This window comes from Ahaetulla prasina, chromosome 1, assembly GCF_028640845.1.
Source record: "Ahaetulla prasina isolate Xishuangbanna chromosome 1, ASM2864084v1, whole genome shotgun sequence".
In the NCBI taxonomy this organism is placed as follows: Eukaryota; Metazoa; Chordata; class Lepidosauria; order Squamata; family Colubridae; genus Ahaetulla; species Ahaetulla prasina.
The window spans coordinates 357,923,014-358,065,087 of NC_080539.1; the positions used below are offsets into that span (position 1 = coordinate 357,923,014).

Below are 142,074 nucleotides of genomic sequence, written 5' to 3' on the forward strand. Positions count from 1 at the left end.
ACCTGCCAAGTATATAAATAGGTGAACAATTGTTTCTTAAAAATGACAAGAGTAGAAATCACTATGATGACTATGTTCCAATCCTTGACCAATTGGAGGCTCATATGGTAAGTGACATCAGCAACAATTCCATGTGTGTCCTGTTTTTCTGAAACCATCTGAGAAAATGCAACCAAACGCGTCATATTTGCATAGGAGTAGCAGCAGCTACATCTGCAAAGTATAATTTTTGTTAGAGAAAATTATAAAAAGGCAAAGGAGTCTCTATGGATTTTACTCCATTAGTGGTTGCAGACTTAGGGGCAGTGCTCATCTCCATTTCAAGGCAGTTGAGCCACTGCTGTCCAAACATTTCTGCAGTCATGTGGCTAGCATGACATCATGTTACCATCCCACAGAAGTGGTACCTATTTATTTACTCGTACCTGCATGCTTTCAATCTGTTAGGTTGGCAGGAGTTGGGGCGAGCTCACCCCGTCAGGTGGTGCTCGGATTTCGAACCTGACCTGCCAGCTTTCCACTGAAAAGCCTAGCATCTTAACCGCTGAGCCACCGCACTGCCCTTTTTGGATCCTCACCAATTCTGGTTCTAAGATTTTGATCTCAATTCATCTTGCTATTTTATGGATCTCCATTGGACTAAAGCAAGGGTGTCACACTCGCTGCATCACATTGTCGACACATGTTGTATTGTAATGTTTTTTCCCTTTGTGGAGCTGGGCTGCGTGTGAAGCGTCTGGCCTACAGGCCGCCAGTTTGACACCCTTGGACTAAAGCATCACTTAAAATAACAGCTTCTGAGACTTTAGTCCACTTAACTTTTGTACAATAATAGAATTATGTCTGTAGACAATTACTGCTGTCTGCTATCACGATATATTAACCGTTCTTCCTATTCCTTTTTAATTTTAACTTTCTTTTATTTTGCTTGAAAGTGATCTTTTAAATTTAAAGCAATCTATTTAATTTAAAAAGATCCAGATCTCATTGATATCTACTTTTTTGTTACTCCCCTGATGATCTCCCCCCACCCCATGCCAATTCCAAGAATAAAATAGAACAAAATAATCTTTAGTTTGGGTTGTGTCTAGGAGAGCACTCAATGAACTCCTTTTGGGAGAACAAAAGCCTATACCTCCTCTCCACTGTGCTATCTATGTAATGCAGTAATAAAATCTTCGCACGAAACTCTCCTCTAGTTTGTCACAGGATAAATTAAGAAACAGAGAGAAACTTCTCTCCCTCTCAAACTTATTCCACTAATCTACTCAGGCAGATTGTGGACACCTATCATTCCATGTCCCAACTAAATTGTGGAGGTGACTTAGGACCCCCTCCGCGTAACAGGCAATACTTCCACCCTATCCGTGCCCTCCACCTTTTACCGCTGCCCAATGGCATGCTGGAAGGTGGGACTTCCGGCGCCGGTTGCTAAGACAAGCACGTTTCTTTCCTTAACAACGGCGAGGAGGCTGGCTTTTGGGGGCTCGGGGTCGAGGTGACGCAGGTGAGACGTACCGCCGAGTGCTCGTTTGAGGCTCCCGGCGTGGACGGAGCCGCTTCTCGCTGCCTCCTCGGACCGGGCGGCGTTCACCGGCCCCACGCCTTGCCTTTGGCGGGTCTGGTCCTCCCGAGAGTGCCGCCCGCCGCTGCTTTTTTAGCCGGGTCTTAGAGGACGCCTTTCTCCAGAGCGGCTGGGTGGGACTGTCCCACATTCCAACCTGTGTATGATCGGCGGGCGGAGGCGAGCATCTGAGCAGGGCGGCTCGGGAAGATGAAGCGGCTCGCCTGGGCTCTAAAAGAAGGCAGCCGAATCATTGTTTCAACCGGCTCTGCGGTTCTTCCTCGCCGCTCCTTTCGGAGGTGCGTGGGAGGAAATTCGGATTTTCACTTAAGGTATATAGGCATGCCTTCTGTTAGGGCTGGATCTGAAGCCGGCTGGCACTCTTTATCTGTAGAGGCGGTTGGCTCTCCCGCCGGCCTCGAATCGCGTGGGAAGCAGCAGGGTGGGATAACCTTTGAGCATGTGCAGAGTCTGCGTTTGCCCCAGGAAATGAGTAGCTGGAGCATCGATAAGAAAACTTTCTGGGGCTGGAAATGTACTTTTTAGTGAATAAAATAGCAGGCTTTGTCACTTCTTTATGGGTTGGAACTATAAGGAAGTATAAGGAATAAAGAACTATAAGGGAGAAGAAAGGCTGAATGGCAAAGAATTGAGGCCTTTGAACTCTGGTGCTGGAGAAGACTCCTGCAAGTCCCTTGGACTGCAAGGCAATCAAACCGGTCAGTCCTAGAGGAGATCAACCTTGACTGTTCTTTAGAAGGCCAGATCCTGAAGATGAAACTCAAATACTTTGATCACGTAATGAGAAGGAAGGACTCACTGGAGAAGAGCCTAATGCTGGGAAAGATTGAGGGCAAAAGAAGAAGGGGATGACAGAGAACGAGGTGGCTGGATGGAGTCACTGAAGCAATAGGCGTGAGCTTAAATGGACTCCAGAGGATGGTAGAGGATAGGAAGGCCTGGAGGAACGTTGTCCATGAGGTTGCAATGGGTCGGATACGACTTCGCAACTAACAACAAGAAGAAGGGATAAGGAACTATTTTCCTTAGCAACGAAGGGGACAACAGAATCTTGGTTTTTTCTCCTTAATATTTGACAAGTCATTCTAAATTGAAATGATCCAAGATCAAGTGACCCAAATGGGTCTTTTGATTGTGCCTCAATAGAACATTGATTTTGATTCCATGTGATAGTTAGATCAAAAGTTACTACGACATGTATTTTGCATGATATCTAAATACATAGATGAGCCAACACATCTAACCCTTGGCTATGGGTTTCAAAATAACTGAATGGTTGGAATTTATTAACACACAGTATAGTTTTCGCTACAGTTGGTACTTGGTGAAACCGAGTTTCACTAATTTTACAGGTGAAACCACAGTGGGATAATTTACTTGAAGGCAATGCAGTTTTAATGTCTCAAGATTATTGAAATGGTTGGTTTACAGAATAATTAAACAACATAGCAAGAAAAGATACAATGATACAAGACAGTATCTTTTATACAAAGATATGGCAACACAGATTTACAGTTACAATATTTAGAAGATCATTATTTAAATGCCCTCAAAAAGAGTAACAGATAAGTAAGCTAAGACCCTAGTACCTCCAAAATCACTTTTCCTGTAAGACACAAAAAAAAATCTTAACATTAGCATAATTTTTGTTAGTAATGGAAGGTTATTTGCCTAAGGTTCCAGCATTTGGATAGCAAGATGGTATTTCCTTCCAGTTTTTGAGGTCGCTTAAATTTTGTCTTCCAAGAAGGCAGAATTACTGTATGCATTTTTGTATTTTGATTTATTTTACTGTTCATCTTTTAGTAGTTGCTTCTTACAATTTGCAATGAAAGTTCAGAAATTTTTCAAATGTATCATATGCCAAGTGTACGGAGTATCTACATTGCCGGTAAACAGCACATTGAATGATATTGTGTGATATTTTTAGAAGGAATGCAGCACGTTGACATCCTTCTAATATCACCCAGTTTTGTGCCCAGATGGTTGATTAATGCTTACTTATTCACATCTTCCATTATTTTTTATGGAGCTACAGAATGTCTTGGTGATTTGGAAATTCATTATATTAAACTGGCTTACACTGAAATATACTAATGTCCCCTCTAGACCAGTGTCTCTTACTCTAAAGAGAGCTGATTTATATAAATATTTAAAATATAAGTGACTACACAAGATTGGCCAAGTGATTAGCTGTTAATTCCAATGGGGGAAAAAGAACTCATTATTATTATTATTAATTCAATTTATATACCGCCCTTCTCCCAAAGGATTCAGGGTGGTTTACAGCCAAATAAAAGACAAATGTCACAAAAATTTAAAAATATTTTAAAAAGCTAATTCAATTAGGCCAAAACAGACTAAAACTATAATAAAACCTACATTAAACTACATTAAGCCAGTCCCGCGCAATGAAACAAAAAGGTTTTTAGCTCGCGTCGAAAGGTCTGGAGGTCAGGGAGTTGACATATCCCTGGAGGCAGCTCATTCCAGAGGGCAGGAGCCCCCACAGAGAAGGCCCTCCCCCTGGGAGTCGCCAGTCGACATTGTTTGACTGACGGCACCCTGAGGAGACCCTCCCTATGGGAGCGCACGGGTCGGTGGGAGGCTATTGGTAGCAGCAGGCGGTCCCGTAAATAACCCGGTCCTATGCCATGGAGCGCTTTAAAGGTAGTAACCAATATCTTGAATTGCACCCGGAAGACCACCGGAAGCCAGTGCAACTTCCGCAGGAGAGGTGTTACATGGGAGCCTCGAGTTACTCCCTCTATTACCCACACAGCCGCATTCTGGACCAGTTGGAGCTTCCGGGTGCTCTTCAAGGGGAGCCCCATGTAGAGAGTGTTACAGTAGTCCAGGCGGGAAGTGATGAGGGCATGAGTGACCGTGCATAGGGAAACCCGGTCTAGGAAGGGCGTATCAGGCGAACCTGATAAAAAGCTCCCCTGGCGACGGCCGTCATATGCTCTTCTAAGGACAGCCGTACATCCATGAGGACGCCTAAATTACGAATCCTCTCCATGGGGGCCAATGACTCGCCCCCAACAGTCAGCGATGGAGTCAGCTGGCTGTACCGGGATGCCGGCATCCACAGCCACTCAGTCTTGGAAGGGTTGAGTCGAAGCCTGTTCTACCCCATCCAGACCTCCAGACACCGGGACATCATTTCAACGGCCTCGTTGGGGTGGTTAGGGGTGTAATGTACAGCTGAGTATCATCAGCGTACAGATGACATCGCACCCCAAAACCATGGATGATCTCACCTAGCGGCTTCATGTAGATGTTGAACAGAAGAGGCGAGAGAACCGACCCCTGTGGCACCCCACACATGAGGCGCCTCGCGGCCGATCTCTGCCCTCCTGCCAACACCGTCTGCGACCGGTCAGAAAGATAGGAGGAGAACCACCGGAAAACGGTGCCCCCCACTCCTAAACCCTCCAGCCGTCGCAGCAAGATACCATGGTTGATGGTATCAAAAGCCGCTGAGAGATCTAATAGGACCAGGGCAGAGGAACAACCCATGTCCCGAGCCCTCCAGAGATCATCTACCAACGCGACCAATGCCGTCTCTGTGCTGTACCCAGGCCGGAAGCCGGACTGGGATGGGTCAAGATAGACAGTTTCATCCAGGTACTGAGGGAGCTGTCGCGCCACCACACTCTCAACAACCTTCGCCTCAAAACGAAGGTTGGAGACAGGACGATAGTTCGCTAAAACGGCTGGATCCAGGGAGGGCTTCTTGAGGAGGGGCCTCACCACCGCCTCTTTAAAGGCGGTAGGGAAGACACCCTCCATCAAAGAAGCGTTGACAATTCCCTGAAGCCAGCCTCGTGTAACCTCCTGGGTGGCCAGTACCAGCCAGGAGGGACACAGGTCCAATAAACATGTGGTCGCATTTAGCCTCCCAGTATCCTGTCCATGTCCTCGGGAGCCACAGTATCGAACTCTTCCCAGATAACGTCCTCAAGATCTACCTCCATCATCTCACCCGAATCTACCCAATCCAAGTTCAGACCATCCCGGATCTGAGCGATTTTATCGTGCAGATATTGTCCAAAATCCTCAGCACGCCCTTGCAAGGGGTCCTCCTGTGCTTCCTGATGGAAGAAGGAGTGGGTCACCCTAAACTGGGCGGTTGGGTAGTTATCTGCCGATGCAATAAGAGCGGAAAAATACTTACGTTTTGCCGTTCGTATCACCACTAGATAGGTCTGAATGTGAGACCTTACTAGTGTTCGGTCAGATTCAGAACGACTGGCCCTCCAACCATTCTCTAGGCGTCTTTTCCGGGGCTTCATCTCTCTCAGCTCCTCAGAATACCAAGGAGCCAGTCGAGATCGGCGCCGGGTCAGAGGCTGCAAAGGCACGACGCAGTCCAAAGCCCCTGCCGCCGCCCTTTCCCAGGCGGCCACTAGTTCTTCAGACGAGCCGTGAGCTAGATCCTCAGGAAATGGCCCAAGCTCTGTCAGAAACGTCTCCAGGTCCATCAGGCGCCTGGGACGGAACCAATGAATCGGCCCCGTCTCCCTGTGGTGTGGGTTGGCGGTTCGAAAGTTGAGTCGAAGGAGCGAATGATCTGACCATGACAGAGGTTTGATGACTAAATCCCCTAATTCTAGATCATTTAACCACTGTCCAGAGACAAAAATCAGATCCAGAGTGTTTCCCCCTTTGTGAGTGGGACCATTAACTAACTGGGTCAGGTCCAAGGGCGTCATGGAAGCCATGAACTCCTGAGCCGCCGCTGATGTTTCACCGACCGACGGCAGGTTGAAATCCCCCATAACCATAAGTCTGGGGGTATCAACCGCCATCCTGGCTATCACATCCAGCAGCTCAGGCAGAGCTGCTGTCACGCAGCAAGGAGCCAGGTACGTAATCAGCAAGCCCACCTGTATCCCTGGACCCCACTTCACAAAGGGACTCACATCCGGCTATCTGTGGTACAGTGACCTCCCTCGGTTTCAGACCTTCGTTAATAATAACCGCCACCCCCCCACCCCTACCCTGGGCCCTTGGCTGATGGAATGCACGGAAGCCCAGTGGGCACATTTCAACAAGGGGCACCCCCCCTTCCGTGCCCAACCAGGTCTCCGAGATGCCCATCAGGTCCACACCTCCTCCTTGTATAAGATCGAAAATAAGGGGAACTTTATTTACCACGGACCTGGCATTACATAACATCAGCCGAAGGTCCAGGCTCTGGGGATTCAAGCTACTCGGGGAACGAGGAAAGTCAGGGGGACTAGAGTGCATGATCGCTCGCAAACAGCGAGCGCGCACTCCCCGAACATGGTACGGGCCCCCGCTTCTGCCATATCTGCCCCTCCCATTTACTGTGCCGATGGAATAGCCCTCATAGAGTCGAGCTCCAGCCTCTTCCTTCGCCTCCGAACCTGTAGCATCTATACCGCGAGCCCTCGCAGGATCCAGCCTTGGCCCTAATGGATTTCCCCCAGAGCCCATTCTAACCCTCCCTCCCTTAAAAACCCTTTAATTAAATCATTTGAAAGAATAATAAAAAACGATTTTAAAAAAACCCTAAGTCCCTTCTTTGCAACATGCCACCTCTCGGGATTCCAAATTCCGTCATTGAGGTAGGCCCTTGATAGAGTGGAGTGCCACATCTGCGAGAGGGGGAATCTCGCAGACCAAGAAGTTCCGCTGACGAATACATCAGGGTTCTGAAGAGTGGCGGATGATTTTATCCTGGTCAGACCAGATGATAACATAGCAGGTCTCCAGTTGAGAACAAGATTAGATGACAATAGGTCCAAGGTGGAGAATGATGTCACAGGATGACAGGTCATCTGGGGTGGGCACCCTCTCAGACAAAGATGGAATGCTGCCAATGATGATTCTGCCAACCGCTCTGAGCGTAGGACTAGCAATGCTAATCGACGAATAAGCAATTCCCTCGTCATAGGCACCCGCAACGGTCGCTGCTGCCACCACAGCCGGACACCAAAAAACACTGCCGTCGCCACCACCACCACGACAGCCACAACCGTTCGGCCTCCGAAAGGGCTCCAGGGGAGGGAAAAACGTCGCTGCTGCGAAAAACGCCGTCGCCGCCATCACCGCAGCCACCGCCCAGTCCCAGCTCAGGCCTCCGGGAGGGCTCCAAGGAGGGAGAGGCTGTCGCCGCCGAAAAACGCCACCACAACTCGCTGCTACAACCGCGGTGGCCACAACCACCAAAACCTCCAAGAGGGTTCCGTGGGGGGAAACGCCGCCGCTGCTGCCATCGCCACCGCAGAAAACGCCGCCGCCACCGCCGCCACCCCCCAATCAAGCCGGTGGAGCCGCCGCTCACCGCCGCTTCATTATCATTATTAGTTCATTATCTGAAAGAGAAAAAAACCCTCTACATGATTTGCTACTTCTGAAACTCTGACTCCCAATATGGAATTTAAACAAATGACAATAATTTACTCAAATAAACAAGAGATCATCACAGTCAACCATCATTCAAGTATTTTGTTACAAGTATTTGAAGCCTGCCTATTTTAACAATATTAGTAAGAATAAAAGAAATGGTAGACAAATCTAATAATCATTTAAATGACCAATTATTTTTATTCTCTTAAAAGGTCTTTGCTTGTATTATATTCTAAATATTATGCTATATTGTTTTTTCTTTATTTTTCTATATAGCATAAGGTATTTTTCCAAAACTGACCTGAGCTCACATTGCTAGCCTACACGTGATTGGTTCCCTTCAAGATATTCTGCCCCCACTTGAAGTCACAGTGGACAAACAATGGCAGACACTGGGGAGGGGAAAAAAGAAGAAGCAGATTATAAGAGACTTCACAGCTTCCCACTGATTAGGGTAAGAATGGAAGTGAGGAAAAATGATATATTCCGAATCAGAAAATACTGAAATTTAATGCCGTTTTTATATCTTAAATTTGCCACAAAATCTAACCAGAAGAGTGAGAGGAAGGATGGAGAGAACTACCAGTAGTTGCCATAGTGACTGAAGAATTATTAGTTTATCTGCGAAAATCTGATTACCCAAAGTGTACAGAACACCATTGATCAAAATGTGCATTTGTGTCCCTCATAGCTTAGTAAGCATCATCATCATCTTTCATGGCTGTTTTGTATGATAGCTAACCAAGTTTTTTATAGTGTATCTTTGATGAAGAAATCTTTGCTATGGGCCCATCTTTCTTTGTGTTACATAATGCTTGTGAAGTTTTCTGATCAAGGAGAATCTACTCTCCTCTCCATGTTTGAATGATGAAATGTGGCTCATTCTAAAGCTGGCCTAAGAGGTTTATTCCAAGGCCTTAAGTAAAGTCAAAAGTCAAGCTTAAGATTTTTGTATGCACCAAGATGGAGAAAAAATTGCTGGTAACTACAATGGAGGAATGGTTAGTGAATACAATCAATATGCTGAAATGGCTAAATTGACTTGTTTGATTAGAGAGAAGGCAATATTGCATTTATTGGTAACAAGAAACCCCTTGTGGACTGTTTGCATTAAAGAAGACAAAAATGATTCTTCCAGGCACTGGTTTAGCACAAATGGCTGCAGGAGGTGTGATGGTTTCTTCATTAACCATGATAAAGTGGCACATGTGAAGCTTTCCTCCTTTGTGTGACATTTGTGTGAGAAAGGATTTTATCTGAAACTAGAGTGTATGGCGTAGACAAGGATTACTGGGGAGAAAGTCTGTAGACTTGTATTCTTGTGCTTAATTGTCTATAATGAATAAAGGTAAATTTAGTGGAAGAGATTTGACTCCTTCCATTCTTTGTGCCTTGCCATCTGATTATGATTTAATGTTATGCAATAACCAATCCTGGCATAATAATGATCAAGATCCTCTATGCTTCTAATTTTTTTCCAGCACTCAGACATGCCGGAAGAAATGCGAGTCGAGGCCATGGAATTATGTGTCACTGCATGTGAGAAATATGCCACCAACAATGAGGTACTGACACTAAAACTTCTGTATTTGATGAGACACTAGATATGCTTCAATTAATTTTTAACCACCTCTTCCTAAAAGGAAAGATAATAGAAGAAACAATAAATCTATGTTCTTATAGATTCTGGTGCCATTTGTATATATTAAAAAGCAGTAATCATAAATTGTATGAATGCCTTCTTTACCCCTGCTTTTGATGCTAAATCCCTTTCTATACCGAAATGATAATAGAGCATTTTCCCCCAATGTGATCCCTTTATGCTTAAAACCTAGCATTGTGTTACGTTAACAGTGGGGATTTTTTTGTAGCTGAGTGTAAACAGTGTCGCATGCATTTAGCCCCCTCAGTTTGCACATAGTAGTTTCTGTTGGAGGAATTGGATTCAGGTTTTAGTTAGGGCAGAAAAATGCCTGCTAAGTTCCATTTAAGCATCCAGGAAAGAGTGTCCATCATGCAAGCACTTTAGATTTTATTTATTTATATTTCCTATTTCTAAACCAACCATCTCCCTCAGAGATAGATAAGCTGTGTTCCCTACCTACGTCACTCAGATGACATTGTCTTCTGTGGCCACTGGTTTAGCACATATGGCTGCAGGAGAGAAGCTAGAGTAGTTTCTTCAGTAATCAAGACAAAGCAGTATATGTGAGGCTTTCCCCCTGCCAGCATTTGTGCAAGGAGATGTCATTTAAGCAAGGTCAGGAAGAAAATGGGAGTTAGTGTTCCTAATATTTCAACTGATGGAACTAGTAAGGTAAAAACCTTTTGTTACTGTGTTAAATATTCTGGCAATAAGTACAGGTAGCCCTCGATTTACAGTCACAATTGGAACCAGAATTTTTCTTGCTAAGCAGGACGGTTGTTAAGTCAGTCATGCCCAATTTTACAATCATTTTTTGCCAGAGTTGTTAAGTCAATCACTGCAGTTGTTAAGTGAATTATGTCTGTTAAGTGGCTCCGGCTTCCCACATTAACTTTGCTTGTCAGAAGCAGACTGGGAAGGTCACAAAATGATGATCACATGACACCAGGATGCTGCAGTTATCATAAATACATGCCAGTTGACAAACATCTGAATTTTGATGTGACCATGGGAACGTTGCATTAGTGAAGTTGTGGCATTTTTTCAGTGCCATTTTAACTTTGAATGAATGGTGCTTGTGAAGGACCACCTGCATGCTTATCAACTGTTTTGTGAGTGATCAGATGTCAACACGTTTACCTACAGCTCAGGCTATTTCTTTGTGCATTCCTCAAAAAAAATCAAGTCAGATTTAGCTCCTGACTTTCTTAATACGGACATGTGTTTTTCATGGCAACAGTACAGATGTGGGTTACTACCTTTTTCAGGAACGTTTCTGCATTTTTTTCATCTAGATTACAGTCCTGTCCTTCCTGGAGATATTAAACAGGCCATGGGCTGCTTAGCTTTGTAGCCCAATATTGCCCAGATGTTGCTACCTGCTGAAACAGTCCACACACCTTTTATTCTAGTAATTTTTTTTGAGATAAAAAATACATTCCATTTTAGTAACGTTACTTTTTTCCCCCTTTTGGTTTCTGTTCCCTTCCATGTCAAAACTTTTCCTTCAGAGCGCTGCCAAGATGATCAAAGAGACAATGGACAAGAAATTTGGATCTTCCTGGCATGTAGTGATTGGGGAAGGATTCGGCTTTGAAATCACCCATGAAGTAAAGAATTTGCTCTACATGTTCTTTGGAGGTAGTCTAGCAGTTTGTGTTTGGAAATGCTCCTGACACATTTTTTGCTACTGAAGCTCATCGCAAGCAGGATACCATTTTCCCCAGACTTTTAATTGGTTTTTGTACAATTTAAAGGGCAGCTTTATTTTTAATAACAACAAATATTGGGCTTTTTCTTATTTATATGCAAGTTTTATGAGATATATTTAGTGTGTATCTGTAAATCTGTTTGAGCTACCTAATCCAGCTCATAAGTGTTTTGATTCTGATTTTACCAATGTGTCTTCTTGCTTAGAGGTGGGATTGTGCAAGAGCGATTGGGGTTATGAAGCCATACATTGGAGGTAGTGTGAGAATTTTAACCCAAGTTTGCTGCTACTTCTCCTTGCTATCCTTCCCACTTTCTGAGAGCAGACCCGAAAAGGCAGCTTTCCTTCTGCCTGGATGGCAGCTGCATGGTTGAGAAACCTAAACCAGTGGATGGTTGCTGAAATGATTTTGCCTCGCCACCTCACTACACCTAAAGAGCACTGATATAATTTGTGGAGCATATGGTGCAGAAATAGAGATATTTTGCCTAGCATGGGAATGGGGTGGGAGTATCATACCAATATGTTCAGAAACTGGTAAAGGAAAGAATGGTCCTGACCTGCCAGTTTCTTATACTTCTAAGTACAATTGTACTTCCATTTTGTAGGCTGATGCCATCAGAGGTGTTTGATTAATGGAATGATCCTAATTGTATTTTCTATATCCCTTGTTAGAATTTGGAATGGAAAGGGGATTTACTTTTTGCAATAAAAACTTTTTTAAATTCATGGCTCCTATGTGAGATTTTCCTAGAATTTTGTGCGTGCCCAGAAATGGTGGGAGACCTGTATGTACCGGCTTTTCAATAGGATGCAGAGATCCTACATACAACATGACTGAATTCAGTGTTATCCTTCAGCTAATGCTTATGCCACCGTGTTGTGGTTCACCTCTGGCTTTCATCTTGAAAGCAATGAGCCGGATTGTATTTTTTAATTCTTAGTTGTTGGGCAATCCCCAAGATGTGCCTTGCTTATAGTGTTCCAAAGGTGCAATATGCGCTCATCAACTTCAAACCTCTGGTTAGCCTTAGTTTAGAATACCACATTAATGGGATCAGAATGTATCAAGTAATTCAAACTAACTCAGATAGCTGCATCCATCAAAGGTATCAATACCATCCATCAAAGGTATCAAAACGGCCTTACTATCATACCATGGCCTGATTACAATTGGTCCATCTTTCAAATAAAGTTAAGAGAACATTGCCATCTTTGCCCCAAAATAGAATGTATGAAACTAGGTTTGTTTATTATTTATTTAAAAAAATTATACAGCTGCCCATCTTTAACTCTGTAACCAAGAAAATATGTGAACAATATTAATAAAAAGCAGTGTAAAACTATACAGAATACATGATCCAAGCTCGGCTGGTCACCAGGACCAGCAGTTAAGTCTTCCAAGTTTACAGACCCCTGATGGAGCCCATTCTCAAGGAATTTCCCTCTCACCAGATTGTGTGCTTTGGGCTATTCTATGTGTAGTATTTCCCCACTTTAAGGCTAAATTTTGCAAGGAGAAGCTTATGATCTGAGCCACAGTCAGCGCCTGGTCTTGTTTTTACTGACTCTATAGAACTTCTCCATCTTTGGCTGCAGAACACATAGTCAATCTGATTTCTGTGTTGACCATCTCGTGATGTCCATGTGTAGAGTCGTCTTTTGGGTTGTTGGAAAAGTGTTTGCTATGACCATCTTATTCTCTCGACAAAACTCTACCAGCCTGTGCCCTGCTTCATTTTGTACTCCAAGGCCAAACTTGCCTGTTATTCCGGTTATCTTTTGGCTTCCTACTTCAGCATTCCAATCCCCCATGATGATAAGGACATCATTTTTTGGTGTTAATTCTATAAGATGCTGTAGGGCTTCATAGAACCAACCGGTCAACTTCATCCTCTTCAGCAACAGTGGTTGGGGCATAGACTTGGACTATTGTGATGTTGAATGGTTTGCCTTGGATTCAAACGGAGATCATTCTGTCATTTTGGGGATTGTATCCCAATATTGCTTTTCCTATTCTTTTATTGACTATGAAGGCTACTCCATTTCTTCTGAGGGATTCTTGCCCACAGTAGTATATTTGATGGTCATCTGAATTAAATTCACCCATTCCTGTCCATTTTAGTTCACTGATTCCTAAGATGTCGATGTTCAGTCTTGTCATCTCTTGTTTGATAATGTCCAGCTTGCCTTGATTCATGGATCTTACATTCCAGGTTCCTATCAAAAATAGATCTTTACAGCATTGGACTTTCCTTTCACCACCAGATACATCCACAGCTGAACGTCCTTTCGGCTTTAGCCCAGTCGCTTCACTCTTTCTGGCGCTACTAGTACTAGCCCTCTGCTCTTCCCCAGTAGCATATTGGACACCTTCTGACCTGAGGGGCTCATCTTCCAGCGTCATATCTTTTAGCCTTTTGATACTGTCCATGGGGTTTTCATGGCAAAGATACTGGAGTAGGTTGCCATTTCCTTCTCCAGTGGATCACGTTTTGTCAGAGCTCTCTGCTATGACCCGTCCATCTTGGGTGGCCCTGCATGGCATAGCTCATAGCTTCATTGGGCTACTCAAGCCCCTTCGCCACAACAAGGCAGTGAACCTTGAAGGGGTTGCAAAATTTAAATTGCAAAATTTAGGCTTAAATTGAAGAAAGTAGGGAAAAGCACTATGCCACTCAGGTATGAACTAAATCATATTCCTAATGAATATACATTAGAAGTGACAAATAGATTTAAGATTTGATACAAGTGCCTGAAGAACTATGAATGGAGGTTTGCAACATTGTACAAAAGGTAGCAATTAAAACCATCCCTAAGAAAAAGAAATAGAAGAAAGCAAAATGGCTGTCTGAGAAAGATACACCCAATTGAATGCAGAATTCCAGAGAATAGCTGGAAGAGATAAGAATGCCTTCTTAAATGAACAGTGCAAAGAAATAGAAGAAAACAATAGAATAGGGAGGACCAGAGATCTCTTCAAGAAAATTGGAGATATGAAGGGAACGTTTTATGCAAAGATGGGCATGACAAAGGACAAAAATGGCAGGGACCTAACACAGGCAAATTACACAGAAGTGGCAAATTACACAGAACTATACAAGAATGAGCTTAACGTCCCTGATAACCACAATGGGGTAGTCACTGACTTTGAGTTATTTTATTTATTTTTATTTATTTATTAAATTTTTATACCGCCCTTCTCCCAAAGGACTCAGGGCGGTGTACAACCAAAGAATAAAACACAAAATATATACAATTAAAAACAACAGTTAAAACATAGCAGATTATAAAAGGCTGATAATTAAAATTAAAATTTTAAAATTCACAAAACCCCAATTAAAATTCAACACTATTATGCCAGTCCCGCTTGAATGAATAGATGTGTTTTGAGCTCCCGACGGAAGGTCTGAAGATCAGGCACTTGACGTAGGCCAGGGGGAAGTTTGTTCCAGAGCGTCACTGCCCCCACAGAGAAGGCCCTACTCCTGGGGGCCGCCAGCTGACAGTTTGGCGGATGGCACCCTGAGAAGGCCCTCTCTGTGAGAGCGTACGGGTCGGTGGGAGGCAAAGGGCAACAGCAGGCGGTCTCGTAAGTACCCAGGTCCTAAGCCATGGAGTGCTTTAAAGATGGTAACCAAAATCTTGAAGCGCACCCGAAAAACCACAGGAAGCCAGTGCAGACTGCGGAGTAGTGGTGTTACATGGGAGCCACGAACGGTTCCCGTTACTACTCGCGCAGCCTCATTCTGGACTAACTGTAGCCTCCGGGTGCACCTCAAGGGCAGCCCCATGTAGAGAGCATTGCAGTAATCCAACCTAGACGTAACCAGAGCGTGAGTGACCGTGCATAAGGCATCCCGGTCAAGGAAGGGACGCAACTGGCGGACCAAGCGAACTTGGTAAAAGGCCCTCCTGGAGACGGCCGCCAGATGTTCATCAAAGGACAGCCGTCCATCCAGGAGGACGCCCAAGTTGTGAACCACCTCCTTTGGGGCCACTAACTCGCCCCCAACAGTCAGCTGCGCCTGCAGCTGACTGTACCGGGGTGCCGGCATCCACAGCCACTCTGTCTTGGAGGGATTGAGCTTGAGTCTGTTTCTCCCCATCCAGACCCGTACAGCTTCCAAGCACCGGGACAGCACTTCGACCGCTTCGTTGGGGTGGTCCGGGGTGGAAAAGTACAGCTGAGTATCATCAGCGTACAGATGATAACTCACCCCAAAACCACTGATGACCTCACCCAGCGGCTTCATATAGATGTTGAACAGGGTAGGCGAGAGAATCGACCCCTAAGGCACCCCACAAGTGAGGCGTCTCGAGGACGACCTCTGCCCCCCTGTCAACACCGTCTGCGACCGGTCAGAGAGATAGGAGGAGAACCACCGATAAACGGTGCCCCCCACTCCTAATCCCTCCAACCGGCACAGCAGGATACCATGGTCGATGGTATCAAAAGCCGCTGAGAGATGTAATAGGACCAAGGCAGAGGAACAACCCCTGTCCCTGGCCCTCCAGAGGTCATCCACCAACGCGACCAAAGCCGTCTCTGTGCTATAACCGGGCCGGAAGCCGGACTGGAACGGTCTAGATAGACAGCTTCCTCCAGGTGCCGGGGGAGCTGCCATGCAACCACACTCTCTACAACCTTCGCCACAAAGCGAAGCATTGATAATCCCCTGGAGCCAGCCTCGTGTCACCTCCTGAGCAGCCAGCACTAACCAGGAAGGACACGGGTCCAGTAAACATGTAGTTGCATGTAACCTCCCCAGCAACCTGTCCACGTCCTCGAGAGCCACAGAATCAAACTCATCCCAAATAACCTCCACAAGACTCAACTCTGTCATCTCGGTTGGATCATCGCAATCTTGGTCCAAACTATCCCGAAGTTGAACGATTTTATCGTATAGATAACCGTTAAACTCCTCAGCTCGTCCCTGTAAGGGGTCATCCCGTCCCTCTTGATGGAGGAGGGTACGGGTCACCCGAAACAAGGCGGCCGGGCGGTTATCTGCTGATGCAATGAGAGTGGAAACGTAAGAACGTTTCACCTCCCTCATTGCCACTAGGTAGGTCATAGTAAAAGACCTCACTAGTGTCCGATCAACCTCGGAACGGCTAGACCTCCAAGTATGCTCTAGGCGTCTTCTCCGGCGTATCATCTCTCTCAGCTCCTCGGAAAACCAGGGAGCCAATTGAGATCTACGCCGGGTCAGAGGCCGCAGAGGCACGACACGGTCCAGTAAACATGTAGTTGCATGTAACCTACCCAGCAACCTGTCCACGTCCTCGAGAGCCACAGAATCAAACTCATCCCAAATAACCTCCACAAGACTCAACTCTGTCATCTCGGTTGGATCATCGCAATCTTGGTCCAAACTATCCCGAAGTTGAACGATTTTATCGTATAGATAACCGTTAAACTCCTCAGCTCGTCCCTGTAAGGGGTCATCCCGTCCCTCTTGATGGAGGAGGGTACGGGTCACCCGAAACAAGGCGGCCGGGCGGTTATCTGCCGATGCAATGAGGGTGGAAACGTAAGAACGTTTCGCCTCCCTCATTGCCACTAGGTAGGTCTTAGTAAAAGACCTCACTAGTGTCCGATCAACCTCGGAACGGCTAGACCTCCAAGTACTCTCTAGGCGTCTTCTCCGGCGTTTCATCTCTCTCAGCTCCTCGGAAAACCAGGGAGCCAATTGAGATCTACGCCGGGTCAGAGGCCGCAAAGGCACGACACGGTCCAAAGCCCCAGCCGCGGCCCGTTCCCAGGCCGCAACCAGTTCTTCAGTCGTGCCGTGGGTAAGATAGTAAGTTAGACATCCTGAAATGTGAAGTTTGAGCAACAAGAAAACTAGTGGAGGTGACTGTATTCCAGTTGAGCTATTCAAAATCTTAAAAAGATGATGCAGTAAAAGTGCTACACTCAACATGCCAGCAAATTTGGAAAACTCAACAGTGACTACAGGGTTGGAAAAGGTCAGTTTACATTCCAATTCCAAAGAAAGGCAATGCCAAAGAATGTTCAAACTATCGCACCATTGCACTCATTTCACATGCTAGCAAGGTAATGCTATCCTACAAGCTAGGCTCCAGAAATATGTGGACCAAGAACTACCAGAAGTACAGGCATGATTTCGAAGAGGGAGAGGAACTAGAGATCAAATTGCCAACATAAGCTGGATCATGAAGAAAGCTAGGGAGTTCCAGACAAACATCTACTTCTTCTTTATTGACTACGCTGAAGCCTTTAATTGTATGGATCACAACAAATTGTGGCAAGTTCTTAAAGAGATGGGTGTACCAGACTATCTTATTTGTCTCTTGAGAAACCTATATGCGGATCAAGAAGCAACAGTGAGAACTGGATTGGTTCAAAATTGAGAAAGGCTGTATACTGTCACCTTGCCTGTTTAACTTATATGCAGAGCACATCATGAGAAAGGCAGGTCTAGATGAATTACAAATTGAAATTAAGATTGCTGGGAGAAATAACAACCTCAGATATGCAGATGTCACTCTAATGGCAAAAAGCGAAGAGGAACTAAAGAGCCTTTTGGTGCGGGTGAAAGAGGAGAGTGCAAAAGCTGTCTTGAAACTCAACTTTAAGAAAACTAAAATCATGGCATCTGGCCCTCTCCATTCATGGCAAATAGATGGGGAAGAAATGGAGGTACTGACAATTTTATTTTCCTGGGCTCCAAGATCATGGCACATGGGGACTACAGCCAAGTAATTAAAAGACACTTGCTCCTGGGGACGAAAGCTATGGTAAATCTAGACAGCATACTAAAAAGACATCACCCTGCCAACAAAAGTGCGTGTAGTCAAGGCTATGGTTTTCCCAGTCACAATGTATGGCTGTGAAAGTTGGACCATAAGAAACGCTGAGCACCAAAGAATTGAGGCCTTTGAACTCTGGTGCTGGAAGACTCCCGCGAGTCCCTTGGACTGCAAGGCAATCAAACCTGTCAGTCCTAGAGATCAACCCTGACTGCTCTTTAGAAAGCCAAATCCCGAAGATGAAACTCAAATACTTTGACCACCTAATGAGAAGGAAGGACTCACTGGAGAAGAGCCTAATGCTGGGAAAGACTGAAGGCAAAAGAAGGGGACAGTGGAGAACGAGGTGGCTGGATGGAGTCACTGAAGCAGTAGGCATGAGTTTAAATGGACTCCAGAGGATGGTAGAGGACAGGAAGGCCTGGAGGAATGTTGTCCATGGGGCCGCAATGGGTTGGACACAACTTTGCAACTAACAATGCGTAGTATTTATGTGGTGCCTGGTTGTGTGTGGTGGCATTGTTGATAGCAGATAGGTTGTTGGTTTTGTTTCCTTGTGTTGCCAAGTCCTCATTCCCTATCTCCTAAGTACCTGATAAGCTGATAAATTGGCACTCGTTTTAAATAATGGATCCATTTTCCAGGGTTCCGTAATTTCACTATTTGTATACCTGTTCGGCCAACAATCTTAATGGTATAAGATTCAACGTATGTCCTCGTTCATTGCAATCTGAGACTCCCAATGAGTTTGGATCTCCTTGTCTGATCACTTGCTTATGTTCTTGCAATCTAATGGTTAGCTTCCTCCATGTCTGCCCTACATAGAGGGGCAATCCGTGCAGGGGATCTGGTAGATTAAATTGGAACTATCTACCACTTTCAAGTGATCTTTGCAATGAATGATGTATCCTCATGTGGTAGTTTTGGGGCAGTGTGCGATGCCCACTTGCAGATCTAGAAACTGCTTTCTACTGCTTGTGAAATGTTTTTGGTGTATAGCAGTGTGTGTCATATGATTGGGTCTCGTGCCTTCTTTCTTCCTCTCTCCCCCCACTGCGTGTTGCACAGGAATCCTGTAATAACTATATTCTGTATGACGAAAGCATTTAAGGGCCTCTGGTGGCTCAACAGACTAATGCAGTCTGTTATTAATAGCAGCTGCTTGCAATTACTGCAGGTTCAAGTCCCACCAGCCCCAAGGTTGACTCAGCCTTCCATCCTTTATAAGGTAGGTAAAATGAGGACCCAGATTGTTGGGGGCAATAAGTTGACTTTGTATATAATATACAAATGGATGAAGACTATTGCTTATTATATCCCGCCCTGAGTCTTCGGAGAAGGGCGGGATATAAATGCAAATTTTTTAAAAAAAGAATCATTCCTTAAAAAGGATCCATACAACAAATCTATTGGTAATCCACTGAGGACTGTACCATCTCAGGAAAGAGGCAGGTTTTCCAAGGAAAGATGTTCCAAAGGGCAGGTACTTATATCTTAAAGTTAACAGAGGATATTTTCAACAAGAATCTTCTAGTCAATTTTTTAAGCAAGGAGGAAAAAGAGAAGCCATTTTCAGAGGTGCAACCCCCCCCAGACCAATTTTATCAGACAAAGTGGGGGGGGGAGACAGATGGTGAGCATCTACATTTCTGAAATCTACAAGATGAAAAAACAAAACAGGACAAGCAGATTGCCAATATACCTGTATGATCTGCCCCAACAATAGATTCAAGTCCATTATTTTTTTCTCACAGTTCTAGGGCACAAGGCAAATACTGAGAAAAATTCATGGTCAAGTATGAATTTGAAGCCAGATCTTTTCAGGCTAAATTGGACGTCACAAGATTATTCTTCCAGGAAGTCAGCCACAAGTCACTTTACCGATATGTCTTTTCTTTCTATGGAAAATTGAAGAAAAAATAGATTATTCATGGTGCCAACAAGTGCATGCTACATCTGAGATAAACCTTATAACCATTTGACATTGCCCAACGTAGGTACCTTAACTTACTAGAAACCAAGTTTAAAATTGAGGGAAAGCCATCCAAAACCCAGAAGCTAAACATTAAGCAATCATTTCTAAAAAAATATTTCTGATTTATATTCATTCTCTCTTGTGGAATAACAGAGCTGGAAGGCCCTGGGAGTTCCTTCTATCCCTGCTCAGGCAGGAAATCCTATACTATTTCAGACAAATGGTTGTCCAATCTCTTCTTAAAAACCTCCAGTGTTGGACCACCCACAACTTCTGAAGGCAAGCAGTTCCAAATTAATTGTTCTATTAGGAAATTTCTCCCTAGTTCTAGGTTGCTTCTCTCCTTGATTAGTTCCCACCTATTGCTTCCTGTCCTGTCTTCAGGTGCTCTGGAGCAGGGGTCTCCAACCTTGGTCCCTTTAAGACTTGTGGACTTCAACTCCCAGCTTTGCTCTGGGAGTTGAAGCCAATCACTTTTTGTAAAACGGACAGCGGTATAAATTTCACAAATAAATCAAATCAGGGTTTAAGATGTGTAACACACCAGCTAGTAAGCATATTTTAAACTTATTTTGTTAAGGGAACAGACAAGTTTATTATTTATTATAAGCACATTCCATTTATATTTTGTACAATTTATTGCTGCAGAAATAATGCTTCTGCCTATTTCCCCCATAATATCCAGTCTGTGGGGTTGGTTCAGCTAAGAGAGAATGACTGCCCAAGATCACACCAAACTGGGTCTTAATCTATAGAAATGCATAATACTCATATAGTCAATAAGGGAAAAATATTTTTCAGATAGAATTCTATAGTGATACTTGATAAAATATCCAGGCATCTGGTTTAAAAGAAAAAAAAATACAACCTGCCAGCAAAAGGCTTATTTGCACACACACACAAAAAGAACTATGACCCAAACTACTCTAAAAGCCCAACTCACATTATGATGTGTAATAAAAAGTTACAGCAGTTTCTCATAACAGCACCGGCCATTCTTGAATAACATTGTCTTCTAGCATAACGCATATTTAGGAAGGCTTGTTTATCTTTATTTCTCCCGACAGGATCCAGAGAAAAGTTTCACCCTCACCTCTGGGTTTAAGAGAGAATTTATTTTACCCCTCTGTATTGGCCACTTAAAGCACCATCAGCCTTAAGAGGGCAAAGCTAAAAGGGGGAGATGAATTCCAGGCATAGGTCCATCTCTAATTATGACTGAAGTTGGTAACTCTGCAAGTGATATTTTTTAAAAAACGTTGTGGCAATGGATAAATTGTAGGATCCCCTCGCAAATCTGAGATTGTAGGGATTTTTAAAAGCATCCTTTCCAATTTTGAGATCTAGTGGAGGAAAGGAATACATTCACCAGCTTCTAGATTGAGTCAACAAGAATCAGAAAATCTACAAGGAAATAAACAGAATAAGAGTTGGAAGGGATCTTGGAGGTCTTCTAGTCCAATTCCCTGCTCAAGCAGGAGGCCTTATATACCATTCGACATGTGGTTGCCCAGTCTCTTCTTAAAAGCCTCCAATGATGGAGCATCCGCAACTTCTGAAGGCAAGGTAATAAAGTAGAGCCATTCTCTTACTAAGAATTTAGAAATAAAGTCAAGAATCTTTTGGTGACTCCAAAATAAGACAAGCCAATGGATGGGGTTTATCATCAGAGTTTAACCTAAATAGATACTTTACTTTGGCAATGGAGAAATTGGATGCATCACAGAAAAGTAAGTCTCCGAGGTGCCTGATAGCCAGAATGTGACCAAGAAGTTAATTAGGTATATAAACTAAATGAAAAGAGGTAATTTATCCACATGATGAAGAGTAAAATAAAACTTGCCATTGTTTTCTAACCGAAGGAACCGATACTGCTTCAGACCTTACATTCCTCTCATCCAGCAGAATCACGTGTGCAAAACACCAACCATTTCATCGCAGGTGATCATTTTTGTAAGCAGACAAGCTATCCCTTGGATCTGTGCCTGGAACAGAATGAAAAAGAACCAACAAATGTTGATGCAAAGAGCTCAAAACAGTCTAATATAGTCACAGACTTTAACCAGGTCTATCTGAACCTTTTTGGGGTGGGTACTGTGTGTGTGTGTGTGTGTGTGTGTGTGTGTGTGTGTGTGTGTGTGTGTTTTGGTTAGTTATAAAGAGCAAGTTAAGGTAAATGTATGTGCCAGTCGTTCTGACTCTACGTGTTCCCAGACAAAGGCGGTCCCTATTTTTCTACTTGCATTTTTTACATGCTTTCGAACTGCTACGTTGGCAGAAGCTGGGACAAGTAAACGGGAGCTCACCCCGTTAGGCGGCACTAGGGATTCAAACCGCCGACCTTTCGATTGACAAGCTCAGGGTCTTAGCCACTGAGCCACCGCGTCCCTTAAAGTGCAAGTTAAGCTATAATAGATTTTGTCACCTTAACTTCGTTACTTGGTCATTTATGAAGAATTTATCGTCACGCAATAGTCGTACATGGAATCGCAGTTTCTACCTAGGAATGCAACCATTTTCAATCAAGACGAACGAGGTTATCCTTCCCGCCTGCCGTTGCCAATCCGGTAACAAAGCCCGGGATTTGCCTTTAGAATCCATCCCGCGTGTGCCCAAAACGTTGTTTCTCACTACAGGATCCGAAGGCGGAGACCCCACCCCGCCTCAGGTTTCCGTGAGAGCGCGCTCTACCCCTCTGTGTTGACCATCCTAAAGCACAGACCGCTTCGGAGGCGCGAAGTTTAAGGGGCCGAGAAAAGACGCGGGAGTTTCGATCCTTACTTATAGCCTGCGCGCCGAATATATCTTTCGCGGGCAAGGCCTCCGCCTGCCTTCCCTTCGCTGTTGGGCTTCCTGCAGGAGGGCCGGGCTTTCGTTCCCTTTCGCCCGCCTGCTGCTCCTTTGCGCCCCGCCATCTTCCCGTCTCCCGCCGCGGCCTGCTTTGCAAAGGAGCCGCAAACGTTGGAGACCCACCCGAGCCGCCTCTCAGGTCGGGCGAGAAAAGAACGCAAGAGGCGCCCGCCGGGTTTATATAGCCCGAGAGAGGCGATCCCGCGAGACTGCCCGGGCTGAGAAGGGGGCGCCCAAAGGCGGAGCGAGAAGAAACAAAAAAAGAAAAAAGAAAAAGAGGCGGGGGGTGGGACGGGAAAACCACGCGCGCCGATTTTGCCGCGCAAATGGTTGTGGGGTCGATTGAGTCAGCAAGCGGGCACCGTCTACGCAAACGAGTATCTTATTAAAAATAAATATGTGATTGGAAGCAAGCGCATAAATATTCAAATCCGGTTTTGAAGAGGGACGGGTGTAATTTACTTTAAAGTAAACTTTATAAAACGGGTCTCCAACCTTGGCAACTTTAAGCCTGGCGGACAACAACTCCCTGAATGCCCCAGCCAGCAAAGCAAAGCTGGCTGGGGAATTCTGGGAGTTGAAGTCCGCCAGGCTTAAAGTTGCCAAGGTTGGAGACCCGTTATAATTTTTCGAGTGGTTTTGCTCCAAAAGGGAAGGAAAAATTCCAGGATCACGTCTATGGAGATTCTTAATCATCCTGGTCATGGTTGTCCCAAAGGTGTTTTTCAAAAGACAACGGGGTGGTGGTGGTTCATCCTCTCCTTGAAAACGCAGAGAGGTCTTTACAACTTTTATCTTTACCTTTGAACCAAACCTTTGATCTGGTCGATAGGAGGATTTAACCAGAAAAGTGACAAGTTTTTACTGCAACATCTATCCTGAATCTTACAAATTACTTTGTAACTTGCATGTAGTTTTTGTAAGTTACAGTTGCAACTGCGGCCAAACTGCATGGCTTTCACCCGTTGTATAAGATGCTTCACGATTTAAGTAATAAGCCTTAAGCTAGGGTTTATAATTAATAATGCTATATCGTAAAGAGAACTGGCTATATTTGCTTTGTGTCTGAACACTAATTTTTGCAAAAGAAATAAGACTAAGAAAATTTGGTGGTATAACCTTATACAGTATGCAGTTTTATTTTCCTTTTAATTTTTGTTAATATTATTAGCTGCAACTTCTCCAACATTGTAGCATTCATCTGAACGCAAGACATTTGTAACATTTAGATAACTATTTCCCAAATCACAGCAGAAATGAGGTCTGTTGCATGAGGTTGCGCTATTTTTTTAGTAATGTGTAATTTGCAATCATTGATTCTATTTTCCACATCAAACACATTTGATACAATTTTCAGGTCAGCACTCATAGGATCATGCTTCCCATAAAAATTGCTTTACATTTTCTCTCCCTGTTCCAAACTTAACTATTCCTTGCTAGTTTATCTTTGTTTTCACCACATTAAACAATTTTGCTCTCATTTTTGTAACAACCATTTCTGCAAAAATTCTACTTTTCTTTCACTTCTTCCACATCTGTTTTTTGGCCAAGGCCCTCAGTGGTGCCACTGAACAATGGTCAGTCCTGCACTAAGAACTTCTTGACCCTTATATACTTCATCAGTTTTATCACTCTCTCACCTTAACCATAGCCTTTATTTTCTCCCTTTTTGATGTGTTTTTAATTTTTTTGGGAAGTGTGTGCATCAAAAATGCTTTGAAGAAAACCAGACAATTTTCTAAGCAGAGACTCATCAGTCATTAAGTTGTCATAACATCACTTGCATTGAACCCAAAGGTGCTTTTTAAAAGGCAACTGGACTTTTTTTTTTCACTGAAAAATGTTTCACTGCTCATCCAAGAATCTTCTTCAGTTTTGAAGAACTGAAGAAGCTTCTTGGATGAGAAGCAAAACATTTTCAAAGGAAAAAAAAACCAGGAAAATCCAGTTGCTTTTTAAAACAGATCTTTGGGACAATCATAACCTGGATGATTATGTCTCTCCATAGGCACTTTTATTGAAGGTGGCTAGAATGTAGGACTGGAATGAAATACAACACTCACTGCTATGAAACATCTAGGTGACAAGAGCTATCACTACCTCACCTCCTGGTGATATGAGTACATTGTTTTCCTGGGGACAACACAGGTGGTTTTCCACTATCTTCTTCCTGGCTTGCTTTACCACACAAAATTGTTAAAAGTGAAAAAAATAATCCATGTTGCTCAATTCCTTGGAGCAAGGGTGGAATAAATATGCACCTTCTCATCTTAATTTCTCATTCCCACCAGAAAATACCAAACTTAGATCCATGCAAAAGAAAACCAAGACCTCCTAAAATTCTGGTCATTTCATTTATTTTAAACAGACTTTTAGACAACAAATACAATGCCCTGGTTAAAGGCATGATGTTGACATTTCTGGCAGCTGGAGGGAACCGGTTAAATAACAGCAGTGGTCTTAGATCTAACTTTGGCAAGCGAACCCATCTGCCCCTGACCAATTGTTATCTTGTGTATTTCTCAGGGATACTTGGCCTTCCAGAGTGCTGAACTAGTTTCCAACTTTCTTGGCAGTAGCATTTGGAGATGGGTCAGACTAATGAGAGCAGTGCTATGGCATCACAGTGCGAGCTGTATCCCTTTTCTGTGAGCTTCATGACATCACACAGAATATCCCCAAAGGATGGCACTTGTGATCCTGCAGAGGGATACTGCTTTCATCATTCTGACAAAAACTGCAAGCTACAGCACTACGATTCATGATTACCGCCACTAGGACTGCTAGAAATTGTAATTTAGCAACTCCAGGAGGGCCTCGTCACAAACATGACCCTTTTAACTATGGGCAAAAATATACTTGTGAATGATTAAAGTGTACTATCAATCCATTAGAGTTACATTTGTTCAACTACTATGTGATTTTTCATGGTTACAAGTAATGGGCTAGGGCTGTTTTTCCAGGAACTGATGGGTCTTGCTACAAAGTTACCTAGGACATCATGTTCCCAAGTTCAGGTCGATTGCTTCTCCCAATCCACTTTGTAAAAAAGCAAGCACTTAAATTTAATCTTTGCAAGTATATCATGAACTTGAACCCCACAATTCTTTAGAAGGGGGAAAAAAGCCAAATTGTGAGCAGAGATAAGTTGCTAAAGAGCATATGTAATGCTTTGTGTTCTATCAGAAGTGACCAACTGCCACTCAGCAGACCTCAAAGATGGATTGCTCTAAAGGAAGCAGTGAGGAGGCAGCAAAATCTTTGACCTAAAGCCATTTTGGGGGGCACTTGCTTTTTCTGCTAGAGCAGCCTTTCCTGATATGTGGTTGGAGCCAATTGAGAAAGGCTGGAAATGCAAAGGGCGAGATAGGTAAGTGGCAGTTTTGGGAATTCCAGTCCCAGCGCACCCCAAAGGGACTAGACTAGAGGAGGCACTCACAAGACACTGGGCATCTTGGGAGTTCTTACAGGAACTACCATGATTATGGCCTCGTTCTCACAATCACCAGATACTGCAGCGCCTAGAAGACTGTGTCGTCATTTGAAAGCTAAGCAAGGGCTGGCAGAATGCTTCCCACGCATGACCCTCTATGCACAGAAACCGTCCAAGGAATGAAGACAAAAAAAACCCCAGAAACAAACCTAGAACCTTTCTCAGTGGCAAAGTAAGTTTTCTATATACAGGTTGATTTTTCTTTACGGAGAAGCAGATCGTCTTACAAATTCCACAAAGAGACTTCAGTTGCATGTTGGTCATCTCAGCTGCTGCTTGAAAAAGATATATGGATAGGATGTTCTTCTCGGCTAGATGATTCAGAAGTGGATGGGGGTGATGGTGTCAGCCATCCATTTTGAGCCCCCCGCCCTCATGTTAAGAACACCTCGTGACACCAACTTCATGTTCTTTCTTAAACTGAGCACCATCGAACAAATGACTTTGCATGTTGTAGACTCTGCATCTGGGGAGCCTGTTGTAGATAATTAATTTGCAAAAACAACCCAGCAATGCAAAGAAAACTGATTTCAAGATGTCACCAGAGTTTAACTAGCATTAAGACACATCAGCAGGCAAATGGTTGGCAAGAGGAGCTCAGCTAATACTCACAAAACTTCAGAAACGAGGACGAATAGTCCCCAATTTCTGAAGCAAAGAAATAAGACCAGCCAAGTTTTCCCAAGATTGGCTCTTGGCCTTGTTTCAAGGCAACAGCTACTCCTAACAAAAAACAACACTGAATGGGGCATACAAGAAAAAAAAACATTCATGAGGTCTGCACTAAACACTGGTCCAAGTACAGCTGGATATGGGACACAGCCTGATTCCACTTCCAGCCAGCAAGACAACCTTGGCCCACATCTTCAAGCACCAAACATGTTTCTGACCAGGGATATTGATTACTTTCTTGGCCGCAGTAGCTGAGTTGACGTTATTGTGTTCGAAGCTGATAATCTAGGATGAAAAGAAAATTTAATGAACTCGGTGGGGATGAGGAACTATGAAGCTATACATAGAGAGATGAGGATGGGGATGAGGAACTATGAAGCTATACATAGAGAGTCCTTCTACTCCATTTTTTTTAATTTTTTTTTTGAGAAACTTGTTCATTCCTTACCATTTACCAAAAAAGCATCCAGGCATTTTTCTATGGAAATGAAACAGGCATGTGAAAAATTGCCTCTCGTTTTATCTTTACAGCAATTATTAGGGTAGACTGCGAAAAAGTGACTATTCCAAAGTGCCCCCACCCGGTGGATTCTCTGATCAAGAAATTGAAAATAGTCTCCGCATTGCTACTCCAAGATTCTAATCACCATTCCACCCCTGACCTTACTTTTTCCCCATGGTTTTTATATAGGATCATCTAATTCTAAAAACTATGCTCAACTATATACTAACCATCCCATTCCTTAATTAAGTGTGCAATTAATGTTGCTAGTTTTGTGGTAAGATATGTCTAACACAGGGGTGTCATTTTGTGGCAGCAAAACCACTTGAAGGTATCTAATAAGCAAAGTGTCTTTTCACATACCTCCATTCTGGGTAATGTAGCGGACCCATGGCAATGCCTGGTAGCCACTCTTCTCAATTATTTTTAAATAACGAACCTGGAAAGGAACACAAATAAAATTTCAGCCTCTGTCTGAAGAAGTCCATTTGCTTCCCACATTCACAGGGTGGGACAGATAAAGGAGAAGCAGCAGCATGAAGCAGAGTGGACAAGATCACTGAAATCCCATATAAGCTGACAAGGGATCCACAAGGATAGCCTTCTTACCTGAATTCCAGATGTGGTGAAATATGGGATTTCGAACTTCACACTGATGGGAGGTTTCCCTTCTTTGTCCTCAGCTTCCACACTTGGGAGCCCAAAATGGGCCCTCATCAAGTACTCCTTCCCTCCCTGTAAGTTAGCAGAGAGTCGAATTTCATTTTATCCCACCTCTTAGGCTTCTCATGTCAAAGAACTGAAGAAAAACCATCCGTTCCACAAAATCCATGCAATTCTATCCAGCGTGATAGACAGAATTCCATGGGTTCAATGGAAATGAACTATATACTTTGCTGGGCAGGGCAAAGTTCTTTTGAAATGAGCTAATGAAACTTGCTCTGAACAGTTAGGCAACTACAGAGTAAGAACCATTCTACACAAAGTTCTTTTAGAAATAAAATGCATAAAGCTTTTTTTTTATATAGTTGGCCTTCCTCCCAGAGATGTTCACAATCAATGAGCTTACTGGAAAAGACTTGATGGACCACACAATGGCACTGTTCTCAGGAACCCACTTGACATTCCCAACTGTGGTTTTGAACTTCGGTGAATCGGCATCATTGGGAACAGGAATGTGAATCTCCACGTTATTGGCTGTAGATCTGCGCTTGAACTGACTCTTGGCCTAAAAAGATTTCAAAATTGCTATAGAAGGTACAATCCCAAATAAACTGAGTAATTTGAAAAGTATAATTTCTAAATTTTTTCCAGTGCCTTTCTCTCCACAAGTACTGTTCCAAAAGGCCTAACTTAGAGTAAGTTGTGCTTAGTTTGAATAAAATGGTCCTTATTTTATTGGCTAAGAACCCATCTTTTCCTGGCCTCTTTTTCAACCGAAAAGGCAAGGCTAGAAATGCTGGACTTGCTTTTCAATCATTTTTATTAGATTTTTTTTTAAAAAAAAAATGAGCCATCATAATTTAATAGTGCAAAGTGTGCTCCGAGGCTACATGCAGACTGTGCTTGTTCACCTTTCCTTAACAACCATGTATTTTCAACATTTATTGTATGCTCAGTAGGGAAAGATACCGTGTTTTCCCGAAAATAAGACCCTGTCTTATATTTTCTTGAACCCTGAAATAAGCGCTTGGCCTTATTTTCAGGGAGGTCTTGTTATTTTGGGCATGTGGAGCAAGATGGGTTCTCTTATTTATTTATTTATTTATTTATTAATCGTATTTATATACCGCCCTATCTCCCGAAGGACTCAGGGCGGTTCACAGGCATTTAAAAACATATAAATATAAATACAGAATAAAAACAATTAAGAAACTTATTTGAAAGCCCGTTAATTAAAATATACAAATAAAACCCAATTAAAACCCATGAATTTAAAACCTAGCTCAGTCCTGCACAATTAAATAAATATGTTTTAAGCCAGCGGAAGGTCCAAGGTCCGAAGCTGGCGGAGTCCGGGGAAGTTCGCTCCAAAGGGTGGGAGCCCCACAGAGAAGGCCCTTGCCCTGGGCGCCGCCAGACGACATTGCCTTGCTGACGGCACCCTGAGGAGACCCTCTGTGAGAGCGCACGGGTCGGTGAGAGGTATTCGGTAGCAGTAGGCGGTCCCGTAAGTAACCCGCCCAATGCCATGGAGCGCTTTAAAGGTGGTCACCAAGACCTTGAAGCGCACCCGAAGGCCACAGGTAGCCAGTGCAGTCTGCGCAGGATGGTGTTATACGGGAGCCACGAGGGCTCCATCTATCACCCGCAGCCGCTGCTCTGACTAACTGCAGCCTCCGGATGCCCTTCAAGGGGAGCCCCATGTAGAGCATTGCAGTAATCCAGGCGAGACGTCACGAGTGCGTGGTGACCGTGCATAGGGCATCCCGGTCCAGAAAGGCGCAACTGGCGTACCAGGCGAACCTGGTAGAGCGCTCTCCTGGAGCGGCCGTCAAATGGTCTTCTAGAGACAGCCGTTCATCCAGGAGGGCGCCTAAGTTGCGGACCCTTTCCATCGGGCCAATGACTCGCCACCGATGGTCAGCCGCGGATTAAGCTGACTGTGCGGGATGCGGCATCCACAACCACTCTGTCTTGGCGGGATTGAGCTTGAGCCTGTTTCTCCCCATCCAGACCCGTCGGCCTCCAGACACGGGACAGCACTTGATAGCTTCGTTGGGGTGGTCCGTGTAGAAAAGTACAGCTGGGTGTCATCCGCATCCAGCTGATACTTCACACCGAAACCACTGATGATCTCACCCAGCGGCTTCATGTAGATGTTAAACAGGAGGCGAGAGAATCGACCCCGCGGCACCCCACAAGTGAGGCGCCTCGGGTCGACCTCTGCCCCTGTCAACACCGACTGCGACCGGTCGGAGAGATAGGAGGAGAACCACCGATAAGCGGTGCCTCCACTCCCAATCCCTCCAACCGCGCAGCAGGATACCATGGTCGATGGTATCGAAAGCCGCTGAGAGGTCTAATAGGACCAGGGCAGAGGAGCAACCCCTATCCTGGCCCTCAGAGATCATCCACCAACGCGACCAAAGCCGTCTCCGTGCTGTAACCGGGCCGGAAACCGGACTGGAGCAGGTCTAGATAGACAGTTTCATCCAGGTGCAAGGAAACTGATATGCCACCATACTCTCTACAACCTTCGCCGCATAAGCGAAGGTTGGAGACCGGACGATAGTTACCTAAAACAGCGGGTCAGGAAGGCTTCTTAAGGAGGGCCTCACCACCGCCTCTTTCAAGGCGGCCGGAAGACACCTCCACCAAAGAAGCGGTCGTAATCGCCTGGAGCCAGCCTCGTGTGACCTCCCGAGTGGCCAGCACCAGCCAGGAGGGGCACGGGTCCAGTAAACATGTGGTGGCATTCAGCCTACCCAGCAACCTGTCCATGTCCTCAGGAGCCACAGGGTCAAACTCATCCCAAACAATATCGCCAAGACCACCTCGAACATCTCACCGCATCACCGCAATCTTGGTCCAACCCATCCCGAAGCTGAGCGATTTTATCGTATAGATAACCGTTAAACTCCTCAGCGTCCCTGCAGCGGGTCATCCCGCTCCCCTGATGTAGGAGGAGGCGGGTCACCAAACAGGGCGGCTGGGCGGTTATCTGCCGATGCAATGAGGAGGCGTAGCTCGCCTCGCTTCCTCAATGCCACTAGGTAAGTCCTAGTATAGGACTTCACTAGTGTCCGATCAGCTTCGAGCAGCTGAACCTCCAGGAACTCTCTAGGCGTCTTCTCCGGCGCTTCATCCCTCTCAGCTCCTCGGAGAACCAAGGAGCCGGTTGGGACCTGCGCCGGGTCAGAGGCCGCAAAGGCACGACACGGTCCAAGGCCCCCGCCGCGGCCCGTTCCCAGGCCGTCTTACCTGATTTCCAGCGTTTAAATATTTTCAGGGAGGGCTTATTTTTGAGGGGAGGCTTATTTTAGCGCATGCACTCAAAAGCCCGATTGGGCTTATTATCAGGGGATGTCTTATTTTCGGGAAAACAGGATAGCAAGGAATGGACATTGGAGCCCTTTGAAATTGTTTTGAGATTTTACTGTGTGTGTAAACCTGGCCTCCAAGGTGCTTTAACAGCCTGTCACCTTTTCTCTAGACTAGAACCTTTGGGGACAGACTTGCTTTGCACAATGGACCATAAAGGGCCAAAAGTGTCTTCTGGATTCCACTCACCTTGATCATGTACTCAATGCGGCTGTGGGAATGCTTCTCTATAACCGACTCAATCCAGATTAGAGGCTTTACCTGCAGATGACAAGGTAAACTGCTATCACATCACTGGCTCCCCAAGTGCCAGAGGATTCATCAGTTTCTCCTTCATTTATTTATTTATTTATTTATTTAATCGCATTTTTATACCGCCCTATCTCCCGGGGGACTTAGGGCGGTTCCTTCATTTCTAGAGAAAAGGGAAGCCCCCTACAGAGGACTTAAGATACCCATGGCTACTGAACCCACAGTGCAACTTGTCTGTTGATTGGTCTACAAAGCCACCCAATGCTACAGCACTTTCTTTCCAGGATTACTTCACCTTCATTACTATCCTATACAGCAGCAATCCAACATGCAGCAATTGATTGATTCCACCCATTTCACCCACCAGGAATGTCACAGATATCATCAGTCCTGGTCTAAATGGAGAGTTAAAGGCCATAAACCAGGGTGGATAAAAATCAATTTAAAAACAAAAAACAAAACAAAACAGATTTTTTAAATTTAAATCTTTTTTTTAATCAAATTTTAATTTGATATTTTAATGAAATGCTTTTGGAATAAAAATCTATCTAAAGATAGTTTTCTATTTAAGATACATTAATAATTTAGTTTATTCAGCATGAAATGGAGCTCAGTTATGTTGCATGAGGCTGTATATTCTGCAATATTGGGGCTGTCAATGAGTCAACAGCAGGTCAGAGGAGGAACTGCTGTGGGACAGTTGCTCTTTAAAATTTTTGATTTAAATCGAGCTGATTTAAATCAAATCCACCGTGCCACAAACTCTTCAAAGGAAAGAACAAAAAAAAAGTGGGTGGGTGGGAGAAACGATTGTAACCCAAGATTTAAAATACACGTACATGGGTATTAAGGCGGTAAGACATGAGCTCAAATTCCCCATCGGGTGGGATAAATGAAATAGTCCTATCATTTTCAAAACGAGACAGACGAACACACTGGTGGAATTTCACATCTTCCAGTTCCACAGATTTGCTCTTGCCACCTGTCAGGGAGATAGAAGAGAAAACCCAGGCTTGGAAAGTGTAACTGCAACAAAGGGAAGCTACAGAAGTCTGTGCTGAAATTACCCTAGGCTGATTTCCTAAAGCAGGGGTCTCCAAAACCTGGCAACTTTAAGACATGTGGACTTCAACTCCCAGAATTCCTCAGCCAGCTGTACTTGGAGCCAAGCCAAGTTTGGAGACCTCCCCCTCTCCTAAAGAATAGCAATCAAGCACTGCTATAAAGAGAGGCATTGATGGAGGAGGGAGTAGAAGATACAAAATATGTACTCAGATGAAACACTGAGTGATTAAGGATGTATTGTTTGTTTATGTTTGTTTGTTTTTTAAAAAAATTTTTAAAGAGAGGCATTGCATAAACCAGGTGCAGAGAAGTTCCCCTGTACAAGCCACATGCAGAAGACAGATACATTCCAGTAAAGGACAGAATTTATACTTTGTCCCTAATTCTGCCCCTCTAAGCCAGGGGTTCTCATACTGGGACTGATGAGCCACTGGTTAGTCATGACCAACTTAGGAACCGTGGTGGTGCAGTAGTTAGAATTCAGTACTGCAGACTACTTCTGCTGACTGACGGCTGACGGCAGTTCGATTTTCACTGGCTCACCTTCCATCCTTCCAAGGTGAGTAAAATGAGGACCCAGATTATTGGGGGCAAATTGCCTACTCTATAAACTGCTTAGGGAAAGCTGTAAAGCACTGTGAAGCAGTATAAAAGTCTAAGTGCTATTGCTATTAGAGGATGGTGGCAGTTTTGCTGAGCAAGAAAGCAGGAGTGGTGTCAAAACTCTCTCCTGTTGTATGCTTGGCAATGTCCTTGGGATTTCACCAAGCAAAGCAGAGAAAAGGCCCCAGGCTGGTTTGGTGGGATGGCTCAAAACCAAAACCACAGTAGCTGTATTTTATTTTACTCACAAATTAATTTATCATATTTAAGAGGTCACGATACTGCAAATTTTGAGAACCTCTAAGTTTCATAATGAAGAAACTGACAGGACGACGGAATTAAATTGGTTAATGCAAAATGTTTCTGGGACAATTCCAATTAGTACAGGGGAGTTCAAAGGGATGATTTCATAAGGTCGTTTCTAGTACAATGACTCTAGTAATGACATTGCTTTTTAATATGATGGGTTAGCAGTCCACATGCATCTCCGTAGTGCCCTATTTGCAGCTTCCAGTCACCCTCCTAGCAATCCATGGCACAAGCAGAGTCACAATTCAGCACTTAAAAAAAAAAAAGGTTTAAAGGGCCAAATGGATGCCTTAAGCCAGGGGTCCCCAAACGTGACAGCTTTAAGACTTGTGGGCTTCAACTCCCAGAATTCCCAGAGTTGAAGTCCACAAGTTTAAAAACTGCCACGTTTGAAGACCTCTGGCTTAAACCTTGCAACATCTTCAAGTGTTTATGTCCTTCAAGTCCTCCCCACATGTACAATTATTTAAAATTAGGCTGCAAGGACAGAAGAAGAAGAAGGGAGGCCAGCAGGTAACCCAGAAGAAGCAGACATACTCACGGCCAGTATTATCAAAGAGGACTTTGTCATTCAGGCCAAGGCGAAGCTCTGGCATTCCGGACAAGAAAACCCTCATTTTGATGGATCCAACAATTTCGCTGCGCAGAACATTCCCGTTGGCACTAACCTGAAATTGAAGGGCAGGGAGGGGCATGTCCACATTTCAAAATACCGAGAAACTCAACAGCAAAACTAACAAGATGAAATTCCGTGGTGATCGACAAATAAGTGAAGAATGCAGGTCAACTGGGTTTTGCAACAGCACATATGAAATGGATCTAATAGCCTCAGTTGATCACAAGTGACGAGTTTTCACACTAAATACTTCTAGCAAAGGAAAAGTCCAACACTGCTGGAGGTGCTGTAGTGCTTCTTCAAACAGCTCCTTCTCCTAAAAGTGATCAGAATCTATAGCACTCTTACTCCGATGATGGAGTGAGTTTATTTTCTACATCCCTATGCAGGAATACAAAAAGTAGATACTCTGCAGTAAACGTTTGCATCACATTCATGTAAGAAGCACTGAGGTGCTTCCGGGTTGAAAGGATTAGCCAGTGACATCACTGCTGTCCAGAGGATGCCCAGTTAGAGGCTCTTTTCATGTCCCAGCAGGAGCTGGAATGAAGGACAGGAGTTCACCCTGCCCCATGGCAGCACACCAGAACAGGTCTCAAACATGAGCTTGCTTACTTCCAACCCAGAGTCTTAACCACCTGAGCCACTGTGCTCCTAGACAGTAAAGGTTTAGATAAATGAACCAATTGCCTGGATGGAGTAGAATCATTTTTACTGGCGGTATCTAAGCAAGGTTGTGTGGATTATCTGCCGTGAATGTTATCTCAATTATTTACAGACTCAAAAAACAATTTTATTTATTAAGATTTGTCAATAAGCAAAAAAAAAAAAAAAGGAACTTGAATCCACGTTTGAGTCTCTATGTAACTAAGATTCTGTCATTCTCTTATAATTTTTCAGTGTTTCATCCCACTAATATACGTAATTATTAAAATTAAAGAGACTCAAAGAATTTTGCTGGACCTTTCTCAAACTTGAACTCCAGTACAGTGATTAGAAATCAGCTCTTGTTTAAACATCGAGCAATTCTGGGCTGAGAAAAGAAATTCCAAAGGTCTTGAAAACCTGCTAACAAGGCCAAAACAGTAAAATAATAAATCTGTCTGGACCATAAGATCTAGAGTGACTCTTTTGAAGATGCTCCCACTTTCAGACAGTTCATTTTCTCTCTCCCCCCCTCCTCTCTCTTTCTCACATAATCCACTTTATGATTTTTAATCATAGACATACCAAAAGATTAACAGATTCTATGACATCCAGGAAGACTTCATTCTTTCGGTATTTGATTCCTTCAGAACGCCAAGACACGGCATTTGTAACAGTGGCAGGAGGACGTGGGGCTCCAGTTTCCAACTTGTGGCCTTCTTGTGTTATGTATCTATATCAACACAGGCAAGATGTTCAAAATACAAGCATCTGCATATTTTAGTCCTAGAGATTTATTTAAATTAGGATTACACCAACTAAATAAAAGACAGTTTTAGCCATCCTGAATTGGGATTATTAAATATACAGAAAATTTGAGTCTTTTAGCTCCAAGCCATGTTCTTACTCTTGTAAAATTTTACTATCTGTGGTTTGAGGATATCCAAAGTCCATCAACTCATCTAGCAGTTCATAAATAATCACAAAATTATCCCGAATGCTCTCTTCTTCCAGTTCCTTGAAATATTCAGAAAAGACCTGAAATAAAAAGTTAAAAAGGAATGCAATATGCCTATATGGTAAACTTCCAATTTCATTATCAAATTATTTTTTAAAATAAAAGTTGATATAATCACAATTACTTTTCACTCTAGAGAACCCACCCCAAACGAAATCTCAGAATTTGAATCATAATAGAATCAATGCCACACTCACCTGAACTACCTTGTATAGAAATGAGAACACGAGAGATACACAGGCATTCTTCTTTGAAGTGGCAACCACTGGGATAGCGTATTCAGGAGCTTATAGATATTTGTATTTCCAAGCTATTCCTCTTTATATTTTAGATTTTACTAGCTTTTCAGTGAACATCCTACTTAATTTCCTGCAAACTATTAACTTGTATCAAAAATTTTTATAATACATATCCTAACCAGAAATACAATGATTCAAGACTGCAATGATTCACTAAAATGTCTTTCTAGGCAAAATCAATGAAAGTACAGGGGATCAGGTTATTCTTCTGGACAGACCAATACTATGCCCAATTCCAGGCTCTGTATTTTAAGAAAGATACTAATTCATTGAAATGAGCCTAAAGAAAGGCAAAATAATAATAATAATAAAAAAATTAGGACGTTCAATACCAGTATACCAATACCAATACATATGGAACTGCATATGTTGAGCCTGGAGGCAATTGAAATGATCTGAAAGCAATCTTTGACTATCTAAAAGATTGTAACATAGTAAAATGTGTTTTTAAAGAGGATCAGTATTAATGAATTCAAGTAAGAGAAAATTGGTCATTAATATGAATTTCCTGCTTTTATGCGTCTCATTTATATTTGACTGGCCATTGAAAAGTCAGAGCTTATTGAAGGCAGATCTCTAGAACTGCTTTTCATATTCTCTTCATAGCATGAAATGTTAAACAATCGAAGGCAATCAACTTTGTTTCAATAGAATATAAGTAAATGGATGACAATCTACCAAGATGCAGCAATAGGGAATTTTCTGCCTGAGCAGGGTTTAGAGTAGATCATTTTTGAAATCTCTTCCAATTCTTAAATTTAAAGGTTGATGCAATTTTCTTTTTTCCTGACCAGTGAATTCAGACCTGATCAACTGCTCTCCAATATCATCTAGACCTCCATTTAGTGGTGTTTTTTTTAAGCTGGAATGTATTTCTTAAGACATAAATAATAAATAACAAGTAAAAAGTTTATGATAACAAAGTACAGATTAGCATGTGAATAACGTGGGAAACTGCCTTTCTTTTGACTAATTTAATTATTAACTTGAGCTTTTTTTAAAATTAAGTCTGAAGTGGAAAGTTTGGCTAAAGAGATTCCTTAAAAATGGCTTTCTTCACTATCTGGAGTCCTAGATCAGATGTCAGCACATTCACTCTTATTTTGGCAAAAGATACAATATAAATTGTTGTGTTTAATCCACATGAAGCGAACACCTCCATGAGCCAGAATAGGTGACAGCGTCCCTTCTTCTTCCTTCTCCATAAGTATAGGCATAAAATGCTCTACTTCTGACATATCCACATCTCCACGGTAATTTCTACAGATAAGAACCTAAAATAGTAGGGACACTTATTAGCAATTTTTGAAACAGTAAAATTTATGAACGTTGCCTCAGACAAGTTTGTATGTGCTACAAAAGAAACTACTTTTCAGTTAACAAGCTATAGTACCAGAACCTCACTGATTCTTAATATTAAACAACCCTCTAGCTTTAAATAGCAACTGGTTTCTTGCAACTGGTTTCAAGTAGGAAGTGTAACGGCTAGAAGCTCATTTAATTAGGCCACTAGTGATATGAATCTAAATTTAATCACAAGGAAGGAGAAACAGATACTGTCCCTCCCAGCAATTCTCTTTTACTGAACAACAAAATAAACAAGAATAATATTAAACAGATTCAACTTGTGGCTTATTTCACCTTTCTTCCTTCTCTCAATAGTACAGAAGAATGTTCCTGACATTCAATGCTGGAGTGCATTTTTGACTCCCTCACTTAGTGAGGGAGAGAAAGAACAACAAAAGAAATGTGGACATATGGTGAGTTTCTGGCATGGCTCCCTGTTTAAGTCCTTCCCTGAATATTCTATTTAAAATCAGAATTATTTTTCCACGTTTCTAGCAGAGCAAAAACTTGACACCATACTTAGCCTTTCCTATTTATAATAGTGCGATCTAAAATTGCAGAATAAAGCAGCTATTATGCTAACATAATATATAACATAATAATGCTCTCTGAAAGCATTCATTTATGTACACTTTACAGCTGGTAGACTGCCCCTGCACCTGGAAGTTTCGCGGAAGGCCCACCCCTCTCCACACACCTTGCCCTTGAGATCCAATACATAGACGGCGCTAGCCGACATGACGGCGGTCTTCCACCAGCCCGCACACGAGAAGCCCCGGTGCCCCCGAACCCAGCGCTTCTCGGTACGCCCAAAAAGCCTCGCGAGCTCACATCCGCTTGATTTGCACTTCCGTTGTAAAATTACAACGCCTGAAGATAGAGAAGGGGTGGTGCCTAGAGCGGCATCTAGCCAACAAGAACGCTATAATTGACCCAGAATGCTTATACCGCCAAAATACCCTACCTACAAGATATAACTCTATGATAACGAACGTAAACCCGCCCCAGCCAATGCTAGATGCCGCTGGCTCGTGAGGACGTATTAGCCAATGACAGATTGCCGCTGTAGTCAAGACCATCTATTGACCAATAGGATTTTCAGTCCAATTTTTCCGGCTATAACCTACAGGAGGGAGGACACCTGATGACGGTTCAGTCGCAGTGACCAATGAAATCCCACCGTTATGAAGATGGACAGCTTTGCTGGCCGGTAGCAAATCCCATAGAGCCGCCGGGTCGAAGAACATGGCGAAGACCTACGACTACCTCTTCAAGCTGCTGCTGATCGGCGATTCCGGCGTGGGCAAGACGTGCGCGCTCTTCCGCTTCAGCGAGGACGCCTTCAACGCCACTTTCATCTCCACAATCGGTGCGTCACCGCCTGGCGACGGGAGCATTCCGCCTACCGCCAACTGTCGCTATGACAACTCGCTCCCTCGCGACCTCAACCCCTTCCGGTCGGCGTTACCATGGAAACCGCCCCCTCCCATCTCCCGCAGCTCAAGAGAGAGGGGCGAGGGCGCGAAGTGGGCCGCCGTTCAGTTGTGGGCGCGGCGAGAGGCAGCGTCCCCTCGGAGACCTTGCGGGGAGATGAAGGGGAGGGAATTGGGTCTCGTGTGGACTGAACCAGCAGGCTGATCCGGGTTCACGACGTCCCCACACCAACGTCCCAAATTCTTTTGAATTCGGCTTTCTCGGGGATTGTGAGAGTGACTCAGGAGAAAGGCCTTCCACACTGGTATTTTGGCTAAGGGAACAAAAAAAAACGTTGTAAATTATTTTTAATTTGTATTGGCATTCTTCAGTCTCAAAAGAGTGAAGTGCTCTAGAAAGAGATCCTAAAACAGCTTCTAGTGTGACTAAAAAAGGCCAATACGAGACTTTTTATTTTTGAAAGACTTATGAATAAAAGTCGAAGCCACTTTTCCAGGCAGAAAATGGATGAAAAACTGTAATCTATTTTTGCTGGTTTTAGAGAAAGGAAAAGAGAAAGGAATAGCAGTAAAAAAACAAAACAACGAAAAAGCAAAACAGCGATGGGATTTTGATAGACATAATGCTAGATCGGATCAGAGACATCCTGCTTTTGAATCATCCTTCACTAAATAGTCTTTCATCCCAACCTATCGCAGAATATGTGACAGCATAGTTAGGCTGGGATTTGCTGCTGTCAGAGGAGACTATGGCTTTATGAGATGACTGAAGAAATTTATGTGAAGGCTGTCAAGTGGTACTACTTTTGATGGCTTGGCAGTATCCATTAACAGTGGTTAAGCAATAATAGTGGAGCCCCTGTTTTTAATTGTTTGCAGGTGAGATATTGATCTACTACCCCGGGTTTCTCTTAAATTTTCTGTGATTATTTTGAAGACAAGTGGGTGAATGAGTCATTTTGAGAAAGGATAATATACAAAAGTATACAAATAACTAAGAATATAAAGAAACTGCATTTTCCGTCATTCTCAGCTGTAAAAAGAACAAATGGATGCTCCGATTCCTTCAAAACTAACGTTATATTTCTGAATCTTCTTTTGTAGGTATTGATTTCAAAATCAGGACGATTGAACTTGATGGCAAGAAAATAAAGCTGCAAATATGGTAGGGGACACCTCAGAGACTACCAATATTGCTGTATCAAAATCTAATATAGCCATCCTCAGCCTATAGATGTGGTGAGCTCACAACACAGCTGAAGAGCCCCAGATCAGAGAAAATTGCTTTAGAGCAGGGATGGACTTCTTATGACTTGTACATGCTTCAAACCAAATGCCAAATGTTAGCTATTATTTTGCATATAATATCTTTGATTTCATATAAGCTCAGTATATATAATTAGAAAGTAAAAAAGAGGTAGTTAGTTGCAGACAACTGAACAATCAAAAAGAACCCTAGATAAGCCATCTGCTGTTTTATATAACTGGTAGTCCTCGACTTAACAACCACAATTGGGGCCAGAATTTGCATTGCTAAGAAGCCTGTTGTTAAGTGAGTCATGCCTGATTTAATGACCTCTATGCCATGGTGGTTAAACAAATCATTATTTATTTATTTATTTATTTAATTTAATTTTTATACCGCCCTTCTCCCGAAGGACTCAGGGCGGTGTACAGGCAAGATAAAAACCAACAATACAAATATACAAGTTAAAATACCCTTTAAAAAACTTATTTAAAATATAAAAAAGAGGAATTTTTTTTTCCTTTGTTTTAATTGACTCATAAAGATGGCGCCTGAACGGGAGTGAAACTGCTGAATGGAATTTTAAACAGTCTGTGCAACTAAGAAGATAAGAATGTTATGTGTGGATTTTAATGAAGTGAACTGAGCTCTCCTATAATTAAAGGGGAAAAGACAAGTTTCTAGACTTATATTTTGTGAATTTTAAAACTGAAATGGCTACTAAACCACCTAAGACTGGGGGCAGAAGGGTTCTGAACCAGCTTTAGAAGATCTGATTAAAGAGCAAGGAAAGTGTCTGAAGAAAGGTTTAAGGAGATTATGGATAATAATGAGAAAATAAGAGAAGAAATAAAAGAGAATAATAAAAATAAGAGAAGATATTTTGATGGCTTGGCAGTATCCATTAACAGTGGTTAAGCAATAATAGTGGAGCCCCTGTTTTTAATTGTTTGCAGGTGAGATATTGATCTACTACCCCGGGTTTCTCTTAAATTTTCTGTGATTATTTTGAAGACAAGTGGGTGAATGAGTCATTTTGAGAAAGGATAATATACAAAAGTATACAAATAACTAAGAATATAAAGAAACTGCATTTTCCGTCATTCTCAGCTGTAAAAAGAACAAATGGATGCTCCGATTCCTTCAAAACTAACAAGTGTTATATTTCTGAATCTTCTTTTGTAGGTATTGATTTCAAAATCAGGACGATTGAACTTGATCCACAAGAGGTTGCTTATCAAATTGACAAAATTTATAGAGTTAATTCTTGGATTGCTAGGCAAAAGAAACTTCCTAGAGACATTGTGGTTTATTTTTTGAAAAGAACAGTGAGGAATCAAATTTTGCAAGTTGCTTTTCAGAAAAACTTGAAAATAGGGAACAGGAGTTGAAGGTTTTGAAAGAGATCCTCCCAAGATGTTAAGGGATAGAAAGGACTTTACATTTTTACACAAGAACTTAAGAAATACCAGATTCAATTTAGATGGGAGGTTCCAGTTGGCTTGACAGTGTATTATCAAGGAAGGAGATATCGTATAGACACAGTGCTTAAGGCCAAAGATTTTCTTTCTACAGTGCTGAAATTTGAAATAGAAATAATAGAAAAAGAATTCAAGAGACTCAAATGGGTGTGGAAGCTGAGGTGATTCCAGTGATGTTACCATCAGAGGAACAACCACAAGAACAAAGACTGACGAGGGAGCCCTTAAGCGTAAAGAAAAGGAGCAACAAACTCAAAGTTAGGTAAACATTTTGTTGCTTCAGCTTTGGAGAAAAACATGGCATAGTGGTTTATTTGAGAAAAGATATACCAGCCAAGTTAATAGAGGCAGATATTCATGGAAGATATATTGCTATTGAACTTACAATAGAAACAAAAGGACTCTCTTGCTTGGTATATATGCACCCAATCAGCAACAAGAAAAATTTTATAGAATGTTATATGATAAGTTGATTCTATGGGATTATAAATCGTGTATTATATTGGGAGATTGGAATGGAGTAATAGATACACGAAAGGACAAGAGAATTTCTTCCAAGAAGATACTTGCACATGCAAAGCTGCCTAAATCCTTTTTGATATGATAGAAGATTTTGAGTTAAGAGATGTATGGAGACTGGACGATAGTTACCCAAAATAGCTGGGTCCAGGGAGGGCTTCTTAAGGAGGGGTCTCACCACCGCCTCTTTCAAGGCGGCAGGGAAAACCCCTTCCAATAAAGAAGCGTTGATAATCCTCTGGAGCCAGCCTCGTGTCACCGCCTGAGTGGCCAGTACCAGCCAGGAAGGACACGGGTCCAGTAAACATGTCGTGCCGTGCAGCCTCCCCAACAACCTGTCGACGTCCTTGGGAGCCACAGGGTCAAACTCATCCCAAATGAGCTCAACAAGACGTGCCTCCTCTCCCTCGCTTGGATCATCCCAAATTCGGTCCAGACCGTCCCTCAGCTGAGCGATTTTATCGTATAGATAACCGCTAAACTCCTCGGCTCGTCCCTGCAAGGGGTCATCCCGTACCTCCTGATGTAGGAGAGAACGGGTCACCCGAAACAGGGCGGCCGGGCGGTTATCTGCCGACGCAATGAGGGTGGAGGCGAGGAACGCTTCCCTCATTGCCACTAGGTAGGTCCTAGAATAGGACCTAACTAGTGTCCGATCAGCTCGAGCGACTGGACCTCCAGGTGCTCTCAGGCGTCTTCTTGGCGTTCATCTCCCTCAGCCCCTCGGAGTACCAAGGGGCCGGACGAGATCTACGCCGGGTCAGAGGCCGCAAAGGCACGACACGGTCCAAGGCCCCGGCCGGCGCCTGTTCCCAGGCCACGACCAGTTCCTCGCCGTGCCGTGGGCCAGATCCTCAGGGAATGGCCCAAGCTCCGTCAGGAACCTCTCAGGGTCCATCAGGCGCCTGGGACGGAACCACCGTATAGGTTCCGTCTCCCTGCGGTGGTGAATGGCGGTCCGGAAATCTAGGCGAAGGAGAAAATGATCCGACCATGACATTGGTTCTGTTACTAAATCATCTAACACCAGATCATTAAGCCACTGTCCAGAGATATAAATCAGATCCAGCGTGCCTCCCCCCGTGTGCGTAGGGCCATCATTTACTCGAATCAGGTCCAAGGCCGTCATGGAAGCCTGGAACTCCCGAGCTGCCGTTGATAACAAGCCAACTGATGGCAGGTTAAAATCCCCCATGACTATAAGTCTGGGGGTCTCAACCGCCACAGCAGCGAGTACCTCCAACAGCTCAGGCAGGGCTGTGGTCACGCAGCAAGGAGCCAGGTACGCGATCACCAAGCCCAACTGATTCCTATAGCCCCACCGCACATAGAGGATTCACAGCCGCAATCTGAGGAACAGTGGTCTCCTCGGCTCTAGATCCTCCTTAATGACAACCGCCACCCCCCCACCCCTACCTTGGACCCTCGGCTGATGAAATGCTCGGAAACCTGGAGGGCACATCTCGACAAGGGGACCCCCTCTGGCCCAACCAGGTCTCCGTGATGCCCATAAGGTCCGGACTCCCCTGAATAAGATCACAAATCAGGGGCCTTATTAACCACGGACCGGGCATTACATAACATCAGCCAAGATCCAAGCTCTGAGGATCATGGCCACCCGGGAACGGGTCGGGACTGAGGGCCGGAGCACGCGATCGCCGCAGACATCGAACGCGTGCTCCCTCAACTCGCACGGCCCCTCCCCCGCCATATCTGCCTCTCCCACTTACGTGCATAGATCGGACAACCCACTAAACCTGGAACGTCCTCCCCTGCCTTCAGACTAGATGGGATAGTGTCGCGAACTAGCACAGGGGCTGGATCCCTCCCCGGCGGGTTCTCACCCCCACCCGCCAAATCCCTCCCCCCCCTTAAAAAACCCTTATTTAAAAAACTATTTAAAAAACCCCACAACTTCTTCTTAGCCGCATGCCACCTCTCTGGGTCCCAAGACCCTTCATTAAGGTAAGCCCTCGATAATTTGGAGGGCCATTCCTCCAAAATCATCATGGTTGTTAACATGAATCACTTGATTGATAAGTGAATCCAGGTTCTCCCATTGACTTTGCTTGTCAGAAGCTGGCTGGGAAGGTTGCAAATTGCAGACATCTCACTTTTAAATAATGATTATAAGATTTTGTTAAAATAATAGCTAATAGATTAATGTTGATTCTGCAGCAAGAATTCATAATGATCAATCTGGATTTATAAAAGGGAGACAGATGAGGAATAATGTTAGGCAGATTGTTAATTTACTGGAGTACTTAGAAAAGAAAAATTTTATTCCAGCAGCATTTATTTTTCTCGATGCAGAGAAAGCTTTTGATCGATTGCATTGGGATTTTTTATTTAAATTAATAGAAAAGATGCAATTTGGAGATGGTTTTTTAAGAATAATTAGGGCAATTTATGGAGAGCAAACAGCACAGATTATAATCAATGGTAGCTTAACAGAACCTTTTAAGATTGCGAAAGGAACAAGACAGGGATGTCCTTTATCACCATTATTGTTTATTTTAACTCTAGAACCATTATTGGATAAAATACGAGAAGTAAAGGAGATAGAGGAATTAGAGTTAGACAGTATGAATATAAGTTAAGAGCTTTTGCAGATGATTTGGTGATTACTTTAACAAACCCTATAAATTCTAGTAAATCTTTGTTGGAAATAATTGATCAATATGGGAATGTCTCAGGGTTTAAGGTAAATCAGAAAAGACAAAAGTGATAATAAAAATATGGCCAGACAACAGAAAGAAAAACTAGAGGAAGTAACAGGATTTGAAATTGTAAAGAAGGTTAAGTACTTAGGGTTTATATTACGTCATCAAATGTGAAATTGTATAAGAATAACTATGAGGTTTTATGGCAAAAGTTCAGAAGGAGTTGATTGTTTGGAAAAATTGCAATTATCTTTGCTGGGAGAATTGCTGCTATTAAAATGAATGTTTTACCTAGATTTTTATTCCTCTTTCAGATGATACCAATAATTAAGAAAGATAAGAATCTTGAGGAATGGCAGAAGGGAATTAACAAATTTATATGGGAAGGTAAAAAAGCTAGGGTTAAAATGAAAATAATTCAAGATTCTCGGAAAGGGAGGTTTAAAATGCCTAATTTTAAATTATATTATGAAGCAGCTGCTCTCTGCAATAAGTGATTGGTTTAATTTAACAGAGGACAGAATTTTGAATATAGAAGGTTATGATTTGTTATATGGATGGCATGCATATTTAATTTATGACAAAAAGTGGATAAGGCCTTTAAAAATCATGTGCTAAGAAATGCCCTTCATGCGTGTTTGGAAAAATACTCTTATAAACTAAATTATAAGGTTCCTATATGGGCATGTCCTAGACATACAGTAGAAAATATAAACATAGAACAGAATCAGGAAATGATTACATATAAAGATCTTTTGTATACTGAAAGAGGTAATTTGCAGTTAAAATCTCTGCAAGTATTAAGAGAGGAAGGAAAAATTATACTTGGTTTCAATATGAGCAATTACGTGCTAGATGGAAGGAGATCAGAAAATTGGTATAGAGCAGAACGAGGAAATTTGGTAAAGCAAATTAGAAATCAGTCTCAGGAGCATATAAAGAGATTGTATAATGTTTTACTTGAAATAGATTCTGAAAGGGACTTGGTAAAGGACTGTATGATAAAGTGGGCACAAAATTTTCAGGAGCCAATATTATTGGAAACGGGAAAAAATTTGGGTTAGAAATGTTAAATTCATGAGGCACAGAATCTGAGGGAAAATTTTATAAAATGTTTTATAGATGGCATCTAGATCCTAAAAAATTATCGTGTATGTATCCAGAAATGCAAGCAAAATGTTGGAGATGTAATTGTGATGACGCTACATATTTCCACATTTGGTGGACTTGTAAGGACATAAAGGCCTTTTGGATAAAAATTTGGTGGATTTTACAAAATGTTCTGAAAAAGAAGATAAAGTTCCTGCCGCAATTTTTCTTGTTGGGAATTATTACGGATTGTACAGTAATTGAGACTAAATTGATTTTAAATCTAATAACTGCAGCAAGATTATTAATAGGACAATATTGGAAGAAAAAAGAAGTACCAACAATACAAGAATGGATATTGAAAGTTGCCAATTTGGCTGAGATGGCGAAGATTTCAGCCTTTTGAAGACAATACGCAAGAAAGATACTTAAAGGAATGGAAAAAATGGATTGACTATATTCAACGTAGATATCAGACCAAGAGTTATCAGACTGTTTTTGAATGATTATGATGTATTATGTTTGATTGCTTTGGGGGGAAGTTAGGAACTGATGATTGTAGGGGTATAATTAAGTTGGGACGAAATTTTTTTAGCATATGTTTGTTTTATCTTTAACTATACCTTGTGTTCGTTCCGGGAAGTCGGGGGAGGGGTTGTGAAGGAGGGAGGAGGGGGGGAAAGGGGGGGGAAAAAATTTTGTAAAACTTTTTGAATAAAAAAATAAATAAAATAAAAAAAAAAACTTATTTAAAATAGCCCAAAGTTAAAAAATTACCATCAGTTAAAACCCCATTTAAAATTAATAAAATTCCCCTTATTAAAATCCAAATTTAAGCCAGCCCCGCGCAAATAAAAAGATGGGTCTTCAGTTCGCGACGAAATGTCCGAAGGTCAGGGATTTGACGTAAACCCGGGGGAAGCTCGTTCCAGAGTGTGGGAGCCCCCACAGAGAAGGCCCTTCCCCTGGGGGCCGCCAGCCGACATTGTTTGGCGGACGGCACCCTGAGAAGTCCCTCTCTATGGGAGCGTACGGGTCGGTGGGAGGCGTGTGGTAACAGCAGGCGGTCCCGTAAGTACCCAGGTCCTAAGCCATGGAGCGCTTTAAAGGTCGTCACCAACACCTTAAAGCGCACTCGAAAGGCCACAGGCAGCCAGTGCAGTCTGCGCAGGAGCGGTGTTACATGGGAGCTACGCGTAGCTCCCTCTATCACCCGCGCAGCTGCATTCTGGACTAACTGAAGCCTCCGAGTGCACTTCAAGGGGAGCCCCATGTAGAGAGCATTACAATAATCCAAGCGAGAGGTAACGAGCGCATGAGTGACCGTGCATAAGGCATCCCGATCAAGGAAGGGGCGCAACTGCCGAACCAGGCGAACCTGGTGGAAGGCCCCCCTGGAGACGGCCGTCAAATGATCTTCAAACGACAGCCGATCATCCAGGAGGACACCTAAGTTGCGCACCCTATCCTTTGGGGCCAATAACTCGCCTCCGACAGCCAGCTGCGGCTGCAGCTGACTGAATCGGGATGCCGGCATCCACAGCCACTCCGTCTTGGAGGGATTAAGCTTGAGCCTGTTTCTCCCCATCCAGACCCGTACGGCTTCCAAACACCGGGACAGCACTTCAACAACTTCATTGGGGTGGCCCGGGGTGGAAAAGTACAGCTGGGTATCGTCAGCGTACTGCTGGTATCTCACCCCGAAACCACTGATGATCTCGCCAACGGCTTCATGTAGATGTTGAACAACAGGCGAGAGAATCGACCCTGTGGGACCCCACAAGTGAGGCCCCTCGCGGTCGACCTCTGCCCCTGTCAACACCGTCTGCGTCCGGTCGGAGAGATAGGAGGAGAACCACCGATATACGGTGCCTCCCACTCCCAATCCCCCAGCCGGGCGCAGCAGGATACCATGGTCGATGGTATCAAACGCCGAGAGATCTAATAGGACCAGGGCAGAGGAATAACCCTGTCCCTGGCCCTCCAGAGATCATCAACCAATGCGACCAAAGCTGTCTCCGTGCTGTATCCGCGTCGGAAGCCGGACTGGAACGGGTCTAGATAGACATCTTCATCCAGGTATTGGGGTAGCTGTCGCGCCACGGCACTCTCTACAACCTTCGCAACAAAGCGAAGGTTGGAGACTGGACGATAGTTACCCAAAATAGCTGGGTCCAGGGAGGGCTTCTTAAGGAGGGGTCTCACCACCGCCTCTTTCAAGGCGGCAGGGAAAACCCCTTCCAATAAAGAAGCGTTGATAATCCTCTGGAGCCAGCCTCGTGTCACCGCCTGAGTGGCCAGTACCAGCCAGGAAGGACACGGGTCCAGTAAACATGTCGTGCTGTGCAGCCTCCCCAACAACCTGTCGACGTCCTTGGGAGCCACAGGGTCAAACTCATCCCAAATGAGCTCAACAAGACGTGCCTCCTCTCCCTCGCTTGGATCATCCCAAATTCGGTCCAGACCGTCCCTCAGCTGAGCGATTTTATCGTATAGATAACCGCTAAACTCCTCGGCTCGTCCCTGCAAGGGGTCATCCCGTACCTCCTGATGTAGGAGAGAACGGGTCACCCGAAACAGGGCGGCCGGGCGGTTATCTGCCGACGCAATGAGGGTGGAGGCGTAGGAACGCCTCGCTTCCCTCATTGCCACTAGGTAGGTCCTAGAATAGGACCTAACTAGTGTCCGATCAGCTTCGGAGCGACTGGACCTCCAGGTGCTCTCCAGGCGTCTTCTTCGGCGTTTCATCTCCCTCCGCCCCCCCGGGGACCAAGGGGGCGGGCGGGATCTACGCCGGGTCGGGGGCCGCAAAGGCACGACACGGTCCAGGCCCGCCGCGGCCTGTTCCCAGGCCACGACCAGTTCCTCGCCGTGCCGTGGGCCAGATCCTCAGGGAATGGCCCAAGCTCCGTCAGGAACCTCTCAGGGTCCATCAGGCGCCTGGGACGGAACCACCGTATAGGTTCCGTCTCCCTGCGGTGGTGAATGGCGGTCCGGAAATCTAGGCGAAGGAGAAAATGATCCGACCATGACATTGGTTCTGTTACTAAATCATCTAACACCAGATCATTAAGCCACTGTCCAGAGATATAAATCAGATCCAGCGTGCCTCCCCCCGTGTGCGTAGGGCCACCATTTACTCGAATCAGGTCCAAGGCCGTCATGGAAGCCTGGAACTCCCGAGCTGCCGTTGATAACAAGCCAACTGATGGCAGGTTAAAATCCCCCATGACTATAAGTCTGGGGGTCTCAACCGCCACAGCAGCGAGTACCTCCAACAGCTCAGGCAGGGCTGTGGTCACGCAGCAAGGAGCCAGGTACGCGATCACCAAGCCCAACTGATTCCTATAGCCCCACCGCACATAGAGGGATTCACAGCCGGCAATCTGAGGAACAGTGGTCTCCCTCGGCTCTAGATCCTCCTTAATGACAACCGCCACCCCCCCACCCCTACCTTGGACCCTCGGCTGATGAAATGCTCGGAAACCTGGAGGGCACATCTCGACAAGGGGGACCCCCCCCTCTGGGCCCAACCAGGTCTCCGTGATGCCCATAAGGTCCGCGGACTCCCCCTGAATAAGATCACAAATCAGGGGGGCCTTATTAACCACGGACCGAGCATTACATAACATCAGCCGAAGATCCAAGCTCTGAGGATCATGGCCACCCGGGGAACGGGTCGGGACTGAGGGGCCGGAGCACGCGATCGCTCGCAGACATCGAACGCGTGCTCCCTCAACTCGGTACGGCCCCTCCCCCCCGCCATATCTGCCTCTCCCACTTACCGTACAGATCGGACAACCCACTAAACCTGGAACGTCCTCCCCCCCTGCCTTCAGACTAGATGGGATAGTGTCGCGAACTAGCACAGGGGCTGGATCCCTCCCCGACGGGTTCTCACCCCCACCCGCCACATCCCTCCCCCCCCTTAAAAAACCCTTATTTAAAAAACTATTTAAAAAACCCCACAACTTCTTCTTAGCCGCATGCCACCTCTCTGGGTCCCAAGACCCTTCATTAAGGTAAGCCCTCGATAATTTGGAGGGCCATTCCTCCAAAATCATCATGGTTGTTAACATGAATCACTTGATTGATAAGTGAATCCAGGTTCTCCCATTGACTTTGCTTGTCAGAAGCTGGCTGGGAAGGTTGCAAATTGCAGACATGTGACTTTGAGATAGTGCAACAGTCATAAATACATACCGGTTGCCAATCATCCAAATTTTGATTGTATGACTGCAGGGACATTACAACAGTCATAAGTGCAAAGAATGGTCATAAGTAACTTTTTAAATACTGTCACAATTTTGAATGGCCACTAAACAAATGGTCATAAGTCCATTGTACAGTATTTGTACATAAGTCTACTTGTGCAATATTCCTATAGGCTCTATTGTCCATTAATTTACTGGTTCCCTTTTACTTATCCCACTTCTATGCCTAGAGAGGTCTGCCTCTTCATTGTACAGAGATCATAAGTGAGCAGAAAATCCAATGGCCCAAACACTATCACTCTTTCATCCTGCCCTCATCCTAAGAACACTGGAGCTGAATGATAAGCTCTGATAAGGATGGAGCAGAAATCTGTTTTCCACTTTCTGAAGTTAAGGTTGACTCGGCCTTCCATCCTTCCAAGGTTGGAAAAATGAGGACCCAGATTGTTGGGGGTAGTATGTTGATTAAACCTCTTAGAAAGGGCTGTACACTAAAGCAGTATATAAGTCTAAGTGCTGTTGCTATTAAAGATTTATAAAATAGTGGTGTAATTTAAAACTAGTAGTATTTATAAAGCCCTTGAAACAACATTTTGTCCTATTCTAGGGACACAGCTGGGCAAGAACGATTCCGGACAATCACAACTGCTTATTATAGAGGAGCAATGGTAAGTTCAGTTCTCCTCAGTACTGATGAGGCTCCCTCAAAGTCTCCTCCAATCTTTAAGACAGTGGTTCTCAACCTTTTCTTCACCACAGACCCTCTTTAAATACCTTTTGTGGCCACAGACCATGGCCATAGTCCCCAAGATTCAAATCATAATATTTCTTCAAGCATTCACAGACCCCCTCCTATGATGATGTCCTGGCCACCCAGGATTCTGCAGACCACCGGTTGACAACCACTGTATTAAGATGTTCCTTCAAGTAGGAACGTGGCTGTAGTTTATATTAAAGACTTTGTATCTATGCTTGCTGTTTTTTTGTTGCTTATTGCTTTCCCTCCATCTTTTCTAAATGCTTAGAGTTCAACTTACTTTTTCTTTCCTTACTATAGCATCATTTCCTTCCTTTTTTATGTTTCAGCAGTGATTCTCTATCCTCTTTTGCATCAGATTTAAATCTCAGAGTTGAATGCTTCCCACACAATTCTTATCTGTCTACCCTCCCTCACCCCCTTCATCACTAGTCAGATCAGTCTCCTGCTTCTTTCCACCAAACTGTTCCTTGGAAAACCTTTCTCAAGGCTATCAGCTAAGTTGCATCAGTTATCTCCTTTACATTTACATTGTCAGGTTCTTAAAAAATTAAAGAAGCATCAGTCTATTTTTCTGTTTCATTCTTTAGGGCATCATGCTGGTGTATGATATTACCAATGAGAAATCTTTTGAAAATATTCAGAACTGGGTCAGAAACATTGAAGAGGTATGTTTTCTGTATTAAAATGTATAAAACCTCTTGGTTTTTTTAAGTGTCAGATTTTGTGTTATTTCTCACAGATATTCATAATGCAGGGGGGAAATTCTGTATTTTGTCTCCTGATATTTGGGAGATATTAACACTTAAATACCCTGTTTCCCCCAGAATAAGACATCCCCTGATAATAAGCCCAATCAGGCTTTTGAGCGCATGATAATAAGGCCAAGCGCTTATTTCAGGGTTCAAAAAAAAATAAATAAGACAGGGTCTTATTTTTGGGGAAACACGGTAGTAAAGTTTATACTTGACAGCATACTGTTCAAGGTTCTACTTCTTTCACTGACAGATAAGAGGATTGATTAAAGCTAATGGGAAAATTCTTTGTCTTTCTAAGAAACCCAAGAGCAGTCATCACTCTGGGTTGACAAGCCTCCTAAACAGATTTTGGTGACCTGTCGACTTTCAAGGGTGTTGAGGTTACAGTGTCTAAAAATTAACCAGTAGAACCAATAACTGATTTGGAATTTTGGAGATATCTGAATATTGCCAGGTTGTTGAAAGCTAGATGGACATATAATCTTTCCTTAGGACAGCTTCCTGTTTGTTCCTAAACTGCTTGAAGTACTTTCTACCTAATAATGTCTTTTTGATTGCTGCAGAAAATTGCACAATGGAACATTATTAATACTTTGCAATCTAAATAAAATTCAGTTCTTATTTAGCATAGCACCACATTCTCTGAGAACTCCAGATCTGATTGTGATAACATTCTCTGTAACTGGATTCCTTTTGTAAATTAGTGGCATGGATGAAATGGATACATGAGATAAAGAGATGAGCTAGTTGGCCTTTAAAATCTCTTATAACTTTAGGGTTATATAATATTTGATGACAAAGAAGTCTATACTGGCAATTCTTCCTGAAGCAATGAGAGGAATAGTACATAAATGTCAACTGCGTTATGATAATCTCAAGACGAGTTGAAGATAATTTCTTTTTCCTAGCATGCATCTCCAGATGTAGAAAAAATGATCCTTGGAAATAAGTGTGATATAACCCACAAGCGGCAGGTTTCTCGAGAGCAAGGTGAAAAGGTAAGGTTGATCCTAGAATCTAGAAATTCAGAGCATCACGTAAAAAGAAATACATAATCATCCAATTCTTGTACAGTTAGACCTCAATTTACAAACACAATTGATTCCAAAAATTCCATTGCTAAGCCAGACAGTTGTTAAGTGATTTTTGTCCTATTTTGCAACCTTCTTGCCATAGTTAAGTAAATCACTGCAGTTTTAAAGTTAGTAACATGTTGTTGCGTTAATCTGACTTCCCCATTGACTTCACTTGTGAGAAGGTCATAAAAGGTGATCACAGGCCTCAGGATACTGCAACTGCCATAAATACAAGCTAGTTGCCAAATGTCTGAATGTTGATCATGTGACCATGGGGATGCTGCAATGGTCTTGAGTGTGAAAAACTATCACTCAAAAACTTTGGATGGTCACTAAACAAATGGTTGTAAGGTGAGGACTACCTATACTGTGGGTTTTGGATTTTGTCTACTTTGCTTCAAAGGAAATATTTCAGAAGTGGGAGAATATACAGTAAAATTCAGGAGATTTGGTATTTACCCTGAAGTTGTATTAAGTTAACAGAAAACAACAAAACATGAGAACAACCATGCTGGCAGTAAAAAGTCAAATTCAATTAATTTTTAATCATATATAATTCATCAGCCCTTGTGAAGACTCTAGTAGGTTCCAGAAAACTTCAGATATTTCATATAACTTATTTGAGTTAAAAATCCTAATCTATTTTTGTTCTGTGACACAGTGAAAAGAGAAAGCTCCTTTCTCTGATCCCCTTTGTTCTTAGTCTGGACATTGAACTGAACATGGCATACAGGTGACCTAATTGGAGCCCTTTGAGCATTTAGCCAAATACAGCATATTGTAAAACAGAAAAAAGCATTATGTTAATGCAATTGGCCAACTTGGATGACTGTTTTTCTTTCTTGAAAAGGCCTTTCAGGGCTTTCTTGAGCCCTGAAAGGCCTTTGGCCTTTCTATGTTGTTAGAAATGTAGTCATTGGTACAAATACGGAAGCAGTTTCTAGCTCTTGTGAAAGGCAGTTTTAAATTTTAAAAAATCCAGAAACTCACCTGTTTGACGGTAGTTACTATGCCCACATCAGATTGTGTGTATGTAGCCTTTGTATTCCCATCATATTAGAATGTTTTGTTTTTTGATAGCAATAGAGAGGGAGACTTTCATGTTAAAATTCTGTTTCATGCAATTAATTTGAGGTCTCTTTTTCTTCAGTTGGCTATTAGCTTTGGAATTAAATTCATGGAGACCAGTGCAAAGGCAAACATTAATATAGATAATGTAAGTATTGGCTCTTCATCTTGTAAAACCTCTTGTCCAAATGAAAAAATGGTTTATCTAGTGTGATATCCCAAATATGATTGATGATTCTCTGGGGATTTGGATTCCAGTGCTAAGAAATGTTTTAGCGGCTTCCAATGGTTGGAGTGAAACTATCATATTAATATAGAAAGAGGGGAGTCATTTGGAATAATTGCATCAATTATATTTAATTCACATTACATTTAGTATTATTTTTTAAAAACCACTGACCTCTTTACCATGCCCATACTAAGATTCTAGAGCAGGGCTGTCAAAACTCCCAGCCCATGAGCTGGATGCATCATGTGCTGGCCACGCCCATGCCCGGTTTAGCGAAGGGGGGAAAGTCCTGATACAACGTTTAACATCCCTGTTCTAGAGCATAGCCACCAGCGACTCAAATGCCAGGTTTATGCCTGAAACTCTTGTATTCTTTGAACATTAGACTCCTATTCTTGTTCACTACACCAGCCTTTTACAGTGCCTGGTGCGCGACCTCATTTACACATTCTATAATTTTGATCTCAAATATCTATCAATCTTGCTACACATTCTATGGTCAGCTAACAAAAGCAGTATATAGTTAATCTTATCCAGATAGGAGACTACATAATTGGCTTTGACTATGCCAATTGGGAATTCTGGCAGTTGTAGCTGCCACACATCCCAGTTGTTTATGGCCATATTCGTTTAGCTGCTGGCGAATGAATGAATGGCCAAATGTTTTCTGTGTCCTTCCTCATTTGGAATAATTCGTATTTAATTTTGGTGCTCTTTATATAAAGAAAACAGAGTTCAAAAGCAATGTGGGATGCAGTTTGTAGCAGTGAAGCATTTTTCAGTCATGCACTTTTATATTTCTTATTTTCATTTTAGGCATTTTTTACACTTGCCAGAGACATCAAAGCAAAAATTGACAAGAAACTGGTAAGCACCTTCACTATAGAGTTCCCTTGGGGAATTCTAAAAAACTGTGGCGAATATTCTCTTTCATGGGTATGAAGATATTCCCTGATTGTCCAACTCATTGATTGGATTCACATATTTATTTTTTTATTTATTTATTTTATTCGATTTTTATACCGCCCTTCTCCCGAAGGACTCAGGGCGGTGTACAGCCAAATAAAAATCCGCAATATACACTTTAAAAACAAGACTAAAACAAAACATATTACAAGATGGCCAAAATTTAAAACAGTTTAAAACCCTAAAATATAAATAGCCCCAGTTAAAATTTAGTAAAACTTCTAAGCCAGTCCCGCTTGAATAAATAGGTGCGTTTTCAGCTCACGACGAAAAGTCCGAAGATCAGGCACTTGACATAAACCAGGGGGAAGTTCGTTCCAAAGCGTAGGAGCTCCAACAGAGAAGGCCCTACCCCTGGGGGCTGCCAGCCGACATTGTTTGGCGGACGGCACCCTGAGAAGGCCCTCTCTGTGTGAGCGTACGGGTCGGTGGGAGGCATAGGGTAACAGCAGGCGGTCCCGTAAGTACCCGGGCCCTAAGCCATGGAGCGCTTTAAAGGTGGTAACTAAAATCTTAAAGCGCACCCGAAAAACCACAGGAAGCCAGTGCAAACTGCGCAGGAGTGGTGTTACATGGGAGCAACGAGTTGCTCCCACTATTACCCGCGCAGCTGCATTCTGGACTAGCTGCAGCCTCTGGGTGCACTTCAAGGGCAGCCCCATGTAGAGAGCATTGCAATAATCCAAACGGGAAGTGACAAGAGCATGAGTGACCGTGCATAAGGCATCCCGGTCAAGGAAGGGGCGCAACTGGCGAACCAAGCATACTTGGTGAAAAGCCCTCTTGGAGACGGCCGCCAAATGATCGTCAAACGACAGCCGCCCATCCAAGAGGACACCCAAGTTGCGCACCCTTTCCGTTGGGGCCAATAACTCGCCCCCAACAGTCAGCTGCGGCTGGGGTGCCATCCACAGCCACTCCATCTTGGAGGGATTGAGCTTGAGTCTGTTTCTCCCCATCCAGACCCGTACAGCTTCCAGACACCGGGATAGCACTTCGACAGCTTTGTTGGGGTGGTCCGGGGTGGAGAAGTACAGCTGCGTATCGTCAGCGTACAGATGGTAACTCACCCCGAAACCACTAATGACCTCACCCAGCGGCTTCATGTAGATGTTGAACAGGAGGGGCGAGAGAATCGACCCCTGAGGCACCCCACAAGAAAGGCGCCTCGCGGTCGACCTCTGCCCCCCTGTCAACACCGTCTGCGACCGGTCGGAGAGATAGGAGGAGAACCACCGATAAACGGTGCCTCCCACTCCCAAGCCCTCCAACCGGTGCAGCAAGATACCGGGGAAGCTGCCATGCAACCACACTCTCTACAACCTTCGCCACAAAGCGAAGATTGGAGACTGGACGATAATTTCCCAAAAAAGCTGGGTCCAGGGAAGGCTTCTTGAGGAGAGGTCTCACCACCGCCTCTTTCAAGGCAGCGGGGAAAACCCCTTCCAACAATGAAGCATTTATAATTCCCCAGAGCCAGCCTCGTGTCACTTCCTGAGTAGCCAGCACCAGCCAGGAAGGACACGGGTCCAGTAAACATGTGGTTGCATGTAACCTCCCCAGCAACCTGTCCACGTCCTCGAGAGCCACAGACTCAAACTCATCCCAAACAACCTCAACAAGACGTGCCTCCGTCATCCCACTTGGATCATCGCAATTTTGGTCTAAACTATCCCGAAGCTGAACGATTTTATCGTATAGATAACCGTTAAACTCCTCAGCACGTCCCTGTAAGGGGTCATCCCGCCCCTCCTGGTGAAGGAGGGAGCGAGTCACCCGAAACAGGGCGGCCGGGCAGTTATCTGCCGATGCAATGAGGGTGGAAACGTAAGAACGTTTCGCCTCCCTCATTGCCACTAGGTAGGTCTTAGTAAAAGATCTCACTAGTGTCCGATCAGCTTCGGAACGGCTAGACCTCCAAGTATTCTCTAGGCGTCTTCTCCGGCGTTTCATCTCCCTCAGCTTCTCAGAGAACCAAGGAGCCAATTGAGATCTACGCCGGGTCAGAGGCCGCAAAGGCACAACACGGTCCAAAGCCCCAGCCGCGGCCCGTTCCCAGGCCGCAACTAGTTCTTCAATTGTGCCGTGGTTAAGATCCTCAGGGAATGGCCCAAGCTCCGTCCGGAACCTCTCAGGGTCCATCAGGCGCCTGGAACGGAACCAACGCATTGGCTCCGTCTCCTGCGGTGGTGAGCGGCGGTCCGAAAGTCCAGGCGAAGGAGAAAATGATCCGACCATGACACCGGTTCCGTCACTAAATCTCCTAATTCCAGATCATTAATCCACTGTCCAGAGATAAAAATCAGATCTAGTGTGCCTCCCCCGTGTGTGTAGGGCCATCAGTTACTTGAATCAGGTCCATGGCCGTCATGGAAGCCTGGAACTCCTGAGCTAACGTCGATGACAAGCCGGCCGATGGCAAGTTGAAATCCCCCATGACCAAGAGTCTGGGAATCTCAACTGCCACCCCGGCAAGCACCTCCAGCAGCTCAGGTAGAGCTGTAGTCACGCAGCAAGGAGCCAGGTACGCGATCAACAGACCCATCTGATTCCTATGGCCCCACATATAATTCTAAGTGGTTTGTTTTGTTTAGATTTAGCATACTGTGGGAACCTAGTCATTGTGGTTTTGTAAATCATGCTTAACCATGGCATCATATGATGTTTACAACAAGATCAGTAAGCAACGTTGCCCTCCCCATCCTGTTCTTAGAAAGCAAAGGTGGTCTTGAACATTGAATGGAAGCTATGGGTGAATTCTTTGGCATTGAACAGTAAAAAGCATACATGCACATGGGAGTGTATAATATTTTGTGTAAGCAGTACGGTTTTCTAGTACTGCAGGCAGGAAGTTTATTATAGGTATAATTTATTTGTTGTTTATTGCCGTATTTATTGACCACTCAAATCATACAAGTTCTGGATAGTGTAGAAAAAAGGAATCATTACAATTAATGTAGAATTGCAGGTTCTAGATAGTGTAGAAAAAAAGAATAATTAAAATTAATGTAGGATTGCATTACACAGTAAAATGCTCAGAATTTTCAACCTGAACCATTGAAAAAGAAAGGTCTTAGGTGCCTTCTGGAACATCAGAAGAGGAGGGACCATGTATACCTTCTGGGTCAATGAGTTCTGCAGTCCAGGGTCAACAGCTACTACCATTGAAGAGGAAGGGTGGACTTCTTATACCCAGGCCATGACAAAGTTTCGTCCACCTGTGCAGCCAATACGATTGGTGCCCCCCTCCCCCCATGATGGGGCTTGAATCAAGACAATACAGATAATCTGCTGCTTCTAGAATTTATCCTGGCTAACTTTTCCCAAGAAGAAGAGGTTGAAGAGGAGATGTAAGTTGTCAGATATAACCAAACCAGATCAAAAGTTGGCCACTTCAAGAGAGGGCACACAATCACCTCTTTCAAGGCAAATGGCATTCTGCTCTCTCAAAGAGGCATTGACCACTGCTTAGTTCCAGCTGCATGTACCTGATCATTAGCCCAAGAGAGCAAGGAGCAGAACAGATCAAGTCTACGGGTAATAAGGCTCAGAGTAAAAGTACCACACCCATTTTTAGGGTTCCACAAACTCAATAGAATCCCAGGTCATATTGCATGGCAATTGCCAATCTAATTGTAAGGATAACCCACAAATATGTTTTGAAACAATCAGATCCTCAAGCTCTCTTCCCTATCTTTCGCCTTACCAATCTAAAACCTAAAATCCAGGAAGGCCAATCAATAGGATCATATCCTTGTTAATGCCCAACCACATCTCAGCAATGTGTACACCAATGTACAGCTTTCCCTTATCTTGTAATGGCCTATCCAGGGCAAGCACTATTACTTCGGGGTGCGGGGAGGGGGACTTTACTATCAGACAACACATAGTGATCATATAAAACAAGAGCTCATAATTTGAGTTCTGAGTCTGAGATTCCACTGTACAGAAACTGTGTGTCTTTCACTTTTTTCTTTATTCAACTGATTTCATAATGACTGTATATAATTATCCTATATGTCGTTCCTGACTTTGCTGCTCTGGATATACTGTTGCCTAGCATTGCTGGCAGCTTAATATTACTTACATGTTCCAACAGTATTCCAGCATTACTTCATCAGTTTTGGCTAGTTCTGCTGGCATAACTGGTATAGCAATAATATAATAGAGCTTTCACTCTATTTTGCTAGTGGATTTTAAGTTTAAGGATGACTTTTAAATTTCCTAGTAACTGAATCTCGCCATTCTTTACCATTTTAGGAAGGCAATAGCCCTCAGGGCAATAGCCCAGGAATGAAGATCAGCCCAGATCAGCCAAAGAAAAGCAGTTTTTTCCGATGTGCCCTTCTTTGAGGGGTACAGCCTTAACATGAGGTGCTGTTCAACCTTTCTGGACTTGCCCATTTGCACGGGCTTTTTTCCACTCTGGATCTGATCCCACACCAGTCTAATGCAACGGGACAAAGTGGCTCCTTTTCATAATCAACCCTTCTGCGATAAAGAAGCATTAATTCCATCACTGCTCCTGATAAATGTGGAGAGTGTAGATCAAGAAATCAGATACCGGACATTTTGAAACAGGCTTTTCTTTTTCTCTCGGGAAATGTGGTTTGTTAACTGTTATCATGACTAGTAGAAAAAGTGATGATCAGCATAATTCTAAATGATTTTCCTCTGCCTTTCCAATTTATGAAGGAGTATAGGGTGTAGCCTGTAAGACAGAATGAAGCACTGACATTTGTAGCGGATTACTCACCCTCCCTCTTGGAATCAGGAAAAACAAATTAGCCTTTTCTTGGCACTCATTCTAGACACTCCCATGATAGAAATTGCACAATGTCTCAAAATAAAAGTAAATTATTTTTTTAGAGAAATCGGTGTGTATTGTTACATGTACAGGTCAAATTCCTTTCCTCTTGTGCTTCCTTCTCGGTATAGGAGATTGATGCGGGAGAGTATTATTTGACTGATTAGATAAATGTTTGATTTTGAACTGTAAGCTACAAGTCCTTGTGATCATATAAAGGTTCCCAGCAGGTTAGATAACACCAATTCACTTTGCTTACTGCACCTTGGCCTGACTGTGCTAATCTTGCAGTTCTTCGTTGGCATTAGACTCTTGTCTGACTTACAAATAGCTGCTTTCTCCTTTGAGAAAGTTATTTGGGTTCAGCCTTTTCTGTGGGATTTTCTGAAATTCCCAAGCACAAATTCAAACTTAGTATTGACACTGCGGACATATATTGCCACAATAGAAACCTGATCTTGTAACTTTTCTTCAGAGTATTCAGGATTCCAATATAACTTCTGTATCTCTGGAAAACTCCCTTATATGTTGGAATCTATCTTTTTACAAGAGATTATTCATTATTAAACGGCAACTTGGGCTCCATGACTAAAACTATTTCATCTGAGCCAGAGCTGCTTCCTGCAGTGGTAGTTCTTACTGGACCTTGCATTCCTTTCAAAGAAAATAGGAACTAATGATGGAATTTACATTCATGATTGCAATTCAAGTGTTTCATTTTGAGGAGATCAAATTCAGATCCCCACTTAGCCATGAAATTTACTTGAGCAACTTTGCGCCAGTTACTATCGGTCTAATCTTCCTCACCCAGCCTATGATGAGAATGATCTGAGAGAACCTTGAATTCTCTTGAGGAAAAACAAAATGAGCTGCAATATCTCCTGCAATGATAGAGGGGTTGTGAGTGTAAGCGTCTTATGACAACCCTGCAGTGTAGTCCAAAGCTGATGGTCCTGAACTCCATACTAAAAAAGATGTTGAGACTCTAGAAAAAATGCAGTGAAGAGTAACCAAGACGATTAGGGGACTGGAGGCTAAAGCATACAATAAATGGTTGCAGAAACGGCATGGCTAGTTCAGTGAAGAGAAGGATCAGTGCTCCAATATTTGAGGGGCTGCCACAGAGATGAAGGGGGTCAAGCTATTTTCCAAAGCACTTGAAGGCCAGACAAGGAATAATGGATGGAAACTGATCCAGGAGAGATTCAATCTGGAAATGAGAAATTTTCTGACAGTGAGAATCAACTGAACAGCTTGCCTTCGGGAGTTGTGGGAACTTCATCACTGGAAGCTTTCAAATAGAGACTGGACTGCCATCTGTCAGAACTGGTGTATGGTCTCCTGTTTGGCGGAAGGGGTTGGACTAGATGACTTACAATGTCCCTTCCAACTCTGTTAATCTGAATATTGGGAAGGATTGCCACTCCCAGAAATGGCTTTGGCCGTGCAAGCTGGGAATCTTGAGAGTTGTGGTCCTCACACATCTGAATTATGAAAGACATCAAAAGACTAGTCTAGATCAGGGGTCTCCAACCTTGGCAACTTTAATACTTGTGGACTTCAACTCCCAGAATTCCTCAGCCAGCAAAGCTGAAGCAAAGCTGGCTGAGGAACTCTGGGAACTGAAGTCCACAAGTATTAAAGTTGCCAAGGTTGGAGACCCCTGGTCTAGATACTAGAAGACCTGCAAGGTCCCTTCCAACTCTGTTAATCTATGTAACTAAGTATCTCAGGTAAAGCAGGGGTCTCCAACTTTGGTCCCTTTAAGACTTGTGCACTTCAACTCCCAGAGTCCTTCAGCCAGCTTTGCTGGCTGAGGGACTCTGGGAGTTGAAGTCCACAAGTCTTAAAGGGACCAAGGTTGGAGACCCCTGAGGTAAAGCATCCCCTGTCGGGTTGCTCGCAGCTCCACTGCGTTTCCCTTTTGCTTCCCTTAACGTTCCAAACAGCAAAACCTTCTACGCCGGTGATTCGTTCCTGGCGCCGCTCTAGCATTTAGCTCTCTATGGGGGGGGAAAAAAGATAGCCGTTCGCCGGTTTTAGGGATCCGCCCGTGTACGCATTCCGAGGTTTCTTCTTGTTTGGTTCCTTTAACCCGGAAATACTTTCTCAGCCTTGTCCACACAGCCTCCGAGACAGAGAGAGAGGATCGGGGGAGGAAAGGAAACGTCGACGCGCCGAAAGAAACGGGGGGATGTCGGAGTACGAAGCTGTCCAGCGAGGCTCTCTGCGTATCAAAGGGGGCACCGACTGCGGGTCTGCGGGGAAACGGTGAGGGGAGCCTCGGAAGGCAGAAATTGCATAGGCGCCCGCGGAGACGCTGGTTTTGTTTTTCATAATTCTGCGCTCGCCCCACTCATTTGGGGAGGCGGGTCTTCTTTCGCCGTTAGACAAAAAAGAAATAATAAAACCTTAATTTCTAGCTTTGGTCCTCTGTAAGGAAGCCCTAAAAAGAACAACGAGTCCTCGGGACCACCACCACAAGAGAAGGCCCGAAGGAGGAGCGATTAATTTGGCTGTTGCAGTTGTAAAAGCTCTTCATCGCCTATGGCAGGGGTCTGCAAACTTGGCTCTTTTAAGACTGGTGGACTTCAACTCCCAGAGTTGAAGTCCACAATGCAAAGCTGGCTGAGGAACTCTGGGAGTTGAAGTCCACCAGTCTTAAAAGAGCCAAGTTTGCAGACCCCTGACCTACGGGAAAGCAAGGCGAGGCTGCCTCAAAAGGAAACAGCACTTAAGGCCCACTGTTGGAAAGGTTTGGTCTTGCATATAGTCACTCACAGGTTAAAAGGGCAAAGAGGGCATTTGAAAAGTTGGTGGGTTTTATAAGTTGAAAATTCTTAACTCCACTCCTCAAAGTTAAGAAGTGGAGCTATGATTCATAATTAGCAAAGTGTTTTAAATTCCTCATTTCTGCTATAAAGACAAGGTTATCCTCAGGCTTGATCAATGCTTCTTTGTTCCAATTTGCCCTTTTTTCTTAACAAGAAAATCCAAATCCAAATAAAAGAGTATTGGTGAAGAGGTAGAAAAATTGTACTCTTTTTTTTTCCTATCGTGCATCTTGAAAGAATTTTACTTTATCTGAATGGTCTCTTTTTAGAAAGAAGAAGAAAGATAAAGAAAGAAGCAAGATTGTAGACCAGATTGTGAGCAGCAAAAACCAGGAGGAAGAAGAGGAGAAGAAGCGGGCTCTGGACAAACGTACTCCAGCACAGTTGGCCTATGAAAAAATGCAGGAAAAGCGGGTTGGTGTCTTAAGAGAAAAAGAGGCCACCACAGAGAGTTTGGGTTAAGGGGAACAAAAATGTTCCTTGACAAAATGACAATAACCAATAACTCTCTTCTTGTTTTATAGCAAATAGAACGAATCTTGAAAAAAGCATCCAAAACCCACAAGCAGAGAGTAGAGGTAAGTTCTTGCTTTGGGAGCTACATGTTCTTGCAAAATGGCAAGCTATTGTTATGGCTTAGTATTCTGTATCATCCAACCGAAGATGCTTTTAAGGGGGAGAAAATATGGAAGAGAATTTCCCTCTCTGGATAAATGTAGACGTAAAATGTTATCTCTTATACCGCAAACTACTATTAAACCTAAGCTATTTGCAAAACAAGGTTAATCAGTTTCCCCCTCAATCTCTCCTCACATCTTTCTGTATTATAGAACAGCCTGAGTGATTTCTCTGGTAGGCCATTCTTTCTTGGTTGTTAGTCATTAGAGAAAACACAGAATATAAGAAAGATCTTTGAGATCATCCAATCCAACCTGCAATCCAGTGCAGGATTATACTACTACAGCATTCCTAAAAGATGGCTATTCAATCTTTGTTTAAACATCTCTCGTTAAAGAGAATCCACCTTAGGCAATCTATCCCATTATTTTTATTTTTAAACCACCCATCTCTCAGAAAGGAGCTCTGCGTTGTGTACAATATATTGAACAGCTTTTACTATTAGGAACTGATGTCCAATTAATATCTGTTTTAAATGAAATAATTGTTAAATCCATCATTTCTTGACTTCTGGAACAAAACTGAATTCTATCCCATCTTATAACAAGTTTGTCAACCCTTTACAGATTTTTTAAGAATGCACATCTTTAGCCATCTTTACCCTTCTGGTTAGGATCAGATCTAGGTAAACATCCCTTTGTTTTCAACCTTCTGGAAAATGAAAGAGAGAAAATTACTCAATAATCTTGGGCACTTGCAGTTTTGATTATATGGAATGTGGACAAGTTGAATCCCCCATGTTTTTCTTCCCTGAAAGTTTCCTAATCTGGTTGACAAAGGTATTATTTAAATTTTCTGTTGCCTCTATAGCACACTCCCATAAAAATATTATTGTAGTTTTCCTTGTATTTTTACCCAGTGCTGTTGTCTGGAGCATTGTGCTCAGGTAGCTGGTTCCCTAAACAGATGTGCACTTTAATACCATTACTCCTCCATCCATTTTGTCTGATCTATTTTTTTAAAATATATTTTACTAAAATTTGTATGCAGCCCCAGTCAAAGGACTTATAGTTTCATAATCCAAATCCACAATCATTAAAACAGTTCAAAACAAGCAATAAAAATCACACAATAAAAACTGGCATGAGCTACAACTGCCCCATTGTATAGGTAGTCTTCAACTTGCAACTGTTTAACAATGGTTCAAAGTTATGACAGCCTGAGTAAGTAATTTATGTCTCAAAGATACAACTATCTTTGAGTCAACAGTCACATGATCGCAATTCAGGCATTTGGCAACCGGCTCAGGTTTACAATTGTTGCAGTATGTTGCAGTTATGGATCTTCCCAGCTGGCTTCCGACAGTCAACTGGGGAAGCCATAATGACCAATTTGTTTAACAACGGTAAAATGTTAATTAAATTCGGTTTGGTCACATGATGACTCATTAGCGGTTCATCGCTTAGGGACTGAAATTCCAGGCCCAATTGTGATTGTTGAGAACTTACCTGTATCCCCTTTTCCTCCTTGAACTCTCAGCAGAAGAGCAGTCCTTAACCACCTTCCAAATATTTAAGAAGGCCCCACCTAATTTTGCAAGAGGAGGCAATTCTCAATCCCTTCATTTCATGCCAAGTAAGGTGGGATCCTCAGTGTAGTTCAATGAGACATGTAATACAGGCTCATCATTGGGTGCCTGTTGGATCTCTCCCAGAACCAGTTTACACATAGCATCAACACTATTTTCTGAGCTCTTTTCTCTTCATTACTTCCAAATGTGTATCCTTGTGGTTAGACTGTTACAAAAATTGTGTCCAATATATTTAAAGTCTTATTTTGGATTAATTTAGATTGAATAGATGCAAGCTAGATTCACTGAAATCAGGGATTTTACGTTCACACAATGAAATTTATTCAAATAGATCTTTGCCGAATCTGGATATTTGTGCCTGTAATTGTAAAGTAATGAGTTCTTGCTTCCGACTAATATTCTTTTTCTTTCATAGGATTTTAATAGACACTTGGATACTCTGACTGAGCATTATGACATCCCCAAAGTCAGCTGGACTAAATGAGCATCTTTTCCGTCAACATTTTCTTCTTATACGATCTTTGTTTCTGAAATGAGCACAGACAGTGGCGTTGAACTGCAACTCATTTGGCAGAATTGCTGTTTTCTTGTAACTTCCTTTTCTTGATCAAACTTGCTTTTAAAGAGACACATGGCACCTATTATTTCGAGTAACTGGCAGTTAGCTGTTTTAAGTTATTTCTGCTTTATTGTTGCACATTTAAGAACAAATTAATCCTTGGCTAATTATAGACAAGATCAGACACATACAAAATTTAGGATTTATGCAGAGTCTGTTACTGAAAAGCAGCTCAAGAAGGACAGTTCAAATGCTGTCAGTTGGGTGGGAGAATTACTCTGTGTACCAGTTTTCTGATTGCTGCATCGTAAAAGTATACAATAAATACATACAAAGGAATAATTGCATTAGCCAACACATTCATCCAGCATATTTCTATCACTTCTGAACACCCCAATCCAATGGCTTTACTATCTTCTTGGTATATAATCTCAACGTTACCTAAGAAATATTATATGTAGAAGATAATTCTAATGACTCCCAGGTTCATCCTCCCAGAAGGACCAATGTATTCTCCAGATTGTAATTTACTTCCAATGAGGAAAATTTGTTTAAATAGACTAATTAAAAACACATATCTTGATTATAAGTAAAGAGCGAGCCCATACCATATTGAAAATTAAATACCACCACAAAAAAGTGATATTGAAACTAAATGGGTTGATTAAAACCTGTAATATTGTTTTAATTCTTACCCACTTGAAGCCTGCTCCCATGTATGGTGATGACAGGATAATCATTTTGGTTTTGTAGCACCAATGTTTAATTTTAAACCTAAGCTCCAGAAAGGGACGAAAATTAAATGTAATGTAAACCCAGATTATATCAGCAAATGTATGTGCTACTTTTGGTCTTGTAGTTTTTTGTTAACTGTTATGATCTTAATGTTTATCGTCTTTCAGTTGGCTTTAGATTGAAGCCTGTTGATCCCATGTAGAGTTTTCCTCTTGGCATAAGGTGTAGAAATGTGTTAGGGTGGTGCACCATTTAGAATCCTCAAGAATATGAGTTATACCTCTCTGTAATACTTTACAGCAGCCATTCCTTCCCCCAAGAAAAGACACACCTTTGTGTTCATTCTCACTTCTGCAGTGTCCAAGTGCTGCAATTTTAAACCATTCATCAAAATGCAGTGTGAAAAAACTTTGGAAGAATCAGAAAGTTGTCAGCCTGACTTTCAAGTCAACTAGGACTTGTCTTCTCCCTTGTCCCCACACAGATGTCTTGTGCTAAGAGAGAAAGGTTCTAATTGTGTACATTTTACTTGAAGGCCAAGCCTTTCAATAGTTTGAGATGGGTCACCATTGCACATTTCCAATTATCGAATGATGGTCCTGAATTGTTAGGTTATCTGTTGTGAGGAAATGTACAGGACAAATTAAAACAGGCAATAATAGATGTGCTAGTTGACATTTCTGTGTGTGAGTGGTTTTGGATGGCGAGTTCACTATTCTAAAAGGTGGAACTTGGGAGTGGCCCACAATAATTATTGCAACAGAAACGGCCTTTTTGCTGTTTGAGTTACCAGGCACCTCTTGTAAACTTGGACGTTGCCTCTAAAATGTAACAGTCTTTCATTATAGTCTTCAACTTTGTTGTTGTTAGTTGTGAAGTCGTGTCCGACCCATCGCGACCCCATGTACAACGTTCCTCCAGGCCTTCCTATCCTCTACCATCCTCCGGAGTCCATTTAAGCTCATGCCTACTGCTTCAGTGACTCCATCCAGCCACCTCATTCTGTCGTCCCCTTCTTCTTTTGCCCTCAATCTTTCTCAGCATTAGGCTCTTTTCTAGTGAGTCCTTCAACTTACAATCATTCATTTAGTGACAGTTCAAAGTTACAATGGCACTGAAAAAAATTGATTTATGACTTTTGCACATGGCCATTGCAGCATCTCCATGGTCATGTGATTAAAACTTAGATGCTTGGCAAGTGATTCGTATTTGATGGTTGCAGTGTCCTGTGTGTGTGTGTGTCACGTGATCACCTTTTGCGAACTTCTTATAAGCAAAATCAATGGGGAAGCCAGGTTCATTTAACAGCCATGTTATTAAACAGCTGTGGCAAAGTTGGTAAAATTCACTTAACCGTTTTGCTTAGAAGCAGAAAATTTGTGCTTGGTTGTTGTAAGTTGAGGACTACCTGTAGCATCTTCAGTAGTTTCACACATTCTCTATAGTTCCGCTATTGCGAAGCAAACGTGCCAATTGATACAAAATGGTTCTGCCAGTTATTACCATGTTTACCCCAAAATAATAACCAACTGGAAATAAGCCCTAGCATGATTTTTCAGGATGCTTGTAAGCCCTACCCCCAAAATAAGTCCCAGTTAAGATCGTCAATCAGACGGACATATTTAGTACAATATTTCCCTGAAAATAAGACCTAACTGGAAAATAAGACCTAATACATCTCTCGGAGCAAAAATTTAAGACCATGGGGAAATATGGTACCTGGAGCCACACACATTTTAAATATGCCCTTTTCAGCTTCAATACAAGGTGCTAAATTTAGCCACTGAAGCCATATAGTTACTCAAAAACCAGTTACTGAACAGACCAATTTGTGCTCTTCCCATTCATGTTCTGTTCAGCAGCTGAAATTACATAACAGAGATCATTTTTCTCTTCTATCCACCTTTTATCAACACAGCTTTCATCGTCAGCTGTCATTTTTGTATTTATTTAAGAATGCCACATGAAGGAATATGTACTTTTAAAAACAATTATTATTAGATCAAAAAATCGTGTTACAGGATTCTCTTACAGGAGCTTTAGAAAGTTTTAATACAGATTGGGTGTTTTTTGGGCAATTTTTCCCCACCTTGTAAAATTGAATAAATACAGAAGTAAAAAACACACAAGCAACTCTTTTCCTATCAGAGCACAAAGAAGTAGACCAACAGGAAAACGTGGGGGTTTTTTCCCCCTGCATCTGAAATCTTCAAGGAGATGAACCAAAAAAAGGACATTATTTGGAGCAGTGGTATAAACTAGAAAAACAGTTGCAGCCTTTATAATGAAGGCACCCACCGTGGAATCCAGTGCTATGCGAATTAAAACCCATTTGCCCTGCCCTTACCCTTACTGTGCCCCTGTTCCCTATCTGGAGGAGTTTTGGAGGGAATTTGCAAGGATTTGGAGGTAGGGTGGGGACCGAGCTCCCTCTATTCCAGTTGTACTGATAGAAAAGTATTTCCAGCCTTGAAACTGCCTAAGGAATGTGCAGGCTAATTTGTTATCTTTTGTTACATTTTTGCAAGGAAATTTCCCTTGTTCACAGTAACATTCAGGAATCTAAGGCAGAAAACTTGCCCTGGCACTGCTTAAATCAAAGCAAGGACGTGAGAATCCTACCACAGAGGATTCACCCAGATCCACACACAAGGGCAAATGTGTGTTCTGCTGCAAACTGCCATGAAAAGCACCTTACTGGCAAAACAGCAACAACAACAAAAGCAGTTTTTTGCAGAATACGTATGGATTGTGTGTTTCCAGTACTGGATGGGGCCTAGCACCTTGGAAGGATCCACATACAAAAAAAAAAAAGATTAAAAAGACAACTTTTCCAGTTTCACAATGTGCTTGTCATATAGGACAGGGTAAGAATAGAAGCCTAAATTCAGTTTGTGCCTAAAGCCTTAATATTTCAAAAGTGGGGGGAGGGGGAGGAGGAGAAAAGATCTGGTCCCATATTTGCTCTTTGCAGAATGTGAAAGAAAAGAAAAGACAAAAGTGGGTTTAGGAAAAAAGAAGCTGCCAATCCAAACATGACCGTCAGGGTTTGTTGACCTTCAACGTCTGGGTGCTTTCCCCACACGATTTTATATGCTGCCCAGTTCACACAGGGTTTGATCCAGCGTTCGGTGCAGAGTCAAATTCTCTTCTTTCGCTAGGGCAACTTTTTCTGGTGAGAGTGGGGGGAAATAAATATTAAGAAAAAAACAACACAATTTCAAAAGAACAGGACTGGTTCTGAATTCACATTCCAATTCATGTTCCAATTTTAGTTTGCCTCTGTTTCAAAACTGCCATACTCCTTCCATTACATCTTTTCCCTTGATCTTAAATGTTATTCTTGTCCTTGATACATTCATCCCAAAGGGCCAGCTAAAGGAGAGAAACCTGTTCTGGGATGGTGAGATTTAAGTAAGAAACACCCAGGAAGTCCGGGTGAGCAAAGGTGCCACAACCCTTTATTACAGGAATTGAATTGGTGAAAGATTTAAGAGTCACAGTTGTAACACTGGTCAAAGGTCATCAGAGCCCAACCCGCTGCTCAAAGGAGGAATTAGCTGGAGATATTATCTCCCAAAAAGGAAAACTCCAGACTGAATTTCCCACAAAATGGCCCAATTTCATTGTTAGGGTGATTTCCAGATCCAAATGGAAAATTGAAATTTTTATTTTCAGGAGAATTACATAAATAATCTCCAGCTCTGAACTGTTCAGCTGAATTGGTGTACAAACTGGTTCAGTGTTCAAGCTGGTTCAGTGTTCAAAGGAAACAGACTTATCATTTTATACAGGAAACAAGGAACAAATGCCTTGTACTTCATAAACAGCAAATGAAAAAAGCTTCCTGAAATATATATATATATATATATTTAATCAAAGTGCAATTTTTACAGGAAAAGACTTGTGAAAGCACACAGAGAAAAAGGAAAGCAGAAGCCGCTTAAGCAGAAACACCCAGCAGGACAGAAAGCCCCACTACTACAAGGAAGTCATATCATTGAGTGCGTGGTCCAATTCTTCGCTGATGGCCTTGTATTTCAACTTTTGAGCGTACAGCTCATCTGCAGGGCAAAGTGTGGCGAGAGAGGCAGGATGAAATGCCGAAGTAACAGGTGCATAGGCAAGTTGAGAGATGTTGCCACAGAGCAAGAAGAGGTGGAAGAGAAAGAGAAAAGGAAAGAAACGAATGTTAAAACACAGAAATGCAAGATGAATATGAAAATGAAAACTTCAGCTACAGAAAGTTGGGAATGTTGGAAAGATTAAACATTCAGTTTTCAGAGAGTGAAGAACACTTTAAATTTGAGCTGCTTACACTGGCCTGTCATAATCGCCCTGGATTTGTCTGGACCCCAAAGAAGGTTGTTTGAAGCATAAAACATTTCCAAGTAACCCAATTAGGATATTTCAAATTTGGGACCATTGTTTTGACCTCAGAAGGTACTCTGCCTTCAAAACAATTTTAATTCAAAACATTTTGCACTCCCCTATTCAGTATTATATATGCTACTTCGAACTCTTAGATCTTTTCATTAAATTATTACAATAATTATTTTTTTAAAAAAATCCAAAAGCTAAGCAAATTGCAAAGAATGAGCTTTGCTCACCTGAAGACCAACCCATCAAATTCACGATGAAGATGAGAAATGTTTAATTTTAGTTATTCTTATCCTCAGGTGGTGTGTTAAATTGCACTGAGATACTGAGCGAGATTGCCATAAAACACTCTAGGGCAGGAAAAAGCCTTCAAGAGCTGTGATGGCAAACCTATGGCATGTGTGCCACATGTGGCACGCGGAGACATATCTGTGGGCACATGAATGTTGCCCTAGCTCAGCTCCAGCGCTCATGCATGCGCCAGCCAGCTGATTTTCGGGCCTTCCAAACCCACCAGAAGCTGGGAAACAGGCCATTTCCTCCTTCCCCACGCTCCAAGAAAGCCTTTGGAGCCTGCGGTGGGGAAGGCCATTTTCGCCCTCCCCAGGCTTCAAGAAAGCCTCTGGAGCCTGGGGAGAGTGAAAAACAGGCCTACCGGGCCCACTGGTAACCTTTTTGCCATCGCGTGCCAAAAGCGGGAGGAGCGCAGTGGGGGTCACGTGCACATGTAAGAGGATGAGGCGCGGGGGGCATTGAATTATGGATGTGGGCACGCATGCATGTGACCCCCACCCCGCTTTTGGCACATGATGGCAAAAAAGAACCATCACTGTTCTAGAGCAACCTTGGCAACTTTAAGACTTGTGGACTTCAACTCCCAGAGTTGAATTCTGGGAGTTGAAGTCCACAAGTCTTAAAGTTGCCAAGGTTGGAGACCCCTGTTCTGGAGGCCAATTCACGGAAATGTAATGATGCAAACAGTGTCCCATTAAAAGTTTTCCACCCCAAGTTTCAAAAGCTTTATCCCATACCTTCCAAATCATCAATGGTCTTTTCCAGTTTAGCAACTGTTCTCTCTGCAAACTCAGCTCGTGTTTCAGCCTAAGAACAGAGATTATAGCAATGAAAAGGTTGCACTAGGTTGTGATCAGATGTCATTTTTCCTCCTCCCGACTCTAAGACAACATGATCACTGGCTTCACTCACCTCCTTCAGCTTGTCAGTCAGAAGTTTGATTTCCTCTTCATACTTGTCCTCTTTTTCAGAATACTACGAAAACAAAGTTAACATCAATCATTTTGTTTGTAAGAGGAGAGGGAGAATTGCAGAAAAAAAGGAACTGAAACAATCTCATTTCTTAATTATTTATATACTGGATTTCCTGTAGGACAGAGGTGTCAAATTCAATTTCATTGAGGGCTGCATCAGGGTTGTGTTTGTCCTGCGGGGGTGGGGAGGGGGAATGGCCAGCCTGATGTCACTCGTGTCGGGGGTGCCTTTGGTGGCCGGAGTGCTCTGCCAGTGAAAATAGGCACCCAAGCTTCATTTTTGGCCGCAACAGCCTCCTGCAACCCTCTGCCAGCAAAAATGGAGCTTTGGTGTGTGTGTGTGTGTGTGTGTGTGTGTGTGTGTGTGTGTGTGTGTTGCGCAGCCCTTCTGAGCTCAGTTTTTGGCCATAACAGGGCTTCACCCTTCTGCTAGTGAAAATGGAGCTTAAGGGGGGAGGGGGGGTGCGGCCCTCGCAAGCTCCACTTTTGGCCACGACAGCCTCCTAAAACCCTCTACCGGCAAAAATAAAGCTCAGGGGGGCCACACGCACCCCTGAGCTCCATTTTCTCTGGCAGAGGGCTGCAGGAGGTTGTCATGGCCAAAAACGGAGTTTGCGGGGAGCTCACCGTGGGCCAGTCCTTTGTTGTTTCCAGGAGGCCTGATCTGGCCCGCGGGCCTTGAGTTTGACACTCCTGCTCTAAGATGAAGACCAGGGACACCAACTCCCGCTTTTACCGAGACCTTTGAACCACCCATATTGGCTCACTAAATGTCAGCAACATTATTTAAAGACGAAGAAGCAAAACAGAAGAATTAAACCATTACTAAAAACACGGCACATATTTATGACGTTTGCAGTGTCCCAGGGTCATGGGATCACCTTTTGCAAACTTCTGACAAGCAAAAGTCAACAAGGAAGCTGGATTCACTGAACAATCGTGTTCCTAACCTAACAACGGCAATGATGCAGTTATCCACTGTGGCAATAAAGGTCGTAAGATGGGACACTTAACAAGTGTCTTACTCAGCAATGGACATTTTGGGCTCAGCTGTGATTGTAGGTTGAAGACTACCTGTATACTGGCAAAAAGTACATTGCTGAAAGACTTGATGGGCCTTGATCAACCTGGTGAACATCTACAGGTAGTCTTCAAATTACAACAGTTCATTTAGTGATGGTTCGAAGTTACAATGGCACTGGGAAAAAATGACTTATGACCATTTGCCCACTTATGACCATTGCAGCATCCCCATGGTCACATGATCAAAATTCAGATTGTTGGCAACTGGTTCATGTTTATGACAGTTGCAATATCCTGGAATCATGTGATTCCTTTTGCAATCTTCTGACAAGCAAATGTCAATGGGGAAGCCACATTTCCTTAACAACCATGTTACTAACTTAACAAATGCAGCGGTTCACTTAACAACTTTGGCAAGAAAGGTTGTAAAATTAGGAAAAATTCAATTAACAAATGTCTCGTTTAGCAATATAAATTTTGGGCTCAATTTTTGTCTGTGGTCCCTAAAAGCAAACACTGACTTGATACACTGTAATCGGTGTCCCATAATACAGTCCTGCTGCTTCCTAGGACAAGACTGACATAATTCTAGTAGGTGAATTTTTTTTTGCTAAAGTGCATTCTCCTGGGTTTAGACACTATCCAGCTCTAAGAAGAGCTCATAATACATACAATACTCTCTTCTCTAACTGTATCTCCACTAGTCCACAAGGACACTAGGCAGTGACCTAGTGAGCTTCCATGGCTGACCCTTGATTTAAATCTGATTCAGCACTCAAAACTCTATAGGTGGCTTCTACTAAACCTCCTTGCATAGAAAACTTGCCAACTCATCCTTCAAGTGATGGATTGTTTGGTTACAAAGATCAAAATAGTCTTGTGTGAGATGCTGCTAATGATGCATGGCGGGGGGCAAGGAAAATATTTATCTCTGCTGTTTTATTATCCTGAAGTGATAGCTTCAAATCAATGGCCTGTTAATGTATTTTGCAATAGATGAACATCCAATAGATGGTATTTAGTATTTTTATGTCTACTCATTTACTAGCATATAGAACTCCCTTAAAAAAACCAGACCGCACTAGAGGCTAATCAGTTGTGCCATCAAGTTGGTGTCAACCTGTAGTGACACCAACTAAACAACAAAGCAGCTACCACAAAGAAGAGGGGGTCAACTTTTCTCCAAAGCACCTGAGGGTAGGACAAGAAGCAATGAATGGAAACTAATCATGGAAAGAAGCAACCTAGAACTAAGGAGAAATTTCCTGACAGTTAGAACAATTAATCAGGGGAACAAATTGCCTCCAGGAGTTGTGAATGCTCCATCATTGGAGGGTTTTAAGAAGACTTGGAAACCATTTGTCTGAAATGATATAGGGTTTCCTGCCTGAGCAGGGGGTTGGACTAGAAGACCTCCAAGGTCCCTTCCAACTGTTATTTTGTTATTCTGACCACCTACCATGTTTTCCAAAAAATAAGACCTATCCCGAAAAGAGGCCCTACTTAAGGCTTGCACAGCCAGTCCATTCTGTTTGGTTGGTTCTGGTGCTGTGGCCGCGAGATGAGGCAGAGGGGTGGAGCTGCAATAGCTTACCTCAAAGCCCCCCGCAGCCAGGCCATCCATGCTCCAACACCTGCCTTGCCCTGTCGAGAGACGGCAACCCCGTCCAGCAGGACCTTGCGTGGCTGCCAGCCCATTTCTTCTGCTTGCTCACCGGCTGCAACGGAGCAGGAGGCTGAACGATATGCTGGAGCTGCAACCATGAGGTATCGGGATGTGGATGTCCTGGCTGTTGAGGGGCCTAAGGTAAGCCAGTGCAGGGCACATGGGGCAGCTCCACCCCACACTTTGCAGGGCCTCCCATGTACTCTTACAGTACCTGGGGGAAAAAATAAGACATCCCCCAAAAATAAACCCTAGTGTTTATTTTGGAGCCCAAAAGAAAATAAGACCGGGTCTTATTTTCGGGGAAATACAGTAACTGGATTTTCTTCATGACTATCTATCCCTAACCTAGCTTTCATTCTTCAATGGTGCATCCATCAGCGTATTAACAGGGTCCGTCCATTTTGCTTCACCTTCTTAATAGATCTCAGCAGAGACAATAAAACCCCAGGCTGCTAAAGTGGAATATAAAGGGAAAGGAAATCACCTCAATGGTTCATTATAAGAGCAGAGGCCTATCCATCCCATCTATACTTGAACCTTTAAAAAAAGTCCGGAAACCCAATTCCTGACTCTTAAAATGTTAGGAACCACCAACCTTCTCTGATTGAGCTTCAAGGGACTTCAGGTTGTTGGTGACATTTTTGAGTTCTTCCTCCAGGTCACTGCATTTCCTACACAAAGCAAAAGAAATCACCCACTGTCAGCTTCCGGTCTTCCATTCTTTAAACGAAAACATCACTGCCCTCCAAACTCTTTAAGAACTACTTTACTGAGCCATTTTTTCACCTATTTTATTTGTATCCAGCATTCTTACATGTAAACATCTCAAGAAGACAACCCATAATGAAAACCTAAAACATTTTCAAACTATGAAGTGCGAGGAAAATTAAAATCATTCCCATATAACAACAAAACCCCACCCCCAGTCCTGAGGGAAAAGATGCGATTTCAGCATGCATTAAAACAAGATCTAATCTAGACAGTGTACTAAAAAGCATAGACATCACGCTGCCAACAGAAGTGCGTACAGTCAAGGCTATGGTTTTCCCAGTTGCAATGTATGGCTGTGAAAGCTGGACCATAAGAAAGGCTAAGCGCCAAAGAATTGAGGCCTTTGAACTCTGGTGCTGGAGAAGACTCCTGCGAGTCCCTTGTAAGACTGCAAGGCGATCAAACCGGTCAATCCCAGAGAAGATCAACCCTGACTGCTCTTCAGAAGGCCAGATCCTAAAGATGAAACTGAAATACTTTGGCCACCTAATGAGAAGGAAGGACTCACTGGAGAAGAGCCTAATGCTGGGAACGATTGAGGGCAAAAGAAGAAGGGGACGACAGAGAACAAGGCGGCTGGATGGAGTCACTGAAGCAGTAGGTGTGAGCTTAAATGGACTCCAGAGGATGGTAGAGGACAGGAAGGCCTGGAGGAACATTTTCCATGGGTCGTGATGCGTCAGACACGACTTCGCAACTAACAACAACAAGAGCTGTGGTGGCACAGTGGTTAGAATACAGTACTGCAGGCTGACTCTGCCCAGTCTGGAGTTCGATCCTGATCGGACTCAAGGTTAACTCAGTCTTCCATCCTTCCAAGGACAGTAAAAACACAGATTGTTGGGGGCAATATGCTGACTCTGTAAACTGCTTAGAGGGGGCTGAAAAGTACTGTGAAGTCTAAATGCTATTGCTATTATCTAAACCCAGTCCTGATTGGAATGTTTTGGGGATAGAATCAACCCCAGTCATTCTGATGGGAGAATGGAAGAGGGGGGTCTCTCTGCAACCCTTGACACCATAAACATGAGGGCCTCCTGGTTTGGGCCTTTAAGGCTGTAATGAGACACATCATTATTTATTTATTTATTTATTTAATCATATTTTTATATCGCCCTATCTCCCAAGGGACTCAGGGCGGTTAACAGCCACGTAAAATATACATAAATACAAGTTAAAACCCCAATTAAAAAACTTATTAAATACGGCCGAAAATCATGATAGTGATTTTGCTCTAAAAAGTCAGTTTCAGTACTCAGCACTGGGGGAACTATGTTTAATAATTATACTGCAAAGTACTGTAAGTCTATAGTAGTTTCACACCTATATAAAACAGCTGGTAAATTATTAGGGGATTTGAAGCCAGGAGACACTGGAATGTAACCTGTTCATCTGGTGATTGACACACTGCCTGTTGAATGTTCTTCTCCTCTAGTGATCTTCACAGGGTGGAAGGTATGATTGCCTTTCTCTGTGGTATCCCTACTTTACAGAAGTCTCTACCAAGGAAATAGATCCAGCCCTCCTCTTGTGAGGACTCCTTAAGGAAGTCAAAGCTGTATTGTTTCAAGAATCCTTTATCTCCCACTGATCTTGTATGGAGATGTTCATTTTGTATAACTGATTTGGGAGATTATTATGATTTTTCCCCCCTTACTGCTGCATGCCACCAGAGTTCTTCAGGAATGGGTAGGTTAGAAGTGCAGAGAGAAAGAGAGAGATGTTGCCAACGTACAACTCAAGACTCTCTGGTATAGTTACACACATCCAAGACCATCCTCACACACCATAGGTGGCTAGATGAGGGCAAACAGGCTGAAGAACAACCAAGTAAACCTATAGCTCCATGACTCTCAAGTCTGGCAATGTTCTGAATAGAGCTCCAACAGGTGTATAGACAGGTGAGAGGCACAATCAACTTGTGCCCAACAGTTTTAATTATTAGCTGTGATGCTCCACATGAAGTTTCCCTTGAAAAGTGGCCCAGAAATTACAGCAGGTGCAAAGCGCCTAGAGAACACAGGTTGGGAAAGATGATTCTGGATGCCCTCAAGCACTTTTTAGAAGTTACTCTGCAGGTAACTAATGAGTTTCTTGCTTTAATCAGATTTCTGACAAGCAATGATCAACTCACAGTTCAGACACCTCAGCTCGTTCTTCAGCTCTTTCCAGTTCTCCCTCCAGAATGACAAGCTTACGGGCAACCTGGAGAAAGTTAATATATATATATATCACTGTGTGCCCCAAACAATATAGTTCCAACATAAAGCATTTATTACGGTCAACATCTGCACTCCTCTACACTCCAAAAATAGCGAACTGGTACTTAAATAAAATTGGCACTTCCTTGGAACATTATGAAGTCCAGCTGGAGTGCTGAAACTCTGATCACCCTGATATTTTGCCAGTGATTCCATTTGGTTAAAGGTAAAGGTAAAGGTTCCCCTCGCACATATGTGCTAGTCGTTGCCGACTCTAGGGGGCGGTGCTCATCTCCGTTTCAAAGCCAAAGAGTCAGCGCTGTCCAAAGACGTCTCCGTGGTCATGTGGCCGGCACGACTCAATGCCAAAGGCGCACGGAACGCTGTTACCTTCCCACCAAAGGTCGTCCCTATTTTTCTACTTGCATTTTTTAGGTGCTTTCGAACTGCTAGGTTGGCAGAAGCTGGAACAAGTAACGGGAGCTCACCCTGTTACATGGCAGCACTAGGGATTCGAACCACTGAGCTGCTGACCTTTCGATCGACAACCTCAACATCCTAACCCCTGAGCCACCGCGTCCGTTTGGTTACTGAGTGACAAATAATGCTTCCATCGGGGCTGTTCTTATCCTTTAACTTCAAATGTTCAGTTCTAAATTTGCAACATAGACTGGAGCCCATTCCAAAGAGAACATGCAAATCAGGCTCCTGAGAAGCAAAGGAATTCAATCAAAACAAAACTAAGATTCGGGGCATCATTGAAACTCACCTGGTTCATTATAACTACCTTTGAAAACTGCAGCTCAGGCTCTTGGGAAAGTACCTAATCCCCGCCCACTTGGTGACTGGTCTAGCCAAGTTTTATCTCTTACTCCAGATCTTTTGAGCAGAGCAAGGATTTCCCAGACATGTTGCCAGAGGCAGTTTTAAACTTTAGGAACTAAGCCCAAGGCCTCCTGCAGGGAAAAAAAACAAAACCCAGGAGCTTTACCTCTGGGCTGTGATTCCACCAAAATAGGCTAAGACAGGGGTCTCCAACCTTGGCAACTTTAAGCCTGGGGGACTTCAACTCCCAGAATGCCCCAGCCAGCAAAGCTGGCTGGGGCATTCTGGGAGTTGAAGTCCCCCAGGCTTAAAGTTGCCAAGGTTGGAGACCCCTGGGCTAGGAGACATGGAGTGACAAATGACATTTTGAGTTTACAGCCTTTTCCTCGTTTCTTTAGGGTAACTGTGCTTGCCAGCTTTCAAATAAGTTCAAACTGCCCCGCAGCATGACAGGTGCCCTGGAACATGTCCCTGCCCCAAACTGTTCTCAGATGTTCCCCGCTCTCTCAGGATAGCTGCCTCACCTCCTCATATTTGCGGTCAGCTTCTTCAGCAATGTGCTTGGCTTCCTTCAGCTGCATCTCTTGAATCTCCATTTTCTCCTCATCCTTCATAGCTCTGTTTTCAATGACCTTCATGCCTCTGTGGAAGCAGCCAAAAGAATACTTTTAAACCCCCTGGGAAAGTTGTCTACAGATGTTATACATGTCTTGGTGGGATCCATATTTGGAGCGTTTATCAAGACCAATGAGGCAGCAGAGTCCTGCATGGACAGCAACTTTCACATCTGTTCAACAACTGGGAAAATGTGACCGATCTTGCTGTGCAAAGCATATTTCATAATTATGTGTATAATAGAACTTAATCCTGACTGCAAATCTTCTAGGAATGGGTTCCTGGATCTCTACAGCCCTCTATGTTTTATTATTACATGTTGTTGGTATTTTTTAGACTTTTCTACTTAAATAAGTATTGATGTGCACAATGCTTCTGCCATCTACTACTGTGTTCATTTGTCTTTATATTTATACAGTACTTTTTATGGCTATGTATCAATCAGCTTAATATTTACTTTGAATTCTAGGAGAAGTTCACATTTCCCACTTGAGCAAGGGGTTGGACTAGAAGACCTCCAAGCTCCCTGCCAACTCTGTTATTCTTTTACATATCAGCACAGCTTAATATCAGGAAAAGTGTAGTAGATCAATAAATTTTAAATAAATCACTAAGAGCAGATTAGTTTTTTCCCTTAGTATCCTTTTAAACACAAAGCAATTTATAGCAGTAATATTATTTGTTGGGATTATATTTCATAGTTTTTTCACTCATCAACTGACAGTAAAATATTTGCTCAACAAAACATGGTTGTTGGTTTGCGCTTTGAGCTTGGCAACTGGGTTGCAAACGTTTTGTCACCATTCGAGGAGAGATCCTCAGTGTGTTTTGAGTTGTGCTCATCTTTGAGAACATAGGTCTTTAGACGAGCACAACTCAAACACACTGACAATGTCTCTTTGAATGGTGACGAAATGTTTGCAACCAAATTGCCAAGCTCGGAGCTCAAACCAACAGCCTAACTACCAATCTGAGCTACTGATATTCAAACACATTTCAAAACATGATTATTACAATTCTAGTGGCTGTTAATATAGCCACCATTGTGATATAATCTCTAGATATCTGTTTTTTTTTATTTTATCCAAATGAAAAGAGACCAGAACTTTATCTGTCTTTCTGCCAGCGAGTTACCTGTCTGAAAACTGAGCAAACCAGGATTAAATTAGGAGTTGGGAGAAGAAGCTGGCAAATGGAAGACTGAGTTTGAAAACTAAGTAGGTCAGGCTGGGGGTCTGGGGAAAAAAATCCTCAATAATTTTTCCCAATGCATCTCAATGAGAAAGGTAAGGGGACAAAGTTTAGGATTGTCATCACTCGCTCCATTGTAAGCCCTTCCTATCCCATTGCCTAGAGGAGAATGTATACAAACCACATTGTGTTTCCCAATGCACAGATACAGATTAACAGATACACCACAGAACAAAAGGAAAAACTTCAAAGAGTCATGGTCAGAGTGGTTTCCTTATGTTGTTAATCATTCTTTGTAGCTGTATTATTAGAGCACCGTTTTACAACCACAGCAACTTAAAAATCTGTGAAACTTTAACTCCTGCTTCCTGGAGAATTCTGGGAGTTGAAGTCCAGCCATATTAAATGTGCTGAAGTTGAGAAATACTTCAGTGGAACATACCAGTGGCTAATCTCCTGCAATTTATACCAGGGGTCTCCAATCTTGGCAACTTTAAGACTTGTGGACTTCAACTCCCAGAATTGCTGGCTAAGGAATTCTGGAAGCTGAAGTCCACAAGTCTTAAAGTTGCCAAGATTGGGGGCCCCTGTGGTAGAGGGCCACATCTGAGGGACCACCTTTCCCTAAAGACATTTACCTATTCTACCAGGGCAGTTAAAGTGGGCACGCTCCTAGCCTCTTCCCCTGAATATTGTCCTCTAATAGAAGTTAGGAAGTGTGAACATCTTTCTCCCTGAGGTTCAGGAGGGCTCTGCCCTCCTAGACTTTTGTAAAGCTTTGAAGACCTGGCTTTCCCTTCCAAGTCCTGGGAGATGATTGAATAATGGCACAGTAGAAGGTTGACTTGGTGCCAGGCTTTCGTTGTTTTTATCCATTTAGTTTTATAGTTTTAAGATGATTGTGTATGCTGTTTTATCTTTTTATTGGGAGCTGCCCAGAGTAGGTTAGAATATGGTCAGATGCATCAGTATTTTAAATAAACTTTCTAGCCTTGCGAAAACTTCTGAAAAATTCTTAAACCAAGTACATTGCAGGTAGTCCTCAACTGATGACTACAATTGAGCCCAAAATTTATGTCACTAAGAGAGACAGCTCTTCATTGAATTTTGCTCTATTTTACAAACTTCCTTGCCACAGACGTTAAGTGAATACTGCAGTTGTTAAGTTAGTAACACAGTTATTGAGTGAAACTGGATTCCCCATTGTCGGAAGATCACAAAAGTGGGGTATGCAGAGATGGTATTCAGCCGGTTCGCACATGTTCACCGGAACCAGTAGCGGAAATCATGGGTGGGCCCGTCCACCCGCCTTGGCTCTATGCCGTCCTATTTAGGCCCGTTTTCAGGCCAGGCACAGGTGCGGAAGGCACGCCCGCGCCCGCTTTGCATACACATATGCATGAAGCGGGCGGATGCGCGGGGGACGAACCGGTGGTAAAGAAATGTGAAACCCACTGCTGATCACATGACCCCGGGACACTGCAACCATCATAAATATGAGACAGTTGAATTCTGATCGCGTGATCATGGGGATCCTGTGAAAATCAATCACAAGACACTTTCGGTGCTATTGTAACGTCAAACAGTCACTAAATGAACTGTTGTAAGTTGAAGACTACCTGTACCACCGAATGTGTGCAAAACATCCGCTGCCCTCTTCCATCCCCAATCAATGAACCGAACAGCGTAAAAAACTTTTGTTCTTGTTCATTCCTCAGCTCTCTTGTCAGGACTTGTCAGGCTTTTTTTTTTTTTTTAAGATGTTTTAGCCGACTCTGTTTAAGACCAAGAATACAGATTTGCTAAACCAGGAGCAAAGCTGATTGTGTAGCTGATTAAGGTAGCTTAATATACAAATGTCTCTAGCTCTGATTTCCTTTTACAAGGAAGTGATTCTCGGATGATTTCATTAAGCTGCCTTATCGTTAAGTCACATTTATTAGGCCACTTTGGATCCTTTGAACTTCCATGAACACATTATCTTCTTGATTTAGCCCACATATTTTTTTTAACTATTTAAAGCTAAAGTAAACCGAATTTTCATGGTACACATTTGTCTCACGGCTTTGAAGGCAATGATCAGCATGACTGTCAGTTTCAGAATTAATGCTTTTCCAGATTTTCGGGAAAAGAACATTCTGATATTTAAATTTTGGGGAGATTTTGTATACGGCCCCCGAATGCTCTGTCCTGTTAGAATACAGTGACAAATTGCTGATTATCAGCCATGTAATAACAGGACACAGCATTCAGGGGCCACATGCAAAATTAAACTCACGGATGATCAATCTGTACTTTAAGCCTCATAGTAAGAGAAAGCAAAACAGGCTAACAGAATCAGGGGTGGAAATGGCCAGAGGTCTGCCTTCATCCATGTAACTTTTTTCTTCCATTCAATCATACGTGATTCTCCAAGATTGCAAGGACAATTCCCTGCACTTTTCTTGGCAAGGTTCTTCAAAAGTGGTTCACCATTGCCTCCATCATAGGGCAGAGAGAAGTGACTGGCTCAAGATCATCCAGCTGGCTTTGAGCCTAAGGCTAGAATTCACTGCGCCTGGTTTCTAAGCCTTGTGCCTTAACCACTACACCAAACTGGCTCTCGATCTGACTCTATATCAAGGGGTGGGGGGAGGAAGTTGTAAAATGAATAATGACCTGATCCTGAACATGTCAAGGCACATCTAACTTTATACTGTTCACCACAGTATTCTTTGTCTCTTATTTTAACAGAATATTTGTAGGAAGGCTGGGAGCACACATGGGCAATATACAGGCAGCCCTCAACTTACGACAATGGAGCCCAAAATTTATGTTGCTAAGTAGGAAATTTGGTGAGTTTTGCCCCATTTTCCGACTTTTCTCCCTGCATTTATTACATGAATCCCTGCTGGTCTTAAAATTAGCAACATGGTTGCTAAGTGAATCTTGACTTTTGCTTGTCAGAAAGTCACAAAAGGGGATCAACACAATTCTGGGACACGGCAACCATCATAAATGTGAGTCAGTTTGTCAAGCAACCGAACGTAAATCACGGTGACCGTCGGGAATGCTGCAACGGTTGTAAGTGTGAAGAATGGTCCTACGTCAACGTTTTACAGTGCCGTTGTAGCTTTGGTCACTAAATGAACTCTTGTAAGTCGAGGACTACCTGTTGACTCAGCCTTCCATCCTTTATAAGGTAGGTAAAATGAGGACCCAGATTGTTGGTGGGGCAATAAGTTGACTTTGTAAAAATATACAAATAGAATGAGACTATTGCCTTATACACTGTAAGCCGCCCTGAGTCTTCGGAGAAGGGCGGGGTATAAATGTAAACAAAAAAAAAATAATTCCTTGATTATAGGAACTTTAAATTCATGGTCCTTTACTGAAATAAGGCAGGGCTGATCCCAACTGGTTATCTAAAGTTGGAGATCCCTGATCTAAAGTAGTCAGAATGAGGACCAAGATTTTTAGAACCTGGGATTGACAAAAGAATTAGCTGTACTCTGGAAGACTGGAAGAGCTGCTACCAAAGACCAGACTAAGCACTTCCTCAGCCATTCAGCCCAGATCCGCCTTTAGATACCTCTCGCTCTCGTCAGCTGCTTTCTCCGCCTCCTCTAGTTTCTGCAGAGCTGTGGCCAGGCGCTCTTGGGCGCGATCCAGCTCTTCTTCCACCAGCTGGATCCGGCGATTGAGAGCAGCCACCTCTCCTTCAGCCTGGATCAGAGAGAGAGAGAGAGAAATCCTCAATGATTAAAAGGCTATTTAGAACCTCAGCGAAGGGAACTGAAGTGACATAAAACTGCACATAAAAAAAAGAAAAGAAAAACCCTTTGGGAAAAAAACAAATAATAAAAAAAAGAATTGCCAGCCTCCCCACCCCTCTCAAAATTCAACTTTTGAAAGACTCTCAAAGGCCTCCTGAGAGCAACTTCTGGGCAGACTCAACACTCAAAGAGGGTTAAAAGTAAAGTCCTACCTTGCAGGCACAGAAAGGATCATATAATGGACGTTGAAAGAGGAGAAGGACAGCAGTTTCAGAGAAGGAGAGGCAGATCTTTTTTTTTTCCCCCTTCCTGGAGTATAAACTCAGTCTACATAAAGTCCACCGGATCTGGCCCAATGTCCCAACTGGAGATCAAGGAACCGGCAAGAGGCTGGGAAGAGCCGCGCCTCTCCGATAAAGCCACTATGGAACCGAAAAGTTAAGACCGGATCAGACGAAGATAATGAAGAAGGAAAGAGGCAGACGGGCGGAGGGACCCCCGTAGAGATTGTTAACTTTTTGATGAGGGTTTTTTTGTTTGTTTGTTTGTTTTCCATTAGCTGGGCTTCCTATAGTTTGGAAAGAGGGAAGGTGAGAGAGGAAAAAAGGAACAGACCACATTGGAGAGCCCCTCCAGGCATGCTGTCCAATTCCTTGTCTTCGGAGGCCTCCCCAAAATCCGTCGGCATTAAGCCCCCCTCCCCATCCGAGATGGCGATGGAAGGGAAAGAGGAGGAGGAGGGGGGGACAGATCTGGTGCGCTCGGACCATTCATTCATTGCAAGCCCAGAGCTTCCTTTTTATTTATTTATTTTTTTCTCCTCCGGCCAGGCGAGATCATGAATTAATTTTAGCGGGAGCCGGGGAAGCCAAGCCAGGGAGACGCTGCTTCCTGCCGCTCGGCTTCGCCAGCCGAGATCCGGGGGTGCAAAACGCCGGAGGAAGTTCTAGGGAAGAGAGCCTCGTAGCCCAAGCGCTGCGGGGCAGACCCCGCGATGGAGGAGAAAAAGGGGGAAGAAAGAGACGGCGGTGCCGCCCTGGCAGACGTGGAAGGCAAAGCGGTAGCCGGGGCTGGCTCCACCCTCGGTCCGCCCGTCCTCCAGCCTTGCCTTATACGGGCAAAAGGCATATCAGGCGGCGACGGTCTGGGATGTGGGAAGAGAGGAGGAAGGCAGGCGAGGAAGCAGAGGAGAGGCAAGAGCGGGGGGGGGGGGCCGGGGAGAGAGGCCACCCCGAGGCTTTTTTCCCCCGCCGTCGAGGCTCACTTTCTCGCGCAGCTCCCGCTCCTGATCGCGCTGGCGTTGCAAGACCTGGGCGCGGTCTTCGGCCTCGTCGGCTTCTTGCTGCAGCGCCTGGATCTTGCGCTTCACCGCCTCCAGCGATCCTGTCGTGGCTGCCATCCTAGCGGCGGGGCTGCTGGTTCGAAAGTCGGATGCCGGTCCCAAAGAAGGGCTGCTGAGAGAGGAGCTACGACGCACGTGGGCCGCGGTTGGCAGCAGCGGCGGCGGCGGCGGCGAGGATGCGGCTCCGGTGCTGGCGGGAGGAAAGCAGCTGGGGAGGGGTTTTGACGTCAGCACCGCTGGAGGGCGGGGCCGTGACGTGGGCACCGCTGGCCCAGCCAAAACGAACCCGCTCGGCAGCCCTTTTCGGGAGAGCGAGGTGGGGCTCGAGGGGCGGGAAGAGCTGCTGGGCGGCTTCTGGCATCCTTTGTTGGCCCGATCTTCTGGCGATGCTCCTGTCTCCCAAACGTCTGCTGAGTGGCAGCAATCAAGGCGGCTCAGGCTGCCCCACCTGGATGTGCTGGGCGGGACTCCGGGCCGGCTGGGAATTTGGGGAATAGGAGAGATGGGAGACGGATGGCGCTTTGTCTGCCTCCGCGCCGTCAAGTCTAGCGACAGTTCCCGCTCTCAGCCGGGTGCCTCGCTCAAGGCCCGACTGCGAAAGAAAACCGAGTTTCTGCAACCAACCCAGGGCGCAACTCTCTTAGGATGTGGATACGATAAGATCAGGGAACTAAAGTGGGGGTCGAACTAACTCCGAACAAGATTTCTCCAAGCCCCTGGTGTGCTCAGTAACACGCAGGGCAGGATGCCTAGGGAGCAAATCAAGATCATCCCAGTTTGGGGGGAATCAAAATCCACCTGGAAAGGCAGCCGTCACTGCGCTTGTGTTAGCATAACCTGCTTCAACAGGTTCCTTTGAATACACAGTATATACTGAAGCATAAATCAACAAAATAGGCAACATGTTAAATGGCAAAAGAAAGGAAGCTTAGTGGGCGCACAAATACGCCTACTTGGGCTTTTATGTCAACTGGTTAAGCGTATGTGAACACAGCCCTAATTGGAAGCGGTAGAGCTGGCTCTGAGATCACCTTCCTAAATTCCTTAATCTCATGACACATGGGCAGATTTAATAGTTTCAATCGGGAAATTTAGCACCCTAGACCAAGCTAAATCCACAGATGTTCCGGAAAATCCAGGAAGTTTGGCATTCAGACAAATTAATTAACCATCACATAAACTACATTTACACACTATTCAAAATAAACAATACAAAAGTTAAGGAAACCAAAAGACCGGAATACATTCTCTTCCGCAGCCAACACCCGGATAAGCGGGGATTAACACCAAGCAAACATCAAGCAGAAAATAATATGTTAATCAAGAAACTACCAAGTAGCAAACCACACCCTCACCAATATTAGGGCAAGCTACTTCATATAACAGGAAACTCCACACTCCCTTACATGGATGAGGTTACCTTGTTGGTTAAAGGAACAGCTGCAGGCAAATAACCAGAGAGATGCCACTGTTCAACCCTCAGCTACAAATGTTCTCTTCTAATGGCATCTTCCTTTTGTCCATCACTTAGTGGCTCTATGCTCCTGTACTGAGGGTGTGTTCACCTTTGAAGTTACTCTTAAAGGTTGGTTCAGTATATCCTGGTCAAAAAAGCAACTGTGGATTTTTCTACCCCAAATACGGAGCCTTCCAAGGGGCTTCCTTGGCCTGCTCTTATGTGACTAGAAAAAATGAGAGGGTGGGACCAAGGCAGGGAGCCTTGTGTAGCAAAGAAAGCATGGAAGAACAGACCTCCTCCCACAGACTCAGTGTGTGGCTAAACAAATATTTCTGCTTTGGTCTAATGCAGGGATCCCCAAGCCCTGGGGCACGGCCCACTACCAGGCTATGATCCTTTTATTATTATTATTATTATTATTATTATTATTATTATTATTATTATTATTATTATTATTATTATTATTATTATTATTATTATTATTATTATTATTAAGATTTTTATACCGCCCTTCTCCCGAAGGACTCAGGACGGTGTACAGCCAGATTAAAACAGTGCAATTTACAAATTAAAACAACAGTTAAAATAACATATTATATAATTGGCCGTCAAATTTGACCCAAAAATAAAATACCCCAGTTAAAATTATTAAAATTCAAAAAATTTAAAAATTTTTAAAAAGTTAAGCCAGTCCCGCTTGAATAAACAAGTGCGTTTTCAATTCACGGCGAAAGGTCCGAAGGTCAGGTAGTTGACGCAAACCAGGGGGAAGTTCGTTCCAGAGGGTAGGTGCTCCAACAGAGAAGGCCCTTCCCCTGGGGGCCGCCAGCCGACATTGCTTGGCAGACGGCACCCTGAGAAGACCCTCTCTGTGTGAGCGTACGTCTGTGAGAACCAGGCCGTGGAAGTGACAGATGAGCGTGAATGTGCACGCAACCCCACTTGTTCAAGCAGCAGGCAAACATGTATGTGTGCACTTGCCCGCTGCACACATTGGACACCCACCCCCACCAGTCTGCAAAGCTGAAACGGTTGGGGAACTCTGGTTTAGTAGTTAAGGCACCAGGTTAGAAAGTGGGAAACTAAGTTCTAGTCCTGCCTTAGCCATAAAAGCCAGCTGGGTGACTTTGGGCCAGTTTCCTTCTTTTTCCCCCCCCCCTTTTCCCCTTTTTTTCTCTTTCTTTTTTCTTTTTTTCTTTCTCTCTTTCTCTCTCTCTCCATCCCTCCCTCCTTCTCTCTCTCTCCCCCTCTCTCCAACTCATCTCACAGGGTTATTGTGGAGAAAATCTGAGGAGGAAGCAGGAGTGAAATCCAGCGGGTTCTGACAAGTTTTGGAGAACCGGTAACCGAAATTTTGAGCAGTTCGGAGAACTGGCAAGTACCACCTCTGGCTGGCTCCAGAGTGGGGTGGGAATGGAAATTTTGTAATACCTTTCCCCTGGAGTGGGGTGGGAATGGAGATTTTGCAGTATCCTTCCCCTGCCATGCCCACCAAGCCATGCCCACAGAACCCGTAGTAAAAATATTTGGATTTCACCATTGGGAGGTAGGTTGTGTTGGATAAGTTTGACATCTTGCGATTTGTAAAATTAATGAAGGCAGGATACAAACAAATCTTGTACGTATTTTGTAGAAAATTTGGAATAAAGAGGCAGTCTTCAGCTCAGATTGAATAAGTTTCAGGAGAAAGTAGGAAGCAACTTTTACTTCCCAATTATTGTAACTGGCTGGGTTTTTCTACACAAAAGTTTCTGCTATCAGAAAAATCTTTTTCCACCCATCCCCTCTTCCTCTTTCCTCACTATCTTTCCTTCCTTCCTGCTTCTTTCTTTGCAATGTATGCCAAAGGCAGGGATCATTTGGCTCCTTCCATTCTTGAAACAGTTCCAAGAACCTTTAGACTGAGGAGGAAAGTGCAAATACTTTAAAGCAAGAGTTAAGCTCACAAATTACAGCTTCAGTTTCTGTGGCCAAGGACCAAAGTGGACAAGGCAGCAACACTATGGAGAAGCTGGAACTTGTTTCCTCTCCATGCTAAAACTTTCCAGTAGTTCATACATCAGTTTTGACTGTTCGGCTACAAATGGTAAGAGGTCACACTTTCAGGGTTTTTTTCCTGTAAAATTTCAACAGTGTAAAAGAATATTTGTACCTCAAAGTTGAATTGTGGGTGTTCTTAGTACTCTCTGAGCTTAGCTGTATTCTTGCATTACCAAACTAGGTAATATCATCAGTGCAGCAAACTCAGAAAGCACCAAAGAGCTCCCCCCCACACACACACACAAGGAGAAGCTTGGAAGCAACCATTTGGTGCTTTGAAATGAATTGGGACAATAAGGCCTTTTGAAGTGTGGATCTTAGAAGGATAGTGGGTGAATGTATTAGTTTGGTTGCTTTTGAAGTGAACTGCTTGCACATCAGCAGTGGAAAGAATTTGGAAGTCTTGGTGCACTCTGAGCTTAGAGATGGTTCAATTATTGGACTACCGGGGTCTGCAACCTTAAACACTCAAAGAGCCATTTCGATCCATTTCCCCCAGAAAAGAAAACACCGGGACCCTCAAAACCTGAGTGGGTGTGGTCAACTCAATGTCACTCACTCCTATCCAGTCACATGACACCGCCCCAGCAACGCCTACCCAGGTTTTGTGGGAAACAGCTCCCCCCCCTCATCTCATCTCACCTCATCTCTCTCAGGCCAGCCGAGGAGTGACTGGAAGGGGAGGGCAAGGGGTGGTGGGTTTAGCCAATAGGGAGCCACAGCATGGGAACAAAAGGACTAGGCAAACATTATCAATATGACTGAGTATGAGTAATGAAATGTCTGTAAGCAAACAACCAAGTTCAGAGAGCACCAAACAATCCACATCTTAACCCTGAGTTATACTCTCTTCTATTGGAAGTGGGGAATGTGTACACCTCTCCAGCTAATGCCATATGTTGTACCAATAATATGCTCTGGCTGATGCAGTTCTGGTCCAGTCAAGATGGTTCAATTTCCTACAAATTTTGAATCCCTTCTCTCTGCCTTATTGGAGCCTTAACAATGTCTTCCTTAGGTAGGCCTCACGTTTTGAGAGAATTACCACTACATAGTCATTCAACGATCACTCATTCTGTAACCAAAGTTACAATGGCACTGAATGAGGGGTATTTGCAACAGATCCCCATAGTTGTGACCATCCCCGCGATCATGTGATCATGATTTGGGTGTTTGGTAATTGGCTCACAATTATGACATCACAATACCCCGCAGCTATGGGACTCCCATCTGCAACTTTCAATGCCAGCATCTGACAAGGAAAGTTGATGGGGAAGCCAGCGGGAGGTAGCAAAAGGCTTTATTTGTTTAACAACAGCAACCAGAATTGCTGCTAGTATGCAGCATGGTCATGTGATGCCATGCTTTATTACAATCATATCACTTAGTGACAGATTACCATTGTTAAACAAGGACTACATGTGTTCTGTAGTCCTTCACTATACTAGTATCTTAAAGTTTGCATTATGGGAATAGTAATAGTTGCCACCTATTATTAAATTGTTGTGGATACAATCAAGTCCAGGTTCTTGGAAGCTTCAAAGTTTATCCATTGTCGCCTAGCCATGTCTTCTACCTCATTGAGTCCCCCAACTCTCTTTTCCCAAAATCCCTTCCCAGAAATCTCCATGAAGAGTCTATACGTACATCTGTGGCTTTCTTTTCGGCTTGCTCCAATTTCTCCTGGGCATCCTTGAGAGCTTCGGAGTACTTATCCAGCTCATCTTCTGTTCCTTTCAACTTCTTCTGCAAAGCCAACAGCTCATCCTCCATCTACCCAGAGATCAAAGTTAGCTATTAAGACGTTTCTCAAATTTCTAACACCATACTGGCTGGGGAATTCTGGGAGTTTTACACATACACACACATTCTTTTCTGGATATGCTAATTGTGTCACTAATCTCAGTGCTTTGTTTTTGTTGTGGGGTCTATTAACATTCATTTATTGATAGTGATTTTTTTGCATGTGTGAATGTTATTTCTCTTCAATAGCAAGCCTGGTATGTATGGGACAAATTATGCCTCTCCATGAAAATTAATACACAGTTACATGGGAGAAAGATGTGGTTCAGGTGCAATCTGTAAGGTATCTTTTTACCTTTGCTTGTCATTGCTTCTAAAATAACAAATTTCTTTCCAATTCTGACCCCAGGATACCCCTTTTGCTCAGCCCCTTCAACAGAAGACTTCCAAACATCTGGAAAGAGCTGGCAAAATGAAAACTGTTTCTGTAATAGCCATCAACTTCCCTTTGGCAACTGAGGAAATATTACAGATGATGATTTTGATGTAGGGTTCATTCATTAAGCTAGATCATAATGTTGTTCAGTTTAGGGTTAGTATAGTGTGTGAACCCTGCGGCATTGTTGTTTGTTGAACAATCCATAATTATCTAGTTTGCAGACACTGCTAACCAGCAGATGAATTCACATTCTACTAAGACAAAATCAAACTACATTATAGCTTAATATTATTAGCAGTTGCACACATACATACATTCATACATGCTAATCCAAATCCAAGTAAATGACACCATAGCTATACTGATTTGGATTAGCACACTGTATGCATAATCCCATTCATTTATACTATCTGTAAATGATTTGTATGGCTGAGACTAGGTTCACCCATTGCATTAACCCCAACCTGTTTGTGCCCTAGGATCTTGCATGAAATCAGCTATTTTTGGACTGTAAACCATGATGAGCCTATTTAAACATGGTTTATTCCGTAGGCCGTAGTAGTTAATCAAACAATAGCTTCATTAGTTCAAAGTGAGACTTGATTTGGCTACTTACAGGGTCATTTTTTTCCAAGCCGTTCCTTTAGAATGAGCGGCCAAAATATGCTCCTTTCTTATCTTAATGGCACTCGCTCTCCTTCCACTTTCCCATATAAATCCATATTGCTTCCTGAAAGCAGCTATTTATATCACTGTTGAGCATGCTTTGAGTGTCAGTTTGTCCCTCTACTGAAGAGAATTTCTGTTATCTAGTGACTGGTTGGTGATAATGTGTCAGGCTGTTCCTTGGCTTCTGAGCACTGGGAAAGAATGCTTTGTCCTCCGTCTTCTGATAGGCTAGGAAAAGTTGACCCTACAGATGCAAAGAAGTACCTCTCACTGAACCAGTTCAGGTTTGGGGCTGATCCCATACTCAAAATGCTACTTAAATGCTCTATATTTTAGTCAGGTTTATTTAGAAGACTTCAAATTCCGTTCTAGAAATTTGTCCAGTCCCTACTTTTCCCAAGACTGGTTCAGCGATGAAGAAAAAAGCAAAGAAAGCACCTTAAAGATACATCACACTTTTTCAAAAGTTCTCAAACAATGAAGCACATTGTTCATACATTGCTGTGTGCCAGGTGTCTCCAACCTTGGCAACTTTAAGACTTGTGGACTTCAACTCCCAGAGTTGAATTCTGGGAGTTGAAATCCACAAGTCTTAAAGTTGCCAAGGTTGGAGACCCCTGCTCTAAGCCGTAGTTCAAGGTTTGTGAGTAAGCTACATATTAAGTGAGAAATCATGGTGTTCAGCCCACAAGCCAGAATTAAACAAATGACATTATCTGTTCGTGCAATAGATGAACTTCTGCATTGCAAAATCAGAAAATGGGAGATGGAAGAACATCTGACCCCATTCTTGGACTTGGGAGATATTCAATTCCTATCCGGTGGAGCCTGTATCTGTATGCTGTCCATAGGAATAATTTTGTGAGAAGTGGTTGGCCTGGCCTGAACCCCTTCAGGCCAGCTGTATCCATTCGAATAGGAAAACATATATCGGGTCTGAATCCATGTCCAGTTCTGTAAAGTCATAGCAGTTTATTTGGCTCAAGAAGCTACACAGAGCTGATAGCTGGAACAGTCGAAACATCCATCAAGAGTTGGAAAAGAAGCAACAGCTTCATCCTAGCAACATTTTAGTTGCATTGTAGAGGGAAAGTAACACAGCCCCCACTAGCCATGCCAGAGTCCCGGCCCCAAAGGTCAACGTTAAACCCAGATAGCGAGCAATCTGTGCTCTCCTCTGTTAAAGAAGTTACAAATAAGCGCTTCTTAATCCTCCTTCCATCCTATCAGCCATGACCTCATCCATCCTCACAGAAAATATGAGATGGCTGTTCAGTTTCCCTTCAGTCCTTCCAGACAGTTTGTTCAGCAAAATTGAGGGCAGGGTAGGTAGAGTAAGTGGGATGTTTCAAAACAATTCCCTATTCTAGAGGAAATACGTTATATCTAAAAATGAAAAACTGTAACAGTGTTTGTCTAATTACCAAGAACAATCTGATGTTGATGAACACGAGGGATGGCTTTATCTCCGCCTTAAACTTCCTGAGGGTGTGCAGCATATTTTACATTGGCATCTTTCAGTCTCAAAAGACTATGGTATCGTGCTCTGGAAAGAGGTCTTAAAACAGCATCTAGTGTGACTGAAAAGGCCAATTCGAGAGTGGCAATCTCTTCCACACTGAGGGCAGATACATTCTGTCCCTGCCCAGCCCCCAGATTTCGCTGGTTTTGGGACTGCCTCTTTTCCTCAGCCTGCTGAACAAATGTCTCTTTGAATTGGAGAAGGCCACACTGCGTCTTTAACCTCCAAGCTGAACAATCAGAGGTCAAGGTTTCCCAGTTGTTAATGTCCATTCCCAAAGCCTTTAGATCCCTGTTGCAGATATCCTTATATCGCAGCTGTGGCCTCCCTCTGAGGCGATTTCCTTGCATTAATTCTCCATATAGGAGATCTTTTGGAATCCAATCACTAGCCATTCTCACAACATGCCCAAGCCAGCGTAGATGTTGCTGTTTCAATAGTGTATACATGCTAGAAAGTCCAGCACGTTCCAAGACTGCGCTATTTGGAACTTTGTCATGCCAGGTGATGCCAAGAATACGTTGGAGACAGCGCATATGAAAGGTGTTCAACTTTCTCTCCTGCCGTGCGTAAAGGGTCCAAGACTTACTGCAGTACAAGAGTGTGCTCAGGACGCAGGCTCTATAGACCTGGATCTTTGTAATATATAGACCTGGATGTTCCATCAGCTTCTTATTAAGCCATACTCTCTTTGTAAGTCTGGAAAATGTGGTGGCCACTTTACCAATTGGCACAGCACAAACCCCACATTTATCTGAGGGTAAGCCCCACTTCTGTGTCCCCTCAGCCTTGAGTCTCTAACATGGAAATGACACAATTGAACAAGCCCTGCTTTTGAATAATAACAGAGTGACATTGTTGGAAGGGACCTTGGAGTTCTAATCTAGTCCAACCCCCTGCTCAAGTAGGAAGCCCCATACTATTTCAGACAAATAGTTGTCCAATCTCTTCTTAAACAGCTCTAATATAGGAGCACTCACAACTTCTGGAGGCAAGTTGTTCCGCTGGTTAATTGTTCTCACTGTCAGGAAATTTTTCCTTCATTCTAGGTTGCTTCTCTCCTTGATTAATTTCCATCCATTGCTTCTTCTTCTGCTTAGAGGTGTTTTGGAGAATAGGTTGACACCCCCTCCCCTCTTCTTTGTGGCAGCCCCTTAGATATTGGAAGACAGCTATCATGTCACCCCCGAGTCCTTCTTTGCATTAAACTACACATACTGAAATGGAAAATCTCTCTAAGGAAGACCAAATATTTACTCCAGCAATTGTACCACAACCAATACATACAACTCCTGCCACACCTAGCACATTCAGAAAGCATGCACAAATACCCTGCAAACAATGCCCACTCATTCACATCACACGCAGACCCTTCACCTGCTTGCACTTGTCCTCAGCTGCTTTCTTGTCCGCCTCAGCCTGTTCCGCTCGATCAATGGCATTCTCCTTGTCCAGTTTCAGCATCTGCATCTTCTTCTTGATGGCTTCCATCTTTGCTGTTTGGAATAAAGGCGGCTTCAGGTGTTTTTTAGGTAGACAAGAGAAGGTGAAGGCTAGCCTTCAGCTGGAGGCTGCGTGGAGAGAAATGGGCACTTCAGCAAGTGAAGATAAAGTTCTCGGAGAGCTTTCTCGCTGTGGTAGGCTACAGTTCTGATTGTGTCCCTGGTGGCTCCCTCTTCTTTTCACAGGCAACCTTTCTAAGAGATAAGTTGGAACCCAGTCAGTCCTGGCATCTTTAGCACTCAGGGATCACCTTATTTGGGCCTCAGCTTCTTTAAAGAAAGAAAAGCACTGTTTCCATTTTTAACCTTCCAGGAGGAGCAAAAGAGAATGCAGGGGCTGGAGAGAAAACCCGTCCGCCATTGTCAAGCAGTTAAAAGAAAAGTTGATTTCAGGGAAGCAACGTTCTAGAAATCCAGAGTAGGCACTCCAGGTCAAGGATGAGACAAATTCGTCCTTCTAAGAGGACAGCTTTGTGGTCAGGACAGTCTTTGGATCCAAAATAAGATGAGAGCCAGGGTGGTGTAATGATTAAAAGTGCTGGACCACGACCAAGGAGATTCCGGTTCTTTTTTGTCTTCAGCCATGGAAGATAGAGGATTTTGGATCAGCCACTTTCTCAGAGGAATTTTATTATGAGGAAAAACAAAAGGAGGAATCATTAGGTACACCTCCTTAAATTCCTGAATAAAATAAAAGCAAGCAGGCTCCAAAAAATAATAATGGTTCTAGCTTCTTCCATGATATTGGTTGGCTACTTCAGAGATTCAGTCCAGTCTAACCCTCTTCTTAAAAATTCCTGGTAGCCAGAGAATGCCTTGTTTTGTATGAATCATAGCATGGCACACATCTGAAGCATTCACCAATGATTTATTTGTGTTATGACATACATAACAAGGGATGGGTCTTATATTATAAGCTTGCAGTTGCCATTTTGATACTTTTTACTCTCCCCCCCCTCCCCACAGGAGACCCTTCTTGTGGGACCCTCCCAGTTCCAAATTAGGGGTGGGTCAGGTCAAGATAAAACTTAATTTTATTTCAACTACATTTAAATCTAATTACAGGGAGTCCTTAACTTATGACCGGTTGCTTTTCAAAGTTATGATAGAACCCCCTCCCCAAACACTACTTTACAACCTGGTTTCAAACTTCCAATGTCAGCCCCCACCCCCCCAATCATGTCACCGCATTTTGGGTACTTGGCAAACAGCCCACCTGTTGCAACTCTCCACATTCACATGACTGCAATTTACAACGGTCTTGATAGAAATCGGTTTTTGCTTCTGGTTTCTAGCATAACCACCCAGCAGTGGTGAAATCCTGCTGGTTCTCTCCAGCTCAGCGAACCAGTGGCGGCGGCAGTGGGTGGTTTGGCGAACCAGTAGCGGCGGCAGTGCGAGGTTCCGCCCATCCGCCCGGACGTCATTATTTCCTGGTTCCAGGAAGTAACCCGTTTTTGACCCTCATAGAGGGTCAAAAATTGGATGTGGCGATGGTGCACATCAAAAATCAGACGTGAAATGAGTGTGCATTTCCGAACTGGTAGGGAAGATAAGTAGATTTCATCCCGCCACCTGGTAACAACTAACAGTGGATTCACTTAACAATTGTGGTGTTTGCTTAATGATTGCAGCATTGCAGCATTTGCTTAACAATTGCCACAAGAAACATTGTAAAATTGGATCTGGTCACTGTGATGATGTGCTTTATGACCATCACGACTTACAATGGTTATGGTTATGGTCATAACTCATGGACTCCCCGAAAAAGCAAATAAAATTGGTTCAATTACTTTAAAGGCCTGCACAAAAAAATGGGGTCACATTCAAAATAACACATGGGCAATAGCTTTCCACAGTTTCATATTTATATCTGGGGATTGCAAGGGGTACTTCTAGAAATATAATTACTGCCAACTAAAATGAGTTCCTAAAATTATCCGTTTTCATATAATTATAACAGCTGCAGTTTTCGAAATCAGCAGAAAAGGAAGTGGTTGATTCCTTTTAATATGTCAGGCGACTGAATTATCCATGTGTGTCCTAAGATAAAGGGTCTAAATAGGATGTATGATAAATCATTGGCTGTTATTGGAATTGAAAATGTTCATCTGCTGTGTTTTTAATCTATGTTATCAGAATTATTGTTCTGTTCTTAGAAAACTATGAGCCTCCATTGCACCACATTTTTTTTTGTTTAGCACTGATTCTGCTGCATATTAAGCTTCTGGGCTTAAGGCAGTCTTCAACTTACCCACAATTGGCACCAGAATTTTCGTTGCATAGCAAGGTGGTTGTTAAGAGAGTCACACCCAATATTATGAGTTTTTTTGCCACCGTTAAGTCAGTCATTTAAGATGTTAAATGTATGCCGTCATTAAGTGAATCTGGCTTCTTTTTGCTTGTCGAAAGCCAGCTGGGAAGGTCGCAAAGGACAAACATGTGACCACGGGATACTGCAACTGTTATAAAAACATGTCGATTGCCAACTGCCTGAATTTTGATCCCATGACTTTAAGGATGCTTTGACAAGGAATCATACTTTTCAGTGCCGTTGTAACTTTGGTTGCTAAATGAATGATTTTAACTTGAGGACTATCTAAGTCAGTGGTGTCAAATGCGATATCATTGAGAGCCGCAGAAGGGTTCTGTCTGACCTCGGGGCGGGGGGCTGGTCAGGGTGGATGTGGCCAGCATGACCTCACTCACGTTGGAGGGGGCACTTATGGTGGCCAAAGTGCTCTGCTAGAGAAAACAGGCTCTGGAGCTCCATTTTAGGCTGGGACAGCCTCCTGCAACACTCTCCCAGCGAAAACTGAGCTCGGGAGGACCGTGTGCTGGTAGAGGCATGGCGGGCTGGTCCTTCACTGTTCCCAGAGTGGCCCCACGATCCAGATATAAGTACCCTGCCAGCAGTGGTGGGATTCAAATAATTTAACAACCGGTTCTCTGCCCTATTGATTTCTTCCAATAACCAGTTTGCCAAACTACTCAGAAAGTTAAGAACCGGTTCACCCGAAGTGGTGCGAACTGGCTGAATCCCACCACTGCCTGCCAGCCAGATCCAGCCCGTGAGCCTTGAGTTTGACACCTCAAATCTAGGTATTTCATTATAGGGTTCAGTTTCTAAGGACTCCTGTATAGCACACACATCTGCAGTCACATCTAAAACCTATGGATTGCCTCTCCCTATTTTGTATTAAGCTCTGTTAAAAAAAAAAAAAGGAAGTATCTATTGATTGTATCTGTAATAACGTAGGGAAAAAAGATCCTTTCTACTGGCAGTAAGACTTTTATCATGGGAATTTTCATTGCATGTTGCGTCACCATTTCTGCAAATCGTGGAGAATACTTGGCATGAATTGCAAACCAGAATTAGTTCAGGAGAAATTAGATAACACTTTAAAAATGCTCTTGAGTGTAAAAAGCCCAAATGTTTCTTGTGTTTTGAAACAGGCCAGGTTTTAAGATGTCTCTTTAGAAATCCAGATCTTTGCGGGTGGGGTTGGAATTGTAGGAAACTGGCCTATAAATGAGAAATCGTCCTACAAATGAATACATTTTCAGTTGCTCCAAATAGCTTTACTGTCCTGAAATTGATCTTGCTATTGTGGGATTTCCAAAGCCGCCTTTGCCAGTCCATTGTGTCCACAACAGATACTGCTGGGCCAGACAACACAAGTGGAACTCTGCTTGGAAACTCAGTGGAAATTAGATCCATCCCACAGGAACCGATGAGACCCTCGTCCGTAACCTTGTATGGCAAACATTGAGGGGTGTAGAGTGAAAGACAAAGCTTTGCAGGACAAGGCAGTGAAAGGCAAAGACAAGAACCAGAGACAGATTTGGCAGCCTGTGAGCGAGAAACAGTTGTTGGTTATTAGAATCCAGGTATGAATCCATCTTGTAGATTAGTCTTTTGATGTCTTTCAGATGCGTGAGGGCCACAACTCTCAAAGATTTCCAGCTTGCATGGCCAAAGCCATTTCTAGGAGCAGCAATCCTTCTCAATATATCCAAAGCAAAGCAATGGCTGTAATCAAGGGGAGAACCAATTTAGAAATAAGGAGAAATTTCCTGACAATGAGAACAATTAATCAGTGGAACGACTTGCCTTCAGAAGTTGTGGGTGCTACGAAAGGTTTTTAAGAAGGGATTGGATAGCCGTTTGTCTCAAATGGTATAGGCCTGTGATGGTGAACTTATAGCATGCGTGCCACAGGTGGCATGCGGAGCCATACCTGTGGGCACGCGAGCGTTGCCCTAGCTCAACTCCAGCGTGCATATGCACTGATTTTTGGCCTTCCGGACCCACCGGAAGTTGGGAAATGGGCCATTTTCACCCTCCCCAGGCTCCTAGAAAGCTTCTGGAGCCTGGGGAGGGTGAAAAACAGGCCTTCCGGTCCCACTGAAAGTTGGGAAATGAGCTGTTTCCAGTGTCTGGAAGGCCTCTGTGGGGGCTGGAGAAGGCCATTTTTGCCCTCCCTAGGCTCCAAGAAAGCCTCTGAAGCCTGGGAAGGGAGAAAAATGGGCCTACTGGGCCCACTGTGCCATCGCGTGCCAAAGGCAGGGGGAGCGCGGGGGGCCTGACGTATGCGCGGGGGGCGGGGCACATTGAATTATGGGTGTGGGCACGCGTGTGACCCCCCTGTGCTCCCCCCACTTTTGGCCTGTGACGGCAAAAAGGTTTAGCCATCACTGGTATAGGCTGTCCTGCTTGAGCAGGAAGTTAGACTAGAAGACCTCCCAAGGTACCTTCCAACTCTGTTATTCTTTTACTCTGTTATTCAAAGTATCCCAGAATGTAGAATGTGAGTCTAGGCCAGCTCAAGGAAATTTTGAAGTTCTGGCATAGAATTGCAAACATGGCATACTTGAAGGGCAGCCAGTTGATGAATGAGTCTTCATAATCAAAGAGACAAATTATATGATTTCTCAGGTTGGAGACGGCCAATTACAGAGAGGATTCAGGGAGTTTCTTTTCTTTCCCTCATGTTTCCCATTTGCAGCATAAGGCCAATGTAAATTTATAAACCTTTTACTCTGACCCTGTAGTTAAAAACATGCGATCTGCTCATAAATATCTATGAGCAGCCAATAAATGTCCTAGAAGGCTCTGGAGAGACAGGCTCCTATTATTATTTTGTCAGGGTACTTTTAAGGAAATCCTGAAAACTCTGAGCTTATACTCTTGACACCAGTCTTATTGTACCACACAGGAGGCCAAGTATATGCTCCATAAGCAGCTCAAAGAGGTTTAGCGTACTTAACTTACCTGCTGTCCTGCCCCTCTCTCTTCTCCTCCTCCTTCTTCTCTCACTTCAAGTGTCAAAGGAGATACAAGGAGTTCTGGTTCCTGCACTACTGATGGCCTCAACCAATGTTATTGGACGCCGTTGTAGCGTGTCTTTTATTTTTATTTTATTTTATTTATTTATCTGTCAAGCATGTATAAGATAACAGATATAAGTATAAACATGATTATAAATATTGGAAATGGATACAAATAAATGGGGACAGTAGGACAGGGACAGTAGGCACATTGGTACACTTATGCACGCCCTTTACAGATCTCTTAGGAATGGGGTGAGGTCAACAGTAGACAGTCCAGTGGTGGGTTGCTATCAGTTCTCACTGGTTTGGGTGAACTGGTAGCAGTGGCGGCAGGAGGTTCCACCCACCCAGACATCAGCAAAAACGCTCTGCGCATGCACAGGACTTTCTGTGCATGTGCATAAGCACTGCGTGCTCGCACACCTGCACACTCCCGATAGCGAACCGGTAGTACCGGGATTTGAAACCCACTACTGAGACAGTCGAAGGTTAAAGTTATGGGGGTTTGGGGATGAAACCACAGAGTCAGATAGAGCATTCCAGGCACTGAACTCTGTTACTGAAGTCGTATTTTCTGCAATCGAGTTTGGAGCAGTTTGTATCTATTCAGAAATCTATTTTTTTTTGCTACCGGTTCTGTGGACATGGCTTGGTGGGCGTGGCTTGGTGGTCATGTGACCAGGTAGGTGTGGCCAACTTGTAAAATGTGGTGAAACTCACTTAACAATGCTTTTGCTTAGCAACCAAAGTCTGGGGCACAATTGTGGTCATAAGCTTCCTTCCTTCCTTCCTTCCTTCCTTCCTTCCTTCCTTCCTTCCTTCCTTCCTTTCTTTCTTTCTTTCTTTCTTTCTTTCTTTCTTTCTCTTGTCTGTCTCTCTCCCTTCCTCTTTCTTTCTCTTTCTCTCTCTCTCTCTCTCTCTCTCTCTCACTCTCACTCTCTCTGACACACACACACACCTGGTCTGGGCATATAGACAGAGTGTCAGCTTTGGAAGCCATACTAGGCCGAAGGCTTCCACACACTGCCACTTTCTCCTGTTTGGGAAAGTAGGGGAGTGGGGTGGTAGTACAAGGGATTATTAGACATAACAACATTCTTCCTGCCAGTCAAGGTCAGGCTGAGCTCTCATCTGGAGAAGGAGTGGCCGGAGTGATGTCTTGAGATGGGACGGTTGAAGATTGGAGCATGTGATCGGCAAAGGGGTCATGAGGGTGGGGATTTTGGAATTTGTATTACTGAGGGAGGAACCCGGATCCCCAGATTCGGATTTCCACCAACTGTGCCAGATTACCTATGCTAGTAAAAGAACTTTGAAAAATGTTTGCTTCGGAGTCTTTTCTGCAAGAAGGGTTTTCTGGAACGCTGACACAGAGCCTTCCTGGGGAGTTTTCCTGCCCGGATGCTCCTGGCAGCACCAACAGTGGCAGCAGCAGCAGCAACAGAGCTTACCTGGGCTCCCCCGCCATCCTGGAACTGCTGCGTCAGGGAGTTTTGCCACGTGGACAATCTTGGCAGCAGCAGCGGCCAAGCTTGCCTTGGCTCCCCTGCCATCCCAGAACTGCACTGCGCCGGGGAGTTTTTCCATGTGGGAAGCAGTGACGGTGGCGGCAGCAGCAGAGCACAACCTGCCCTTCAGGGACCCGAAGGTGGGTGGCCCGGCCCAGAAGCGGCGTGTTCCCCATCATGGGCTGGGCGGGAGGAAGGCAAGTGGGTGGCAGTCAGCCAAATGGCCTGCAGAAGCCAAGTGCAAAAGCCGAGCGCACCACGCCCAAAAGGCGAGCAAGCCTTGCCAGGTGGTCCCGAGGCTGAGCACAGTGGGCTTGCCCCCCCCCCACTGCCAGCATTGGCTTACCTTCTAGATCCTCTCCCTGCAGCCCTTTCATGCTTTCCTCAGTTTCCTGCCTTCCATGTGGCCTTCCGCTTGCCTGTCTTCACATATGGCTGTGGGCCGCAAACTGGTTCAGGGGCATGGCCAACCAGAGATTTCCACCGGTTCTCAGTAGTCATTGATAGGTAGGACGTTGTAGCAGATAATTTTTTGAACTACCCTTATTAAGTCAGACTGAAGGTGGCATAGTTCTAAGTTGTCTAAGCCCAAAATTTCAAGCCTGGTGGCATAAGGTATTCTGTTGCGAGCAGAGGAGTGTAGGACTCTTCTCGTGAAATATTTCTGGACTCACTCAGTTGTATTAATGTCCAATATGCAATGCGGGTTCCAGACAGATCAGCTGTATTCAAGAATTGGTCTAACAAATGTTTTGCTAGTTATGCTCTAAATGCTCTAGTTAGCAGTACAATATTACCAGAGAAGAAGCCATGCAAGATTAAGTTAACAACTCTTAATGGCTTTTTGGCAATGTTGTTATAGTGAGCTCAGGCACTTAGATCACTAGAGAAGAGTACTCCAAGGTCCTTGACAGAGTGAAGGTCGTCTATGAGGTCGTATCCGCCCAGCTTATATTTTTTTGTTCTGATTTTTTTGCCAAAGTGTAAAATAGAACATTTGTTGGTTAAGATTTGGAGTTGCCAATTGTTTGACCATTCCGACACATAACCAAGGTCTTTTTGTAGGGCAGCAGCATTGTCAGTGGTGTTGAATAGTTTTACATCATCAGCAAAGACAACACAGTTGCTTATATCACAAAGGTCATTTATGTAAAGTATAAAGAGTGTGGGTCCTAAAACGTTGCCTTGGGGGACACCGCTGTTAACAGGATTTGATAGGGCGCTCCCTATTTTGACTACTTGTTGCCTGTTTGACAGGAACTTATGCAGGGATGTCTCTCTCCATCTTCTTCAGGGTCTGCCCACCATATTTTACCTATCCACCATGTTTTACTCCTCACCTTTCAAGTTGCCTTTCCTCTTGCACCAGCTTAATGACCAGAGCTTTTCGCTAAATTTGCTCTTAACTGTATTTTCTATTGTTGTTTCAACAGGCAAACTCAGATCTTTTTCTTCAGGACTAATCATTTCCTTATAACACCTTCATTCTATCCCTAAATTGGAATCTAAGGAAGAAAATAAACCTAGACTGTTCATCCCATGTATACCATCTTATCTTGGGGGCAGGATATTTGAAGGAACCACCTATGACATCCACCTGGTCCACCAGAGCTGAAAGGCAGGGCATGTTACACGTCTCATCAATTAGGAATGTACCCTGTTTCTCCCAGAATAAGACATCCCCTGATAATAAGCCCAATCAGGCTTTTGGGTGCATGGCAATAAGGCCAAGCGCTTATTTCAGGGTTCAAAAAAATATAAGACAGGGTCTTATTTTCGGGGAAACATGGTACATCTGGTGGGACCATGAAACAGGGCCTTCTAGGTGGTGGCCCCTTGTTTAATGGAAAATAATTACCCCTAAGGTACAGTTGGTCCCACCCTATTGTTTTGCCAATGGTCCTAAAGGGTGGTTTTGCCAGCAGGCTTGGGGACCATGAATGGAACCGGTCACGTGGTTGATCTGTTTGTGTTGTTGCTGTCCTAGGGGTGGGGTAGTATTTTAATGGGTTTTTTTATTATACATGTGTGTTTTTAATGTGGTGAGCATCCAGGCCCCTAGGTATGAGTCTGGTGGCTATGTAAATTTGTTAAATAATAACAGAATAAATATCTCAGTAGCCAGGAATAAGGTTTCATTAGATGAGCAACTCAAATAGTTAGAAGAACCATCTCTGACTCTCATAGGCTGACTCAGATTATTTCCGTTTACAACACTCTTCATTTCAGCTGTATTTCTGTATTTAGTTATTTGTGTCCTGCCCTGATTACTTTTACAAATAGCTCAAGGTGGAAAACATATCGAGCACACCTTGCTCCTCTTGTTTTCCCCACAACAATCCTGTGAGGTGGGTTGGATTAAGAGAGAGGGGTTTGCCCAAAGTCACCCTACTGGTTTTCTTCACTCAGGCGAGTCTTGAACTCATAGTCTCCTGCTTTCTGGCTTGCTGCCTTAATCACTAGAGCAAACTGGTCCTCAGATGCAACCTAGAGAACATTTTCATTATTAATGCAGTTATGAATCAAACAATGAATGTGTGAGTTTGATACACCTCCATACATCCTACTCACTAGTTACACAATGAATAGTGAATTGAGTCATTCCCCACATTGGTAAGATGCTAATATCTCAATACCAACTGTTTTATCTGTTGCTTGTGAATTTTTACAACAGGGGGAGCCTGTGAGCTAAAAACATTGATTGTGATGTAAATATTACTTGAAAATGTTAATTCTTATTACAGAGGAAACATGGAGCTGTTCTAGGGTGACGGCTCGCGTGCCCGCAGAAATAGCTCTGCATGCCACCTGTGGCACACGTGCCATAGGTTCACCATCATAGCACTAGACCAAACTGGCTCTTCAAAGTATCATTTATGTGTAAATGAATTTACACATTCTTAAGTTCTAATTGTAAGCCTTATTTTGCATAATACAATCTGTAATTAAATTAATAGTAATAGCTCTTAGACTTATATACTGATTTACAGTGCTTTACAGCCCCTCTAAGCAGTTTACAGAGTCAGCATATTGCCTCCAACAATCAGGGTCCTCATTTTACCAACCTTGGAAGGATGGAAGTCTGAGTCAACCTTCAGCTGGTCAGAATCGAACTACTGGCAGTCGGCAGAATTAGCTTGCAATACTGCATTTTAACCACTGCACCACCACCACAGCTCTTAATAATCGAGTTTCCTACACATCCAACCATCATTAATTACTGCTTAAAAATTCTAGTTTGTCTCAATTACTACGTGTTTCATTAAGTTTACTCAGTTATGCAAGAGTCTTGGGTCCCAAAATAATATACACTTAATTGGAAACAAACAGTAGAGGTGGTAACCTACCTGAGAGTTCATCCTTGTATCCTATTTCCTTCAGTACAAAGATGCCTTGGTAATTCAGGTAGTCCTCGCCTTAAGACCACAACTGAGCCCAAAATTTCTGTTGCTAAGCAAGATGTATTGGTGGGTTTTGCCCCATTTAATGACTTTTCATGCCACAGTTGTTAAATGAATCACTGCAGTTGTTAACTGAGTAAATGAATCTGACTTCCCCATTGATTTTGCTTGTCAGAAGATCATAAAAGGTGATCACATGATCCCAGGACACTGCAACCACCATAAAATACAAACCAGTTCCCAAGCATCTGAATTTCAATCATGTGAACATGGAGATGCTGCAATGGACGTAAATATAAAAACCAGTCAAAAGTTACTTTTTTCAGTGCCATTATTTTTTTTTGTTTACATTTATATCCCGCCCTTCTCCGAAGACTCAGGGCGGCTTACAATGTGTAAGGCAATAGTCTCATTCTATTTGTATATTTACAAAGTCAACTTATTGCCCCCCCCAACAATCTGGGTCCTCATTTTACCTACCTTATAAAGGATGGAAGGCTGAGTCAACCTTGGGCCGGGCTTGAACCTGCAGTAATTGCAGGCAGCTGTGTTTTAATAATAGGCTTCTTACAGCCTGAGCCACACTGCGGCCCTGTCATTATAACTTTGAATAGTCACTAAACAAACTGTTGTAAGTCAAGGACTAGCTGTAATTTCTACGTCAAAATCTTGGTAGTATTACATATGATGTTGCAAGACTTTTTTTTCTTTTCTTTTCTTTCTTTTTTTTTACAAAATCTTGATTTGCTGGTGATCCTCCTACCCAGCCTCAGTGCATAAAATGCAGAATAACAAAATTAACAGAGTAGAAAGGACCTTGGAGGTCTTCTAGTCCAACCTTTTGTCCATGGCAGGAGATCCTATATCATTTCAGACAAAACGGTTATCCAACCTCTTCTTCCAGTGATGGAGCACCTAATAACTACGGGTGGCAAACTGTTCCACTGATCGATTGTTCTCGCTGTCAGGAAATTTCTCCTGAATTTTTTCTTCTTAAATTTCTTAGTTCAGTGTAGAGCAGTGTAGGGTTATTCTACTGTGGAATATAAGTTCCTGCCAAATCAATATGACTGTCTGCATTGATTACATGTACTCCTCAGTATATGACTGTAATTGAGACCACAATTATGGTCGTAAGTCATGAGAGTCATTAAGTTGGTCATCATAGGACCGGGCCTCATTTTATGACCTTTTTTGCAGAGATCATTGAGTAAACACGGTGATTGTAAAACAACACAGCAGGAGTGGGATTCAACTGGTTCAGATCAGTTCGAGCGAATCGGTAGTTGTGACCTGTGGGTTGGCCCGCCCATTCGCCCCGGCACTATGCTGTCTTATTTAGCTGCATTTTTTAAGATGCGCATGCTCACATTTTCAGTGCTGGGGGAAACCGGTTGTTAAATTATTTGAAGCCCACCTCTGAAACACAGTGGTCGTAAAGCGAACATAGCAGTCATAAAGTGAATGCTACAATTGTTAAGCGAACACTGTGGTCATTAAGCAAACCCAGTGGTTGCTATGGGGCATTTTTTTGGGCTAAAAACTGGGAGAAAACACAGGTATCCAGCAAAAACGTCATAAATTTTGAACATGTGACCGCAGGATACTGCAACTGGCCATAAAAGCGAGCCAATTGTGACTGTCAAAAGGTCTTCACATAATCATGGGGGCAGTCATCTGGATTGCAAGTCACTCTTTCAGGGCCAATCATAATTTTGAATATATTTGAATATAAGTAGCTCAGGTTGGTAGTTGGAATGTTGGTCTGGACTCTGAGCTTGGCAATCTGGTTGCAAAAGTTTCATCGCCATTCGAGGAGACATCGTCAGTGTTCTTTGAATTGTGCTCGTCTGTCAGAGCGCTGGCCTTTAAATACCTTTTTATGTGATGCAAATTAGTGTGGATGTTGTTTGTTCGGCTACTTCTGAGTCATGGTCTGACTTCGGACTGTTTGATTGGCTGGCTGTTGTTAACGAGGCATTGTCTTCGGTTTTAAGTACCGCCTGTGTGATGTAAATTAGTGTTGTCTGTTTGGATACTGCTGAGTCATGGTCAGTCATTCAGCAGGTTCTGACCAGTTCTGAACAACCGGTTGCGGAAATTTTGAGAAAACCAGTAAATACCACCTCTGACTGGCCCCGCCACCATCTATTCTCTGCCTCCCGAGTCCCAGTTGATCGGGAGGAAATAGGGATTTTGCAGTAACCTTCCCCTGGATTGGGGAGGGAGGGAATGGAGATTTTACAGTATCCTTCCCCTACCACGCCCACTAAGCCATGCCCACCAAGCCATGCCCACCAAGCCACGCCCACGGAACCGGTAGTAAAAAAATTTGAATCCCACCACTGGTCATGGTCTGGTTTGTTTGAATGGCTGGTTGTTGTTACTGAGACGTGATCTGATTTCTTGTGAGCAACCACGATCCTGGAGATAACATTTAAATGAACAGGCACCCACCTACGCAACAATAAAAATCACAACCCATCTGCTCGCAAGAAATTGGACCACGTTTCAGTAACAACAACCAGTCTTTCAAAGAGACCGAAACCAGACCATGACTCAGCAGTATCTGAACAAACAACATTAATTTAAATCACACACACGGTACTTAAAACCAAAGATGGTACTTAAAACCATGCCTCAGTTACAACAGCCAGCCAATCAAACAGTCCGAAGTCAGTCCATGACTCAGAAGTAGCCGAACAAACAACATCCACACTAATTTGCATCACATAAAAAGGTATTTAAAGACCAGTGCTCTGACAGAGGAGCACAATTCATAAGCGCACTGATGATGTCTCCTTGAATGGTAACAAAACATTTGCAACCAAATTGCCAATTTCGGAGTTCGGACCAACAGCCCGTAATTTTGAATAGTCACTAAAGGATCAAGTCGTAATTTGAGGACTATCTGTACATATCTCATTGCAGCCAATCCTACATAGAACAGACCGTCTGATTCTATTAATAAATAAATAAAATACCCTCCAAGCCCAGTTATTTGCACTGCATATAGGGCTTTCTGTGCTCCAGAATTTGTCTTGGATGTGTCTTTTGCAATCTTGGGAAGGCAGGTTCTTAAATGCTTGAATGTTGAAGCTAATAAAAGCGGTGCGAGATTGCTAAGACAGAAGTGGCCAGGGAGTATCTTGCATTATTAAGGGTTCCTCCTATAAAAATAAAACCATATAGACCAGGAGTCGGCAACCCATGGCTCTGGAGCCACATGTGGCTTTTTCATCCCTCTGCTGTGGCTCCGTCGCTCAAAATATGTGTCACAACCGCCAATGTGGGACATCTGCCAACACGCGATTGATTGAGATTTTTGACCCCCGGTAGGCCAACTAAGGAAAAATCCAAGAAAAGAAAAGTTTCAGAAGAAAACAGAACGTTTAATGAAGTGGTGGAATTCAAATTTTTTTACTACTGGTTCTATGGGCATGGCTTGGTGGGCATGGCAGGGGAAAGATACTGCAAAATCTCCATTCCCACCCCACTCTGGGGCCAGCCAAAGGTGGTATTTTCCAGTTCTCTGAAGTACTCAAAATTTCTGCTACCGGTTCTCCAGAACCTGTCAGAACCTGATGAATAGCACCCCTGGTTTAATGGTATGTGGGCAGATTCATTTGCTTTCACTGCTGACGAAACTGGTTTACCAGTATGCTTAATATGTGGTGAGAAATTAGCATAAGACAAAAAGTCATATGTTGCAAGACATTTGTGGCTCCCAGTGTTTTCTTTTCTGTGGTAAACAGGTCCAAATGACTCTTCGAATGTTTAAGATTGCTAACCTCTCATATAGACAATACACAGAAATCAGAACCACTGCAGTTAAGACTGTGTTCAACTTTTGATATCCCATTGGCCAATAGAGGGCAGCAGAGACAACCACTTAAAATGGAATACAATTAAAAAGTCTCAGATGACTTCCTACTTTTTTTTTTTTTAAATTAGTTTTACCAAACGAAATCAGGTAGTTACATAAATCCAATATACCCATAGAGAAAAAAGATCAAAAAGAAAAAAATATAGAAAGTACCAAAGGGATCTAAAATGCAGTGTGAATAGACAGGTACTATATAGGTCACGGGTGTCAAACTCGCTGCATCACATTGCCGTCACAACAAATGCCCTTTTCCTGCAAAAAAACAAAAAACAAAAAAAAAACCCAGTTGTAAATCCTGTCATGTGACTGTGGGACTCTGCAAACGGTCATAAATGTGGGTCGTTTGCCGAGAGTCCAAAATTCAATCACATGACTGCGGGTGAGGCAGCCGTCGGAACTTGGAATCTATGTCGCAAGTACCTTTTGGGGAGTACATCAGAATCACTGGTCGTAAGTGGAGAATTCCCTGTCCATATGAAAAATTCCAGGTAATTTTCTGAGATGTTTTGAGATGTTTTTTCTGATTTCCCTGTTCAGTATTAAACAGGCTCCCCAATGATAGCTTCCCAGCCCCATCGGCCACCTGCTGAGACACCAGATGGCCTAAATCCTGCCCTACCATTAGGCTAAAACTGGATTAGTTGCTTTAAGATTGGAATACCGGATTTCGTTACGAATTTTGGTTTGTGGCTTAATGCATTTATCTTATACAGCTAGGTTACTGCAGCCCTGCGCTGACAAGAGTCCTGCCGTTGGCTGTTTCCGATCTATTTGCATGAGTTACCAGTGTTGTTTTAAGGATTTGAGGATTTCTTTTTGAAAAAGCAGGTTGCAAACATGGAAAAGAAAACTAATATAGCTTGATACAATTAGGAGAGCAGAGTGCTTTGAAATCTGCAAGATCCTACAAGCCTGATTGCTTTCACCTCAGGTTCAATTTGTGATAAAAGCCTGGTCAGAGAATAGTTTGTCTGGTTTAATCCAGATTGTGAGGGCAAACAGCTTTGCAGCTTCTCAGGGACATTTGCCCCAAATATCAATACAAAATAAAGGTGCTTTAGCAACAGGTCAGCATTGCAATTTATTCCTTAAGCAAGCATCAGGGACCCCTTCCTTGGGTCCCTATTCTTCTTCCTTGGGTTATTTTCTAATCTCGTGTGATTCAGCTATTTCATTTTACAGATGTTATCTGTATCTTTTTCAGCATGGATCCTGTTATCAAGCCTGAACTTTGCTGTTGCATGTAAAGAGAGCTAGCACTTGTCTGGCACTTTCCTAACAAACAGGAAGCAGCAGGTGAAGCTAAGCAAGATCACATCAAATACCTGTACAATTAGCACAGGGGCCCCCCAAGGCTGTGTGCTCTCCCCACTTCTCTTCTCTCTGTATACCAATGACTGCATCTCCAATGACCCATCAGTTAAGCTACTGAAGTTCGCAGATGACACAACAGTGATTGGTCTCATTTGAGACAATGACGAATCCGCATATAGACGAGAGGTCGAACGACTAGCTTTGTGGTGCAACCAAAACAATCTGGAACTGAACACACTCAAAACCGTAGAAATGGTGGTAGACTTTAGGAAAAACCCTTCCATACTTCCACCTCTCACAATACTTGACAACACAGTATCAACAGTAGAAACCTTCAAATTTCTGGGTTCTATCATATCGCAAGATCTCAAATGGACAGCTAACATCAAAAACATCATTAAAAAAGGACAACAAAGAATGTTCTTTCTGCGCCAACTCAGTAAGCTCAAACTGCCCAAGGAGCTGCTGATCCAATTCTACAGAGGAATTATTGAGTCTGTCATTTGCACCTCTATAACTGTCTGGTTCGGTTCTGCAACCCAACAAGAAAAACACAGACTTCAGAGGATAATTAGAACTGCAGAAAAAATAATTGCTACCAACTTGCCTTCCATTGAGGACCTGTATACTGCACGAATCAAGAAGAGGGCCGTGAAAATATTTGCAGATCCCTCGCATCCTGGACATAAACTGTTTCAACTCCTACCCTCAAAACGACGCTATAGAGCACTGCACACCAGAACAACTAGACACAAGAACAGTTTTTTCCCGAAGGCCATCACTCTGCTAAACAAATAATTCCCTCAACACTGTCAGACTATTTACTGCACTACTATTAATCGTTTCATAGTTCCCATCGCCAATCTCTTTCCACTTATGACTGTATGACTATAACTTGTTGCTGGCAATCCTTATGATTTATATTGATATATTGATCATCAATTGTGTTGTAAATGTTGTACCTTGATGAACGTATCTTTTCTTTTATGTACACTGAGAGCATATGCACCAAGACAAATTCCTTGTGTGTCCAATCACACTTGGCCAATAAAAAAAAAATTCTATTCTATTCTTTGGGGGGGGGGCAGTGAAATGAAAATTTGATTTCACCTTCAAGGCCGGGGTGGGCTTCAAAAATTTTAGCAAGAGGTTCTCTGCCTGGTTGCTGGGTGGGCGTGGCCATGGTGGGCGTGGCCTAGTCAGCCTCCTGCACCACGGCAGGGGAGGCGTTTTTGTCCTCCCCGGTCTTTGGAGGCTTTCTTCGAGCCTCCAGGAGGGTGAAAATAGCCTCCGCAGGCTCTGGAGGCCCTCTGGAGGCCTTCCGGAACTTCCGGTAGGCCCGATTTTCACCCTCTCTGAGCCTCCGCACGCACCCTGCACTTACCTGCATCCAAAACGGGCCGCGTGGGGACTCCTGGGAGGGGAGGGGTGGGGTGGACAGGGCCAGTCAGGAGTGGGATTTGGGGGTCCTCCGAACTGCACAGAATCGTAGTTAGAGGTTCTCCCGAACCCCTGCAAACCCCCAGCAGCCCATCCCTGCTTCAGGGTCCATCCCAAATTGTTTCTGCCTTTGTCCTCCTTCAGCAAGAAATTAATCGGGGCATTTTCCAATACAGATTTTAAACTAAATTTGCAACAGTTCAACTCAAGTCTATAGCAGCAAAATACAGGATGAAACATTTCTTTCTTTCTTTCTTTCTTTCTTTCTTTCTTTCTTTCTTTCTTTCTTTCTTTCTTTCTTTATTTATTTATTTATTTATTTATTTATTTATTTATTTATTTATTTTATTCGATTTTTATACCGCCCTTCTCCCGAAGGACTCAGGGCGGTGTACAGCCAAATAAAAATCCACAATATACACTTTAAAACAAGACTAAAACAAAACATATTACAAGATGGCCAAAATTTAAAACATCAACCCAACACAAATGTACAAACAGGAGATAAGCAATTAGCGAAGCAGAAAGCTTTTTCTAAAAAAAGTTCTTTTTCTTGTTTTGGTGCAATTATTCGAAGTTCCTGGGGGGGTGCATTTTCAAAAGAATGAACCGCACCCAAGAAGGTACTTTTTCTTAGTAATTGTTCAAAGAGTAGGAAAATCTAAAGCACATCTTCAGAGGATGAGTGAAGTGTTTGAGGTGGGATGAGGAAATACAGACTAATGTTATTCTTTAAATTGCTCACAACACTTCGGCCGTGCAAGGAATGTTGTTGACAATGCCTCAGGAGTAGGAAATTGAATCTGCATGTAGAGAAGCAACCTAGAACTAAGGAATAGAATACAATAACAGAATTGGAAGGGACCTTGGAGGTCTTCTAGTCCAGCCTCCTGCTTAGACAGGAAACCCTAAACCATTTCAGACAAATGGTTATCCAATCTCTTCTTAAAAACTTCCAGTGCTGGAGCATTTACAACTTCTGAAGGCAAGTTGTTCCACTGATTAATTTCTTCTAACTGTCAGGGAATTTCTCCTTAGTTCTAAGTTGCTTCTCTCCTTGATTAGTTTTCATCCATTGTTTCTTGTCCTGCCCTCTGGTGCTTTGGAGAACAGCCCGACTCCCTCTTCTTTGTGGCAGCCCCTGAGATATTGGAACACTGCTATCATGTCTCCCCTAGTCCTTCTTTTCATTAAACTAGACATACCCAGTTCCTGCAACCGTTCTTCATATGTTTTAGCCTCTAGTCCCCTAATAATCTTTATTGCTCTTCTCTGCACTCTTTCTAGAGTCTCCACATCTTTTTTCATCGTGGCAACCAAAACTGAATGCAACCTTCCAAGTGTGGCCTTACCAAGGCCTTATTTATTTATTTATTTATTTATTTCGATTTTTATACCGCCCTTCTCCCGAAGGACTCAGGGCGGTGTACAGCCAAGTAAAAATACAGTATATACAGATTAAAAGAAATTAAAAGCAAACATATTATATTGTGGCCGAAAATTTAAAACAGTTTAAAATCTTAAAATATAAATAACCCCAATAAAAATTTTAATCCAGTACCACTTGAATGAATAGGTGCGTTTTCAGCTCACGGCGAAAAGTCCGAAGATCAGGTACTTGACGTAAACCAGGGGGAAGTTCATTCCAAAGCGTAGGAGCTCCAACAGAGAAGGCCCTTCCCTTGGGAGCCGCCAACCGACATTGCTTGGCGGACGGCACCCTGAGAAGGCCCTCTCTGTGTGAGCGTACGGGTCGGTGGGAGGCAAAAGGTAACAGCAGGTGGTCCCATAAGTACCCGGGTCCTAAGCCATGGAGCGCTTTAAAGGTGGTAACCAGAATCTTGAAGCGCACCCGAAAAACTACAGGAAGCCAGTGCAAACTGCGCAGGATTGGTGTTACATGGGAGCAACGAGTTGCTCCCACTATTACCCGCGCAGCTGCATTCTGGACTAGCTGCAGCCTCCGGGTGCACCTCAAGGGCAGCCCCATGTAGAGAGCATTGCAATAGTCCAGGCGGGAAGTGACAAGGGCATGAGTGACCGTGCATAAGGCATCCCGGTCAAGGAAGGGGCGCAACTGGCGCACCAAGCGTACTTGTAAAAATTTATCTGGTGGCTCAGGCTGTTAAGACAGTCTGTTATTAACACAGCTGCTTGCAATTACTGCAGGTTCTAGTCCCACCAGGCCCAAGGTTGACTCAGCCTTCCATCCTTTATAAGGTAGGTAAAATGAGGACCCAGATTGTTGGGGGCAATAAGTTGACTTTGTATATAATATACAAATGGATGAAGACTATTGCTAACATAGTGTAAGCCGCCCTGAGTCTTCGGAGAAGGGTGGGATATAAATGCAAATAAAATTTTAAAAAAATGGTATTAACACTTCACATGATCTTGATTCTATCCTTCTGTTTATGCAGCCTAGAACTGTGTTGGCTTTTTTTGGCAGCTGCCGCACACTGCTGGCTCATATTTAAATGGTTGTCCACTAGGACTCCAAGATCCCTCTCACAGTTACTACTACTGAGCGAGGTACTTCATATACTGTACATGTGCATTTTGTTTTTCTTACCTAAATGTTGGAGAAATTTCCTAGTGGTGAGAACAATTAGCCAGTGCAATGACTTGCCTTCAGAAGTTGTGGGTGCTCCATTACTGGAGGCTTTTAAGAAGGGATTGGACAACTATTTGTCTGAAATGGTATAGGGTTTCCTGCTTGAGCAGACGGTTGGACTAGAAGTGCTCCAAGGTCTCTTCCAAATCTGGTATTCTGTTAAATACACATTTAACATGGTCTAAGTATCCACATGTGACATCTCCTACAGAACCTAGTACATCTAGGTTTTACATATTACACTGAAGTATAATTCATGGTTTACAAATTGCAATACTTGTGCTGACTCCTACTGTAGTTTAATATTATTGTTTAACCAGTCACAGTTGCCCTGATTCACATGAAATCTTAAATCTGTTTGGGTTAACACTAAATCACAAACCACATTATGACTGACCATGTTTTGTGTGACCAGCAATGCAGCATGGCACATAAGCAGGGGATGGTGGTTAGATGGGAAGAGGAGAAGGAGGTTACAATAAAACAACAATAAATAACCTACTTCAAAACTCTAAGTAATAAAGCCAAGTAAACAATAACAACAACAACACAGCCCTTTTTATTTTAAAGAATAGCGGCATTACACTTTGTAGCTAAAATAAAAGCAAATTTAATCATAGACTCATGGAACGGTTCCAACAACTGAGTGAACCACAGCCTATCAAATGCCAAATATAGAATCAAAGCGCCTTTCCCCACTTCTGAATTAGTTTTCCCCCTCCATCCTTGACTCAGCAGAAAGACAGGCAAGAGTAAACTGTGCAATTCCCACAGCCAATCCCGATCCTGTCTCTATTGCCTCTATTCCCCATCACTACAGTTGGCTGGATGTATTTTATACACCTTGAGGTTGTGCTGAATGATGTTGTAATAAGTGGGAAAATACTCCTTTAGCATCAATACAGCTAAAGACAATTCAGTAATCTCACTCATGGAGCAACTCTCATGGAAGGGTGTTGCTGGGATATGTTTCTTTCATGTTTACATGTGAGAGAGATGTTTATAGAGAGCCATTGTGGTCTCTGTTCAATGTTCCCAGTACAGGAATCCAAGTTAAAACATTGCTGACTTCTATCTAGGTGTTATCTGAACACATTCTGTAAAAGGAAACCCATAGAGTATTTATGGAGGATAATATTTGTAGCTCAGGGTTAAACTGTGGGGTCCTGAACGGTGGAACCCTTGGTGCTCCCTGGTTGTTTTTTTGCAGATATTTCAATATCCAACTACACAACATCATTGGTGCACTGATGATATTGTTGTAGTTGTGAAGTTGTGTCCGGCATGGACAACTTTCCTCCAGGCCTTCCTATCCTGTTGTGTCTTGTCCGCTCTCACCGCAGCCGGGGTCTGCTTATCTGCTCCCAAACACGGAGGAATGTATGCCTCCCGGCCCCAGTTCTGGCTCCATGCCCAGACAAGCTGCAGAGGAGGGGGCACCTCCCGGTCCCAGCCCTGGCTCCATGCCCAAGCAGGCTGCAGAGGAGGGAGCATCCCCCGGCCCCAGCCCTGGCTCCATGCCCAGGCAAACGGAGCAGCTAGACCCCTCCCCCTCCTCCACAGCATGTGAGCCTGAGGAAAGTTTACTTCCAACAACAGCTGATTGGAGTGACCCTCGCATCAGAAGATTGGATAGGCGGAGGCAACAGAAGGAAGGGAGGGGCAGGCCTTAATGAGTGCTGAGTCATGGAGCCACACCCCATGGCCTATATAAAGGATCTGCTTTCTGGCAGTCTCTGAGTCAGGCAAAGTCGAACTTATCTTGCTGAAGTCGCTTACTGGTCTCCTGCCTGCTCTGAGGACTTTGCTAGGACTTTGGGCAGAGCTGCAGAGGCAAGCCTGATTCGGATTTCCCTGACCCGGCTGTCAGCGGAGGAGTGGGACACGACATATCCTATACCATCCCCTGGAGACCATTTAAGCTCACTTCTGCTGCTTCAGTGACTCCATCCAGCCACCTCGTTCTCTGTCGTCCCTTTCTTCTTTTGCTCTCAATCTTTCCCAGCATTAGGCTCTTCTCCAGTGAGTCCTTCCTTCTCATTACGTGATCAAAGTATTTGAGTTTCATCTTCAGGATCTGGCCTTCTAAAGAGCAGCCAGGGTTGATCTCCTCTAGGACTGACCGGTTTGATCGCCTTGCAGTCCAAGGGACTCACAGGAGTCTTATCCAGTAGCATCGTTCAAAGGCCTCAATTCTTTGGCACCCAGCCTTCCTTATGGTCCAACTTTCACAGCCATACATTGCAACTGGGAAAACCATAGCCTTGACTATACGCACTTTTGTTGGCAGGGTGATGTCTCTGCTTTTTAGTATGCTGCCTAGGTTTGCCATAGCTTTCCTCCCCAGGAGCAAGCGTCTTTTAATTTCTTGGCTGTAGTCCCCATGGACTTGGAGCCCAGGAAAATAAAATCTGTCAGTACCTCCAATTCTTCCTGATGATATTACTAGTCTAATAATGAAATGTCTGCAAGAAAACAACCAAGCTCAGAGACCACCAAGGATCTCACCATAATGTATCATATAGTGCAGAGGTGTCCAAACTTGGTCCCTTTAAGACTTGTGGACTTCAACTCCCAGAGTTCCTCAGCCAGCTTTGCTGGCTGAGGGACTCTGGGAGTTGAAGTCCACAAGTCTTAAAGGGACCAAGTTTGGACACCCCTGATATAGTGTATCACCAAAGTCTAATTCCTTACCTCTTCTGCCTTCAACAACACTTGTCTGTGTATATTAGATTATGGGTCACCCATCTGCTGGAGTGTAGAAAAACTTATGCAACAATAAATTGGTCTTTATTGCCAACTATATAAGACTGTTTGCTACTAAATACTTATGACCCTAAGTTCAGTCTGCCCGATCATAGCATTCAGCTGCCATGAAACAAAATATCACTTCCACCTATATTAAATATTACATTCACATAAGGGCTGCTGTAGCCTTATTATAGTTTATATAGTTTACTTTATTGTCATTGCACATGGTACAATGCCGTCTTCAGTGTACATTATAACTATAAAAATAAAAATACAAACATACATCCTTTGCATTCTATATAATTGAAATTGAGAACCCGATACTATACACCCGATGTACACTATACTGTACAATTCAATATGGTTATTGCCCTGGGATAGAAGCTGTTTTTAAGTCTATTTGTCCTTGTTTTTATTGACCTGTACCGTCTGCCAGATGGTAATAGTTCAAAAAATGAGTACCCAGGATGAGATGGATCTTTAAGAATGTTTTGAACTCTCTTAAGACAGCGGGAGCTATAAAGCTCTTCCAAGCAACATATATTGCCCTATATTCCAGGAAGGATTTCAAAAGAGCAGCCGATGTCCAAGGACCACACTGATCTAAACATAAGATCTGTTAGCTAATCTTGGTTATGTCCATTTTTGTCTTGATTTCCCACTTGCAAACCTGGAAGCATAAAGAGATTCGAAGACAAACTCCAGAAAAGATAAAGAAAATAGCAGGCAATCTTACATCCAGTCACATGGAAGCTCCAATGGAGATTTGCTTCTAAGCAATATTTTGTTTTAACCTGCTTTTAAGGGGTAAGAATGATTTGATGAGAAGTAGTCCTCGCTGAACAGTTGTTGTTGTTTTAAATCTGTCTAAATTTTTAAATCTAAATAAGGTAGCCCAAAATTCTATGGCTGAGGAATTCTGGGAGTTGACGTCCACACACAAATTTGAAAAACACTGTTGTAGGGTGAAACCAATGCCATCTCTTAAAGTCTGAGCATTGCTGTCGTAGAACTGATAAGATGGTTGCCTTAGGCCACTTAAGGTTGAGTAAGATTAAAGGGAAGCAAGTCATCAATCATATGATGTCATTACTATGATTTACTACTTCACAGAGAGGGAGAGAGAAAGAGAAAGAGAGAAGTCCAGGAACTGGGAAGGGGAAGAGATGACTGTTTGGTTCAAACCATAAAAAATGTTGGGTCTGCTTGCCGCAATATTGCTTTAGAGCAAGAATTCCCTTGTCGTGAGCCCATGCATTCTGCTCAAGAGAACCGCTTCCCTCCCCCTGTGGCAATGAGTCCTATAGGCTGTGCGATTGCAATTGTCCAAGCTCTGAGAGGTCACGAAAGGTGACCTCACTTGTGCTTGTGCTGGCAGCTGAAGTATCCCTCACTGCTGTCCTTTGCGCTATCAACAGGAAACATCTTTAGCAGGGCAGGAAGTAGCTCTTTGTCATTGGCCAGGAATGAAAACATGACGGGATTCGCTCATCCTATCAGGGCAGAGATATTTTAGGAGCTGTATATAAAGGGGAAAAGAGCTATGGAGAACGAAGAGAGAGGGCTGGTGGGTTGTGCTAATGCTCAGGGAAATAGCACTGCAATGAAACATTGCACAGGTTTTCCATCACCCACAGGCCTTGAAAAAGCAGGTATACTCAACAATGAGTAAATATATCTCATTTTCAGCAACTATGTCACCCAGAGTTTGCTGAATCAAGATACTTTCCTACCAACTCTCTTACTTGAGCTGCACTCAGAGAATATAGATTATTTAAAAGCAAAGAAAAGACACACAAGCCACTGGCAGTTTGTTGTATGCGTTCTTAGAAAATTACTAAAAACCAGAATTCTGTGGGATAAATTATGCATATGCGCAACAGGTTTCTGTATCTGAAAAATGATAAGCTTTCAAAAAAAAAACCAGTTTGATCTATTCCCTCTCTCATGATAAGGCTGTTGTTTTACACACTGTAAAAAAAAAAAATCCTTTTTCCATTTGAATGTTCGAAAAAGTTAGCTGTTCAAAACTGAATCCTCAGGACTTAGACTTTCAGAAGTTTGTCTATGTAAAGTAAGTGCATTACAAAACTACTGATGTCCCTCTAGTACGTTGGAGGAGTGATTTCCATTTCCATTAATGGCATCCAATAAGTAATCCTTTTTTTAAAAAAAAATCTGCTTCTGGATTTGTGGTTCTGCTCTGTACTGCTATGGAACCTGTCTTGATTTTCAGGGTGTTTTTGAGTTTTGGGTGAAAACAAAATGAATACCAGGCAAACCCTGTTTCCTTTGACCTTGGCACACATCACTCAAGCAGGGTTGCGCCACAGCCTTAGTCTGAAGAGGTTGTACCCATTTGTGCAGCTATCTTAGATATCAGTGGTGGGAACTCTAGCACATGTGGTTAAAAGTCAGAAGCAGCTCCTTAGATTCTGAGAAGAGAATACTCTCATACGCCTATTGATGCAAACACCTCTTTTTTTTTTTGGTTAAATGGTTTTTTTAATTTTCTTTCTTTCTTTTTTTTTAAAGTCCCCCTTATCTTCTCCCGTTATCAAGATGGGAGTGATAACAATCCTTCATGTTACGGCTTTAGTCAGTTGAGTTACAGTAAATGGTGCTGCTGCCCCAGGACTTCCTATCTATATACCAGGGTTCTGCCTCCAGGAGTTTATTATTCATCTTCAGCTATTATTTTTTTTAAAAAACCAGTCTTTTTACTTAAAGGGTGGCTTAAATTGAATGTATGTGTCTTCAAATCGATAGACCCAGTTCAGAAAATAGAAAACTTATATGATTTCTCAAATTAAGCATTAATTCTGCAATCAGTTGTAGGAATTTAGTACCCACCCACCTCCTAGAAGAATGACATATTCTAGGAAATATTTAAAAAAGCAGAATATTATACCTTCCTGGATGAGAAAAGGAGAAACATGCTCTTGGAAAGCGGCCCCCACCTTTGTTAATAGCCCCAGAAAGACAAAAGACATCTTATCTACAACACAGAAGACCTTCAGCTCCAGGGTGATGGGATTAAGACATGGCCCTCAGGACATGATAGGATTAGCCTCTACCCATTTCACCACATGGCACCTGGGAAGGTTACATCAGCCAGCAAGGCTAGCTAAGACCCCCACCCCCTGGGAGTCTGACAGCCAATCAGGATACTCTTCCTGTGCCCCAGAAAGTTCAAAGCTCAGAAAAAGCATAAAACCAGGGAGCACACAGGATCTGGCCCCTTTTCTGTTCAGGAACTCAAGCCATGTGATCCTGGCCACCATTAAACCATCTTTCCAAGCAGCCTCCATGTTTCCAGTGTCTTTGTCCCCACTTGGAACTGAACCCAGATGGATATTTCTTCCAACACAGTGCTTGCAGAAGAATTCAAGAGCCTGACAACTATTCACCATCATGCCACCCACCTCCCATATTTTTAAAATAACACCTTTGTTTTTGCTTTTAATTTAGGTTTAAACATCAAGGATGAATTTGATGAAGCTGATTACGTAGCACTTGTTAAAAAAAATTGTTTTCATCTATTATCAATCAGCTTCTGAAACCCAGGGCTAACCTACACTTCCTGCTTGCATTAGTTTGAGAATGGGGCCTCTAACCGTTTCAAGGAGGGAAAGAAAGGATAATGTCCTCAACCTCACCCACCCCTCCCCCCATGGCTGCCGGAAAGGTGACTTCCCTCCAGATTTCCTTGCTCTAAATCAGAAGAAATGTTGGCAAGTAGGGTGGCCCAGTTTGCCAGTGCTGTGCGTCCTGCCATCTTCTATAAAATGCTGTGATCCAGCTGGCTGGTGTGCGTTGTAGCAAGCTCAGTCTCACTCCTAGGCCCTGTTCTGTGCCTTTACCAGCCATTTTCTGATGGGTTGCCTCCTGCTGTAAAAACTTGGAACTCCTCCCTTGCCCTCCTCCAGTTCATTACGAGTAGTCCTCAATTTACGACCGCAATTCAGCCTCAGGTTTCTGTTGCTAAGCGAGACATTTGTGACGTGAGTTTTGCCCCATTTTATCACCATTCTTGCCTCAGTTGTTAAGTGAATCACTGAAGTTGATGAGTTGGTAACCCGGCTGTTAAGTGAATCTGGCTTCCCCATTGCTTGTCAGGAGGTCGCAAAAGGGAAGCACATCACCTTGGGATTCAGCAACAGTCCTAAATATGAACCAGCGGCCACGCATCTGAATTTTGATCACATGACCATGGGGATGCTACAAAGGTCGCAACTGTGAAAAACGGTCATAAATCACTTTTTTCGGTACTCTCGTAATTTTGAACAATCACGAAATGAGGACCCAGATTGTTGGGGGCAATAGTGACTTTGTATATAATATACAAATAGGATGATGACTATTGCTTAACACAGTGTAAGCCGCCCTGAGTCTTCGGAGAAGGGCGGGGTATAAATGTAAATAAATAAAATAATAATAAATAATAAATAAACTGTTGTCAGTGGAGGACTACCTGTAATAAAATGTTGTGATATTGCTGTTTGTTTGTTTGTTTTTTAAAAAATAAATGCAGCATTTTTTTAAAAAAAAAACCTTGGGTGAAATTGGCAAATACTTTTGCCATTTTTCATTCTAGGCCAAGAGACAAGAAGTAATAGTACAGGTAATCCTCAATTTATGACTATAATTGAACCCCAAATTTCTGTTGCTTGGTGAGACAGTTGTTAAGTGAGTTTTGCCCCATTTTATGACCTTTCTTGCCACAATTGTTAAATGAATCGCGGCAGTTGTTAAGTTAGTAACATGGTTATTAAATGAATCTGGAATCAATGGCTTCTCCATCTGTTATGGACTGCACCAGAGAGGCTAAACCAATTTCGTTGTATATATGATGTATAATGACAATAAAGGCTATACTACTATACTATACATTGACTTTGCTTCTCAGATAGTCGGAAAAGGGGATCATATTAGTGGTGGGTTGCTACCGGTTCACCCCGGTTCGGGTGAACTGGTAGTGGCGGCAGTGGGAGGCTCCGCCCACCTGCCCAGACATCATCAAAAACGCTCTGCACACGCGCACAAGCGACGCACGCTCCTGATAGTGAACCAGTAGCGCCAGGATTTGAAACCCACTACATGACCCTGGGACACTGCAACTGTCATAAATATGAATCAGTTGCCAAACGTCTGAATTTTGATAACCTGACCGTGGGGATGCTGTAACAGTCATAAGTGTGAAAAATGGTCATAAGTCACTTTTTTCAGTGCTGTCATAAATTTGAACGGTCACTAAATGACAGGTTGTAAATCCAGGACTACCTGTAGTTATTTTTTCACCATTTCTTCAATGTGCTGGTGCTGGAAGGAACACAGTTGGTTCTTGCTTTCCTGGCATGGATGGGAAAGGAAAAGAAATGGGGAATCCACAAAGCTGTGTTAACGATAGTCCAGACCAGGGGTCTCCAACCCTGGCAACTTGAAGACTTGTGGACTCCAACTCCCAGAATTCCTGGCTGGCTGAGGAATTCTGGGAGTTGGAGTCCACAAGTCTTCAAGTTGCCACGATTGGAGACCCCTGGTCTGACAGAACATCATAGTGAGCAACATGAATGAAAGAGTAGAAATCCAGAAAAAGATTTCTTAAGGTTTAAAGTACTTTCTACTATTGATCTCACCCCATTGCTAAGAGGACCATAAGGGGCGTGCATAAGAGCACAAACGTGCCTACCGTTCCTGTCCTATTGTTTTTCTTTTTTTCTTCTTATATATATATATGCTTATACCTCATAATATTCTCTCATATATATGTTTATATACTATATAATCTTTTTGTGTGATGCTTATATATATTGTTGTGACAAATAAAAATAAATAAAATAAAATAAAATAAATAAAAGGTGATTTTATTTCTAGCCATTTTGTACATGGGAGGCTAATGGAAAAGTGGTTAGATACCAGGAGTACCGATATTTGATTCAGCAGCTTTTGAGTGGAAAGTAGTGCTGCTTTTGGAAAAACAAAGCCAGTGACAAACACAGCTTGCCATTTTTCAGTTTCATCTTTGAATTAAATCACACTGCTCATCGTCAGCAGGAATTCTAGAAATTCTGTTTTGAAGTTGCCGATCTCCCTTCTTTGGTTTGGCTCCTTTCAGTTTTAAATTGTCCATCAACCAAACTAAATGGACAAGACAATGCCACCCAGGAAAATGAGGTGGGATTCCCCCACCATTCTTAATTTTTTAAAAATGTCATGCACCCTAAAAATAGGCATACAGTACAAGAATATTTAAAATGCTGCAGATCTGGAACGACTTGCCTTCAGAAGTTGTGAATGCTCCAACACTGGAAATTTTTAAGAAAATGTTGGATAACCATCTGACTGAGATGGTGTAGGGTTTCCTGCCTGGGCAGGGGGTTGGACTAGAAGGCCTCCAAGGTCCCTTCCAACTCTGATGTTATGTTATGTTATGTCTTAAGATGTTTTGTTGGTGTGATTATGGGAGATTCTATAGGTTTAAGATTTGTGGACTACAGCTCCCAGAATTTCCCAGCCAGCATGCTGCCTGGGGTATTTTGGAAGTTGTAGTCCACACTTGTTAAAGTCATTATATTTGAGAAACGTTGCTATGTAGTTTTATATTAATCTTCTCTAGGCAGGCCTCCTCTCCCCGCAGTCCTTTTTTATAGAAGAGACTTCTTTATTGACCAAGGGTGATTAGACACACAAGGAATTTGTCTCGTGTTCGGTAGCTCTCAGTGTACCATACATACAATATTCCAGTGCAGTAGCTCTCAGTGTACAATACGCACAGAATAATAATAATGATAATAATAGCAATAAGAGGTGGGGAGTAAAAAAAGATAACAGGAAGGATCAGTGGTGATACTAAAGCCATGCTACATGGGTAAAAATATACATAGATATTAGCACTGTGAGAATTAGCGTTCAGCGGAAGAATTAAGCATTCAACACCATGTATTTGAGAATGTACATTTCATATACTGTTATTTATTCTTTTCGCTTCTCTCTTCCTTGTGATCCATCCCCTCTTCCTTCACATATTCTTTTTGCTGCTTCGTTCTCATTCATCTTGTCTTTTACAACCAAATCACTACAATGTACATCTTTCGTATTTTTCTTTAATCTGCATGCTTCGTTCTGGGCTCCACCTCTTATTGTTTTTAGCTTCTTGTTTAGTTTTATTTCTTCTGATCCATCCAACGTTCACTAGCAAATAGAGCTGGCAGGCACAGGCTTCTTCCTAATACACTTCATCATTGCACCCAGCATCTTTTGACATGTTGGTTTAAAACAATGACTCAACACCCCGATCCTGGACCACAGTTATTCAGCAAGTTGCACGGTTTTCCCCAAAACTCATTCTTGGTTCTTCTGTTATCATAATTCACTGGAGCATAATGTGAACTATCAGCAACCCTTAGCTTTCTACTTTCACATACACCTACAGCAATTGAGATGACACAGATTTGTACTTTTGACATAACTGTGGTCTTTTCATTCATAAATAAACCTATACCATATTCTTTCATGTATCCTTCAACTTGTAATGGGCAGAGGGGATACACGTAGTCCTCGAGTTATTACTGCAATTGAGCCCAAAATTTATGCCGCCGAACGAGACATTTGTTAAGTGAGTTTTGCCCCATTTTATGACCTTTCTTGCCCCAGTTGTTAAGTTATTAACAGTTGTTAAATTCCAAATCACAATCTCCTACATGCCGTCTAGTCCAGGGATCTCCAACCTTGGCAACTTTAAGCAAAGCTGGCTGAGGAACTCTGAGAGTAGAAGTCCACAAGTCTTAAAGTTGCCAAGGTTGGAGACCCCTGGTCTAGTCATCACCAGATGGGCCCGCAGATATTATCACCGATTGCTGCTTTATTTGGTCAATAAAGACATTTATATAATATTTGCTAGGATAAGATATGATCTATAGATCTCTAATCTAGAAACTACTTTGCAAATGTTGCTCGCATTCCACCAATTAAGAGATAGACGCAGTATATATCAACACAGGCATTCAAGAGGGAAAAAGGTATCTGCGAAAGAGAGCTATCCTCCACTTTCCGCAATCCGGATTCTACAAATTTCACTTGGCTTGGAATTTCGGGAGCTGCAGTGTCAACTCACCTGAAGAGTGCCAAGTTAGAAAAAGTTGGTTTTTTGCTTTTTTTTTTTAATGAAATCCATCAAATCTGGAAGGAAATATATGAACAAAAACAAACTCAAGCCCATAGCTCTGGGAATCCGTGCTTCTGCCTCTCTGCGTAGCAAAATTGCAATATCTATGATCTGCAGTGCACCGTTGCTGTACAGCGAGCCAGATCTCAGAAAGCAAAGGAAATAAAAAATATTTTAAAAAAAACCCAAGCTGAAGCCAAGTCATTTTTGCTTTGGGCACGTGGCTTTAGTTCCAAAACCACTCAACAGCCTCGCTAGAAAACTGCGGCTCTCCACCAACTATCTGAGGTTTACTGATACAACTGTTATGTTAATAACAAGTTTTTAAAAAGACAAACCACTGAAAGTGATGCACCAGCCCTGCCAGCGTGTGGCCCAACTGAATTGTAAACTGTAGGCAACAGTTTCTGAACCCTGAGAAAAGGCCAAGCCTGGGAGCACAGGAAGGACACTATACTCACCCTGTGAAGCACATGTTGTATCCCGAAGCTCTGTTAGTTTAGCACCCCTCCTCTCTCTTGTACTTATTAAAGAATGACTGAAACTAGCTGATACCAACAGAACAATTTCCTCCAGTACCCTATGATGCACTTTTAGCTGCATGGCCGATAGGCACTACTGATCCTGTGGAGATGAACAGATGTTTCTGTGATAAATCATGCTAGTACACAGAGAGAGAGAGAGAAAAAATACCTGCAGAGTTGCTGATACAAAACTTTCAGGGCCTGCTTCCCTGTTACAGGAAGCCCTCACTTTAGGACCGTAACTGAGTCTGGCGATGATGGCCCTTATGTCGTGATGGGCATAAAGCAAGTCACCAGGTGACTGGACCTTTTTGAAAAAACTCTTTTTTTTTGTGGCGGTCCTTAAATGAACCTGTTATTTTTGCTATGGGTCTTTTTTTTGGGGGGAGGGGGGGCAGGAAATTCCAGTTTCTAGCAAAATTGTGGGAAATCGCAGTGATGTGACCATGGGGCGCTGCAAACGGCTATAAATGCAAACCAGTTGCCGACACCCCAAAACAGTGGTGAAATTCAATTTTTTTTACTACCGGTTCTGTGGGCGTGGCTTGTGGGCGTGGTGTGGATTGGTGGGCATGGATTGGTGGGCATGGCAAGGGAAGGATATTGCAAAATCTCCCTTCCCATCCCACTCCTGGGGGAAGGATATTACAAAATCTTCATTCCCACCCCACTCTGGGGCCAGCCAGAGGTGGTATTTGCCGGTTCTCCGAACTACTTAAAATTTCTGCTACCAGTTCTCCAAACTACACAGAACAGAGGGATAGAATCAAGATCACGTGAACTGGGCCCTGAATTTGGTCCTGTCCTGTCCACAAGCATACCATGCCAGACAGAGTTAGACTTGTTTATTAGTACAACTAGCCTCAACAATTCCCCTGGCCCCATCGGGCTTGTAAAACATCCTTAGAGCAAGACCTGTTTCAAGAGGGCTGGGCAAAGTTCCCTCAACTGTAGCAAAGTTCAAAAACCCCAAGCAAAGCCAGGTGCCATTCCTTCTGCTCCAACCAAGGGTTGCACAGCAAGGGGGAATGGAGCCAAGACAGCAAGCCTAGATGCAGCATCACAGCTGGACAAGACAAAGGCACAACAATGGCAAGACAAAGCCTTCAGGGTACACACAGCAAGTTGGACTCCAGACGGTTATCTCCGACACCGACTAAGTTTTAATGCCTGCTTAAATTGGTGCCACTGGGTGTGCCTCATTGAGAACGGCAAGGTTACCTCCTCATGAGCAGCCTCGCTGATCTCCACTGCGTCTCTCTCCGCTTGGCCCTGTGCCGGGCGGAGGCAGCAACTCCTCCTTGTCGACATTGGTTGTAGTTACTGAGTCTCCTCCTCAGTCTGCACAGCCAGCTATTTGTCTGATGGTTCTAACCCAGTTGTCTTCAGTGCCTCCTGAGCTGCTTTGACTTGAACTCTACCATTCCCGACTTTGGTTCCCCTGAGTTGCCCTCCAAAGCCATCCCAGGTTCTGAGACCTTGACATTGCCCCCTCACGGATGGCCCTGAAACCGGCTCTTCCTCTTCATCCAAGGACACCATCACAGGTCATGTGACTGGGCAGGGTAACGTCAGAACTCTGAATGTTCCAGAAGGTTTTAAGTAGCTGTTTTTTGTGTGGGTGTGCGGGTGGTGGTGGTGTTCCATCATAATTTTGAACATTTGCTAAGTGATCGTTCCTAAGTGGAGGACTTCCTATATTCTGCCGGCAAGAGCCATCAGTTTTTTATAGTTATATGGCTGAGCTGAAATTCAGGTGCTTTCAAAACTCCTGTTCCCACCAAATCTCATCTTGAATCTCTCTAAGTCAGGAGCAGGCAACTATGGCAACTTTACAACATGTGGACTTCAACTCCCAGAATTCCTGGGTGCTGTCTTCTGGAAGTTGGAGTCCCCAGGTTGCCATAGTTGCCTACCTGTTCTAAGGACAAACTCTTCTTATTTTATTTGCCTTTGCCCCAAATCTGTTGAATCAATTCATCCTCTGCAGAAGCCTCCCCTCATATAGGGAAGGGCTGAATACAGGGCAGGCACCTGATAAACCTCTTGACACGGTGGTTAATTAGAGCAAAGTTCTGTGCAAGATGATTCATTAATATGTTAAGTGAGACTCCCAGGGAAACTCATACATACAGTAATTGCAACCTTAATTTCTTTTTCAAGTTTAACTTTTGCTACTCTAACCTGTATAATATCCAGTCTAAGGGGAAAAATATTATTTATCATATTAAGAGACTGTCCATCTCCCCATAAAGCAATTCAGTATACAAATAGACATAAAAACATTAAACTATATATAATTAAAATAAGAACAGTTAAAACAAGAGTGAAGTTTCAGATTTTAAAAAGGCTGGGGAGAAGCACCAGGTAATATCCAGCACCATTGATGTGTGCTTCTCAAAAATTTGCCGTATGTGCTACCATATAATTCTAGGTTCCCATCCCTGAAGAGATTATTTAAATAATAACATTTAGATTTTTAAAGAAAATTCTGAATCAAATGGCATCTTTTTCCTTCCTAGCTTGCACAAGAAGTCTCTTCTCCCACAGGTGAGAACATTTTCAGCATGAATGAAGTAATTTGATAATTAGATACTTTTTGAGACTACCAATGGATAGGTTCTCATTATTCCCACTGATGTAAATTGGGATATGATCTCCAAATTAATATAAGACCTTAATTTGAAAAAAAGAAAATGTCACTTCTGATATGTTGCAATACCCATTCTGAATTATTTCTCATAATTTTTCAAATTTCAAATCTTTATTGTAGGTGCACAACATATGTGCAATGAAATTAGTTGAGCTCCCTCAGTGCACCCCCTCAACACAATACAACTCACAGTGAAGACAGAAAATCCCTAACCCAATTAATCATATTAACAACCCCCAGTCCTATTGCACCAGTCTGAACATGTTGCATGTTGCGCCAGCCCTGCAAGCCAGATACGAGACCTGCGGCTCTTTCTGTGTCCTCCAGAATCACTATCTGCTGAATAAATATCAGAACACACATACAAAATTCAAACTAGCTACTTTTATTTCCCAAAGTTGCTTTTTCAAAAGGCAACTGGACTTTCTTTGTTTTTCCTTGAAGACCTTTTACTTCTCATCCAAGCAGCTTCTTCAATTCTGAACTGACATGGATGGTTATGATTTGACCTTAAATGGGAGAAAACTGCATCTGGTAAGTTATAGGTGATGCTTTTTTAAAAGTAACAGGCAGTAACAGTAAATATATTATTTTTTTATTGCCCTGTAAACTTTGAGGGAATTTTCTAACACTAAATAAGCAAATAATTGCCTATTACTTTACAGGTTGCCTTACTATGGTATAAGTTCTCGATTAGAGTTGGCTGGCTTGCTTTACTTTCCAAACCACAATTTTGACTGTTCAAAAGATCAGCAGAAAATATTTTCCAGACACTTTTCTTTACATTAAAACGATTTGTTTTTAACAAATGTTAAGGAGCAAAGTCTAGGCCAGGAGGAGGCTTTCTGGCAGAGGCCAAAGTTGGCAATCTTTTCTTTTCCATTCGTTTTCTAGAGCTGCTTTTCTACTCTGCCAAAATTCTTGCAAATTATACAGCAGGTTCCTCCCCTTGTACAAACCAACAGAAATATCCCAAATCTATTCCAACTCACTGCTCAGTTTCCAAAATATGCGAGTAGGCTCCCACTTGCTAAGCCAGGCTGAACAGAGAAGAGTAGGCTATTAGTCTCCAGACATCTTATAAACTTGGCTGAGTGAGCAACCTTCTCCTCTTATCACAAATCCCCTTGAACATGTTGTTGTTGGGTTGTTCCTTTTTTTTCACAGATGAAGAAAATACACTGTGTACCTTTTGATCTGGATGGCATGTTTTCTTCTGCCAGCTACATTCCTGGCATCAGGTGAACTCCAACCAAACACATGACATAGGTTTGTTTGTTTTTTAATTGAATTGAATGCTTTATTCGGCCACGTGTGATTAGACACACAAGGAATTTGTCTTTAGTGCAGAAGCTCTCAGTGTACATGCAAAGCAACAGAATAATGATAACCATAATAATAATACTAGTAAGAGGGGGGAGTAAGAAAGATAATAAGAAGGATAAATAATAATACTACAACCATACTATGTAGGTAAATACATAGAGATATTAGACAGCACTGTGAGAATAAGGCGTTCAGCAGAGCGATGGCACAAAGGCAAAAACTGTCCCTGTGTCTACTTATTTTGGTCTGCAGTGCCCTGTAGCATCATACCGAGGGGAGGAGTTGAAACAGCTTATGTCCAGGGTGTGAGGGATCTGCAGATATATTCTCAGCCCTCCTCCTGACCTGGGCACCCAAATATAAAATCAAGCTGGGGACAGCTGTTTATTGGCCAAGCCTGAATTTAGTAAGGCAAATACCCTTAGTTCAGCCTCCAGTTGAAAGAATTTCCATAGAGCATGGAAGGATCCAGGGGTGAAATCCAGCAGGTTCTGACAGGTTCTGGAGAACCGGTAGCGGAAATTTTGAGCAGTTTGGAGAATTGGCAAATACCACCTCTGGCTGGCCCCAGAGTGGGGTGGGAATGGAGATTTTGCAATATCCTTCCCCCAGGAGTGGGAAGGGAATGGAGATTTTGCAGTATCCTTCCCCTGCCACGCCCACCAAGCCACTACCACACCCGCAGAACCTTAGTAAAAAAATTTGGATTTCACCACTTGAAGGATCTGATAGAAGAGAATATTTGTAGCTCAGGGTTTAACAGTGGGGCCCTTGGTGCTCCCTTTCATGACGTTACCTAGTTTAGCAATGAAATGTTGCTAAACGAAACGTTGCTAAGAAAATCATCAAGCTCAGTGAGCATCAAGGACCCCACAGTGAAGCATTTGCCTTCCCCTGAAGTTTGACAAATTTCAGTTAGGCTGAGACCTCAGGGCTCGGTAGCCCAGAGATATAAAGCAGCTTTGTAGGCGTTAACTACTAGCACTAGAATCATAACAACAGGCGGGTCTGCCAGATTTCAGTTGTGAAAACCGAAGCCAACGAAAGCAAGACAGAATTCACTCTGCAATGTTAAAATAATCATCAAGCAGAAAAGCAAATATTATGTCCATTAACTCTGGATAAAATATGCCCCGCCATGCCCCTCTCTCCCTCCCAGCATTGAGAAAAGAATTATTTTGCATCTCCAGGTTTGCCATTCCAGTCTTCTCATAGCATTGCCACATGGAGGCTTCAAATACTATGCACCGAAAGCAGAAAATGCAGGCTCTTCAAAGCATCCATGAAAGAGGAGCCCTTGTGTTTCAAGTCCAGGCCAAGTATTTATCCAGCTGGCACCGTTCAGCGCAGCGCATACATGCCAAAATTGTGCTTGCGGTCGCCATTGTGTATAAAAATACTGCCGCCTGCTCCTGTGCCTCTGTCTCCAATAGAACCCTCTGTAATTCTCTTTCCAAATAAAAGGGCAACCTATTTCTGGTGGTTTTCTGAAGCTTCCTGAGTTGTAGCGAGGCAAATTTCTGAAACGCTAAAATTGGCTTCTTTTTCCATCCCCATTCTCAAACCAGTACAACTCTCTAGCCTGCCCCATTCTGGGGCTTACTGAGCTGGTTACTATATTAGCCTGAAACTAAGCCACCCTGCCTGCAGAAAGGCCCTTGGGCCCTTGTTTCTTCCGAGGGCAAGAGGATTGGTGAACCCTGTTCTTCACCTACATCCAGCATAGGGGGAAAATTAGGGGTTGGTTGGTTGAAAAATATGGAGGTCTCCCAGTCTGTAGGATGCTTAAATCAATCGATTTGAATTGGCCTGTTCTCTGCCATGACTGTGAAATTGTAGGTATGTGCTTTGATGTATTTAGAAAATGCAGGATGGAAACCACTTCTTTCATCAAAACACAGCCAGTATTTGTCCATGACATGGATTGGTACCTAGCCAGCTTTTTCCAAGGCAGCTCTTTGAAAAAAAAATCAGCTAATCTGTATATAACTTTCCATTTTGCATTTTGCAAGGGGGCCTCCTTTCCTGCAGGAATTTTGCCAGAGGAATGTTTTTGACTCAACATCATGCCTTCTCTGAACAGCATTTTGTAGTGTTAAAAGGTGGGAGGGAAGCTCAAAAGCTCATCTTATCAAAGAATTTATTCAATTCAGTTTTAGAGAATCAGGTTAAAAACAAGAGTTATGATAGTGAGTCTCTTTCCTGTGGATTAACATGCTGTTTGTGAGAGAGTCAGAGATTTACAATCCCTGCTTTATAAAAAAGTCAGAAAATGACAGCATCAGCAATCCGATTACATTAGAGAGGCAGAGAGAAAGAAATTATGTAGCCTAACCTTGTTCAATGGGATTTCAAATCCCTTTTAATCCATGCTACCTTGCCATTGTCCAGGTAGCCCTTGATTTATGACCACAATTGAGCATAACATTTCTGTGGTTAAGTGAGTTTTGCCTCATTTTATGGCCTTTCTTGCCACAGTTGTTAAGTGAACCACTGCAGTTGTTAAGGTAGTAACACGTTTTTTTTTGTTTTTGTTTACATTTATATCCCGCCCTTCTCCGAAGACTCAGGGCGGCTTACAGTGTATAAGGCAATAGTCTCATTCTATTTGTATATTTTTACAAAGTCAACTTATTGCCCCCCCAACAATCTGGGTCCTCATTTTACCTACCTTATAAAGGATGGAAGGCTGAGTCAACCTTGGGCCGGGCTTGAACCTGCAGTAATTGCAGGCTTTGTGTTCTTAATAACAGGCTTTTACCAGCCTGCGCTATTCACCGGTTGTTAAGTGAATCTGGATTCCCTATTGATTTTGCATGTCAGAAGGTTGGCAAAGATGATGACAGGACCCCAGGGTGCTGCAATTGTCATAAATACGAGTCACTTGCCAGGCATCTGAATTTTGAACGTGTGACCATTGTAAGTGTGAAAATCGATCATGTCATTTTTTTCAGTGCCGTTGTAAATTGGAATGATCACTAAATGAACTGTTGTAAATCAAGGACTACCTATATTCTTGGCGGCACTCTATGGAAACAAAAGTTGGACTTTAAAGAAGTGGGATAGGAAGAATATTGATGTCTTTGGTATTGGAAAAAGCTCCTGAGAATACCATGGACAGACAAGAAAACGAATGGATGGGTCATCAAACAAAAGTCACTTGAGTTCTCACTTGAGCCACAGATGAAGAGGCTCAACTTATCATCCTTCAGATGCTATTACCATGTTTCCCCGAAAATAAGACCGGGTCTTATATTAATTTTTGCTCCAAAAGACTCATTAGGGCTTATTTTCTGGTCAGGTCTTATTTTGGGGGAAATATAATACTAAATGCATCCATCTGGCTGACAATCTTAACTGGGGATTATTTGGGGGGTAGGGCTTATATTACGAGCATTCTGAAAAAATCATGCTAGGACTTATTTTCCGGGTTGGGTCTTATTTTCGGGGAAACAGGGTGTGTGAAAACCTGGAAAAGGCTCTAATGCTGGGAAAGGTGGAAGAAAGGAAAGATAAGAGGTCTGGGGGCTAAATTGTCTGATAAACAGTTAAGGGAACTAAGTATGGCTAGTCTAACAAAAAGAAGGACTAGGGATAACTTGATAGCTATCTTTCGGTACTTGAGGGACTGTCACAAAGAAGTGGGGCTTATCTGAAGCACCTGAAGGCAGGACAAGAAATAATGGCTCATTAAAGAGAAGTCCGATCTGGAACTAAGGAGGAATTCCTGACAGTGAGAACAACTAATCAATGGAACTGCCTGCCTCCAGAAGTTGTGGAGGTTTTCAAGTAGAAATTGGATACCCATTTGTGGGAAACGTATAAGGTCTCATGCTCAAGCAGGGAGTTGGACTAGAAAGCCTCCAGGGTCCCTTCTGATGCTATAATTCTATGAAAGAGAAGAGGAGGATGACCAGTTGCAAGATGGACAGACTCAGATACAGTGGTGATGAGTGAAAGAACAAGCTAGGAGTAGACCATCATGGAGGAAATCTATTTATTTTATTGCTAGGAGTCAAGGGTGACTTGATAGCTCAAATCAATCAATCAATCTGCTATTTTTAGAGTTGCTGCCCCAACAACTCTAATGCCAGGTGGTGCAAGTGTGAGGTGGAGAAAGCTGATCCTAAACAACGAATTGGAAATTGCCACCATGCAAGATTTTAATCAGTCACAAACACAGGAGATGTTATTTTACAGTCCTCTTTTCCAGGGTTGGGCTGCTGGAGGTTTGCAGAGGTTCGGGAGAACATCTAGCTAAGATTCTTTGCAGTTCCGAGAACCCCCAAATCCAGGGGTGAAATCTATTTTTTTTTTTTTGCTACCGGTTTTATGGGCATGGCTTGGTGATCATGTGACCGGGTGGGTGTGGCCAACTTGTAAAATGTGGTGAAACTCACTTAACAATGCTCTTGCTTACCAACCAAAATCTGGGGCACAATTGTGGTCATAAGCTTTCTTTCTTTCTTTCTTTCTTTCTTTCTTTCTTTCTTTCTTTCTTTCTTTCTTTCTTTCTCTTTCTTTCTTTCTCTCTCTCTCTCTCTCTCTCTCTCTCTCTCTCTCTCTCACACACACACACACACACACACACACACACACCTGGTCTGAGCACATAGACAGAGTCCTTCCTGGGGAGTTTTCCTTCCTGGACGCTCCTGGAAGCAGCAACAGTGGCAGCGGCAATGGCAGCAGAGCTTGCCTGGGCTCCCCCACCATCCCGGAACTGCACTGTGCCGGAGAGTTTTCCTATGTGGATGCTCCTGGCAGCACCGATGGTGGCAGCGGTTGCGGAAGAGCTTGCCTGGGCTCCCCCGCCATCCTGGAACTGTGCTGCGCCGGGGAGTTTTGCCATGTGGACGATCCCTGCAGCAGCGACAGTGGCAGCAGAGCTTGCCTGGGCTCCCCTGCCATCCCAGAACTGCGCTGTGCCGGGGAGTTTTCCCATGTGGATGCTCCCGGCAGCAGCGACGGTGGCAGTGGCAGCGGCAGAGCTTACCTGGACTCCCCCGTCATCCCGGAATTGCACTGCACCAGGGAGTTTTCCTCTGTGGCCACGGTGCCAACGGCGGCAGCAGCAGCAGATCACATCCTGCCCTTCAAGGACACAAAGGTAGGTGGCCCGGCCCAGAAGCGGCGTGCTCCCCATCATGGGCTGGATGTGGGGGGGGAAGGCAAGCAGGCGGCAGTCAGCCAAATGCTCCGTGGAAGCTAAGCTCAAAAGCCAAGCGCGCCACACCCAAAAGACGAGCGAGCCTTGCCAGGTCCCCCCAAGGCTGAGCACAGTGGGTCTTCCTCCCTGCCCCACTGCCAGCATTGGCTTACCTTCTAGATCCTCTCCCAGCAGCCCTGCCATGCTTTCCTCAGTTTCCTGCCTTCCACGTGATCTTTCGCTTGCCTTGGCTGCGGGCCGCAGACTGGTTCGGGGGCATGGACAGCCAGAATGTCAAGGTTCCAGAAATACCTCTTCTGCGTAAAAAAAGACTCGGAGGCATCCGTTCCTTTTCTCAAAGTCCTTTACTAGCATGAGGAGACTGGCACACGATGAGTGCAATTCCCAAAACTGAAGTTCCGGATTCGTTTCCCCAGTTATACAAACCCCAGTAGTCCCACCCCCCTGACCCCTCTGATGATCACACGGTCCCACGTCCTTCCAGTTCATTCGAGTAACTTCTTGCCACTCCTCGTGCAGACGTGAACGCTATCCGACCTTGACCACCGGAAGAATGTTACCCTGCCCCTCAACCCCCCCCTTCTCCCCTTAAGATAAAAATGTGGCAGCGTCTCGAAAGTTCAATATGGTTCGGGGCATGGACAGCCAGAGATTGCTACCAGTTCTCCGAACCAGCCACAATCTCCGCTACCTACTCGCCTGATCCGGTCAGATCCGGTAGCATTTCACCTCTGCCCCAATCCCACTCCTTGCGGGCCCTGGCCCCCCTCACCACCCGTCCTAGGAATCCTCACATGGCCGGTTTTGGATGCAGGTAAGTTCAGGGTGTGTGCGGAGGCTCAGGGAGGGCAAAAAATGGGCCTACCGGAAGTTTGGGAAGACCGGAAACGGGCCTGTTTCTGACCTCCAGAGGGCCTCTGGAGCCTGGGGAGGCCGTTTTCGCCCTCCCGGAGGCTGGAGGAAAGCCTCCAGGGCCTGGGGAGGGCAAAAACACCCCACCACCACCACTGTGGTACAGGAGCCAACTAGGCCACACCCACCATGGCCATGCCTACCCAGCAACCGGGCAGAAAACCCCTTGCTAAAATTTTTGAAGCCCACCCCTGCTCTCTTCCCTCATTGGGACAAACCCTGTTATTGCTGTACAGATTTAAAAAGGAACCCATTTGTAGCATGTCAGAATCCTTTGCCAAGCCTTGCTTTTCTCTCTGCTGTACATTTCAAACAGCTTTATTCTCATGATTTAGTTACAGAGTTTTCCCCTCTGGTTTTATGATTCTAGAACATAAATACTCGTTGTCAGTAACCATTGGTCTAAAATAGATTATGTCTTACAAAATAGCAACTGTGTTTGCACGAAGCATTCTTGGCATTCTGTTCCCTGGTTTCCAGATTTAATTCCACCAACAGTGGATGTTTGCTTCTCACAACAGATCTTACAGATTTTGTTCATGTCAGATATAGCGCTCTATTGCAGTTGTTTGGTTTGGGCTTAATATTTATCCAATTATGATTTGTAAACCACAGTTAAGCAACTAAAAGCTTAGCACAATGGGTGAGACTAGTTTCAGTACACAAAAATAAACATTGGGATATTGCAAGGACTGGGATGGCGACCCCAAAGTAGAGACTGCTGGAGGTTCAACGGGGACTAGCAGTTCGAATTCTACCAAAGGGGTCATGTTAATAGCTTCTTCTGTACAGTGATTGTTAAGCATTAGGAAGCTGCTTTATTGCCCCAAACGTTCCATAAAGAGAGACTCCTGGTCAAATTCCCACTGAGTTCCAAAGCTAACTGGGTGTCTTTGGGCCGATCACTATTTCCTACCGTTATTTACCTCCCAAGCCTGTTAAAGGAAAGAAACATTCCAAAGGGGAAAGAGAATTACATATCATGTCTTGACCTCATGGAAGAAGGGAGGGATGAATAACTGAATGGAACGCTTGTCACTTGTTTGGGGCACTCTGAATATTATATATTTAAATGGAGTCAAAATACGGAAGCTGAGGGGATGAGAAACGCTGTCATTTCCTCAAAAGCCACCTTTCGAAAACGTGAAGGAGGGGGGGGAAAAAAGCAAGCCCCCTTCGCCGCCATCACAAAGGCAGCCTTCATAAACGCAAGGCCCAGGTTCGACAGCAAAGGGCCTATTGAAGCAGGAGCCTTGGCTTCTGGTGTTGCTGGAGAAGCCACGGCCTCCTCGGCACCCGGCGTGCTGGCTCCTTGCCCTCTGAGACTTTCAAAGGATTTCTGTCAGGTCTTGAGCCCTTGCCAAGGTTTTTTTTTTCCCCACAACCGTGCTGTGTTGTTGTAGTACTCCAGATTTTGTGCGCCAGGACCGCGTGTTAGCAGGAAGCAGAGCCAAGCGAGCTTCCTGAACGCCTGGGAGAGGAAACGCTGCCATCAGCAGGGGAGGCTGTGGTTAAAAATAACTTGGGTATATAAAGGTTGCAGAGGTTCCCCTCACATTCGTTGGTGCGGCTGCCTTTGACTTACATGCGCAGCGCGGGCTCCGGGCAGGAACCATCAAGAGGCAGGTGCCTCCAAGCAGGAGAAGCCAGTTGGCTGGGGATGCCCGAAGGAGCAAAAGGCCAGCCAGGATGCAGTTGCCTTATATCCCTACTACTTTAACACACCCCAGGCAGCATGGGACCCCGTTTTCCCTCTCCTAAATTATTCTGCCTTTACAAGGGCGTGAATTGTTCAAAATGGTTATTTTTCACAGCTCCACTCCCTCTGTAGCGTCACATTTTTCCTCCCTCAACGCCCACCCCCAGATGATCTTGTCATAAGTGGAGACACCCCATTTTGTAAGCCGCCCAGGAGTGTGGAGAGCGGCATATCTATTTAATAAATAATAAATAAAAATGAACTTTAAAGTTCTTTGCCAGGATCATGCTGTGTGGGCTGAATATAAGTAGTCCGTGAGGTATGACCACAATTGGAATTATTTATTTATTTTATTTATTTATAGTTTAATTTCTATACCGCCCTTCTCCCGAAGGACTCAGGGCGGTTTACAGCCTTATTAAAAACACAAATAATACATAATATAAATAACAAATTTAAAACGAATTTAAAACAAATATTAAATAGGCCTAATTAACTAAAAGGTCATAGACCTACGTTAAAAACCCTTAAAATTTAAAATTATAATTAAAATAATTAGAATAATTAGAATTAGACTTTCTATTGCTAAAAAATAATGGTTGTTAAGAGAACTGCACTGACTTTGTTCTTCAGTGAATTACCTGGTTATTAAGCGAATCCAATGAGTTTCATCTATCAAAAGCTGGCTGGGAAAGTTGCCACTGACAATCACATGATCCTGGGACGTTCAAACGGTTGTAAATACATCTTGGTTGCCAACTGTGTGAATTTTGATCATGTGATTCTGGGGAGGCTGCGACAGTCATAAGGGCAAGGACAGGTCGTAAGTCACTTGTTTTGGTGCATTTCATTTCATTTTATTCAAATATCTCTGCTCCAGAGAGAACTGGATATGAGATGCTCTGCGTGAAGCTGGGCGTAAGGGAACAGTTGGGATTGCTTATAGGGTCCTGCCCTCCCTGCTGCCTGACAGCATCTCTGCCTGAAGTACTGGATTCCATTGCTGGGTTGGTGCTTGGAGTCCCCAGCTGATTGGTGCTTGGGGATTTCGATTTGTTGGTGACCCTGAGTCCAGGGTGGCTCAGAAGTCCATGGATTTGTCCCAAGTCACTGATGGCCCAACACATACTGGGAACTACTTGTTGGTTGTGATTTTTGTCTCAAGGCTGTTGAGATATGATCTGGCAGTGGCTCATGTTGACATCAGTCCATTCCTGCAGACAGTTCATTCTGATTGGCTTTTGACTAACTGGTGTCATCCCTCCCTGCAAGGAGACAGGGCCCATTTGACCATTCCACCCAGGTGTTTGATGGACCCACTTGCATTGCAATAGAGCTTGGGATTCTTCCTGACCAGGGGTGAAATCCAGCAAGTTCTGACAGGTTCTAGAGAACCGGTAGCAGAAATTTTGAGCAGTTCGGAGAACCAGCAGTGGAAATTTTGAGTAGTTCAGAGAACCGGCCAATACCACTTCTGGCTGGCCCCAGACTGGGGTGGGAATGGAGATTTTGCAATAGCCTTCTCCCAGGAATGGGGACAGAATGGAGATTTTGCAGTATTCTTCCCCTGCCATGCCCACCAAGCCACGCCCACAGAACCGGCACTAAAAAAAAAAATGGATTTCACCACTGTTCCTGAGGGTCTGGTAGATGATTTGGCCAAGGCCGTACTGAGAAAACACCAATATTTCTCTGCTGTTATTGCATTCACTTATTCACCAGTAGCCAATACAAGGCAGTACCCCATTGGTTAAGGAGGATTCCTTGGAATATCTGCTAGGCTACTCTGAGGATTATTCAGGCTACCTGATGGATAAAGTCATCCACATCTGCTCTGATTTTGACTAGGTAGGCAAATTGGGGTGCCTGGTGCATTGTCTTAAGGTGAGACTGGGATGAATTTAAACTTAGGGAAGTGGAAGTGGTCAGAGTCCTCTCTGCTGTGAGATTGTCCACTTGTTTACTGAATCCGGATCCCTTGTAGGTTCTAAAAGCAGCCAAAAAGATGACCCATATGCTGTGATGTTGGAAGACCACAGTGAGGTAAGGAGACCTTTCAGACAGCCACCCACAGCTTGATTACTGGAATGCACCCTGGAAAAATTCAAAGGGATAATTATGACCTATCAAGCCCTACATGGTATTGGGTCTAGTTACTTAAGGGACCCCTTGTCTCCCATAGCATCTGCCCAACCAATCCAATCTGCTAGGCTTGGCATGTTCTGGGTTCCTTCAATTAAATAATGCCAACTGACAGAAGAGAATATTTGTAGCTCAGGAATAAACGGTGGGGTCCTTGATGTTCTCTGAACTTGGTTGTTTTCTTTCAGGTGTTTTATTACCAATCTAGGCAACATCACCAGTGCCCCATAATGGGGCTAGGTTACACCATCAATGCAGCATAATGCCATCTACTGGAACCCCAGAACTGTGTTTTCTCTGTAGAAATGCTTTTCCTCTAGAGCCGGGGTCTCCAACCTTAGTCACTTTAAGACTTGTGGACTTCAACTCCCAGAATTCCTCAGCCAGTTTTGCTGGCTGAAGAATTCTGGGAGTTGAAGTCTACAAGTCTTAAAGTGACCAAGGTTGGAGACCCCGGCTCTAGAATGTGGTTCCAATTGAGATCTGTAAATTAAAGGAGCCTTCAAAGGCCTGGTTCTTCTTTTCCCATTTGGCAAGCATGAATAAAGGCCTCTTTATTCATGCTTGCCAAATGGGAAAATAATACCTTATTTAAAGGTATTGTTTATCTTTCATTCCTATTCCATTTTTGTCACCCTTGATCTTTTATTCTTTTAGTTTTTTTTCTCGCTTTGATGTTTTAACTTGTGAACCGCTGAGAGGAGTAGGGAATCCAGCAACATACAAATTAAATAAATAAATGGATGGAAAACGTATTTCATTTTAGTTTTTAGTTTCCATTTTGTCTTGATTTCCCGTTTCTTGGGATGTGACCCCTCCCCCCCCATGGAAATGCCACGTACAGCATTCGACCTGAAAAATACCATGCAACCCCACAATTAAAACACAGGAGCGTTAATTTATTGCCAAGATGTAAGCCTAAAGTCTTCTGTGTGGGAATCTCTCATTCAAACTAGACTTGCTTTCCGGAATTAGTTTTTAATTGCTGCAATGAATGAAGAAATACGAGTCCGCCCTTGAGCATTTATGAAGTAGACTTCCAAGATAACCTGTCATCTCTTTCTGAAGGAGGTCAAGACAATAGGATTTACATTTGCATATGATGTAATTAATCCTCTGTCAGGCAGACCTGACTTCCAAAGCGAGAGAGCTCTTTTCGTGCGACCCATTGGCATCTTCCTTCTGCAAGCAAAGCTGCCTCTGATTCACACTTCCAGGAATTCAGCCCAGGAATGTGGCAGCCCCAGCAGGTGCTGCAATTCTAAGACAGCTCATTTCTGACTCAGCTTCGAGTGTGACACAGGCCCTGCATGACTAGAGATTATCTGGGGGAGGGCCAGGACTTCAACCCTTCCCTCTTTGGCAGCATTTGATCATCAGAGCAAGTAGAAGCCTTGAGTCTCCAGTCAATTCTTTCTCTGTCCATCCTTCTAGAACAGGGGTCTCCAACCTTGGCAACACTAACCCTGGTGGACTTCAACTCCCAGAATTTGGGGAGTTGAAGTCCTCCAGGCTTAAATTTGTCAAGGTTGGGGACCCCTGTTGTAGAATATATCTGGGCATTTTATGGTCTTCCCTCCCCCAGGCCACCTCCAGCCCTCTGGCTATCCCTGTCTGACCCACAGGGATCAAAATGGGACAACTCTCCACAGCCAATCCGTCACAGCCAATTCGCCATAGTCAACTCGCCACGGCCAACTCACCATGCTACAACCCGCTTGTGGGACAATTCAACAATTCAACTTAAATATTTAAAATTATTTTTAAAATTATTTTAATTTTTGTCATTCGCATTTTATTTTGTCCCTACTTTGGCATCCTTTCTTTAATTAATGTATTGGATTATTTCTTTTGATATGAGTATAACTCTTGTCCCACGCCGAGTTGTCCTGCAGCAAGTTGGCCATGGTGCATTGGCCAGGACGAGTATCATGGTGAGTTGGCTGCGGCAAGCTAGCTGCGGTGAATTGCCGTAGACCCCACATGGATTGCTTTTATTTTTAAGGAAATTGGTTTTTTTCCTCCCAATTTACATATGTCTGTGCGTGCATGCCTATTTGTCAGAGAATTCATGACTGGCAGAGACATGGTAACAAGGTCAGCCAATGAAAAGGCATAGCAACTAAGTCAGCCAATGAGGACTGTTTGGAAACTGAAACTGGAAGGAGCCTGGGTGTGGCTCTGTGGTCAGCTCTAAAACTGAAACTAGTCTGCTCTCTGAACTGAAACTGAAACTCATCTCTGCTGTTCTCTCCTCTACCTGTGTTTTTGGTCTGTAACACTCTACTACATTGGAAGAATCTGCTGTTAGTATTGTATGTGTTATTATGTATATAAAGAGAAGTTAATGAATCCTGCTGAATCAGTTATCTATGTGTGGTTTC

General features: G+C 43.4%; 6 protein-coding genes, 2 long non-coding RNA genes and 1 other non-coding gene across 13 annotated transcripts in view; 4 read left to right on the top strand and 5 right to left on the bottom strand.

The window, feature by feature from the left end:
- The first annotated feature begins 1,389 nt into the window (after nt 1-1,389).
- Nucleotides 1,390-12,439, top strand: DNAL4 (dynein axonemal light chain 4). 3 transcript variants are annotated; one of them, XM_058163182.1, is made up of 4 exons: nt 1,390-1,507; nt 8,243-8,420; nt 9,448-9,531; nt 11,123-12,439. In XM_058163182.1, exons 2-4 carry the CDS (start codon nt 8,349-8,351, stop codon nt 11,285-11,287), a joined length of 321 nt encoding a protein of 106 aa, XP_058019165.1. In that variant the 5' UTR covers nt 1,390-1,507; nt 8,243-8,348; the 3' UTR covers nt 11,288-12,439. The 3 variants fall into 3 exon arrangements, with proteins under 3 accessions (XP_058019165.1, XP_058019163.1, XP_058019164.1); XM_058163180.1 differs by having other exon boundaries at nt 1,446-1,896; XM_058163181.1 differs by having other exon boundaries at nt 1,446-1,863.
- Nucleotides 12,440-21,126: 8,687 nt separating this feature from the next.
- LOC131189399 (small nucleolar RNA SNORA26) lies at nt 21,127-21,245 on the bottom strand. Its single transcript, XR_009153013.1, has one exon. It is a non-coding gene; the product is annotated as a small nucleolar RNA SNORA26 (small nucleolar RNA).
- A 4,022-nt stretch (nt 21,246-25,267) lies between these two features.
- AP1M1 (adaptor related protein complex 1 subunit mu 1) lies at nt 25,268-38,646 on the bottom strand. The gene is made up of 12 exons (XM_058163183.1): nt 38,490-38,646; nt 37,563-37,719; nt 36,344-36,411; nt 36,036-36,166; nt 35,714-35,861; nt 34,409-34,535; nt 32,730-32,872; nt 31,828-31,899; nt 28,664-28,822; nt 28,204-28,329; nt 27,958-28,033; nt 25,268-27,377 (listed from the first exon to the last, which is right to left on the bottom strand). Exons 1-12 carry the CDS (start codon nt 38,529-38,531, stop codon nt 27,355-27,357), a joined length of 1,272 nt encoding a protein of 423 aa, XP_058019166.1. The 5' UTR covers nt 38,532-38,646; the 3' UTR covers nt 25,268-27,354.
- A 341-nt stretch (nt 38,647-38,987) lies between these two features.
- On the top strand, nt 38,988-60,165 carry RAB8A (RAB8A, member RAS oncogene family). Its single transcript, XM_058163184.1, has 8 exons — nt 38,988-39,161; nt 40,330-40,390; nt 51,045-51,105; nt 51,785-51,862; nt 52,861-52,950; nt 54,179-54,244; nt 55,142-55,192; nt 59,552-60,165. Exons 1-8 carry the CDS (start codon nt 39,038-39,040, stop codon nt 59,642-59,644), a joined length of 624 nt encoding a protein of 207 aa, XP_058019167.1. The 5' UTR covers nt 38,988-39,037; the 3' UTR covers nt 59,645-60,165.
- A 2,033-nt stretch (nt 60,166-62,198) lies between these two features.
- FAM32A (family with sequence similarity 32 member A) lies at nt 62,199-67,098 on the top strand. The gene is made up of 4 exons (XM_058163188.1): nt 62,199-62,369; nt 63,202-63,346; nt 63,457-63,510; nt 65,557-67,098. Exons 1-4 carry the CDS (start codon nt 62,293-62,295, stop codon nt 65,623-65,625), a joined length of 345 nt encoding a protein of 114 aa, XP_058019171.1. The 5' UTR covers nt 62,199-62,292; the 3' UTR covers nt 65,626-67,098.
- Nucleotides 67,099-68,411: 1,313 nt separating this feature from the next.
- Nucleotides 68,412-85,676, bottom strand: TPM4 (tropomyosin 4). 3 transcript variants are annotated; one of them, XM_058163185.1, is made up of 8 exons: nt 85,398-85,676; nt 83,950-84,083; nt 79,097-79,214; nt 77,681-77,751; nt 75,371-75,446; nt 72,022-72,084; nt 71,847-71,916; nt 68,412-69,607 (listed from the first exon to the last, which is right to left on the bottom strand). In XM_058163185.1, exons 1-8 carry the CDS (start codon nt 85,530-85,532, stop codon nt 69,525-69,527), a joined length of 750 nt encoding a protein of 249 aa, XP_058019168.1. In that variant the 5' UTR covers nt 85,533-85,676; the 3' UTR covers nt 68,412-69,524. The 3 variants fall into 3 exon arrangements, with proteins under 3 accessions (XP_058019168.1, XP_058019169.1, XP_058019170.1); XM_058163186.1 differs by lacking the exon at nt 85,398-85,676 and adding an exon at nt 84,346-84,479; XM_058163187.1 differs by lacking the exon at nt 68,412-69,607 and adding an exon at nt 70,402-70,499.
- A 4,764-nt stretch (nt 85,677-90,440) lies between these two features.
- On the bottom strand, nt 90,441-105,410 carry LOC131188147 (tropomyosin alpha-1 chain-like). The gene is made up of 3 exons (XM_058163190.1): nt 105,039-105,410; nt 94,725-95,461; nt 90,441-90,747 (listed from the first exon to the last, which is right to left on the bottom strand). Exons 2-3 carry the CDS (start codon nt 94,836-94,838, stop codon nt 90,547-90,549), a joined length of 315 nt encoding a protein of 104 aa, XP_058019173.1. The 5' UTR covers nt 94,839-95,461; nt 105,039-105,410; the 3' UTR covers nt 90,441-90,546.
- Nucleotides 105,411-128,703: 23,293 nt separating this feature from the next.
- LOC131188148 (uncharacterized) lies at nt 128,704-131,242 on the top strand. Its single transcript, XR_009152725.1, has 3 exons — nt 128,704-128,975; nt 129,609-129,710; nt 130,958-131,242. It is a non-coding gene; the product is annotated as an uncharacterized LOC131188148 (long non-coding RNA).
- Nucleotides 131,243-135,589: 4,347 nt separating this feature from the next.
- The window catches only part of LOC131188149 (uncharacterized), a 14,449-nt gene continuing 7,964 nt past the window's right edge, over nt 135,590-142,074 (bottom strand). The window contains exon 3 of the long non-coding RNA XR_009152726.1: nt 135,590-139,642. This is a non-coding gene — a long non-coding RNA (uncharacterized LOC131188149). The remainder of the gene's footprint in view (nt 139,643-142,074) is intronic.

What these genes read in the sequence shown, in the direction of transcription:
- DNAL4 (XM_058163182.1), top strand. Translation starts at nt 8,349, where the DNA reads ATGGCAGACACTGGGGAGGGGAAAAAAGAAGAAGCAGATTATAAGAGA. An exon ending in ACAGCTTCCCACTGATTAGG is followed by an intron (nt 8,421 to 9,447) that starts GTAAGAATGGAA and finishes ATTTTTTTCCAG; the next exon opens with CACTCAGACATGCCGGAAGA. An exon ending in AATATGCCACCAACAATGAG is followed by an intron (nt 9,532 to 11,122) that starts GTACTGACACTA and finishes CTTTTCCTTCAG; the next exon opens with AGCGCTGCCAAGATGATCAA.
- AP1M1 (XM_058163183.1), bottom strand. Translation starts at nt 38,531, where the DNA reads ATGTCGGCTAGCGCCGTCTATGTATTGGATCTCAAGGGCAAG. An exon ending in TATTGGATCTCAAGGGCAAG is followed by an intron (nt 37,720 to 38,489) that starts GTGTGTGGAGAG and finishes CTACTATTTTAG; the next exon opens with GTTCTTATCTGTAGAAATTA. An exon ending in TAAACACAACAATTTATATT is followed by an intron (nt 36,412 to 37,562) that starts GTATCTTTTGCC and finishes ACGCTATCCCAG; the next exon opens with TGGTTGCCACTTCAAAGAAG.
- RAB8A (XM_058163184.1), top strand. Translation starts at nt 39,038, where the DNA reads ATGGCGAAGACCTACGACTACCTCTTCAAGCTGCTGCTGATCGGCGAT. An exon ending in GGGTCAGAAACATTGAAGAG is followed by an intron (nt 51,863 to 52,860) that starts GTATGTTTTCTG and finishes TCTTTTTCCTAG; the next exon opens with CATGCATCTCCAGATGTAGA. An exon ending in CTCGAGAGCAAGGTGAAAAG is followed by an intron (nt 52,951 to 54,178) that starts GTAAGGTTGATC and finishes CTTTTTCTTCAG; the next exon opens with TTGGCTATTAGCTTTGGAAT.
- FAM32A (XM_058163188.1), top strand. Translation starts at nt 62,293, where the DNA reads ATGTCGGAGTACGAAGCTGTCCAGCGAGGCTCTCTGCGTATCAAAGGG. An exon ending in AAAAAATGCAGGAAAAGCGG is followed by an intron (nt 63,347 to 63,456) that starts GTTGGTGTCTTA and finishes CTTGTTTTATAG; the next exon opens with CAAATAGAACGAATCTTGAA. An exon ending in CCCACAAGCAGAGAGTAGAG is followed by an intron (nt 63,511 to 65,556) that starts GTAAGTTCTTGC and finishes TTTCTTTCATAG; the next exon opens with GATTTTAATAGACACTTGGA.
- TPM4 (XM_058163185.1), bottom strand. Translation starts at nt 85,532, where the DNA reads ATGGCAGCCACGACAGGATCGCTGGAGGCGGTGAAGCGCAAGATCCAG. An exon ending in AGCGGGAGCTGCGCGAGAAA is followed by an intron (nt 84,084 to 85,397) that starts GTGAGCCTCGAC and finishes TCTCTGATCCAG; the next exon opens with GCTGAAGGAGAGGTGGCTGC. An exon ending in TGACTGACAAGCTGAAGGAG is followed by an intron (nt 71,917 to 72,021) that starts GTGAGTGAAGCC and finishes CTCTGTTCTTAG; the next exon opens with GCTGAAACACGAGCTGAGTT.
- LOC131188147 (XM_058163190.1), bottom strand. Translation starts at nt 94,838, where the DNA reads ATGGAAGCCATCAAGAAGAAGATGCAGATGCTGAAACTGGACAAGGAG. An exon ending in CTGAGGACAAGTGCAAGCAG is followed by an intron (nt 90,748 to 94,724) that starts GTGAAGGGTCTG and finishes ATCTCTGGGTAG; the next exon opens with ATGGAGGATGAGCTGTTGGC.